At 42.3% G+C, this 122848-nt stretch overlaps 3 protein-coding genes across 5 annotated transcripts; 2 read left to right on the top strand and 1 right to left on the bottom strand.

Moving 5' to 3' along the window:
• Window positions 1–17817: 17817 nt before the first annotated feature.
• Window positions 17818–75439, top strand: OBSL1 (obscurin like cytoskeletal adaptor 1). 2 transcript variants are annotated; one of them, XM_077273090.1, is made up of 28 exons: window positions 17818–18579; window positions 20702–21798; window positions 23020–23286; window positions 24595–24855; window positions 30320–30595; window positions 31322–31594; window positions 34489–34761; window positions 36088–36360; window positions 40334–40606; window positions 41962–42228; window positions 43782–44054; window positions 44589–44861; window positions 46423–46695; window positions 46860–47132; window positions 47939–48211; window positions 48681–48956; window positions 50487–50762; window positions 52247–52522; window positions 55277–55552; window positions 55666–55935; window positions 56632–56898; window positions 56980–57359; window positions 64892–65045; window positions 66506–66667; window positions 67399–67503; window positions 71089–71355; window positions 71584–71853; window positions 73298–75439. In XM_077273090.1, the coding sequence occupies exons 2-28, from the start codon at window positions 20706–20708 to the stop codon at window positions 73306–73308; spliced, it is 7611 nt and encodes a 2536-aa protein (XP_077129205.1). In that variant the 5' UTR covers window positions 17818–18579; window positions 20702–20705; the 3' UTR covers window positions 73309–75439. The 2 variants fall into 2 exon arrangements, with proteins under 2 accessions (XP_077129205.1, XP_077129206.1); XM_077273091.1 differs by lacking the exon at window positions 52247–52522.
• Window positions 75440–79675: 4236 nt separating this feature from the next.
• Window positions 79676–86867, top strand: INHA (inhibin subunit alpha). The gene is made up of 3 exons (XM_077273089.1): window positions 79676–80176; window positions 83298–85603; window positions 85958–86867. Exons 1-2 carry the CDS (start codon window positions 79894–79896, stop codon window positions 84200–84202), a joined length of 1188 nt encoding a protein of 395 aa, XP_077129204.1. The 5' UTR covers window positions 79676–79893; the 3' UTR covers window positions 84203–85603; window positions 85958–86867.
• Window positions 86868–96767: 9900 nt separating this feature from the next.
• LOC143784620 (gap junction gamma-1 protein-like) lies at window positions 96768–118559 on the bottom strand. 2 transcript variants are annotated; one of them, XM_077273088.1, is made up of 3 exons: window positions 113667–114033; window positions 100518–101685; window positions 96768–99145 (listed from the first exon to the last, which is right to left on the bottom strand). In XM_077273088.1, the coding sequence occupies exons 2-3, from the start codon at window positions 101665–101667 to the stop codon at window positions 99138–99140; spliced, it is 1158 nt and encodes a 385-aa protein (XP_077129203.1). In that variant the 5' UTR covers window positions 101668–101685; window positions 113667–114033; the 3' UTR covers window positions 96768–99137. The 2 variants fall into 2 exon arrangements, with proteins under 2 accessions (XP_077129203.1, XP_077129202.1); XM_077273087.1 differs by lacking the exon at window positions 113667–114033 and adding an exon at window positions 118465–118559 and having other exon boundaries at window positions 98705–99145.
• Between the last annotated feature and the right edge of the window lie 4289 nt (window positions 118560–122848).

The raw sequence follows: 122848 nt of genomic DNA, 5'->3' as shown, positions 1-122848 counted from the left end.
AAACCCCGCTATATACACATGCATTATGAAAATCCTGCTATATATACAGTGCCTAAAAAACCCGCTATATATACAGTGCATACAAAAATACCGCTATATATACAGTGCCTAGAAAAATCCCATTATATATACAGTGCATATAAAAATACCACTATATATACAGGTAACAGACTACAAACGACCTATGTGTAGTCTGATTCTGCAAAGACACGTCTCTATTTGACCTTATCTCATTCAGCATTTTCTTTTTTTCTCATTTTTCCTTTTTGACCATTTTTACTGACATTTTTGCACCAAGTTCATCAAAATGGTGCACACGATTCATGAATTTTGCGCAACGCCCCAAATTGTCTTTTTTTATGTGTTTTATTTTTTTCCGACTGTTTAGAAGAAAAAGTTGCATGTTGCAAGAAAAGTCGCAAAAAAATACACTAAATACTTGGCGTTTGTAAAATCAATGCGGGGGAGACTGAGCACAGGTACGCCAAATTTTGCACATCATGAATCGGTCTACAACTTCTGGAAAAGCCACACTGATGTACAAATTAGAAAACTAAAACCCAAAACACAACTTGAATCAAAAGAATTAAGAAAATGTGTGTTTTTATTGGAAAATCTAACTTATTTGATGGAATCTAATGACTGGTATAAGTTCAGCATAAGTTTTATTTAAAGGAAGCATGGCCTTTAAAAGGGGAAGTGACCATAATGAACATTTTTTCGGAGTTCAAAAAGCATCACTTTACTCCCATAATGGCCCTGTAGAGAGTTGGTAGGTAAGGGGTAACAACTACTGGTATCCAATCTTAGCTTAAGTCTTCAGAAATAACTTAGAAGAGATGAATAAATTAGCATATCATTTGACAGTGTATGTGAAAAGTAATACCAGGTAGGCCCATCACATAAAAACCATGTACACGGTTACTATGACAAGAGAAAAAAAATTATCAAACTTTTATCCCACGCAGGTCAAACAGCTTCACACTGATACTTTTCTATCAATACTAAGAAGACCATGTGACTATCCACAATAAAGGCACCATTAGTCCCTTACTAGACCTGGTGCCAATATTCACAATTCTCTCTTAGAATTGAAAATATTTTATCAGTAGTGTTAGCTAAAATCAAAGGTTTATAAACCATAGAGACAGCCCGTGAGAAGCTGTGAGAGGGGCGGAAACAGCACAGGTTTACTCCACCCATGAGGAAGCATGGAACCAACAGGAACATATAGGATTGTAGCTCAGCAGAGTGCAACTTACTATATAGGAAGATGTCAGTAGTGAAAATACCACATGGAAGCTAGGGACCTATATATATTGCATTTTGGGCTTAAATTTATACTGCTATAGATTCAGTTGCCCACTTTATCCATTGAGCTGTATTACCAATTAAATGGTTATATTCTTGTACATAGAAGCAGCATTATAATAATTATATTCTTGAACATAGGGAGCAGTATTATAGTAAAGAAAAAGCAATGAAGATCAGCTCACCTCCTCTCAGTCCCAGCGCACGGAGACCGTTGAAACGCGTTTGATTTTAATGCACTTTAAGCCTTTGACTGTCACTGGTAGGAATCACCCGTTTCTGTGTCTATGGATATGAAGATGGACTTTGGATTTATGTGCTTTTAACAAAAATGGAATAAAAGGTATTTTTTATGGACATCACCCACGCTGGACTAATGCTTTTCCTCAGTATTATACCGTAGTAGTTATATTCTTGTACATAGGGGGCAGTATTATAGTATTTATATTCTTGTACATAGGGGCAGTATTATAGTAATTATATTCTTGTACATAGCGGCAGTATTATAGTAGTTATATTCTTGTACATAGGGGCAGTATTATAGTAGTTATATTCCTGTACATAGGAGCAGTATTATAGTATTTATATTCTTGTACATAGGAGCAGTATTATAGTAGTTATATTCTTGTACATAGGCGCAGTTTTATAGTAGTTATATTCTTGTACATAGGGGCAGTATTATAGTAGTTATATTCTTGTACATAGGGGCAGTATTATAGTAGTTATATTCTTGTACATAGGGGCAGTATTATAGTAGTTATATTCTTGTACATAGGGGCAGTATTATAGTAGTTATATTCTTGTACATAGGGAAAGTATTATAGTAGTTATATTCTTGTACATAGGCGCAGTATTATAGTAGTTATATTCTTGTACATAGGCGCAGTATTATAGTAGTTATATTCTTGTACATAGGAGCAGTATTATAGTAGTTATATTCTTGTACATAGGCGCAGTTTTATAGTAGTTATATTCTTGTACATAGGGGCAGTATTATAGTAGTTATATTCTTGTACATAGGCGCAGTATTATAGTAGTTATATTCTTGTACATAGGAGCAGTATTATAGTAGTTATATTCTTGTACATAGGGGCAGTATTATAGTAGTTATATTCTTGTACATAGGGGCAGTATTATAGTAGTTATATTCTTGTACATAGGGGCAGTATTATAGTAGTTATATTCTTGTACATAGGCGCAGTTTTATAGTAGTTATATTCTTGTACATAGGGGCAGTATTATAGTAGTTATATTCTTGTACATAGGGGCAGTATTATAGTAGATATATTCTTGTACATAGGGGCAGTATTATAGTAGTTATATTCTTGTACATAGGGGCAGTATTATAGTAGTTATATTCTTGTACATAGGCGCAGTTTTATAGTAGTTATATTCTTGTACATAGGGGCAGTATTATAGTAGTTATATTCTTGTACATAGGGGCAGTATTATAGTAGATATATTCTTGTACATAGGGGCAGTATTATAGTAGTTATATTCTTGTACATAGGGGCAGTATTATAGTAGTTATATTCTTGTACATAGGGGCAGTATTATAGTAGTTATATTCTTGTACATAGGGGCAGTATTATAGTAGTTATATTCTTGTACATAGGGGCAGTATTATAGTAGATATATTCTTGTACATAGGAGCAGTATTATAGTAGTTATATTCTTGTACATAGGGGCAGTATTATAGTAGTTATATTCTTGTACATAGGGGCAGTATTATAGTAGTTATATTCTTGTACATAGGCGCAGTTTTATAGTAGTTATATTCTTGTACATAGGGGCAGTATTATAGTAGATATATTCTTGTACATAGGGACAGTATTATAGTAGTTATATTCTTGTACATAGGGGCAGTATTATAGTAGTTATATTCTTGTACATAGGGGCAGTATTATAGTAGTTATATTCTTGTATATAGGAGCAGTATTATAGTAGTTATATTCTTGTACATAGGAGCAGTATTATAGTAGTTATATTCTTGTACATAGGCGCAGTATTATAGTAGTTATATTCTTGTACATAGGCGCAGTTTTATAGTAGTTATATTCTTGTACATAGGAGCAGTATTATAGTAGTTATATTCTTGTACATAGGGGCAGTATTATAGTAGTTATATTCTTGTACATAGGAGCAGTATTATAGTAGTTATATTCTTGTACATAGGGGCAGTTTTATAGTAGTTATATTCTTGTACATAGGAGCAGTATTATAGTAGTTATATTCTTGTACATAGGGGCAGTATTATAGTAGTTATATTCTTGTACATAGGAGCAGTATTATAGTAGTTATATTCTTGTACATAGGAGTAGTATTATAGTAGTTATATTCTTGTACATAGGGACAGTATTATAGTAGTTATATTCTTGTACATAGGGGCAGTATTATAGTAGTTATATTCTTGTACATAGGGACAGTATTATAGTAGTTATATTCTTGTACATAGGAGCAGTATTATAGTAGTTATATTCTTGTACATAGGGGCAGTATTATAGTAGTTATTTTCTTGTACATAGCGGCAGTATTATAATAGTTATATTCATATCTTATGATCATATCTTTTATCATCATTGGTCGGCAGTACATCCTCTCGTGTAAATAATGAATGTGTTATTGATCGTAATGTAAACTGCATGAGAAGTGGGAAAAACATTTGATCACCTTAATGATCATTCGTAAAGAAAAAACAAACAAACCAACATATACATACTTGTACGTAAACGAGCGATGATCAACTTGTTATATTGATGATAGCGCTCGTTACAGTCAATTTCTTTACCAGAATGTCATTAAATAACTTTTCACTTCCCCTCCCCTGATCTTCTTACACAAAATGTATTGGTCAGAAGGGGGCGCCGATGAGCACAGGAGGGGGCTTTCCTGTAGTTAGGAGAGTGTCCTGATATATTATTTGTAAAGTGCTGCTGAATATGTTGGCGCTATATAAATAAAAATTATTATTATTATTCAGGACCCGGTGTCCCCTGTACTTAATGGTGATTATTGTATGTTTTTGCTCATGGAGTGTGAGGCTCAGAATAACTCTATGACATACTTATTCTGTACTGGCAAAATGTCTCCGACTGCCAAGTGGGTAATCCTGAGGATGCGGACATTTATGTGATGCAATCGGTACTTCACAATTAATACATCCGTCATTTAGGATTTCTGACATGCACCAGCTGTGCTGTCAGTAGGGCTCATATAATAATACTGTAATCCCCATGACCTTTCTCACCACTATTACTGAATCAGAAGTGAAGTAGCACAAAGCATCTGCTGCCTTTATTCTGTATGGTCAGCAAATTACCCCATCACCACATCTCCATTACCTTAACAGCGCCCCCTACTGATCATACAAAGCTGGAAGCTAGCTAGCCTTTTACATTGTCTGTGCTCTACTGTGACCAAAGTGTATTCAGAGAAGTATAATACATGGACGGCTTGAGTCTGGAAGGTCCCCAGTGACGACCCCCATCTATGATGTCCAAATGTCCTGTTGGATGACCCCTTTGAGTTAATACTAAACAGTTTTTACTGCAGTAGCCCATATGGCCACCAGATGGCACTATGTTGTGAATTTGGATTCTGGGCTCCCCCGGTGGCTACTGGTGGAATTGAACTTGTGACATCATCTTCCCTGTTCACCTGTTCTGATTAGATCTGGGTGTCGCTATATAACCTGGCTTCTCTGTTAGATGCTTGCCGGTCAACAATGTTATCAGAAGCCTCTCTGTGCTTGTTCCTGCTCCCAGACATCTACTAGATAAGTTGGACATTCGTCCATGTTTTGTTTTTGTATTTTGGTTCCAGTTCACAGCTGCAGTTTCGTTACTGTGTCTGGAAAGCTCTTGTTGATCAGGAATTGCCACTCTGGTATTATGAGTTAATGCCAGAGTCCTAAAGTAATTTCTGGATGAGTTTTGTTAGGGTTTTCTACTGACCATGAAAGTATGCTTTCTGTCTTCTGCTATCTAGAAAGCGGACCTCAAATTTGCTAAAACTATTTTCCTGCTGCGTTTGTTGTTTCATCTCATATCACCGCCAATATATGTGGGGGGCCTCTGTCTCCTTTTTGGGCATTTCTCTAGAGGTGAGTCAGGTCTTATATTTCCCTCTGCTAGCATTATTTAGTTCTCCGGCCGGCGCTGGGCATATAGGGATAAAAAGTAGGACATGCTACCTGGCTACTTCTAGATGATGCGGTAGGTTTAGTTCATGGTCAGTATAGTTACATCTTCCAAGAGCTTGTTCCTATAGAGGCTTATGCTAGTTCTCTGGCCATGGAGATCATGACAGTTTGACCGGCCCACTAAAGGGTTAAAATCCTTGGCTGAGAAAGGAGAGAAATAAGAAGTCTGCTGAGAGTTTTTTTTTTTTTTCTCTGTGCTCTTAATTGGATCACTTGCCAGTCTGTCTATGCTGCAGTCTTTCTTTTTTTTCTCTCTCCTTATAATCTTTGAATGGCTTTGTGTTCACCTGTTAATAATGGATCTTCAGAGTGTAACTGCAGGTTTGAATAATCTCACCACGAAAGTACAAAATTTGCAAGATTTTATTATTCATGCTCCGGTATCTGAGCCGAGAATTCCTTTGCCGGAATTCTTCTCAGGGAATAGATCTAGCTTTCAGAATTTTAGAAATAATTGTAAGCTATTTTTGTCCCTGAAATCTCGTTCTGCTGGAGACCCTGCACAGCAGGTTGGGATTGTGATTTCCTTGCTCCGCGGCGACCCTCAAGACTGGGCTTTTGCATTGGCACCAGGGGATCCTGCGTTGCGCAATGTGGATGCGTTTTTTTTGGCCTTGGGCTTGCTGTATGAGGAACCTCATTTGGAACTTCAGGCAGAAAAAACTTTGATGTCCCTATCGCAGGGGCAAGATGAAGCTGAAATTTACTGCCAAAGATTCCGTAAATGGTCTGTGCTTACTCAGTGGAATGAGTGTGCCTTGGCGGCTACTTTCAGAGAGGGTCTCTCTGATGCCATTAAGGATGTTATGGTGGGGTTCCCTGTGCCTGCGGGTCTGAATGAGTCCATGACAATGGCCATTCAGATCGATAGGCGTCTGCGGGAGCGCAAACCAGTGCACCATCTGGCGGTGTCCACTGAGAAGACGCCAGAAAGCATGCAGTGTGATAGAATTCTGTCCAGAAGCGAGCGGCAGAATTTTAGACGGAAAAATGGGTTGTGTTTCTATTGTGGGGATTCTACTCATGTTATATCAGCATGCTCTAAGCGTACAAAAAAGCTTGATAAATCCGTTTCCATTGGCACTTTACAGTCTAAATTTATTTTGTCTGTGACCCTGATTTGCTCTTTGTCATCTATTACTACTGACGCCTATATCGACTCTGGCGCCGCTTTGAGTCTTATGGATTGGTCCTTTGCCAATCGTTGTGGGTATGATTTAGAGCCTTTGGAGACTCTTATTCCTCTGAAGGGGATTGACTCCACCCCATTGGCTAATAATAAACCACAATACTGGACACAAGTGACTATGTGTATTAATCCGGATCACCAGGAGACTATTCGTTTTCTAGTGCTGTATAATCTACATGAGGATTTGGTGCTGGGATTGCCATGGCTGCAGTCTCACAACCCAGTCCTTGACTGGAGAGCTATGTCTGTGTTGAGCTGGGGATGTAAGGGGACTCATGGGGACGTACCTTTGGTGTCCATTTCATCATCTATCCCCTCTGAAATCCCTGAGTTCCTGTCTGACTATCGTGACGTCTTTGAAGAACCCAAGCTTGGTTCACTACCTCCGCACCGTGAGTGCGATTGTGCTATAGATTTAATTCCGGGTAGTAAATACCCAAAGGGTCGTTTATTTAATCTGTCTGTGCCTGAACATACTGCTATGCGAGAATATATAAAGGAGTCCTTGGAAAAGGGACATATTCGTCCATCGTCATCTCCCTTAGGAGCCGGTTTTTTCTTTGTGTCAAAAAAAGACGGCTCTTTGAGACCATGTATTGATTATCGGCTTTTGAATAAAATCACGGTTAAATATCAATACCCATTGCCGTTGCTGACTGATTTGTTTGCTCGCATAAAGGGGGCCAAGTGGTTCTCTAAGATTGATCTCCGTGGGGCGTATAATTTGGTGCGGATCAGGCAGGGGGATGAGTGGAAAACCGCATTTAATACGCCCGAGGGCCACTTTGAGTATTTGGTGATGCCTTTTGGTCTTTCTAATGCCCCTTCAGTCTTCCAGTCCTTTATGCATGATATTTTCCGCGATTTTTTGGATAAATTTATGATAGTGTATCTGGATGATATTCTGATTTTTTCGGATGACTGGGACTCTCATGTCCGGCAAGTTAAGAGGGTTTTTCAGGTTTTGCGGTCTAATTCTCTGTGTGTCAAGGGTTCTAAGTGCGTTTTTGGGGTTCAGAGAATTTCCTTTTTGGGATATATTTTTTCTCCCTCTTCCATTGAGATGGATCCTGTCAAGGTTCAAGCTATTTGTGATTGGACGCAGCCCTCTTCTCTTAAAAGTCTTCAGAAATTTTTGGGCTTTGCCAACTTTTATCGTCGATTTATTTCTGGTTTTTCGGATGTCGTTAAGCCATTGACCGATTTGACTAGACAGGGTGCTGATGTTGCTAATTGGTCCCCTGATGCTGTGGAGGCCTTTCAGGAGCTTAAGCGCTGTTTTTCTTCTGCCCCTGTGTTGCGTCAGCCTGATGTGACTCTTCCTTTTCAGGTTGAGGTCGACGCTTCTGAGATCGGAGCTGGGGCAGTGTTGTCGCAGAAAAGTTCTGACTGCGCCGTGATGAGGCCTTGTGCCTTCTTTTCCCGTAAATTTTCGCCCGCTGAGCGGAATTATGATGTTGGGAATCGGGAGCTTTTGGCCATGAAGTGGGCGTTTGAGGAGTGGCGCCATTGGCTCAAGGGGGCCAGACATCAGGTGGTGGTATTGACTGACCACAAAAATTTGATTTATCTTGAGACCGCCAGGCGCCTGAATCCTAGACAGGCGCGCTGGTCATTATTTTTTTCTCGGTTTAATTTTGTGGTATCGTACCTACCAGGTTCTAAGAATGTTAAGGCGGATGCCCTTTCTAGGAGTTTTGAGCCTGATTCACCTGGCAACTCTGACCCCACAGGTATTCTTAAGGAGGGAGTTATCTTGTCAGCTGTTTCTCCAGACCTGCGGCGGGCCTTGCAGGAGTTTCAGGCGGATAGACCGGATCGTTGTCCGCCTGATAGGCTGTTTGTTCCTGATGATTGGACCAGTAAAGTCATCTCTGAGGTGCATTCTTCTGCGTTGGCAGGTCATCCTGGAATTTTTGGTACCAGGGATTTGGTGGCAAGATCCTTCTGGTGGCCTTCCCTGTCACGAGATGTGCGAGGCTTTGTGCAGTCTTGTGACGTTTGTGCTCGGGCCAAGCCTTGTTGTTCTCAGGCTAGTGGATTATTGTTGCCCTTGCCTATTCCTAAGAGGCCTTGGACACACATCTCGATGGATTTTATTTCAGATCTGCCTGTTTCTCAGAAGATGTCTGTCATCTGGGTGGTGTGTGACCGTTTTTCTAAGATGGTTCATTTGGTTCCCCTGCCCAAATTGCCTTCTTCTTCCGAGTTGGTGCCCCTGTTTTTTCAAAATGTTGTTCGTTTGCATGGTATTCCTGAGAATATCGTTTCTGACAGAGGAACCCAATTTGTGTCTAGATTTTGGCGGGCATTTTGTGCTAGGATGGGCATAGATTTGTCTTTTTCGTCTGCTTTTCACCCTCAGACTAATGGCCAGACCGAGCGGACTAATCAGACCCTGGAGACATATCTGAGCTGTTTTGTGTCTGCTGACCAGGATGATTGGGTTGCTTTTTTGCCATTGGCGGAGTTCGCCCTCAATAATCGGGCCAGCTCTGCCACCTTGGTTTCCCCGTTTTTCTGTAATTCGGGGTTCCATCCTCGATTTTCCTCCGGTCAGATGGAATCCTCGGATTGTCCTGGAGTGGATGCGGTGGTGGAGAGATTGCATCATATCTGGGGGCAGGTGATGGACAATTTAAAGTTGTCCCAGGAGAAGACTCAGCTTTTTGCCAACCGTCACCGTCGTGTTGGTCCTCGGCTTTGTGTTGGAGATTTGGTGTGGTTGTCTTCTCGTTTTGTCCCTATGAGGGTCTCATCTCCTAAGTTTAAGCCTCGGTTCATCGGTCCGTATAAAATATTGGAGATTCTTAACCCTGTTTCCTTCCGTTTGGACCTCCCTGCATCCTTTTCTATTCATAACGTTTTTCATCGGTCGTTATTGCGCAGGTATGAGGCACCGGTTGTGCCTTCCGTTGAGCCTCCTGCTCCGGTGTTGGTTGAGGGTGAGTTGGAGTACGTTGTGGAAAAAATCCTAGACTCCCGTGTTTCCAGACGGAGACTCCAGTATCTGGTCAAGTGGAAGGGATATGGCCAGGAGGATAATTCTTGGGTCACTGCATCTGATGTTCATGCCTCTGATCTGGTTCGTGCCTTTCATAGGGCCCATCCTGATCGCCCTGGTGGTTCTGGTGAGGGTTCGGTGCCCCCTCCTTGAGGGGGGGGTACTGTTGTGAATTTGGATTCTGGGCTCCCCCGGTGGCTACTGGTGGAATTGAACTTGTGACATCATCTTCCCTGTTCACCTGTTCTGATTAGATCTGGGTGTCGCTATATAACCTGGCTTCTCTGTTAGATGCTTGCCGGTCAACAATGTTATCAGAAGCCTCTCTGTGCTTGTTCCTGCTCCCAGACATCTACTAGATAAGTTGGACATTCGTCCATGTTTTGTTTTTGTATTTTGGTTCCAGTTCACAGCTGCAGTTTCGTTACTGTGTCTGGAAAGCTCTTGTTGATCAGGAATTGCCACTCTGGTATTATGAGTTAATGCCAGAGTCCTAAAGTAATTTCTGGATGAGTTTTGTTAGGGTTTTCTACTGACCATGAAAGTATGCTTTCTGTCTTCTGCTATCTAGAAAGCGGACCTCAAATTTGCTAAAACTATTTTCCTGCTGCGTTTGTTGTTTCATCTCATATCACCGCCAATATATGTGGGGGGCCTCTGTCTCCTTTTTGGGCATTTCTCTAGAGGTGAGTCAGGTCTTATATTTCCCTCTGCTAGCATTATTTAGTTCTCCGGCCGGCGCTGGGCATATAGGGATAAAAAGTAGGACATGCTACCTGGCTACTTCTAGATGATGCGGTAGGTTTAGTTCATGGTCAGTATAGTTACATCTTCCAAGAGCTTGTTCCTATAGAGGCTTATGCTAGTTCTCTGGCCATGGAGATCATGACAGCACTACCACTCTCAGCATTATGGGCTGTGCTATGTGGTTTATATACTATATTAGGGACATTTTTGTAAACATATTCATTTGGAAACACCTAATCCTTCCTACCCATTGGCAGCCTGGTCCTATCCCTCTAAGCCTGAGCCAAGGGCTAGGGTGGCGCACAACGTGGCCTGGTTTTCTCTACATAAATACAAATATGTCCCTACATAAGCAGAACCTGGTCCTGTCATCGCTTATCTGCAGTACTTAGCTCAGGAAAGCGCCACTTAACCTCTAATTTTCTCCTTGTCTGGACATGAATTCACCAGATTCCTTGCTGTGTTGGAGGGAGAGAGTGAAGAGGGAACGAAGCTACAATATTGTCAGATAATGAACCTGTTATAACCAAACTGTGGGAGTGTTAAGGGTTAAAAGTTATTTCCCTTTAAAGTGTACCTGTTATTTCAGATGACTGCTCAGAATAAGCTGTGTACATGATTTTCAGATGTCTCTGAGATGGTGGGTGAAGACTAGCTGGTATATTTCCCACACACAGCACAAACTAACAAGAGGGATTTTGTTCTCCTGTCTCTATGTAGCACATTTCGAGCAGCAACAGCATGGAGGACATCATATAATAGTATTGAGAAGTGAAGATGTGAATCCAGCACTGTTGAGAGAAAACACTTACTACAAAGCAGCAACATGTAGTACATTATACGTCCTTACTGAGAAATGTAGCTGTAAATCCAGCTCTGGGATGAGATAAACCCTTACTACAAAGCAGCAGAATGGATGATATTATACAGTAAGTAGTACTGAGCAGTGTAGCTGTAAATCTAGCTCTGGGATGTAATAAATACCAGTAGTATGTATACAGCAGTACTGAGCAGAGTAGCTGTATCCAGCTCTGGGATCATATAAACACTTACTACAATAGCAGCAGCATGGATGATAATAGACAGCAGTACTGAGCAGTGTAGCTGGAAATCCAGCACTGTGACGATAGAAAACACTTATTATAAAGCAGCAGTGTGCAGTACATTATACATTTGTACTGAGTAATGTAGCTGTAAATCCAGCTCTGGGGTGAGAAAAACACTTCCTACAAAGCAGCAGAATAGATGATATTATACAGCAGTGTTCCCCAACTTCGATCCTCAAGAACCATCAACAGGTCATGTTTTCAGGATTTCCTTAGTATTGCCCAGGTGATAATTGCATCACCTAGGCTGGCAAGAATTCCATCACCTGTGCGATACTAATGAAATCCTGAAAACATGAAGTTTTGGTGGCTCTTGAGGACCAGAGCTGTGGAACACTGTTATACAGTAAGTAGTACTGAGCAGTGTAGCTCTAAATCCAGCTCTGGGGTGTAATAAACACTACAACAGCAGCAGTATGGATGATCATTTGCAGTAGTACTGAGCTGTGTGTGATGACACAGCATTTCATCTTAAATTATCCAGTTGTAAATTGAGTAGGCCAGCCCCAGAGACTTACAATATTATTTTTATGTTACTTTGTATGTTACATACTTTGAATGCATGTGTCTTTGGTTGCTCAAGAAACACAGACTATTGTTTGTTTGAGCCTTCAGCGTTTATTTGTGAGTTGACGTTTGCTGTAGCATATTGTGTTGATATCTTGGATGACAGGAACACAAGGTAATTGAACAATAGATGTGTGTTAAAATATTAATTACACATTATCCTGGCTGGCTAGTTTGTTGGACTGCAAAATAGAGAAGGATGAACCATCCATATTGATTAAATACTCAAACAATGAGAGTTATACTCATCCCACCTTCTCCCTGACCTGTGGATGATGATCTGAGCCATGGAAGTGGATATAAAAAGGGATTTTCTATCCTTTTGAAAGAACCAGAGACTCTATACAGGAACACTCTACAGGACAACAGTCAGGACATCATGGCTCCATCACGAGGGACACAGATTTGACATTCTACAGGATGTCAACTTAAGGAACCATGGACCTGGCTGAAAGAATACAGATCTGCTCCATCACTGAATCCATGGAGACGTTTGGGGAATCCAGGAATGGGACCCACTGATCACCTGAGTCCCATGGATACATTTGGGAAACACAGGATTGGGACCCACCGATCACCTGGCTCCATGAAGACATTTGGAGAAGTTAGGTTGTGACTCTACGGTCATCTGGTAACATACCTCAATGGACTGTCAGCTTCCTAAGCTTGTCATTACACATTATCCTGGCTGGCTAGTTTGTTGGACTGCAAAATAGAGAAGGACGAACCATCCATATTGATTAAATACTCAAACAATGAGAGTTATACTCATCCCACCTTCTCCCTGACCTGTGGATGATGATCTGAGCCATGGAAGTGGATATAAAAAGGGATTTTCTATCCTTCTGAAAGAACCAGAGACTTTACAGGAACACTCTACAGGACAGCAGTCAGGATATCATGGCTCCATCACGAGGGACACAGATTTGACATTCTACAGGATGTCAACTTAAGGAACCATGGACCTGGCTGAAAGAATACAGATCTGCTCCATCACTGAATCCATGGAGACGTTTGGGGAATCCAGGAATGGGACCCACTGATCACCTGAGTCCCATGGATACATTTGGGAAACACAGGATTGGGACCCACCGGTCACCTGGCTCCATGAAGACGTTTGGAGAAGTTGGGTTGTGACTCTCCGGTCACCTGGTCACATACCTCAATGGACTGTCAGCTTCCTAAGCTTGTCATTACACATTATCCTGGCTGGCTAGTTTGTTGGACTGCAAAATAGAGAAGGACGAACCATCCATATTGATTAAATACTCAAACAATGAGAGTTATACTCATCCCACCTTCTCCCTGACCTGTGGATGATGATCTGAGCCATGGAAGTGGATATAAAAAGGGATTTTCTATCCTTCTGAAAGAACCAGAGACTCTTTACAGGAACACTCTACAGGACAGCAGTCAGGATATCATGGCTCCATCACGAGGGACACAGATTTGACATTCTACAGGATGTCAACTTAAGGAACCATGGACCTGGCTGAAAGAATACAGATCTGCTCCATCACTGAATCCATGGAGACGTTTGGGGAATCCAGGAATGGGACCCACTGATCACCTGAGTCCCATGGATACATTTGGGAAACACACGATTGGGACCCACCAGTCACCTGGCTCCATGAAGACGTTTGGAGAAGTTAGGTTGTGACTCTCCGGTCACCTGGTCACATACCTAAGTGGACTGTCAGCTTCCTAAGCTTGTCATTACCTTCTCTCTGTGTGTGCCACAGGTGGGGTAGTTGGCCCTGGAAGCTCTGAATTCGCAGCTGCTATAATCCCGGCGAGTCAGCGGAAGGGTGAGACTCTGTAATTTTGCACTATCTTGTTTATTTACTGGGATTATTCTATGTGTTATTGTGTGTTTTGTGGTTCAATAAAGTATTGCCTCATTGTTTTACCCTCACTGTGTTTTGTCTGAGTAGTAGGATGAGCCCAGGTCCATGCGGTTTTGGGCCAGTGGACTAGAACACCCGCTGACCTCTGCTGTAAATCCAGCTCTGGGGTAAGATAAACACTTACTAAGCAGCGTGGATGATAATAGAGAGTAGTATTGAGCAGTGTAGCTGTGAATCCAGGTCTAGGGTTCGACTTAATAGAAAGCAGCAGCACAGTTTATGTGTGTCTGTGGCTCTCTCAGCTCCTCTCTCCTCCTTTCTTCTCCGTAGATTTTAATGGAGCACATTTGCACATAAATGTTGCAACTTTTTAAAAAGTCACAAATCATGAATCAAGTGATAACACCTGGAAAACTTAAACCCCACCCCCAAAAAATGAAACCAACACTGATGAACCATAAAAAAAAGTTACTTTAAAAGGGGCCTAAATCAAAAGATATAAAAAGATGAATATGGTTCAAACTAAAAACAAGCACAAAACTAAATAAAACAAAAAAACGTGAAAGCAATGAGGAATCTGCCTTTTTTTTTTGCAGGCAACGGCACAAATCTGCCATTATTACTTTTGGAGGGGTATCATTATTTTTTATGGAGACTCTAAGATTGTATTAATACTTTTTGCTGGGGTATTATTACTGGGTTTAGGGCGCACTACTTGCTTTTGCCCGGGCGCTCGTATCCTACTCTCCGCACTGGCTGCCGCCCAGCATCTTAGAAGCAGAAAATAAGACAAACAAGACGACTCACAGACTCCTGTTACTGGTGGTTTTTTATTACGTTTTACACCTTAAATCTAATACCCCTCCCCCTGTAGGGTAATCGTGCCTTAATGGGACGATCATCGGGTGCATACAGGAGCTCTGGGAAGTGCACCGGGATTCTGTGAAATCTATATAGGGAATTTCCATGAAGTCAGCGCGCGTTCTCCGGGGGTCCTGCTGCGTATTTATAGGTGTACCTCTGTGCACATGTGGGCTTCCCTGGCCCTGGGCGCAGTCTATGACAGCGAGGTCTCTGCCGGGTCACTTCGCGGTAGGATTTTTGCAGAGGTTACTTGCTTTTTTCTTGGTTTATAGGTACGTTTTAGGGCTCGTCTCAGGTTGCTTAACATTCTATACATAGGGCTGAGGCTGTGAATAGGCAGACTGACCCTCTTCTGTGGCTGTGTCAGTACTGCGGTATTTTTGGGAATGGCAGCTGCAACCCCCCTCCCCCTTTCCTGTAGCCTCTTGTGTTGTATCTGACGCTGCATAACACACAGGTACCAATACCCCGGAGGAAGGACACTCTGGTAACCCCACAATCAGGTACCAATACCCTGTAGGAGGAACGCTCTGTAGACCTACCATCAGGTACCAATACCCTGTAGGAGGGACACTGGAGACCCACCAGTAGGTACCAATATCTCGTAGGAGGGACGCTATGGATACCCACCATCAGGTACCAATGCTCCAGAGAATGGGATGCTCTGGAGACCCACCATCAGGTACCACTACCCCGTAGGAGGGACACTCTGGAAACCCACCATCAGGTACCAATTCGCTGTAGGAGGGACGCTCTGGAGACCCACCATCAGGTACCAATATCCCGTAGGAGGGATGCTCTGGAAATCCACCATCAGGTACCAGTACCTCGCAGGAGGGATGCTCTGGAGACCCACCATCAGGTACCAATACCCCGTAGGTGGGACGCTCTGGTGACCCACCATCAGGTACTAATACCCCGTAGGAGGGACACTATGGAGACCCACCATCAGGTACCAATACCCTGTAGGAGGGATGCTCTGGTGACCCACCATCAGGTACTAATACCCCGTAGAAGGGACACTCTGGTGACCCCCCATCAGGTATCAATACCCCGTAGGAAGAACGCTCTGGAGACCCACCATCAGGCACCAATAGCCCATAGGAGGGATGCTCTGGAGACCTACGATCAGGTACCAATACCCTGTAGGAGGGAAGCTCTGGAGACTCATCATCAGGTACTAATAACCCGTAAGGGGAGCACTCTGGAGTCCCACCATCAGGTATCAATACCCCGGAGGGGGGACGCTCTTGTGACCCACCATCAGGTACCAATACTCCGTAGGAGGGACGCTCTGGAGACCCACCATCAGGTAACTATACCCCGAAGGAGGGACAGCCTGGAGACCTACCATCAGGTACCAATACCCCATAGGAGGGACGTTCTGGAGGCCCACCATCACACTTGTTGGGTAAAGCAACATTGTCATTTTACAAAAATTGGCAGGGGTATGAAGACCTGGACCCTCACCAGTCAGACATTGAAGGTCTACCCTAAGAAGTCCATCAATTTTCTGCTCCTGGATCAGTGTATAAATGAAAAGTTCTGCAACTTTCAAATATATTTTGCATTTCAATTCACCTTCATTTTCACTATCTCTGCCTGCTGTCAGTGTATTAAGCATTGTCGTTTTAAGTCAGATCCAGCGATCTTGTCATTAGCCAGTTCTTCTCTCAGAACTGAGGGTTTGGTACAATGTAAAAATGTTGGATCTGACTCTATGGGTCCTTTGGCAATTAACATAATGACACCTTACAGATAAGGATAAAGAAGACGATTGGCCACTTCTAGGAACACCGAGACCATCTCATTGTGGTGATTAGCGAGGGTCCCACTTATTGTCCAGCAGGGCGCGACAGCAAGCACAGGAGAAAAGGCGCAAAGTATAGGAGACCTCTATTCTAATGAAGGATTGAGGGTCATTTATTATTAAAAATCATCTAATTTGGAGGATCACTATATATAGAGGTGCATGTGGAAAGAGTCACTGAGCATGTGTGTCCTCTAGCGCTCAGCTCATTAGGTGGAGGAGACTGAGCATGTGAGTCCACAAACACTCAGCTTATTAGGTGAATGTGACTGAGCATTAGAGTCCACTAGCACTCAGTTCATTGGATGGAGGTGACTGAGCATGTGTGTCCTCTAGCACTTAGCTAATTAGGTGAATGAGACTGGGTATGCGAGTCCACCAGCAATCAGCTCAGTAGGTGTATGTGACTGAGCATGTGAGCCCTCCAGCACTCAGCTCAGTAAGTGAATGTGACTGAGTATGTGAGTCCTCCAGCAGTCAGTTCATTGGGTTGAGATGACTGAGCATGTGTGTCCACTAGCACTCAACTCATTAGGTGGAGATAACAATGTGTGTCCTCCAGCACTCTTTTTATTAGGTGGAGGTGACTGAGCATGTGAGTCCTACAGCTCTCAACTCATTAGGTGGAGGTGACTGAGAATGTGTATCCTCCAGCACTTCACCCATTAGGTGGAAGTGACTGAGTGTGTCCTCCAGCACTCAGCTCATTAAGTGGATGTAACTGAGTGTGTGTGTCCACCAGAACTCAACTCAGTAAGCGAATGTGACTGAGCATGTGTGTCTACCATCACTCAACTCATTAGGTTAATGTGATTGAGCACGTGTCCTCCAGCACTCAACTCATTAGGTGAATGTGACTGAGCATGTGAGTCCTCCAGCACTCAGCTCATTAAGTGGAGGTGACTGAGAATGTGAGTCCTGCAGCACTCATCTCATTGGATGGAAGTGCACATTGCTATATACTTTAACACCAGGTGATGCCATATTATGTAAGAACATTCCATAACTTCTTTTTTCACAGTAAATATGACCAATATTAATTTTTGGGACAATTAATGTGAAGAACCCTTTTAAGTGTCAGTAATGCAGCTTGCTGGCATTGGGACGAGCGCCCCGCCCCGGCGGCTGCCCTGCCAGTTATGGGCTGGTGGCACAGAGCAGATATGTGACCCGTTCCAGGAGCTGATTTGTGGTCTTACAGGATACACGATCCGGGTGTTTGATTCGGGTGGGATCAGCGATCCGGTGTATTATAAGCGCAGAGATACTGTAACGGGCTGGTATGTGAGCGGTGCCAGCGGCAAGCTGTGACAGGCTCATGCCACACGCCGAATATCTTTGTGTCGCTGTCTCGTCTGGGGTGGGGGGTGTCGGACTGTCCCACAGGAGCTGGTGTGATGGATCGCAGACCAGTAGAGCGCAGTGATTATGTCGGAAGTGATAGGAGAGGAATGCATTGCTGACATTCATCTACTACATGGTGGGGGGGGCCCGACCATTACGTTATCTTATACCCAAAAGAAATGCCCAAAAGAAATGTCTGTGCTACGCCCCGGCCATGCCATACCTACCAGTACCAATCAATCACTGGCATGGCCGCCACATACTCCTAAGTATGAAACAGATCCCACCAGGAGGCGTTCATGACCGGGTCTCGGCTTCCACCTGTTTCTGCATTACAACCCTTTCTGCTCAGCCGTCAGCTCCTTCTCTTCTGTGTTTCTGCGGCTTATGACAGAATCAGCTGCTAGAACATTTTATCTGGAGACTAAAATTAGGATTGTTTCTGGGTGAGGAGGAGCCGGCGTCTGTCCACAGCTCGGATCCACACGCCCAAGACCCCCCGGACAAAGGACCCTTCACGAGACCCTAGAAGTCATCAGGGTCTACAGGAACCAGAACCGACACCTCAGAGCGGGAGGCGATATCAAAGGTAACGAAGAGTAAGGAGATCAGATCTAAAATGTAATCTATTGTTATCTACGATTGACCGTCGGATCCATATCTGCCCCTTTAAAATCGACCAAAGTCTATAGAATAGATTGTCACCGGACCGTGTACACCAATGATCTCCAGCCTCCACATTGCAAAACTACAACTCTCAGCATGCTCCAACAGTTGGTAGATTGATAATTCAGCACAAAAGATCCGATCCAAATTCATTAAACCTGTCCTGAGCTTTATTTCCCTCATTAAAGAGAAAGTTTTGCAACTTTCTAACACACTTTGGCCCCAATTCATCGCATTTGTGCTTTTTTTCCCAGAGTTAAACTGAATCTAACAATGACTTATATTTTGCACTTTATTCTTTATTTAATTTGCACCTTTTTTTAAAAAAAAGTTACCTTGGTATCATCTGTTTTTTTTTTTACTTTTTGGCTCGATTCATCACTGCCTTTGACGTTTTTTTTGTCCAGCTTTGTATCTTTTTTTGTTTGCACCCAATTCATTATTGTATTTGTGCCTTCTATTTTATATGTGATGCCCTGTTTTGTTTTCCAGAGTAGACTTTAGTGATCCCAGATGCTTTCGCCTGATTTATTTATTATGCATTGCTTATATAGCACCACTAATTCCACAGCTCTTTATAGACATCATCGTGATCTCTGTCCCCATTGGGACTCACAATCTAAATTCTATATGGAGTATGGGGAGGAAACCCCTGAAAACACAGGGAGAACAAAAACTCCTTGCAGATGTTGTCCTTGGTAGGATTTGAACCCAGGACTCCAGCGCTGCAAACAGTGTTAACCACTGAGCCACCGTGCTGTCCACGCTGCTGATTCATTAATTGTGACTTTTTAAAAAGTCACAAACTTTGGCGCACCTCCACTCCAGTCCCCCCATGTATCATTTTGAGTATGCCAGCATTTTGGTGAAAATTTTACACCATTTTGCAAACCATGCAATTTTTTTTGTCATCACTTTGAATGATGCGGTGCCAAAAACAGCAACTAACATCACAAAGCAAAAAAGGAAAAAGGCTTTGAAGAAATGCAAATGAAGAATCGGGGACTTTGTAGCATGATTCACCATTTGCTACTTTTCTAAATGTTGCTACATTTTCGTGTAATTGTGCTCCAGTTACCCGAGTGGAGAGCAAAATCTGTCTAATTTTATTGTTGTAGAGATCAAGTCTTTCGTGCAACATTTTCTCCTGTGACATTTTGCTCTAAAAAGCTTCCAAAAAGTTAAAACACAAGTAAAAAAAAGCCTTTTTTGATTTTGGGAAAAAATCATCAAACTACTTGACCATTTTGAAGAATTTTTTAGCCAAAAAATCAACAAATGCATCAAGACAAAATAGAAAAGTCACCTTAAAAAATGCAAAAAATATATCTGGGTCTATGTATATAATTTTTTCACCCCTCTCTACTTTCTGTCAGTAAATGGAGAATAACTTGTTTAGGTCCAGAGACTGAAATCCTGTCCTAGTTTAATGCTACTCACAGCTGAGACTTTGCTACATTTGTATCCAGTCTAAACAATAAACACATCAGCAGAAGAACAAACCTTTCTCCTGCCCTGACCATTTGATACAATGTAACAATTTGTAGATTTTGTAACTCACATACAAGTGATACAATTAGAGCAAACTCTCTGCAGTGAGAAGTATTATAGATGTTTTCCAGAACGTTCATATTGATGACCTATTCCTAGAATAAACAAATACCAGATAAGTAGGGGTTCAAGATCCAGCAACCCCCCCCAATTAACTGATTTAAGGGGCTGCAATGAAGCAGCGAGTGCTCTGCTACTTTGGAGCTATGTAAACAATGCACGGGACTCACCAGGAACCTAAAATGAGCTGATCAGTGGGAGAATTAAAAAAAATAACTTTAGGAAAGGATGGTTTTTGATAATTTGGGTGTAAGCAAGAATGTTCTCATTCACTGACAGTAAGCAGAGTCATTGAAAATAGTAAAGAATTTTAAGTTAGAAACTTTTTTATGCAATAATCCGCCCTATTGTCTCCGGTTGCCAGTTGATCTGAATTGTGCTGCAGTTCTTCTCTCGTTCTTTGCTTTTAATGGGGATGTTATTTTTTCTTGCAGGTAGATGGCGGCTTTGTCCCTCCCTCCACAGAGCTCGTACGTGGGATTAGACATGTCGGGGAGTGCCCCTCGCTTTCTGTCTTTTCCTCGTTCAGTCACAGCGCCCATTGGCACTCACGCCGTCCTGAGATGTTGTATAAGTGGAGATCCACCGCCCAATGTATTGTGGGAACGTGTTGGAAATATCCGGCTGGAGCTGGGGGACAGATGCTATGCTCAGAGGGACGGGGACTGGTACCAGTTGGTGATCAGTGACTTGCAACTGGAAGATTCGGGACATTATATGTGCAGAGCTAGTAACTGGTCAGGTGAAGGCTATGCGGGGGCCAAGCTAACTGTGACACTCAACAGCACTGTGGTCAACGAGCCATGTATCGGTCCATGGAATGAAGTATTTCCTTCCACAAAGTTGACCAACATGTCTTCCTCCATCGTAGAGCCTTCTGCCGAAACAATCCAATTGGATATGACCATCAGTGATGCCCACCACTCCGAAGGCCCTGACTTCTCCCCATATTTCTTGCTCCTTCCGAGGTCGCAGAGGTTGACCCGTGGTGAAAGTGGGGAGTTCACTTGTAAAGTTTTAGGGAAACCAGAGCCTACACTACGTTGGGAGAAAGATGGAAGGGGCCTTGAAGAGATTTTCGATAGATCTCACTACCAGTTGTCTCCTGGGGGTCATACCTTAAACATTACTCACGTCCGCCCCCCTGATGCTGGCGTCTATGTATGCCGGGCCTCTAATTCTGTTGGGCAATGCTTGGCAGCAGCTGTACTGTTGGTGGACCCGACTACACGTCAAGGTCCGGAACCGATTCCAGGGGACCCCCCAGCTCAGGTGAAAGTGTTCACAGTCAATGAAGGAAAACATGCCAAACTACGCTGCCTGGTTACTGGTAAACCAAGGCCTGAGATTGTGTGGCGCAAAGACGGGCGTGCGGTCAGCCCTTGTCGCCGGACTCTCATTTATGAAGACCGTGATGGGCACTTTATACTCAAGGTGCTGTTCTGTCGCCAACAAGACCGAGGCTTGTATGTGTGCGGTGCCTCAAACACAGCTGGGAACACGCTCAGTGCCGTCATGTTACACGTAAGAGGTACGTAGGGTGGGCATAAGAGGCGTAGAGGAGATTTACTTTATATGGAATAGTTTAGGCTAACTTGTGGTGGTCAAAAGCAAGCAACAGGGGTCACACAAGGAGCAAAACTACGGAAGGGGGCACCGTGGACTTCTGCAGGTTAAGCTCCTGGACCTAGCACCCTTAGCACACACTTAAGATGTAGCTACGATCCTTTTGACACCATGAGAATGAAGATTGACAGGTTGACAGTTTGCCCTGCATTTCCTTCATTCTTCTGCCTCAGTGCTCAGACCACCCAGCTGTTTAGGGAGCAGCAGCGTGGCCCCGCTCACGTGGATGGAGCTGGGTGCAATTAGTTGCACTGCGGTGCAGGGAAAAATTAGGGTCCTCCACAATCATCAGGTGATGGAACATCCTAGTTATTTCCCATTATTTTAAAAAGTTAAAAATTCCCTTTAAAAGGACTGGACCCAATGCAAAATCTACGCTACCTCCACACCCCCTAGATTAGATAGCATTTAGTATTGCAGCGGCAGACCGTTTCTCCGGCCGAGGAGGCCCCGATGCTTTTGCAATCTCCTCACCCCCTTGGCTATACTATGGAGCCCTCTGCTATCCTCAGCGCTGACCATCCATTACCCGTCTGGTTTCTGGGGCCAAAGTACTTGTGTACGTCAGAACCTCTGCAGTTGTAGCATTAGAAGACATTCACAGTAAAGCTCATGACGTAAGTCAACTGCAAAAATGGCACTAGATGGTCTCGCTGGTAAAGTGATCAGTAAATATTGCTCGACATTCACCAATGAGATCTATTTGAGGGGTCGTATAACCTAAACATAGAAGCTTCAGCCAGTCCAGGATCTCCGATGTTAAACGGTTACGACATAGAGAGTCCATTAATATAAATATGGAAGAAAAGCTTTAAATAGGGTCTTATAAGGGCAGATATTCATGTTATATCACCGTGGGGTCAATGGACGACCATGCATAGGGTTTGGGACATAGGGTTTGGGACACTTAAAAATCTAAACATCCCTGTAAGGGTAGAGGACTTTGTGGTAGACAGCCTGAACGAAATGTAAATTATTGTACGGCTATCTCATCCAGACATTTGTTTAGATTTTTGCGTTTGGCTTCTGAGAGTTCATTGCAGTTTGTACAGGAACATTTTGATTTTCAGAGGTGGAATAAAATGAATTTGTGACAATTATGACCCTTGTTCTCCCTCGTCTCCAGAGGTGGGCGATCGCTTTCCAGCTCCATTGAGAGACATAGCGGTGAGAGAGGGACAAGACGCCGTTTTGGAGTGTTCCGTTCCGGAAGGGACACGGACGTCCTGGTACCTGGAGGATCAGAGACTTCATCCAGGAAAGCGACATCTTATGGAGGAACATGGTACCATCAGAAGACTGATCATCCTCGGGGCCCGGACCGACGATGACGGTGTCTATGTATGCCAGACTCATAGAGGAGCACAGAGTATTGCCGAAGTCGCTGTAAGAGGTGAGCTCCACATCCATTTACAATGTATTAATCAATTTCATACTTAAAGGGGACATTTCGCTAGATTTATTTTAATTCAAACTGCGTACCTCCTCCGTTTGTTGCTGATCACCGATTCTGGAACAGTTTTTCTTTTTCTTCTGCGCCCCTCCGCTCCAAAGTTATGCCCTTCGTAAATAAAGATGCAAATGTTCCCTCCAGACAACACGGCGTGCAGCCTAGAACTACCCTGTGGGCGTTTGCTTTATCTGCTCCAATGAAAACACGGCCACGCCCACAGAGATCGGTCATATGCCCACAGCTGGTTGAAGGAAAAATTTGCTCCATTATTACCGAAAGCATAACTTTGGAACAGAGGGGCACAGAAAAAAAAGAAAATATGTTTCAGAATCGGTGGAGAAGCAAGAGATGAAGAAAGTAATCAGTTTTAATTAAAAAAAATATCTAGTGAAAACTCCTCTTTAAAGGGGTTGTTCCATCTTGGACATTCATAGCATATCCATAGTGGGTGCACATATAGTAAATAGGACTGGGAGTACTGCTGTCAGGGTCCCAGGCAATTAATAGGGCCGGACTCGCCTGTAAGCTCCCAGGAGCCACTGGTGGTGACTATATGAGACAGCTGGAGTTTTACGTAAAGTTATAGCGCCTTATTTTGCATAATTATGGGCAAACCTGGTTACCAATGTGGTGCCCTTCTTTTGACAGAGACATTACCGTATGAGCCTAAACTAAAGGGAATCTGTCAGAAGGTTTTTACTTTGGAATCTGACAGTAGCATAATGCAGAGGCTGAGACCCTGATTCCAGTGATGTGTCACTTACTAGACTGCTTGGTGCAGTTTTGATGGAATTCCTGTTTTCTCTGCTGAAGATGTATCGGTGCTCAGAATGCTGAGCTGTGTATAACCCCGCCCACACCCCTGATTGGCAGATTCCTGTTTTCATTGTCATCAAGCTACCAATCATTGGTGTGGGCGGGCTTACACAGATTAGCAGGACTGCTTGGTATGTCACACCCAGTCCTGCAGTGATAATCTCCTGCTGATAAAATACTGGTTGTATTAAAACTACAGCTGAGCATGTGACACATCCCTGGAATCAGGATCTTGCCCCCCCAAGGCCCAGATATTTATGATGGAGGCCCTGAGTTTAGGTGACGTGTCTGTGCTGCAATAATCGTAACGCAAGATGTGAGCGGTGTGTATAGGTTTGTGCAGTGTAAGGCTGTACTTTTCTATGAGATTTCGTGGCCCCTGCCCATAGTATTATACCCACTCATGACCAGAACATGGCATTTCCTTCTTAGGACCCATTGTGAAGAAGTTGCCTCGACGGTTGGAAGTTGCTGAAGGTGGAAATGCAGCATTTTGTGCCGAGACTGAAAGTGAAGTGGAGCAGGTCGGTTGGACCCGTGACGGACACATCCTTTCCGAGGATCATAGAACGGTTGTGAAAAGTTTTGGGAGGACCCATGTGTTGGTGATGGTCGGGGTGACACAAAAAGATGCCGGCATTATACAGTTCCACGCGGGGCTCTCCGAGTCCTCCTGTCATCTCCGGGTGAAAGGTAAGTGAGACCGAAAGGGTAAGTTATAGATGAGTGACCCCCAGGGTAGTGTATAAGGGTGAGTGACCCCCAGGGCAGTGTATAAGGATGAGTGACCCCCAGGGTAGTGTATAAGGATGAGTGACCCCCAGGGTAGTGTATAAGGGTGAGTGACCCCCAGGGTAGTGTATAAGGGTGAGTGACCCCCAGGGTAGTGTATAAGGATGAGTGACCCCCAGGGTAGTGTATAAGGGTGAACGACCCCCAGAGTAGTGTATAAGGGTGAGTGACCCCCAGGGTAGTGTATAAGGATGAGTGACCCCCAGTGTAGTGTATAAGGGTGAGTGACCCCCAGGGTAGTGTATAAGGGTGAGTGACCCCCATGGTAGTGTATAAGGGTGAGTGACCCCCAGGGTAGTGTATAAGGATGAGTGACCCCCAGGGTAGTGTATAAGGGTGAATGACCCGCAGAGTAGTGTATAAGGGTGAGTGACCCCCAGGGTAGTGTATAAGGACGAGTGACCCCCAGAGTAGTGTATAAGGGTGAGTGACCCCCAGGGTAGTGTATAAGGGTGAGTGACCCCCAGGGTAGTGTATAAGGGTGAGTGCCCCCAGGGTAGTGTATAAGGGTGAGTGACCCCCAGGGTAGTGTATAAGGGTGAGTGACCCCCAGGGTAGTGTATAAGGATGAGTGACCCCCAGGGTAGTGTATAAGGGTGAGTGATCCCCACGGTAGTGTATAAGGGTGAGTGACCCCCAGGGTAGTGTATAAGGGTGAGTGACCTCCAGGGTAGTGTATAAGGGTGAGTGACCCCCAGGGTAGTGTATAAGGGTGAGTGCCCCCAGGGTAGTGTATAAGGGTGAGTGACCCCCAGGGTAGTGTATAAGGGTGAGTGACCCCCAGGGTAGTGTATAAGGGTGAGTGACCCCCAAGGTAGTGTATAAGGGTGAGTGACCCCCAGGGTAGTGTATAAGGGTGAGTGATCCCCACGGTAGTGTATAAGGGTGAGTGACCCCCAGGGTAGTGTATAAGGGTGAGTGACCTCCAGGGTAGTGTATAAGGGTGAGTGACCCCCAGGGTAGTGTATAAGGGTGAGTGACCCCCAGGGTAGTGTATAAGGACGAGTGACCCCCAGGGTAGTGTATAAAGATGAGTGACCCACAGGGTAGTGTAGAATGATGAGTCTCAAACTCAGGGTAGTGTGCAAGGATGAGTGACCCCCAGGGTAGTGTAGAAGGATGAGTGACCCCCAGGGTAGTGTATAAGGATGAGTGACCCCCAGGGTAGTGTAGAAGGATGAGTGACCAACAGGGTAGTGTACAAGGGTGAGTGACCCCCAGGGTAGTGTAGAAGGGTGAGTGACCCCCAGGGTAGTGTATAAGGGTGAGTGACCCCCAGGGTAGTGTATAAGGGTGAGTGACCCCCAGGGTAGTGTATAAGGATGAGTGACCCCCAGGGTAGTGTAGAAGGATGAGTGACCCGCAGGGTAGTGTATAAGGGTGAGTGATCCCCACGGTAGTGTATAAGGGTGAGTGACCCCCAGGGTAGTGTGTAAGTGTCAGTGACCCCCAGGGTAGTGTATAAGGGTGAGTGACCCCCAGGGTAATGTATAAGGGTGAGTGACCCCCAAGGTAGTGTATAAGGGTTAGTGACCCCCAGGGTAGTGTATAAGGGTGAGTGATCCCCAGGGTAGTGTATAAGGATGAGTGACCCCCAGGGCAGTGTATAAGGATGAGTGACCCCCAGGGTAATGTATAAGGGTGAGTGACCCCCAAGGTAGTGTATAAGGGTTAGTGACCCCCAGGGTAGTGTATAAGGGTGAGTGACCCCCCGGGTAGTGTATAAGGACGAGTGACCCCCAGGGTAATGTATAAGGGTGAGTGACCCCCCAGGGTAATGTATAAGGGTGAGTGACCCCCAGGGTAATGTATAAGGGTGAGTGACCCCCCAGGGTAATGTATAAGGGTGAGTGACCCCCAGGGTAGTGTATAAAGATGAGTGACCCCCAGGGTAGTGTAGAATGATGAGTCTCAAACTCAGGGTAGTGTGTAAGGATGAGTGACCCCCAGGGTAGTGTGTAAGTGTCAGTGACCCCCAGGGTAGTGTATAAGGATGAGTGACCCCCAGGGTAGTGTATAATGATGAGTCGAAGGTCCAACCACTGGGACCCCCATCGGTCCCGAAAATGGAGATCCTGTTTTAAAAGAGCAGAGAGCATTGTCTGTAGGAATACCTGAAATACTGTACTCAGCATTCTCTAGCAGTCCCATAGACAATGAATGAATAGGAAGCACGCGGTCACTGCACCATTCTAATGGGGGCATTTCAGAGCCCTATTCTCGGGCCCAGCGGTCGGACCCCCACCAATCAGCTATCCTGTAAATAGGTGATAATCTGCAATGTTGGGAGTAAGCCTTTAAGGAATGTTAGACCTTGATACAGTTTGGAGACACAAGATGATGAGTAGGAGTTAATGTTGATTTCTGTTGAGCATTCTTGGCATTTAGGAGGTTAATCCGCGGGCGCTGAAGACGCCGTGCAGTGCTGAGCCACCTCTTCTATGAATATTGTTGGATTAACGAAATCCTACATGGCGCGGGGACATGTCTGACTAATGAGATAACCAAATGCTTCTCCGTATGGTCGGCGTACTGAATCATAACAGCTCAATCTCTTTTCCAGTCCCTTGTGAAGAATTTCTTCCAGTCTTAAAGTCGCAGGATCTCCTGTACACCCATTGATTCCACATTAGGAACTATCATTTTCAGTAATTTCTTAAAGGAACAGTCAGGAGAACAAAACTGATACATTGTGTTCCAAGGGGGCGGGGCAAAGCACGGGATTCTCTCTGTGACTGTGCCATGCTCCACCCTCGGCATAAAACAGGGGGGCAATTTTTCCCGGTGAGACCCTTTAATAGGTCTATTTGTATACTGTTATATACAAACAGGATTAGGGAAGAGCGGACACAAGGCTTGTCGACAGCATCAAACATAATAAGCTTAGATACAGTAGCTTAACACACACTATCACACATGACAAGCTCGGATACACAAGCTGGGCAGACAGTACCACACCTAATAGGCTTAGATACCACAACTCAGTACACAGTGACACACATGATGTGGTCTTCGGAGCTTTTTGTGTGCTCCTCCTCCTATAATGTATCCTAGAAATAAAGACTTTAGGAGAATCTCTATATAATAATGAATGAGAGGAAGCTACAGCTTAAAGAAAGAAGTAAACCTAGAGATGAAGAAGGAAAAATGGAAACAAAACCTCTATTTCTCCACCTCCCTCTAGAGATCCCTGGATGTCTGCAGCCTGATAGAACGCTGCGGTAGAAATCTGGTAGAGAAATCCGAAGCCCCTCGTCTATTGCTTCTCTATGATCGGTGGTAACAATGAAAAGTGTATAGCGGAATCTATCAATCTCTAATGTTTGGGATTTCTTTGGTCTCTGTTGTTTCATCTTACATTGGGCTGTATTATATACTATTTGTTCTTTCTCCATTATTTTGTCTTTCTTGGTCTCTATTGTTTTCTATTATTTTGTTACTATTGTTTGATTACTTGTTCTTCATTGTTTGTTTTTGTCTCCTTCATTTGGAATTTCCTTTCTCTAATGTTTGGCATTTCCTTTTCTCTATTGTTTCATACTTTTTAGTATTCATTGTTGGATGGTACTTATTTACCTTTGCTTGGACCTTCTTGGGCTCCATTGTTTGGAATTTCTTGGACTTTATTTTTTGAACACTTTGACATTATTTGGACTTTCTTGGTCTTCATTTTTTAACATCCCTGGTCTCCATTGTTTGACATTACTCGGTCCCTAATGTTTTGTATTATGTGGTCTCCTTTAGTTGGAGTTACTGGTCTCTATTGTTTTGTATTAGATTGGTGTTTATTATTTGATATATCTTGTTCTTCATTATTTGATCTTTATTGGTTTCCATTGTTTTGTATTCGTTGGCCTTCAGTCTATTCAATGACCATTAATTAATTTGCACGTAGCGTACAGGCAGTTGTTTAATGGCCGCAGTCGACATATCTAAACCCAGCATTAAAGTCCGTTTACACAGATGGACAGGCGGCATGATACCACCACCAATCGGTAAACTTTTACAAAGTCGTTTAAATGACAGTCAGACCAAAGTAGGCCATGTGTCCTGAGCGATCTACACAAGGCGGCCATAGTCCTCAGCAGGGCAAGTCCTGTTTATACAATGGACGATGCATTGCCAAGAATGATTATCTTTTCTGCTCCACAACAATCATTTCGCACAATGAATGAGCATTTTGCCCGTACATCGATTGATCGGCAGCATGTTTTTAACAACGCTCATTCATTACTGTCTTGCAATGCAAGTGTCTGCAGTACTTGATCTTTCATGGTCTTCAGTGTTCGGATTTCCTTGATCTTTACACAATCTCCATGACTTATTCTTAATTGATCTCCATTAGGCCACGCTCACATATTCAGTATATGGTTAGTATTTTACACATTTTACATCAGTATTTGTAAGCCAAAATCTGGAGAAGAACAATCAGAGGAAAAGTCCAATAGAGACACGTCACCACTTCTGGATTTTTAATCCACTCCTGGTTTCGGCTTAAAGGGACTCTGTCACCTCAATTTGGATATTAAAATGAGTTGTTACCGGTCAGATGGGCAGTGTATCCTCGTAATTTCTCCACCCCTTCCGTCCCTTTTTTCCGCAATAGCTTAGTACATAAGAGTATGCGTGCGCCATAGTTGGCGCGTGCGCCTGCAGTCTTCGGTGGCGCACGCGCAGTATGCTTTGCCCTACTGCAGGCAAAGCCGAAAACATTACTGTGCATGCACCCGCGTACTATGTCCCGGAACACAGCAAAATACTTCCGGAACATAGTGCGCGGGCGCATGCGCAGTAATGCTCTTCGGCTTTGCCCGCAGTAGGGCAAAGCATAATGCGCGTGCGCCACCGAAGACTGCACGCATACTCTTATGCACTAAACTACTGCGGAAAAAAGGGATGGACGGGGTGGAGAAATTACGAGGATACACCGCCCATCTGACCGGTAACAAGTTAATATCCCGCCAAATTGAGGTGACAGAGTCCCTTTAAAGAAATGAAGTCAAATACTGAACGTGTGAATGTGGCAATAGAAATAAACTAGGAGATTTCTTCCTCTTTAAAATACCTCTCAGTTGGGGAACTAATTCCAGGGAAAAAATATAAAAGTTTTTTTTAATTGTTTTCATCCTAACAAAAAAAAGTTTAAAAGTAGTTTGGCAACAGCAAGACAGAGTGCACATCCTATCCGCTACTAAATGGGAAAACAAAGTGGGGTTTCATACCAATTCCTGATTGATGAACACCTTTCCTTCTGGAAGAGGTTCTGCAGTAGCTGTGTTGAGTGTCTGACCTTATGACTCAACTTGTAACATAATAGTAAAAGGAATTTGGAATTTGACAGGCTATCAATTTTTATTTTTTTTAGCCAGGGGGTCTAGTATTGCCCCGGCCTCCGGAGAACCATCAAATAGGACACTGGATGCCGGACAACCCATGTGTCTCAGCTGCCAGGTGCCGAGCTCTGGGGCTAAAGTGCGCTGGATGAAGGATGGGCAGGAGGTGGAGGCAGGAGGACGCTTCTCTCTACAGGCAGACGGCAGAATGAGAAGACTTCTTATCTCATCCCTGGACCCGTTAGACAGTGGGACATACACCTGTCATCTGGGGAATGACAGCACCAGCTTCACCGTCACTGTGCCTGGTAAGAATCACTAAAAATAATCCTCACTTTATAATTGCTCTATAGTCATTTGCAAAAATACACATGCTCATTTCCATGCTTTATGGTGAAAATGGGCCATCCCTGTTGATCCATGCTGCCTTCTGGGCACCTTGAGACCTCTTCTTTATTGGCTCCATGAGCCCTGCAGCTACTAATGATGGCCCCCCAAGTCTCCCATCTGTGTACACCTATTACACCTGCCAGAGCCTAATTGACTGTCTGTCAGTGTTACGTACGCAGATGTAATATGTTGCAATATACAAAGTATTAAACAGATGGTTGCATGATCAGGTCCACCGACACAAGTAAAATAAAGTTTTAAAAAAGTTCAATAATATTTACTAATATTAATAAAAGGAAAAATAAACACTAATAAACATTTATTCCTAATTAAAATTGTTTTACTATATAAAAAAAATATTAAGAAAAATAAAGGACCTTTAATTGGTGAAGCCCTGCCCGTAATGACCCGAACTATAAAACGATCACATTATTTAACCCCCATGGTGAACGCTATATAAAAAGTATAAAAACACTAGAATGGGTGTTTTCTGTTCATCCAAAATTATAACAATAAAAGTGTCAATTCAAAAAACAAGACCTCACACAGCTCCATTAACAATTTATAAGAAAGTTGTGGAACTCAGAAAATGGTAACACAAATTTTATTTATTTATTTCTAAATTTTTTACATTTTGATTCCAGAGCCTCCAGTGAAGATCATAAACACCAGCGATAACACAGAGCACAAGTGTGTGAGCGGAGAACCCCTGGTGCTGAACTGTGAGGTGTCCAGGGAGAACGCCCACGTGCGCTGGTACCGGGATGGGATGGAGGTGGAGGAGGACGAGAACATCAGGCTGGAGTCAGATGGGAGACATCACAGATTGGTTATTATGTGCACCAAACCAGAGGATGCTGGAGAGTTTGTCTGCAACGCTGGAGGAGACTCTGTCTTCTACAATGTCTCCATTTCAGGTAACTGCCAAGAAATATGATACTGCTCTGCATGTTAGTGCATGTCCAACTAGAAGTGCACCGATAATGTTATAGGGTAGGATAACTTTTAATAATCCCTAACATATATTGCACATATAGCCTGCTAAAAAGTTGTGTCCTTATGTGCATAAATTACATTACTGATCCTGAGTTACATCCTGTACTATACTCCAGAGCTGCACTCACTATTCTGCTGGTGCAGTCACTGTGTACATACATTACATTACTGATCCTGAGTTACATCCTGTATTATACCCCAGAGCTGCACTCACTATTCTGCTGGTGCAGTCACTGTGTACATACATTACATTACTGATATTGAGTTACATCCTGTATTATACCCCAGAGCTGCACTCACTATTCTGCTGGTGCAGTCACTGTGTACATACATTACATTACTGATCCTGAGTTACATCCGGTATTATACCCCAGAGCTGCATTCACTATTCTGCTTTTGCAGTCACTGTGTACATACATTACATTACTGATCCTGAGTTACATCCTGTATTATACCCCAGAGCTGCACTCACTATTCCGCTGGTGCAGTCACTGTGTACATACATTACATTACTGATCCTGAGTTACATCCTGTATTATACTCCAGAGCTGCACTCACTATTCTGCTGGTGCAGTCACTGTGTACATACATTACATTACTGATCCTGAGTTACATCCGGTATTATACCCCAGAGCTGCACTCACTATTCTGCTGGTGTAGTCACTGTGTACATACATTACATTACTGATCCTGAGATACATCCTGTATTATACTCCAGAGCTGCACTCACTATTCTGTTGGTACAGTCACTGTATACATACATTACATTACTGATCCTGAGTTATATCCTGTATTATACTCCACAACTGCACTCACTATTCCGCTGGTGCAGTCACTGTGTACACACATTACATTACTGATCCTGAGATACATCCTGTATTATACTCCAGAGCTGCACTCACTATTCTGCTGGTACAGTCACTGTGTACATACATTACATTACTGATCCTGAGTTACCTCCTGTATTATACTCCAGAGCTGCACTCACTATTCTGCTGGTGCAGTCACTGTGTACATACATTACATTACTGATCCTGAGTTACATCCTGTATTATACTCCAGAGCTGCACTCACTATTCTGCTGGTGCAGTCACTGTGCACATACATTACATTACTGATCCTGAGTTACCTCCTGTATTATACTCCAGAGCTGCACTCACTATTCTGCTGGTCCAGTCACTGTGCACATACATTACATTACTGATCCTGAGTTACCTCCTGTATTATACTCCAGAGCTGCACTCACTATTCTGCTGGTGCAGTCACTGTGTACATACATTACATTACTGATCCTGAGTTACATCCTGTATTATACTCCAGAGCTGCACTCACTATTCTGCTGGTCCAGTCACTGTGTACATACATTACATTACTGATCCTGAGTTACCTCCTGTATTATACTCCAGAGCTGCACTCACTATTCTGCTGGTGCAGTCACTGTGTACATACATTACATTACTGATCCTGAGTTACCTCCTGTATTATACTCCAGAGCTGCACTCACTATTCTGCTGGTGCAGTCACTGTGTACATACATTACATTACTGATCCTGAGTTACCTCCTGTATTATACTCCAGAGCTGCACTCACTATTCTGCTGGTGCAGTCACTGTGTACATACATTACATTACTGATCCTGAGTTACATCCTGTATTATACTCCAGAGCTGCACTCACTATTCTGCTGGTGCAGTCACTGTGCACATACATTACATTACTGATCCTGAGTTACATCCTGTATTATACTCCAGAGCTGCACTCACTATTCTGCTGGTCCAGTCACTGTGCACATACATTACATTACTGATCCTGAGTTACCTCCTGTATTATACACCAGAGCTGCACTCACTATTCTGCTGGTGCAGTCACTGTGTACATACATTACATTACTGATCCTGAGTTACATCCTGTATTATACTCCAGAGCTGCACTCACTATTCTGCTGGTCCAGTCACTGTGTACATACATTACATTACTGATCCTGAGTTACCTCCTGTATTATACTCCAGAGCTGCACTCACTATTCTGCTGGTGCAGTCACTGTGTACATACATTACATTACTGATCCTGAGTTACCTCCTGTATTATACTCCAGAGCTGCACTCACTATTCTGCTGGTGCAGTCACTGTGTACATACATTACATTACTGATCCTGAGTTACCTCCTGTATTATACTCCAGAGCTGCACTCACTATTCTGCTGGTCACTGTGTACATACATTACATTACTGATCCTGAGTTACCTCCTGTATTATACCCCAGAGCTGCACTCACTATTCTGCTGGTCACTGTGTACATACATTACATTACTGATCCTGAGTTACCTCCTGTATTATACCCCAGAGCTGCACTCACTATTCTGCTGGTCACTGTGTACATACATTACATTACTGATCCTGAGTTACCTCCTGTATTATACTCCAGAGCTGCACTCACTATTCTGCTGGTGCAGTCACTGTGTACATACATTACATTACTGATCCTGAGTTACCTCCTGTATTATACCCCAGAGCTGCACTCACCATTCTGCTGGTCACTGTGTACATACATTACATTACTGATCCTGAGTTACCTCCTGTATTATACCCCAGAGCTGCACTCACTATTCTGCTGGTCACTGTGTACATACATTACATTACTGACCCTGAGTTACATCCTGTATTATACCCCAGAGCTGCACTCACTATTCTGCTGGTCACTGTGTACATACATTACATTACTGATCCTGAGTTACCTCCTGTATTATACCCCAGAGCTGCACTCACTATTCTGCTGGTCACTGTGTACATACCCTGTTACAATCTTACCTCCTACAGATCCTCCAGTGAAGATCATAAACACCAGTGATGACACAGAACATAAATGTAACAGCGGAGAACCCTTGGTGCTCAGCTGTGAGGTGTCCAGGGAGAACGCCCACGTGCGCTGGTACCGGGATGGGATGGAGGTGGAGGAGAACATGAACATCAGGCTGGAGTCAGATGGGAGACATCACAGATTGGTTATTGTATGTGCCGGACCAGAGGACTCGGGGGAGTTTGTCTGCGACACTGGAGATGACTCCGTCTTCTACAATGTGATGGTGACCGGTCAGTGACGAGGGTCGGAGCGCTCACACTTCTGTCCTCCTTTAACAATGAGCTAATTCCAATATCTAGGAGTCTGGCAATAGACCAGAGATCGGAATAGCGTCCAATAAAGGGGAGACCTGGAGAAGGGGCTGGATAGGACAAGGGGATCACACTCAAGACTCCCCCATAGACCTACACTTGCTCATCATAGGCACGCTCAGTCAAAGATCTGACATAATGCAATTTAAAAGTCGTGTTTGAAAAATGGTAAAAATACAAACAAAAATCAAACGTTGTGCATCTCAGAGCATTGAGTCATTCTAAAAAAAATTACTAAAGCAATCTGTATGATAAGCGTTTCCCTAAAAGAATTCTATAAAACATCAATAAACAATAAACTAAACAAGTCCTCAGCGCCCATCACAAGTTCTTCTCTGAGAGACAATTGTATCAAACCGGTCCTGCTGATCAAGACACATAGCCGACCAATCCGAAGGACAGATTCTTACAGGGTTTCTTTCAGGAATCAAAACATTAATTCTGATGGATGCAGGTTCAACCAGAGCTGAATTCATAATTCTGCAGTTTTCAAAGCTAAAATCTTACAGCTTGTCCCCCCCTGGCTTGTTTAGTAAAATGAAGAAAAAAAAAACAACAGCTAACACCTTGACATAGCTGTACAAACAGCAATAAATTAATTTTAAGTGAGAAAAATTTGATTAAAAAAATAATATTAAAAAGACAAATAATTAACTACACTGAAAAGGTTAAAAAAATAATAAGGATTTGATAATGTAAAAAAAAAAAACAGGAGATGAAATCTGAGGCAGGTGTCTTAATGCATAATTAACTACACCTTGGGCACAAAGCCTGTGCGGCATACTGCAGAGTTTTCGGCCCTCCATATGCCACCATATGGCGTCTCAATACAACACTCTATCTTGGGAATATTCTCCCTTCAATATAATGCAACCTAATACTGAGTCTGATGGAATCGGCCACACTTTTTGGGGAAGTAATATTTTATATAAGTGCAAAAGACCCGATCAGCTGCTTGTCCAATGAGGAATCAGTTGTAAGTAATCAATGGAAGTTTTCATTTTCTCTGCAGTGCCTCCGCAGGCAAAACTAAGAGTTACACGATCAACATTAAAGTCAATGTAGCTCAGTCCTCCAGAGAAGGAAAATCTCTGGATAATTAATTGGGATCTTGAACCGGAAACCCCTTTAATATTCTAATCTTGATGATCCCTTTAATAACTATAGAGTCATAAACCAGAGGCCATTGTTCCCTTTGCTATCGGTTTCCACTTTCCCCCTCTTAGTCTTGTCTGTCTTCCTTAGAGCCCACTGTGACCATAGTGAACACTAGTGACGATGTGGAGCACAAGTCCCAGCTCGGCGAGAGCGTGGTGCTGAGCTGCGAGGTCTCCGGAGAGAATGCACCCGTGCGTTGGTACAAAGATGGCGTGGAGATACAGGAGGGCGACAATATTAAAATGGAATCAAATAGACGGGAAAGGAGGTTAATTATTTCTGCTGCAAGAACAGAAGACGCTGGAGAGTTTGTATGTGACGCTGGGCAGAATTCCGTCTGTTACCGTGTGACTGTGACAGGTCAGTGAGTGTCACCATGCCACTAACATTTGCAGAAGACCATTATCACTAGTGGTGTGTCTACCATAGACGGTGGGCATGCGATTGATATGATGCCCATGGTGGCACAGACATAATGCAACCATTTCTCCTGCTTGCTGCAACATTGTCATATCAGATAAGTGCAGCCGCCACTAGAGGGAGCTCACATTATACAGATGTATACAGCAGCACTAAGGAGCAGGGCCGCCATCAGGGCATTACTGCCATTACTGGTGTATGGGGCCTGGTGAGCAGAAGCAGAGAGAGAGTCCGGACTGGGTAAGACATGCTGCGCAGCCGAGCCACTGTATAAACGGCCTGGCAGACCACGCAGCACACTGGGGCTTAGGCTACTTACTTTACTTTATAAAGCCCAGGAGCCCCAGTCACTCCCAGCCGCAGCTACTTACATTGTGTGGTTGCAGCAGAGGGGGCTGGCCACATCTGACAGCAGTGACGTCAGACGCTGTCAGCCCGCCCTCTGTTCCTAAGCTGCCGGCGAGTCCCAGGCCCTTGCGGCACTTTATATGCAGGAATTGCAGGAGTTGAGGGCCCGAAAGTGTTGAGGTTGGCATGTCCTCCCGTCCACTCACCCACCTACTCAACCATCAGATCTCCCATTCCACCATTGTTTGGCCAAAACAAATGCTGCTGGCTATGTATGTGATCTGGTGTTCAATGGGAACTGATAATGTGTGATTGGTGAGGATGTGTGGTGCAGAAGGGGAGTTTTTCCAAGAGTGAGCAGTGGCTCTGTGGAAGGTTTGAGGGGTGGAGGCGGAGATAGGGTGGAGCCTGGCAGTATAGGTTATTTTTGGATTGATATGTTAACATACAGATTTATATAGTCACCGCTAGGGGGAGCTCATGATAAACATATTTATACAGTTACCACTAGAGGGAGCGCACTACATACAGATTTATACAGCCACCACTAGGGGGAGCTCACTACATACAGATTTATACAGCCACCACTAGGGGGAGCTCACGATATACATATTTATACAGCTACCACTAGGGGGTGCTCAATATACACAAATTTATACAGCCACCACTAGAGGGAGCTCACTACATACAGATATATACAGCCACCACTAGAGGAAGCTCACTGCATATAGATATATACAGCCACCACTAGGGGGAGCTCACTACATACAGATATACAGCCACCACTAAGAGGAGCTCACTACATACAGATTTATACAGCCACCACTAGAGGGAGATCACTATTACAAATTGATACAGTCACCACAAGAAGGAGGTCACTGGATATAGATTTATATAGCCACCACTAGGGGGAGCTCACTACATACAGATTTATACAGCCACCACTAGGGGGAGCTCACTACATACAGATTTATACATCCACCACTAGGGGAAGCTCACTATATACAGATTATACAGTCACCACTAGGAGGAGCTCACTACATACAGATTTATACAGCCACCACTAGGGGGAGCTCACTACATACAGATTTATACAGCCACCACTAGGGGGAGCTCACTACATACAGAATTATACAGCCACCACTAGAGGGAGATCACTGCATATAGATATATACAGTCACCACCAGAGAGTACACATCCTTAAAGGTAGCATGGCTGTAAAATAAATTATTAAGATGCCACAATTTTTTTCTTCCAGAATAGGCATCCTGAAAAATTAGCAAGTACAGTGGGGCAAAAAAGTATTTAGTCAGTCAGCAATAGTGCAAGTTCCACCACTTAAAAAGATGAGAGGCGTCTGTAATTTACATCATAGGTAGACTTCAACTATGGGAGACAAACTGAGAAAAAAAAATCCAGAAAATCACATTGTCTGTTTTTTTATCATTTTATTTGCATATTATGGTGGAAAATAAGTATTTGGTCAGAAACAAAATTTCATCTCAATACTTTGTAATATATCCTTTGTTGGCAATGACAGAGGTCAAACGTTTTCTGTAAGTCTTCACAAGGTTGCCACACACTGTTGTTGGTATGTTGGCCCATTCCTCCATGCAGATCTCCTCTACAGCAGTGATATTTTTGGCTTTTCGCTTGGCAACACGGACTTTCAACTCCCTCCAAAGGCTTTCTATAGGGTTGAGATCTGGAGACTGGCTAGGCCACTCCAGGACCTTGAAATGCTTCTTACGAAGCCACTCCTTCGTTGCCCTGGCGGTGTGCTTTGGATCATTGTCATGTTGAAAGACCCAGCCACGTTTCATCTTCAATGCCCTTGCTGATGGAAGGAGGTTTGCACTCAAAATCTCACGATACATGGCCCCATTCATTCTTTCATGTACCCAGATCAGTCGTCCTGGCCCCTTTGCAGAGAAACAGCCCCAAAGCATGATGTTTCCACCACCATGCTTTACAGTAGGTATGGTGTTTGATGGATGCAACTCAGTATTCTTTTTCCTCCAAACACGACAAGTTGTGTTTCTACCAAACAGTTCCAGTTTGGTTTCATCAGACCATAGGACATTCTCCCAAAACTCCTCTGGATCATCCAAATGCTCTCTAGCAAACTTCAGATGGGCCCGGACATGTACTGGCTTAAGCAGTGGGACACGTCTGGCACTGCAGGATCTGAGTCCATGGTGGCGTAGTGTGTTACTTATGGTAGGCCTTGTTACATTGGTCCCAGCTCTCTGCAGTTCATTCACTAGGTCCCTCCGCGTGGTTCTGGGATTTTTGCTCACCGTTCTTGTGATCATTCTGACCCCACGGGGTGGGATTTTGCGTGGAGCCCCAGATCGAGGGAGATTATCAGTGGTCTTGAATGTCTTCCATTTTCTAATTATTGCTCCCACTGTTGATTTCTTCACTCCAAGCTGGTTGGCTATTGCAGATTCAGTCTTCCCAGCCTAGTGCAGGGCTACAATTTTGTTTCTGGTGTCCTTTGACAGCTCTTTGGTCTTCACCATAGTGGAGTTTGGAGTCAGACTGTTTGAGGGTGTGCACAGGTGTCTTTTTATACTGATAACAAGTTTAAACAGGTGCCATTACTACAGGTAATGAGTGGAGGACAGAGGAGACTCTTAAAGAAGAAGTTACAGGTCTGTGAGAGCCAGAAATCTTGATTGTTTGTTTCTGACCAAATACTTATTTTCCACCATAATATGCAAATAAAATGATAAAAAAACAGACAATGTGATTTTCTGGATTTTTTTTTCTCAGTTTGTCTCCCATAGTTGAGGTCTACCTATGATGTAAATTACAGACGCCTCTCATCTTTTTAAGTGGTGGAACTTGCACTATTGCTGACTGACTAAATACTTTTTTGCCCCACTGTATGTGCTATATCAAGTCTGTACGTAGCCCGAAGTGGTTGACAACAGGGGAACAATAACTCGTCAAAAATAGAGATAAAATAAACTTTAGATTTGTTGCTTCCTTACATAATTTCAATCTATAATCCTGTGTCATTTTACTTCTGAAATCTTTCTATTCTATTATTCAGCATCCGATATTTTTTTTTTCCAGTCTGGGATTTTTGCACATTGTTTGTCAGAGACCTTCTTATGATGAAAGATAAAAATCTGAATGCGTCAGCACAGTGTCAGGCAGCAGCCATGAAAGTGCCAATAATACCGGATAGGGGAGGAAAGCTTTGTATAACTCACAGACCCTCCTCAGACTTGAAGACATCTCAAAGTCACATCTCTTGTTCCTTCTCCTGCCGCAGTCTGTGCTTCTTCAAGATGCAGATTCTTTGCGGGAATGTATTCTCCGGCATTATAATGCGACGATATATTAGGAAGAATTATGTATACCGGGCTGCATGGCACATAGAGGTCTAGGAGGGATTTTATCTAAGTATGCATTATGTGATACAAAGTTGTAGACTGGGACCAGAGAAGAGTGGGAGAAAATATGAATGTATGTAAGAAAAATTACATAGAAAATGGAAAAATTTTAAAAAGTACCGTACCAGGGCATTTATCAGGGTCTTCTGCCACTCTAGAGCCTCCAGTGAAAATTGTGAACAGTGACGACGATGCAGAACACCGACATGTGAGCGGGGAGCGCGTGGTGCTGAGCTGTGAAGTGTCCAGAGAGAACGCCCTGGTGCACTGGTACAAGGACGGTGAGGAGCTGGAGGAGAGTGACAACGTTGTCCTGGAGGTGGACGGTTGTCACCGCAGACTGATCATCCGATCTGCCCAAACCCAGGATTCGGGAGAGTTTGTGTGCGATGCTGGAGACGACTCTATTTTCTATAATGTCTTTGTGAAAGGTCAGTAACTATTAATATATTGTTTATGGCAATTGATGAATGTCGGATTATTGGTTCGCCCAGTGTAGCACTGGGTTTAGGTTGATGCCCTATGTGGAACCTTCTATAGGCACACCCTCTCCACCATGGGGTGTCCCTAAATAATGTCATAGATTGACACCACAATTCAGTGACCAATACCGCCTACATACAATGCCATACACTTCAGTAACAGTGCCATGCAAATAATATTACCATATGATACTCAAATAACAGCGGCAGAAGATCTATCCTGTTCATATGAGAAGCTTGCATTTTACTCCCATCCTGTGCTTACTCCCCTGAATCGACAGGATTAGGAAAAATTGGAGAAATTCCAGACTGCATTGTGTCATTTGCACCTAACAGTTTATCTGGCATAAACTAGTACTTGCGCCTCCAGAACAGTGATAGGATGACACCTGGGGCTTTAGAACAATGATTTGATGACACATGGGGCTCTAGAATAATGATTTGATGACACCTGGGGCTTTAGAACAATGACTCGATGACACCTGGGGCTTTAGAACAATGACTCGATGACACCTGGGGCTTTAGAACAATGACTCGATGACACATGGAACTCTTGAACATTTTCTCATTGATAAAGTGAGTGTTAAAACAATGACTCGATTACTTGTGGCTCTAGAACAATAACACAAAGACACCTAGGCTCTAGAACAATTAGGCCATAAGACCTTTGGGGCTCTAGAACAACAACGTTATGAGACTTCTGGCACTAGAACAATATCTTCATTACACTTGTGGCTCTAGAACGACGACCCGGTGAAACGTGTTGCTCTAGAACAATGACTAGATGGCACTTGTGGCTCTAGAACAATGATTTGGTGGCATGTGTGACTCTAGAACAATAACTCTTTGTCACTTGTGGCTCTAGAATAATTACATGATGACAATTGTGGCTATAGAATAAAGACTCCATGCCGTGGAAGGCTCTAGAACAATCACTTGGAACGTGGGGCTCTAGAACAATGTCTCAATGCCACGTGAGACCTTAGAATAGTAACTCAATGACACTTGTAACTCTAGAACAATAATGTGATAAAACTTGTGGCCCTAGAACAATAAATCGATGCTACTTAGAGCTCTAGAACAATGACTCAGTATCAGATGCTCTAGAATAATAACTCCATGACACTTGTGTCTCTAGAACAGTGACTCAGTGACACTTGGGGATCTAGAACAATGGCCTAGAGACCTTTGTCTCTCTGGAACCTTCATCAAGTGACAATTAAGACTCCAAAACACTGAATCAATGATATTTGTTGATCCAGAGCAATGAGTCCTTGTAATCCTGCCTCCGTTTTTCTCTGCAGACCTTCCCGTCAAGATAATAAACATGAGTGACACCAGGGAGTTTCTCAGTGGAGAGCGACTGGAGCTGAGCTGTGAGGTGTCACGAGAAAACGCGCAGGTCTGCTGGTATAAGGAAGATGAAGAATTACACGAAAGTGAGAACGTCATTCTGGAGGCAAATGGCTGTCACCGCCGGCTAATCATTCTGTCAGCAGAGACGGCCGATTCCGGTGAATTTGTCTGTGATGCCATCGATGACTCCGCCATCTTTGATGTAACTGTAACAGGTCAGTATGAGACAGATGTACAGATGTAGGACTGTCAGGAATCTACAGTTTTATCATACTGATCTCTACACTGGTGCTGTACTCCAAAATAACCCAACGTTGGACGGTCACTGCAAACCTCAGAATAAATCAATTGTAGAAGTAACTATAAGAAATTTCTCTTATTTCATTGAATTATGCTTCCTACTCCACTTATCAGCCACATCCTCCTCCACCACCTCCTGAACTCATCATTCAACACAAACAAGATGGCCTGCCAGCTAACTGAGGGATCAGATTACAGCTGCCTATTAAAGCCTATGGAGAGGGGAGGGTGGAGCTCGGTGAGAGAGAAAAGCAGAGAAATAAGGCTGCAGCTTTCCAGTAATTGTTTATCTCATCTCAGTGCTGGACTAATGGTACCTTCACACTGAACAACTTAACAACGATATCGCTAGCGATCCGTGACGTTGCAGCGTCCTGGATAGCGATATCGTTGTGTTTGACACGCAGCAGCGATCAGGATCCTGCTGTGCCATCGGTGGTCGGAGCTAGAAGGCCAGCACCTTATTTTGTCGCTGGATCACCCGCTGACATCGCTGAGTCGGCGTGTGTGACACCGATTCAGCGATGTCTTCACTGGTAACCAGGGTAAACATCGGGTTACTAAGCGCAGGGCCGCGCTTAGTAACCCGATATTTACCCTGGTTACCATTGTAAATGTAAAAAAAACCAAACACTACATACTTACATTCCGGTGTCTGTCACGTCCCCCGGCGTCCGCTTCCCTGCACTGTGTGAGCGCCGGCCGGCCATAATGCAGAGCACAGCGGTGACGTCACCGCTCTGCTTTCCAGCGGCGCTTACACAGGATGCAGGAGGAGTGCAGGGAAGCGGACGCCGGGGGACGCGACAGACACCGGAATGTAAGTATGTAGAGTTTTGGGGTTTTTTTACATTTACAATGGTAACCAGGGTAAACATCGGGTTACTAAGCGCGGCCCTGCGCTTAGTAACCCGATGTTTACCCTGGTTACCCGGGGACTTCGGCATCGTTGGTCGCTGGAGAGCTGTCTGTGTGACAGCTCTCCAGCGACCACACAACGACGAAACAGCGACGCTGCAGCGATCGGCATCGTTGTTTATATCGCTGCAGCGTCGCTTAATGTGACGGTACCTTAACAATGTCCTTCTTGCTTCAGTTTTCTAATAAGTATTTATCTCACCCCAGTGCTGGATTCACAGATACACTGCTCTATAATATCCTTCCATGCTTCTTCTGAACATTTGCTACATAGAGAAATGAGAGCAGGAATCTCTCATGTCTGTGTGCTGTGTATGGGAGTCATAAGGAAGCTGGTCTCCACCCACCAGCTCAGAGACAACTGAAAATTGGAGCTAGAGCATGCAGAGGGTAAAACTGGTGAAAATTACAAGTCATATAATGGCCGGAAATAGTGTTATTCTGCATATACTTACATATGATACCTTATTCTGACAAGTCACCTGAAACTACTTTGTGGTTTATCCTTCAATTCTTACTAAGCTCATGATGACTCTCATTCTACATCTAGATCCTCCAGTGAAGATCCTTAACGCAGATGACGACACGGAACATAAATGTGACAGCGGAGAAGCTGTGGTGCTCAGCTGTGAGGTGTCCAGGGAGAACGCCCATGTGCGCTGGTACCGGGATGGTGCGGAGGTGGAGGAGAATGAAAACATCAAGGTGGAGTCAGATGGGAGACATCGCCGGTTGATTATTAGTTGTGCCGGACCGGAGGATTCGGGGGAGTATGTCTGTGACACCGGAGATGACTCAGTCTTCTACAATGTGACGGTGACAGGTCAGTGACAAGATCCATAATGAAGTCATTTCTTATTTATTTTGATTCATTGAGGCACGTACACTTTCCACATTGCCGGGTACCACACAACCATGGATGAGAACCGCATGAAGGTCATGGAAACATGCTTGTACATGTAGAATTACCAATATCTAATAAAATAAATTGGTATCTTACGGTACTCGTCTTGGTTGTACCCGACGTACCCTTCATAATGTCACACATGGGGCATCATGTACATGAGAGCTATGATGTCACAGCTTTCACATGACCTCATCGTCCCATATGGCCAGTAAGGGACAAAACGGTGGTGGGATAATCGTGTTCCCATAGTAGTGCCCAAAAACTACTCCAATGTCAATTGCACTCTCAAGAACATGAAGGTATAAGTGCTGTCACCCACCATCCACATCTGTAGCTGAGTACCAGCCTACATATTTTCAGCCCATCGCTTATCTCTTTGATCCCATCATCATTGTGCATTGACTTTATGAGCAAAAAATTACAAAATCCAAACATGTTTTTTTCCCCTAGAGCCTCCTGTAAAGATCCTGCATTCGGATGATGACACAGATGAGAGGTGTCTCAGCGGGGAGGAGCTGGTGTTGAGCTGCGAGCTCTCCCGGGAGAATGTCCTCGTCCGATGGTACAAAGATGGAGAGACATTGGAAGAGAACGAGAGGATCCGACTGCAGTCCGATGGGAAGCATCGCCGTCTGGTCATCCTCTGTGCACACACACAAGATTCGGGGGAGTTTGTCTGTGACGCTGGAGATGACTCAATATTCTACAAAGTGGCTGTGACAGGTGAGGATACTTTATAACACAAGAGGCCACAAATAGGGTAGAGAGGTCCATGTAACTTGTGATTGTGCGCCTATTCTTTGTGCTTGCATCATTTGCCTAAATTTGGCACCATTCTCAAAGACATAGGGGACATGTCCAAATTCCATTCCGTACGCCCTATAGTATTACGGTAGTTTTGCATTGCTCAAACTTGAACTGGATATTAAATCTTTAACATTCGGCACTTACTAACACTTGGGGCTGTAGGAGAATAAGTCAGTGACACTTGACTGTACAACAATGACTCTATTACATTTATGGATGGTTCTACAACAATGACTCAATGATACTTTCTGATTCTCTGACACTTAGGGCTCTAGAATAGGAAAGATATACATCTTGGTACCGTGTTAGCCAGTAGATAGAAGTCTTTGCCTGATGAAGGGACCTGAGTAGTCTCAAAAGCTTGCAATTTGTTACCATCTTTTCAGTTAGCCATTAAAAGGTATCAACCACTGAGGACTCTCAATTCTAAATATTTTTTTGGCTCTACAATACAAACTCAAAAACCTTGGGCTTCTAAAAAAATGACTTAATGACACTTACGGTGCTAGAACAATGACTTAATGACACTTATAGTGCTAGAACAATGACTTAATGACACTTATAGTGCTAGAACAATGATTTAATGACACATACTGCTAGAACAATGACTTAAGGACACTTATAGTGCTAGAACAATGACTTAATGACACTTATAGTGCTAGAACAATGACTTAATGACACTTATAGTGCTAGAACAATGATTTAATGACACATACTGCTAGAACAATGACTTAAGGACACTTATAGTGCTAGAACAATGACTTAATGACACTTATAGTGCTAGAACAATGATTTAATGACACTTATACTGCTAGAACAATGACTTAAGGACACTTAAAGTGCTAGAACAATGACTTAATGACACTTATAGTGCTAGAACAATGATTTAAGGACACTTATAGTGCTAGAACAATGACTTAAGGACACTTATAGTGCTAGAACAATGACTTAATGACACTTATAGTGCTAGAACAATGACTTAAGGACACTTATAGTGCTAGAACAATGACTTAAGGACACTTATAGTGCTAGAACAATGACTTAATGACACTTATAGTGCTAGAACAATGACTTAAGGACACTTATAGTGCTAGAACAATGACTTAAGGACACTTATAGTGCTAGAACAATGACTTAATGACACTTATAGTGCTAGAACAATGACTTAATGACACTTATAGTGCTAGAACAATGATTTAATGACACTTATAGTGCTAGAACAATGATTTAATGACACTTATAGTGCTAGAACAATGACTTAATGACACTTATAGTGCTAGAACAATGACTTAATGACACTTATGGTGCTAGAACAATGACTTGGATGCTGAGCCTATATTGCACGCACATGGTTTTTACTGGATAGGTGCAGGGATATTTAGCGGCCGGGGACCAGTAACGTCATTGATAATATGATGCGGGGAACTCGTTTTTGGATGCACAATTGATAAACTCATTTCCGTCTCTTTACTTTCAGATCCTCCTGTGAAAATTGTGAACACAAGTGATAATGTAGAGCACAAGCGTCTCAGTGGAGAGCGAGTGATACTCAGCTGTGAGGTGTCCAGGGAAAATGCTAAAGTATGTTGGTACAAAGATGGAGTGGAGGTAGAAGAAAGTGAGGACCTTGTTTTGGAGTCAGATGGAAAGCATCGTAGACTCATCATCCAAAACGCTGGAGTAAAAGACTCTGGAGAGTTTGTCTGTGATGCCAAAGATGACAGTGTCTTCTATAATGTTCTGGTGACAGGTCAGTGCTCCTTTGCATCTCCTTCATACAGTCTCCACCATAGATTGTGACACATACACAACACATGCCATGGTCCTATGATCTCCAACTGGAATATAGACTGATGCTTCTCTTCAATGGTTCATTCCTGAATGGTGATGGTCTGTTAATGTCCTGTTTTCCAGAACCTCCAGTGAAGCTAGTGAATACTAGTGTTGACACAGATATGATGTATCTGGCCGGGGAGCAAGTGGAGCTGAGATGTGAGGTGTCCAGAGAAAACACCTCTGTGCGATGGTACAAGGATGGAGATTTGGTGGAAGAGATAGAAAACATAAGTCTGGAATCGGATGGGACGCATCGTGGGCTTACCATCCTCTCTGCCCAAACTCAACACTCAGGAGAGTATATCTGTGATGCCGGAGATGACTGCATCAGTTACTACGTTAAAGTTACTGGTAAGCGAAGCTGGTTTTTCCCCACAAAAGTTTGTCAATGCTATGTTTATGGTCCACACCACTGATGATGGCGTCTCATCCTGGAGACTTCTCCGGGGATGTGGTGCTTCTGACCATTAAGAGAGTCAATAACCAACTTTGCCATGAACTGAAGATTGAACACCAGACTAGAATAAAAGTCAATCATAAAAACATGCCAAACCTGTCCACCCAAAGCATCTGGTGGATCCACGTAAAGGAGCTGGCCAGGTCTATCTGCTCAACTCTATCTACTTGAAGGCAAAATACCCTGGAGTGTCGCGTACCATAAATCCAACCCATGGCGCTCCAAGAAACATGGATCACTTCTGGGTTGGTCTTGCTACCATTTTCAATAGGTAGTGAGAACCTGCAAAAGGTTATGATCTCCATAAGTGGTGAAACATATGGAAAATGTAGTCATGAAAATAGTCATGGGGCATTAGAACTTTCTTTCCAAGTGGAAAAAGTGTGCTGGTGTCAAGCAGCACCTGAAAGCATGCTCATTTTTATCATTGCGATGAAACACCCCTTCTCCTCAATCTCTATGCATGGCACTAAATACAGCAATTATTATGTAAAGATCAGTGCCATCAAAAAAGAAATTAGATCTTGGGCCCACAAGGTCACATACTTTTGAGTCAGACCTAAAATTGAGCAGCGTATGGTAATAAACTATACATTTCATCCTGATATATTGATGTTATAATTGTGTAATATCATATTATAATCTTAGGGTCTATATAAGGCCACTTATATGTTATTAATGTTTTGCCATTGTTTTCTAGAGCCACCAGTGAAGTTTGTCAACACAAGTGAAGACATGGAGTTGTCATGCGTGAATGGGGACCCTGTGGTATTAAGTTGCGAGGTGTCTCGGGAGAACGCCCATGTGCGCTGGTACAGGGATGGTGTAATGGTGGAGGAATGCGAGAACATCAGGTTGGAGTCTGATGGTCGAATACGCAGACTGGTTATACGCTCGGCACAGGCACAGGATTCGGGAGAGTACGTCTGTGATGCCAGGGACGATGCTGTGTTCTACAGTGTATTAGTGACAGGTAAGAGACCTTGAGGTCATGTAAGCGCCATGCTATCCAACACTAAGGAAAGTGGAGCTGTAAGGTGGGGCACAAAATCTCACCCTACATGATACCAACGCTTGTAGAAGACCATCCATGCTCTTGTAGATAATCCTCACTCCTCCATCGTTCTCCACCCTCCTGCACTTTTTGTGTTAACACAACCATTGTCATATCTCCATTCCAAGGTCCTCCAACATTACAGCTCCACCCTTCTTAAGTCCTGAAACTGTTACCTTGCTTCATAACTTCGTTGTTCTTCCATATCATTTTCCACCCATTTTTCATATTAAACTCAAATTCCTTTCCATATTGTCATCACTCAGAACATGATTCGGTAGGCCTGTAGCCTATCTTTCTTTACTGAGTTTTTTTGGCATACTTTGTGTTTCCTTCCACTTTTCATGATCTGCATATATTAATATTATTACTTTTTGTATTTTTCTAGAGCCCCCCACAAAGATTGTGTTCCCAGAAGTCCGCTCACAGGAGCTTGAGTATATTGTAGGGGAGCGGGTGGAGCTGGCACTGGAAGTATCGCGTAGCAGTGGTGCAGTCCGCTGGTTTAAGGATGGCCTGGAGGTTGATGAAGATGAGAACCTGCAGGTGATCTCAGAGGAAACTCGACGATGTTTGATCTTGTCAAGAGCCAACGTTGACGACTCTGGGGAATACATCTGTGACACAGACAGCGACTCTATCACATTTGATGTCAAGATATCTGGTAAGGAAATTCAAGGTTCACCATATGCTGGAAACTCTCTGTGACTACGCCAACCATCCCAATGTAAATATTGACCATGGTGCCCAATTGTGAAAATATAGGGTGATCTTCCCCATGTAGCCTGACTTGGCAGTTTTCTCAACAGTATCGGTTTTCATGGTATGCAGAACAGAGTAAGAGATGGTTGGAGTGCGGCAAAGCTATCTGTGATCTTCTCCTGATCCCTTGGAGAAAGTTGGGCCACATGCCGGGTGACCAATAGAACCAATCATGAAAATGTCTGAGGGTGATTAAGGCAGTTTTTGCTCAATAAAAGTTCTTCACTCTTTACAAAAACCTGATTAATAACAACAGAAAAAAAATTAACTCTAAGTAAGTTTTTCAATTTTTACAAAAATTTGAATAATGACAGTAAAAGAATTGCTTAAAATAAGTTAATGCTTGGCAAAAATCGGATTAATAACAACAGTAAGAGATTTACTCAAAATAAGAAGTTCACTTTTGACAAAAATCTGATTAATAACAACAGTAAGAAGTTTTTCACTGTTTACAAAAATTGGATTAATAAGGACAGCAAGAGATTTGCTCAAAATAAAAAGTTCTCCACTTTCTACAAAATTCAGATTAATAATGACAGTAGAAGATTTGCTCAAAATATGTTCTGTTTGTTTTGCAAAAATTGGATTAATAGTGACAGGAAAAGATTTGCTCAAAATAAGAAGTTATTTACTTTTTACAAAACTCCGATTAATAAGAACAGTAAGAGATTTGCTCAAAATAAGTTCTTCACTTTCTACAAAATCAAGATTAGTAATGACGGTAGATTTGTTCAAAATATTTTCTTCTCTTTTTTTTTACAAAAATTGGATTAATAGCAACAGTAAAAGATTTGCTTAAAATAAGAAGTCATTTATTTCTTACAAAAATCTGATTAATAACAGTAAGAGATTTGTTCAAAATAAGATCTTTACTTTTTCCAAAAATCTGATTGATAACGACAGTAAAAGATTTGCTCAAAATAAAAAGTTCTTCACTTTTTACAAAAATTGGATTAATAAGGAAAATAAGTAATTTGTTCAAAATAAGTAGTTCTTTATTTTTCTGCAAAAAAATCTGATTAATAACGACAGTAAGAGATTTGGTCTAAGTCCCACCGCTCCAAGCCTCCTTAATTCTTGTTGACCAAAATTGCATGAAACTCAACAGTAATTCTTGACAATCCGTGAGTACTCCGAGTCAGACTGATTGTTAGGGATCTACTGTCTGACAACTCCATGTGAAAGCTTATGTTGTCGGACAGTGCATCCCTAGCAAGGACACAACTCGTGTTTCGATCAGAACTGTGTTCAAACCGCACAAGTCAAGAATCAGTCCCACCAATCATTCCTCGTCTCAGCCGGCACTATTGATCAGATTTTTCTAAGATTTTGCCTATTGAATAACAGGGAGCTCAGTTTATTAAATCTAGATTTTTTTTACAAATATTATTTTTTATTTAACTTCCTTTGTGCCTCTATTATTGTTATGCAGAGCCCCCCGCCAAGTTTGTAAGCGCCGGCTGCTCCCCTCCTGTGCTGCACGTGACCGAGGGGGATCCGCTGTCCATACAATGCGAGCTGTCTCGTACACCAGATGCCATTCGATGGTTTCGGAATGGGACAAAAGTGGCGCCAGATGGGAATCTCACTATGGACGATGAGGGAGAAAAGTGCACCCTAAGTCTGCTCTGTGCACAGCCGGAGCATGCGGGGCAGTACGAGTGCAGCGTTGGCACCGACTCCCGCACCTTCCAAGTCACAGTGGATGGTGAGTAACAGCCTATAAAGCCATGTAGACGTGTGCAGATCAAATGTTGCATTATCATCAAACTTTTGTACTATAAAAAGCACAGGACCATCAGTATAAAAAAATATCACCACCTTGTAGAGTCTGTGCTCCTGGGCACGCACCCGATCTCTGCACCACTTGTAGGGGCAACACAAAGGTGCAAGCTGGGCAGCAGATATACTCGAAAAATACAGAAATTGGCAAAAAAAAATATTTTTTTTTGTTGTTCCCGATTCAGTCCATTTAAAAATGTGTATGGACGGTATTTTAAATTTTGTATCAGAAATAAACAGCTTTGACAGCTCTGCAGATATGTCATTATATGTGAAATCGAATTACACCATTTAAAGGAACTTCAATATTTATGACCCATCCTTAACATTGGTCATGAAAATCAGATCAGGGGCAGCTGAACCCCAGGTGATCACCGTGATCAGCTACAGCTGGAGAGAAATGCCACAGCGCCGGATGATGTGTAGTGGTTGTGAACGGTACTGCATGCCGTCTCCCATTAACTTCTATAGGAGGGTTCTGACGGTACCATTCATGGGCACTACATGGTGTATGGAACCATTTTACTTCCAGGGCCTCACAGCCCAATAAATATAGATCATTGGGGTTGTTGTCAGACTCCCACCAATATGATATCGATGATCTAATCTAAGCCTAGGTCGGAATAATAAATCCCTGTAATTATTGATGAATGTGTCGTTACAATGATACGTCTGTATATTATCAGCCACGTGTGTCTTCTCATTGGTGGCTGATGATTTGCTGCTGACCTTGATGGTACAGCTGGTTACTGTGGTGCACTAATGTATCGTGACCATTTCCTCTATACCAGTCTAACCTAGTATGTGGCACTCCAATTCTCGAAAAACTCCAACTTTTAAAATACCCTTACAGCCTGTAAATGCCATAGAATGCTGGGAGTTGTAGTTCTGAAGCAGGCATAGCTTTTTTTATCAGACAGTTGGGTTCAAAAATAATTTTTGCACTTGGATTTCATAAACAAATGTAGGCAGTTTAGCTCTTAAACTGTAATAAAGAAATTAAATTTATGTGCAAAATTTCTAATTACAAATTAAAGGGATCGTCCACCTGCATGTGTGCTGACAAAAATCTGATTAATAAAGCTGGAAAACAACAAGTTTCACATAATACCAGAGCCAACTCTGCCCTCTGAAGCCCAGAAGTTACCCATAGTCATCTCATACTATTCCAACTTGCCTTAGTAATCAGATTTTCCTAGAAGTTTAGAATTATGTTTTTTTTTTTAATGGATTGGAGGTAAATGTTTTCGGTGAATGTCTGCTGCGTCTGTGATGCGATCATTGCCTTATTTGCCAATATTATGTGCTTTGCAACCTAATTAAAAGGGGGATTGAAATTACAGTTAAATTCTGTCCCTCTTCGTTATCACCTGGGACTCTTAATTCCTCTCGGTGTTTGGTTCTTGGAAGAGGCTGTAGTGGTGGTCTTAGAGCGTGACCAGATCATGCCGCGGAGGTTGTGCACTGTGTCTGAGGACCTCAGGCTGGCACTGTCTCTGTCCCGATATGACGGTGAAGTGAGATGGTACAAGGACGGCGAGCGGCTACAGGACAATCCGCACATACTAATGGAGGAGCGGGGAGCACAGCGCTTGCTGACCATCCTTGGAGCAGTGCGTGATGACGCAGGGGAATATCTGTGCGATGCCCGAAACGACAGCTTCAGCTTTTATGTCACTGTGGGAGGTAACAGGAGTGACGAAGAGGCACTGCAACCAAAACCCTCCTGCATCATACCCCATAACACCTAAACCCTGCATCCACCCCTCCACCCAGCCTATGCTGTGGGACCCCGTATTGCATCCCACTGAGATGTTAAATGTTCGCTTCACCCAACAAAGTCTCTTGGATGTAATCACCATTAAATAAAAATGAATAATCTAATGAATTATGGCAGAAAAGAACATCATAGTATCACACAACATGAGACCTAAAGAGAAATTCCAGTAAGTGTCGAAATCCGCAAGTTACATGGTAAACACAGAATAAATTACCTTGTCTCCCATGTACAAGAATACAACTACAATAATACTGCCCCTATACACAAGAATATAACTACTATAATACTGCTCCCTATGTAGAAGAATATAACTACTATAATACTGCTCGTATGTACAAGAATATAACTACTATAATACTGCTCCTATGTACAAGAATATAACTACTATAATACTGCCCCTATGTACAAGAATATAACTACTATAATACTGCTCCTATGTACAGGAATATAACTACTATAATACTGCCCCCTATGTACAAGAATATAACTACTATAATACTGCTCCTATGTACAAGAATATATCTACTATAATACTGCTCCCTATGTACAAGAATATAACTACTATAATACTGCTCCTATGTACAAGAATATAACTACTATAATACTGCCCCTATGTACAAGAATATAACTACTATAATACTGCCCCTATGTACAAGAATATAGCTACTATAATACTGCCCCTATGTACAAGAATATAACTACTATAATACTGCTCCTATGTACAAGAATATATCTACTATAATACTGAACCCTATGTACAGGAAAATAACTACTATAATACTGCTCCTATGTACAAGAATATAACTACTATAATACTGCCCCTATGTACAAGAATATAACTACTATAATACTGCTCCCTATGTACAAGAATATAACTACTATAATACTGCTTCTATGTACAAGAATATATCTACTATAATACTGAACCCTATGTACAGGAAAATAACTACTATAATACTGCTCCTATGTACAAGAATATAACTACTATAATACTGCTCCTATGTACAAGAATATAACTACTATAATACTGCTCCTATGTACAAGAATATAACTACTATAATACTGCTCCTATATACAAGAATATAACTACTATAATACTGCCCCTATATACAAGAATATAACTACTATAATACTGCTCCTATGTACAAGAATATAACTACCATAATACTGCCCCTATATACAAGAATATAACTACTATAATACTGCTCCTATATACAAGAATATAACTACTATAATACTGCTCCTATGTACAAGAATATAACTACTATAATACTGCTCCTATGTACAAGAATATAACTACTATAATACTGCTCCTATGTACAAGAATATAACTACTATAATACTGCTCCTATATACAAGAATATAACTACTATAATACTGCCCCTATATACAAGAATATAACTACTATAATACTGCTCCTATGTACAAGAATATAACTACCATAATACTGCCCCTATATACAAGAATATAACTACTATAATACTGCTCCTATATACAAGAATATAACTACTATAATACTACCTCCTATGTACAAGAATATAACTACTGTAATACTGCCCCTATGTACAAGAATATAACTACTATAATACTGCTCCTATGTACAAGAATATAACTACTATAATACTGCCCCTATGTACAAGAATATAACTACTATAATACTGCTCCTATGTACAGGAATATAACTACTATAATACTGTTCCTATGTACAAGAATATAACTACTATAATACTGCTATAGTGCACAGGAATATAACTATAAGTATATGTATATTGACCCTATGTACAGGAATATAACTACTATAATACTGCCCCTATGTACAGGAATATAACTACTATAATACTGCCCCTATGTACAAGAATATAACTACTATAATACTGCTCCTATGTACAGGAATATAACTACTATAATACTGCCCCTATGTACAACAATATAACTACTATAATACTGCCCCTATGTACAAGAATATAACTACTATAATACTGCTCCTATGTACAAGAACATAACTACTATAATACTGCCCCTATGAAGAAGAATATAACTACTATAATACTGCCCCTGTGTACAGGGATATAAAGTTTATATTACACTGGAATTTCTCTGGTGTTGTAAGCCTGTAGGGACTGGTGAGATGATGTCAGTGTAGTGAAGAGTTTTTTAGCGATCAGCTCATGCATTATTTAATGGGTAGTGCTCAAAAGAAATTGTTGGGTGCAGTTTCCATTCTATCTTTTATAATGACACGTTTTGCTCTTTCTATTATATATCCACATGTTATAAAGTTTGATGTGGTCATTACCATAAAAATCAAACATAATAACACGTTTTCTGCATCTAACATGTTGTCTGCTTGTAGCCAAGCTAATTAATTTTCAAAATTTTCCAAAGCCCCTCTATAATCCTCTCTCTGCCCTCCTGTGTCCTTGCTTTGCCTCCTTCCTCCCTCCTGCCATGCCTCCATCATATTGTGCTGTGCCTCTGCAGACCTCCTAACCCCCATGCTTGCAATGCCTCCCTGTCAGTGCCTATTCTCAGATGACATTGCCCGTAGTGACGTTTGCTGTTTCGGCTGAGAAGGGCTGCACTTCTTGCTTGGCGGTCATTTTTTGGTTTTGATTTAGAGTATTTTAGTTTGGGCCCTAATTTGCTTTCCTCTCTCTTAGCACCTCCGGTCACCATTGTGGGCAACACTGGAACTCCAGAGCACCATACTTTGATTACCGGGGATGACCTGGTGCTTTCTTGTGAGATATCACGTCCAAATTTCAAGGTGACCTGGCTGAGAGATGGTGAGGAGCTGGTGTCTGGAGGCCGGGTCAAAATCATATCTCGAGGAGTTCACCGACAACTTACCATACAAAGTGTTCGACCTTCAGACTCCGGAAGGTACACTTGTGATGCCGGCACGGATCAGTTACATACTGAAGTCCATGTGGAAGGTAAAGACCTTTAGTTCATGTACGGGTCTTATCTTTTGGGGCAGCTTTGTGTTGGTTGGTGATGTCATTAGCCGTTTTGTATAATGATATATTTGCGATGGTTGTATTTCTAGCCCCACGGCAAGTGGAATTTATCACTGAGCTCCAGAACATCACTGTCCTGGAAGGAGACACTGCCACTTTCAAATGTGTTGTATCTCCGGAGGATGTGATTCTCAACTGGGAACTCAATGGTTCCCCTCTGAATTCAGACCGGAGAGCCAGTATGGCTAGTAATGGACTCTGTCACTCTTTGACTTTGCATGGCTGTCGCCTCTCCGACTCTGGAACCATCACTGCTAATGCTGAAGGCCTCATCTCACGGGCAAGACTAAGAGTCCAAGGTAGGAACATGCGTCAAGTATGAGCTGGTCCATACCTTTGTTGTCTATCATTCACCCCATTCTTTTTGGCCAGATACTAAATATGTGATATCTTTAACAAGAATTCACGAACATTGGACTTTGTTATAATTGTCTGAAAACAAAGAATACAAATGTCAAGGAGAGGTGTAGACTAGATCTTTTGGTTTCCATTGAAGGTGATTTTGCAAATTGGAAAAAGTTGTATGTGAAAATCCAAAACGCATGCATTGCTAGTGTTAAAACTGATTCCAGTTGGGTACATTTACATTTTCAATCTAATGGTTGTCCACCAAAAACCACAAAACAGTCCCTCAATAATTGCACCTATGAGAAAGGAAGAGAAAAGGAGTTAGGTCGGAATAGAATCGTAGGGTTGGAACATTGGTGGGGAATTGGACTGATGTGTGGAACCTGAGATTGTTCTTAGCGATGAATATGTTTTTCTGCCTACAAAGGGTACACGGGCCACAGTTGGCATACGGTTTTAGCCTTGTATGTCAACATCATTGCCAGTTATTTGGGAAGGTATAGATGAGTGGTTACAACGGATACAAGATGATGAGGTTTTTCTTCATGCTCTTTATATTTGATTGCTTCATTTTTGTCTGCCATTAATTATTGGAGATTCACACACAGAGTTCTTTGACGAGATTTATGTTGTTTTTTTTTCTGCAGAGGCTCATGTGATGTTTATTCAGGGGCTGGAGGACATGGAGGTGGAAGAGGAAAAAGATGTCAGCTTTGAGGTCCGGGTCTCCACTGAGAAGGCAGAAGTTCATTGGGTGAAGCAGGGTGTTGTTATTCAGCCCAGTGATAGATTTACCATTCAAGAAAGTGGGCACAACCATTCGCTTACCATCCATGGCGTCCATGCTTCCGACCGGGGCAGGTACAGCTGTGAAAGTCTTCATGACAGAACCGATTGCCGTCTCAATGTGCTACGTAAGTATTATAGCATTTTTCTTGAAAAAATTAAGTCTTTTTCAGTTCCCTTTTGGTTTACTTTGTTACTCTCCACCACAGCTCGAAGTATTGCTATAAAGAAAGGGTTACAAGACGTACGATGCGAGGAGGGAAGTGACATTGAGTTTTCGGTGGAGTTGTCCCACGATGATTTGAAAGGAGAATGGTGGAAAGGTGGCGTCCGCCTGACGTCTGATGATGGCTGCGTCATAAGATCGAGTGGGCGGCAACATTTTCTACGTCTTGTGGACCTTGCACTACCCGATACTTCAGTGATTGCCTTTACCACTGAGACTTTGAGAACCATGGCACAGCTGACTGTCACTGAGCACCCGCTTACCATCACGCAACCACCTCAGGACTTTGTCGTCCATGAAGCCGGGCTTGCGACATTCCAATGCGAGGTCTCCAAACAGGAAGCCGTTGTGACGTGGAGCAAGGTAACGCAAAGGGTTCCTCTCTCTACTATAATACTGCCCCCTATGGACAAGACAATAACTACTATAATACTGCCCCCTATTGGACAAGAATATGGGCTTTCACCTGTACAGTTGAAACTAGAAGTTTCCATCCACTATATAAAGACACATCGGCATGTTTTCCTCAATATCTGACATGAAATCAGAATAAACCTTTCCCATTTTAGGTCAATTAGGATTACCATAATTATTAATATTTGCCAAATGCCAGAATAATGAGAGAGAGAATGTTATAAGGCAATTTTATTACTTACTGCAAGGTCAAAAGTTTCCATCCATTTCATTAGTATTTGTTACCATTGCCCTTAAACTGAATTACTTGGGTTAGACGTTTGGGATTTCCTTCCACAAGCTTCTCACAATAGTTGATCGGAATTTGGGTCCATTCCTCCTGACAAAACTGGTGAAACTGCTCCAGGTTTGTAGGTCGCCTTGGTCGCACCGGCCTTCTCAGCTTGGCCCATAAATTTTCAATAGGATTGCCATTAGGGCTTTGTGATGGCCGCTCCAAAACATTGACTTTATTATGCTTAAGTCACTATGTTACCATTTTGGCAGTATGCTTCGGGTCATTGTCCATTTAGAAGACCCACCTCCTCCCAAGCTTTAACTTTCTGGCCGATGTCTTGAGATGTTGCTTCAGTTTTGTCACATAATCTTTTTTTCTCGTGCTGCCATCTATTTTGTGAAGTGTACTACTCCCTCCTTTAGCAAAACAACCCCACAACATGCTGCTGCCACCACCATGTTTCACAGTGGGGATGGTGTTTTTAGGCTTCCAAGCTTCTGCCATTTTCCTCCAAACGTAACAATGGTCTTTATGCCCAAAAAGTTCAATTTTAGTTTCATCAGAGCACATGACATGTCTCCAAAAATTAAGGTCTTTGCTCCTCTGTGAATTTGCAAACATTCATCTATCTTTTTAAGTTTCTTTTGGAGTAATGTCTTCTTCCTGGCAGAGTGGCCTTTCAGCCCATGTTGCTACAGTACTCGTTTCACTGTGGATATTGTTGTGAACTATATTTCTTTGCTCCCTCTTGTGGTCATTAGCGGTATGGCACTTGGAGTGTCTTTCCCCAGGTTGGCACCCACCTGATTCGTTTGGCCTTGGGTGTGCCTATATAAACTTCCTGGATACTCTGTATTGTGCCTGGAATCGTTGTTATCAGACCATGTCTGTTTTCTCCTGCCTCCTGGTCTCCTGATTTTGCAAAATAAGCTATGTCCTGCTTTCTTATTTTTGTGCATTTGAATTTTCCTTATTTTGTTCCAGCTTTGTTTAAAATGTGATTCCTGATTTTGCTGGAAGCTCAAGGGGGGCTGTTATTCTCCCCCCACACCGTTAGTCGGTGCGGGGGTTCTTGGATATTCAGCGTGGATATTTTGTAGGGTTTTTTGCTGACCGTATAAGTCATCTTTCTATTTTCTGCTATTAGTCAGTGGGCCTCTCTTTGCTAAATCTAGTTCATTCTTACGTTTGTCATTTCTTCTTACCTCACCGTTATTATTTGTGGGGGGCTTGTATTAACTTTGGGGTCTTTCCTCATGAGGCAAGAGAGGTCTTATTTTCTCTGAAAGGGTTAGTTAGTTCTCCGGCTGGCGCGAGACGTCTAGAACCAACGTAGGTACGTTCCCCGGCTGCTGCTAGTTGTTTGTGCTAGGATCAGGTATACGGTCAGCCTAGTTACCACTTCCCTATGAGCTGGTCTTTTGTGTTTGCAGACAGCTGGTACTCCTGAGATCCTCTGCCATTAGGATCATAACAGTATTCCAGGCCCAAATAAGTGCATTGCTGAAGCGGGATTATAAGAAAAGAAGTCTGAGGTGTTTTGTTTTTTTTTTCTTCCTCCCCTTTATCTCTGAGTGGCTTGAAGCTCTGCTGCAGACATGAATGTTCAGACTCTGATTACTAGTGTGGATCAGCTTGCTGCACGTGTGCAGGGCATTCAGGATTTTGTTATTAGCAGTCCTATGTCAGAACCTGAGATACCTATTCCTGAGCTGTTCTCTGGAGATCGATTTAAATTTGGGAATTTTAGGAATAATTGTAAATTGTTTCTATCTTTGAGACCTCGTTCGTCTGGAGACTCAGCTCAACAAGTTAAAATTGTTATCTCCTTCTTGCGTGGCGACCCTCAGGATTGGGCTTTCTCATTGGCGCCAGGAGATCCGGCATTGGCAAATATTGATGCGTTTTTTCTGGCGCTCGGATTGCTTTATGAGGAGCCCAATCTTGAAATACAGGCAGAAAAAGCATTGCTGGCTATCTCTCAGGGCCAGGATGAAGCTGAGGTGTACTGCCAAAAATTTCGGAAATGGTCCGTGCTTACTCAATGGAATGAGTGTGCTCTGGCCGCAAATTTTAGAAATGGCCTTTCTGAAGCCATTAAGAATGTGATGGTGGGTTTTACCATTCCTACAAGTCTGAATGATTCTATGGCTCTGGCCATCCAGGTTGATCGGCGTTTGCGGGAGCGCAAAACTGTTAATCCTCTGGCGGTGTTGTCTGAACGGACGCCTGACTCAATGCAATGTGATAGAATCCTGACTAGAACCGAACGGCAAAATCATAGGCGTCAGAATGGGTTGTGTTTTTACTGTGGTGATTCTACACATGTTATCTCGGCATGCTCTAAACGGCCATCAAAGGTTGTTAGTCCTGTCGCCATTGGTAACTTGCAGCCTAAATTTATTTTGTCTGTGACTTTGATTTGCTCATTGTCTTCCTACCCTGTTATGGCATTTGTGGATTCAGGTGCTGCCCTGAGTCTTATGGATTTATCGTTTGCCAAGCGCTGTGGTTTTGTCCTAGAGCCTTTAGAAAATCCTATTCCTCTTAGAGGAATTGATGCTACGCCATTGGCGGAGAATAAACCGCAGTATTGGACACAAGTGACCATGTGCATGTCTCCTGAACATCGGGAGGTGATTCGTTTTCTTGTTTTGCATAAAATGCAGGATTTGGTCGTTTTAGGTCTGCCATGGTTACAGATCCATAATCCACTTTTGGATTGGAAGGCAATGTCCGTGTCAAGTTGGGGTTGTCAGGGAATTCATTGCGATTCCTCGTCGGTGTCTATTGCTTCTTCTACTCCTTCTGAAGTCCCTAAGTATTTGCTGGACTATCAGGATGTATTCAGTGAGTCCAGGTCCAGTGCTCTTCCTCCTCATAGGGACTGTGACTGCGCTATAGATTTGATTCCTGGTAGTAAATTTCCTAAGGGACGACTATTTAATCTGTCTGTACCTGAGCATGCCGCGATGCGTGCTCATATTAAGGAGTCTTTGGAGAAGGGACATATTTGTCCATCCTCTTCCCCTCTTGGTGCGGGATTCTTTTTTGTGGCCAAGAAAGACGGGTCTTTGAGACCGTGTATAGACTATCGGCTTTTGAATAAAATCACTGTCAAATTTCAGTATCCTTTGCCACTATTGTCGGACTTGTTTGCCCGGATTAAGGGTGCCAAGTGGTTCACCAAGATAGATCTTCGCGGTGCGTACAACCTTGTGCGCATTAAGCAGGGAGATGAATGGAAAACTGCGTTCAATACGCCCGAAGGTCATTTTGAGTACTTGGTGATGCCTTTTGGGCTTTCTAATGCCCCCTCAGTGTTTCAGTCCTTTATGCATGACATTTTCCGGAAGTATCTGGATAAATTTATGATTGTTTATCTGGATGATATTCTGGTTTTCTCTGATGATTGGGATTCTCATGTAAAGCAGGTCAGGATGGTGTTTCAGGTTTTGCGTGATAATGCTTTCTTTGTGAAGGGCTCAAAGTGTCTCATTGGAGTGCAGAAGGTTTCCTTTTTGGGTTTTATTTTCGCCCCTTCTACTGTGGAGATGGACCCAGTCAAGGTCCGAGCTATTCATGATTGGACTCAACCCACGTCCGTTAAGAGTCTTCAGAAGTTCTTGGGTTTTGCTAATTTTTACCGTCGTTTTATTGCTAATTTTTCTAGCGTTGTAAAACCTTTGACGGATATGACCAAGAAAGGTTCTGATGTTGCTAATTGGGCTCCTGCGGCCGTGGAGGCCTTCCGGGAGTTGAAGCTCCGGTTTACTTCGGCGCCTGTTTTGTGCCAGCCTGATGTTTCACTTCCCTTTCAGGTTGAAGTGGACGCTTCTGAGATCGGTGCAGGGGCTGTTTTGTCGCAGAAAGGCCCTGGTTGCTCTGTTATGAGACCATGTGCTTTTTTTTCTAGGAAGTTTTCGCCTGCTGAGCGGAACTATGATGTTGGTAATCGGGAGTTGTTGGCTATGAAGTGGGCATTTGAGGAGTGGCGTCATTGGCTCGAGGGAGCTAAGCATCGTGTGGTGGTCTTGACTGATCACAAAAATTTGATGTACCTCGAGTCCGCTAAGCGCCTGAATCCTAGACAGGCTCGTTGATCGTTGTTTTTCTCCCGTTTTGAATTTGTGGTCTCGTACCTGCCTGGTTCAAAGAATGTGAAGGCTGATGCTCTTTCTAGGAGTTTTGTGCCTGACTCTCCTGGAGTCTCAGAGCCAGCGGGTATTCTTAAAGAGGGAGTAATCTTGTCGGCCATTTCTCCTGATTTGCGACGTGTGTTGCAGAGATTTCAGGCTGGTAGACCTGACTCTTGCCCACCTGACAGACTGTTTGTTCCTGATAAATGGACCAGTAGAGTTATTTCCGAGGTTCATTCCTCAGTGTTGGCAGGGCATCCTGGGATTTTTGGTACCAGAGATTTGGTGGCTAGGTCCTTTTGGTGGCCGTCCCTGTCGCGGGATGTGCGATCTTTTGTGCAGTCCTGTGGGATTTGTGCTTGGGCTAAGCCTTGCTGTTCTCGTGCCAGCGGGTTACTTTTGCCCTTGCCCGTCCCGAAGAGGCCTTGGACGCACATTTCCATGGATTTCATTTCAGATCTTCCGGTGTCTCAAGGAATGTCTGTCATCTGGGTGGTCTGTGATCGTTTTTCCAAGATGGTCCATTTGGTGCCCTTGCCTAAGTTGCCTTCCTCTTCTGATTTGGTTCCTTTGTTCTTTCAGAATGTGGTTAGTTTGCACGGCATTCCTGAGAATATCGTGTCTGACAGAGGATCCCAGTTTGTGTCCAGATTCTGGCGATCCTTTTGTGCTAGGATGGGCATCGATTTGTCATTTTCATCTGCCTTTCATCCTCAGACTAATGGCCAAACGGAGCGAACTAATCAGACGCTGGAGGCTTATTTGAGATGTTTTGTTTCTGCGGATCAGGATGATTGGGTGACCTTCCTGCCATTGGCTGAGTTTGCCCTTAATAATCGGGCAAGTTCCGCTACTTTGGTTTCGCCATTTTTCTGCAACTCTGGTTTTCATCCGCGGTTTTCCTCGGGTCATGTTGAACCTTCTGACTGTCCTGGGGTGGATTCCGTGGTGGATAGGTTGCAGCGGATTTGGAATCTTGTGGTGGACAACTTGAAGTTGTCACAGGAGAAGGCTCAGCGCTTTGCCAACCGCCGCCGCAGTGTGGGTCCACGACTTCGTGTTGGGGATTTGGTTTGGTTGTCTTCTCGGTATGTCCCTCTGAAGGTTTCCTCTCCTAAGTTTAAGCCTCGCTTTATTGGTCCTTATAAAATTTTGGAAGTACTTAATCCGGTGTCGTTTCGTTTGGATCTTCCGGTGTCGTTTGCCATTCACAATGTTTTCCATAGGTCTTTGTTACGGCGGTACGTGGTGCCTATGGTTCCTGCTGCTGAGCCTCCTGCTCCGGTGTTGGTTGAGGGCGAGTTGGAGTATGTGGTGGAGAAGATCTTGGACTCTCGTCTCTCTAGACGGAGGCTTCAGTATCTGGTCAAATGGAAGGGCTATGGTCAGGAGGACAATTCCTGGGTGGTCGCCTCTGATGTTCATGCGGCCGATTTGGTTCGTGCCTTTCACGCTGCTCATCCTGATTGCCCTGGTGGTCTTGGTGAGGGTTCGATGACCCCTCCTTAAAGGGGGGGTACTGTTGTGAACTATATTTCTTTGCTCCCTCTTGTGGTCATTAGCGGTATGGCACTTGGAGTGTCTTTCCCCAGGTTGGCACCCACCTGATTCGTTTGGCCTTGGGTGTGCCTATATAAACTTCCTGGATACTCTGTATTGTGCCTGGAATCGTTGTTATCAGACCATGTCTGTTTTCTCCTGTCTCCTGGTCTCCTGATTTTGCAAGATAAGCTAAGTCCTGCTTTCTTATTTTTGTGCATTTGAATTTTCCTTATTTTGTTCCAGCTTTGTTTAAAATGTGATTCCTGATTTTGCTGGAAGCTCAAGGGGGGCTGTTATTCTCCCCCCACACCGTTAGTCGGTGCGGGGGTTCTTGGATATTCAGCGTGGATATTTTGTAGGGTTTTTTGCTGACCGCATAAGTCATCTTTCTATTTTCTGCTATTAGTCAGTGGGCCTCTCTTTGCTAAATCTAGTTCATTCTTACGTTTGTCATTTCTTCTTACCTCACCGTTATTATTTGTGGGGGGCTTGTATTAACTTTGGGGTCTTTCCTCTTGAGGCAAGAGAGGTCTTATTTTCTCTGAAAGGGTTAGTTAGTTCTCCGGCTGGCGCGAGACGTCTAGAACCAACGTAGGTACGTTCCCCGGCTGCTGCTAGTTGTTTGTGTTAGGATCAGGTATACGGTCAGCCTAGTTACCACTTCCCTATGAGCTGGTCTTTTGTGTTTGCAGACTTAGCTGGTACTCCTGACATCCTCTGCCATTAGGATCATAACAGGATATTGACACAATCTTACCAGCTTCTGCCATCATCTTCATAAGGTCTTTTGCTTTTGTCCTTGGGTTGATATGCACATGTCGGACCAAAGCATGTTCATCTCTGGGACACAGAACCCATCTCCTTCCTGAGTGGTATGATGGCTGGACATTCCCCTCTTGTTTGTACTTGTGTATAATTGTTTGTACAGATTAACGAGGCGCCTTCAAATATCTTGAAATTGTACCCAAGGATGAGCCAGACTTGTGAAAGTCCACAATTCTCTTACTGATATCTTGGCTGATTTCTTTAGACTTTCCCATGATTCCATACAAAGAAGCAGTGTGTTTCAGGTGTGCATTAAAATACATCCACAGGTGTGTCTCTAATTAACTCAGATTTTGCCAAAAAAACCTGTCAGAAGCTTCCAAACACATGACATCATATGGGCAGTCCAGAATTGTTTAAAGGCATAGTAATCTTAGTGTATATAACCTTTTGACTTTGCAGTAAGGAATAAAAATGCCTTTAAACATTCTGTCTCTCTTTGATTATTCTGACATTTGGCAAATATTAATAATTATGGTAATCCTAATGGACCTAAAACAGGAAAGTTTTATTCTGATCTCATGTCAGATATTGAGAAAAAAAAATGCAGATGTGTCTTTTTATATAGTGGATGGAAACTTCTAGATTTAACTTTAGATATGAAGGAAGCAGAACATACAGAGCGGTGTTTGAAGTTCCATGCTGAGCATTTTACACTTTTCCCTGTGATTGTCAGAACTGTTCCGATTTTCTTGTAGGACGGGGAAGAGTTGGTCCTGAGCACATTGTGTCGTATGTTCTCTGTGGGGCGCCGGAGAATACTTCACATTAGTCAGTGTGGGCCTCAAGATGCTGGGACATACACATGCCACGCGGACGACCTTAGTGCCTCTGCAACGTTGCGTGTTCTTGGTAAGTCTTCCACTAAGATACTCATTTTGGAAAGCCAGAAGAACTGACAAGTTTCTCTAGCAGCAAATATCCCCACAACTTTCCATTTTTACACTCTTTATCATGCCTGGGCTGACTAATGTTGGTCTTAGCACCAGGGCTGAGCGTTGACCTGTCAGCAGGAAATTCAACCTCTAGGGGCCCTAATTAGAGGCATGAGAGTAAAGCCACTTCATGGCCTATTATATTCATACCTTGCTGGCTGTACTTTGTTGGGGCATTCTTGAGAAGCCCACCTTTGAAGTTTTAATTGCAGGTACAGCGGGGCGGGCACTGCACTTCCTCCTCTGCTGTGCTCCTTCCCTTTTCCCTGCCCACCGCCGGCCTCCAGTCTTTGATTGACAGGTCAGTCTTCTCTTAGTGACCTGTCTCCCTTGTGCAGGAACCATCATTGCCCAGGCTTGATTAATAAAAAGGGCAGTTCATGCACAATGACCTCCCAATGACGTTGTGAGATTAATAGACTGGCTACGGCAATATCAGTAGGAGCTCGGTGCGGACGTGCCACCCCTTCTGATTAAGTGAACCCCGACAATGGCAGCACCTGCTGGGGAGACAGGTCACTAAGAGAGGAGTAACCTGTCAATCAAAAAACAGGCGGTGTGAAGGGAGGACACAACAGAACTGGAAGTGCAGTGCCCGTCCCACTGCACTTGTGATTAAAACTTCAAGGATGGATTTCTCGAAAAATGCCTCAACAACATACTACAAGCAACGTATGAATGTACTGAACATTAAAGGGACTTTACACTCATGCCTTTAGCTTGTGGTCGAATATCCTGCTTATAGATCCTTCTTTAAAGACATCTGTTCTGACATAGTTGCCGCCAACTTACCTAGAAAGTTCATAATGTTCCTGAAAAAATGTAAAGCCCTAACAGACGCCAGAAAGAATCCACAATCTCCCATGAAAATTTTCTAAATTTCCCATAAATTGGAAATTTCTTGTGCCCTGCAGTCTTAAGTAGACAGGGGCCATGACATGGGGGTGCGGAAAATGGGAGTAGAGGGAGGTGACCACCCAAAATGGGGTGAGGTCTTCTCTCTCCTCAAACAGCAAAAGTTGGCAAGCACGGGTAATAAGGAGAGGCACATTGGGTCTGAGGAATGCATTTTAGGATATCTTGATCTGGGGTCTTTACTAGAGGGGGTCTGGCTTAGGGTCTGCACTAAGAGGGGGTCTGGTCTGGGTCTTTATTAGTTAAAAGGCTCTGGGGGATCATATTTATATGGGGGCTCTGGTCAGGGTTTTGTATTTATTGAAGGGGTCTGGTCTGAGATTTGTGAAATTTGTTTATGGGGCGTCTGGTACAGAGTAATTGATTTTATTATAGTACCTGACAGAGGTTATTTTGGGCTTTTGTAGTTTTTTTTAAGTCTAATAAGTTATTATAAATGTTCTATATGTTCAATATCGACAGAGCAAGAACCACAAATCCTAAAAGACCTGCAGGACGTCGAGATCGCGGAGAACGACAACGCGGCATTCATCTGCGAATTATCCTGCGCCCAGGCCAAAGGAGAATGGTTCAAAAATGGGGAGAAAATCAAAGTAACATCCACCACGAAGATCCGACAAGAAGGTGTTTAGTGCTTTATATAGATAATTATGTACCATATGAACGCATATGGGATAATGCGATTTATAGAAACAATACACCTAAATCCATCATATCTCTATGTGCCATGCAGGTGAATGTCATCCATTGCTCCCTGTTATCAGCCATTTCACTGATTGAAGTTTTTTCAATATAAAGTGATAGAAGAATCAATACCCACATTAGTAATTCAGTCCATGAGAATTAAAAGGAATATCTCCCATGTACATCAAAAAGCTTTTTTTTAATTTTACCTAATGTATTATATTATTATCTAGCTTCTTTTATGTTCTATATGAGAAATGATTTCTTCTAATGTTACTACAATTTACATTTAGTTTTGCCATCCAATACCCCATTACACCATTGCAGCAGACATTTTTCTTCATAGACATCAATACAATTTGTAGATTGTGAGCCTTCGTGGGCAGGGTCCTCTCTCCTACTGTACCAGTTATGACTTGTATTGTTCAAGATTATTGTACTTGTTTTTATTATGCATACCCCTCCTCACTTGTAAAGCGCCATGGAATAAATGGCGCTATAACAATAAATAATAATAATAATAATAATACAATAGCATCCTCCATATTAAATTATTTGGGAACTGGCATTGACCAAACTCTAATCTTTTACAATAGCATCAAACTGAACGCATTCCCAACTGCAAAATGCTCCTTTTCAGCTTTGTTACATGGTGTTTCATGTTTCTGCAGGAAGAAGACACTTTCTTCTTATTTGTGGGGCTCAATGTGAAGACTCTGGAGAAATTCTGTTTCAAGCCAGAAGAGTAGAGTCAAGAGCAAACCTCAAAGTCAAAGGTAACAGACAAAATCTTCTCCCTAATGTGTGTGGGCTTGTTAAGAGATTAATGTTCGCAAATCAAAATGTTCAGCGATAATTACAAAAGTAGCTCAAAATATAATATATAGAAAAGAGTAAAGAGATTTACAAGAATATAGCTAACTTCTATACTACTTACTGTAATACTGCTCCTATATACAAGAATATAACTACTATAATACTGCACCCTATATACAAGAATATAACTACTATAATACTGCTCCCTATGTACAAGAATATAACTACTATAATACTGCCCCTATGTACAAGAATATAACTACTATAATACTGTCCCTATGTACAAGAATATAACTACTATAATACTGCTCCTATGTACAAGAGTATAACTACTATAATACTGCTCCTATGTACAAGAATATAACTACTATAATACTGCCCCTATGTACAAGAATATAACTACTATAATACTGCCCCTATGTACAAGAATATAACTACTATAATACTGCACCCTATATACAAGAATATAACTACTATAATACTGCCCCTATGTACAAGAATATAACTACTATACTACTGCCCCTATGTACAAGAATATAACTTCTATACTACTGCCCCTATGTACAAGAATATAACTACTATAATACTGTCCCCTATGTACAAGAATATAACTACTATAATACTGCTCCTATGTACAAGAATATAACTACTATAATACTGCCCCATGTACAAGAATATAACTACTATAATACTGCCCCCTATGTACAAGAATATAACTACTATAATACGGCCCCCTATGTACAAGAATATAACTACTATAATACTGCCCCCTATGTACAAGAATATAACTACTATAATACGGCCCCCTATGTACAAGAATATAACTACTATAATACTGCCCCCATGTACAAGAATATAACTACTATAATACTGTTCTCTATGTACAAGAATATAACTACTATAATACTGCTCCTATATACAAGAATATAACTACTATAATACTGCTCCTATATACAAGAATATATCTACTGTAATACTGCTCCTATGTTCAAGAATATAACCACTATAATACTGCTCATATGTACAAGAATATAACTATTATAATACTGCTCATATGTACAGAAATATAACTACTATAATACTGCTCCTATGTACAAGAATATAACTACTATAATACTGCTCTTATGTACAAGAATATAACTACTATAATACTGCTCCTATGTACAAGAATATAACTACTATAATACTGCCCCCTATGTACAAGAATATAACTACTAAAATACTGCCCCCATGTACAAGAATATAACTACTATAATACTGTCCCCTATGTACAAGAATATAACTACTATAATACTGCTCCTATGTACAAGAATATAACTTCTATAATACTGCCCCCTATGTACAAGAATATAACTACTGTAATACTGCTCCTATGTTCAAGAATATAACCACTATAATACTGCTCATATGTACAAGAATATAACTATTATAATACTGCTCATATGTACAGAAATATAACGACTATAATACTGCTCCTATGTACAAGAATATATCTGCTATAATGCTGCCCATACATACAAGAATATAACCACTATAATACTGCTCATATGTACAAGAATATAACTATTATAATACTGCTCATATGTACAGAAATATAACTACTATAATACTGCTCCTATGTACAAGAATATAACTACTATAATACTGCTCCTATGTACAAGAATATAACTACTATAATACTGCCCCATGTACAAGAATATAACTACTATAATACTGCCCCCTATGTACAAGAATATAACTACTATAATACGGCCCCCTATGTACAAGAATATAACTACTATAATACTGCCCCCTATGTACAAGAATATAACTACTATAATACGGCCCCCTATGTACAAGAATATAACTACTATAATACTGCCCCCATGTACAAGAATATAACTACTATAATACTGTTCTCTATGTACAAGAATGTAACTACTATAATACTGCTCCTATATACAAGAATATAACTACTATAATACTGCTCCTATATACAAGAATATAACTACTGTAATACTGCTCCTATGTTCAAGAATATAACCACTATAATACTGCTCATATGTACAAGAATATAACTATTATAATACTGCTCATATGTACAGAAATATAACTACTATAATACTGCTCCTATGTACAAGAATATAACTACTATAATACTGCTCTTATGTACAAGAATATAACTACTATAATACTGCTCCTATGTACAAGAATATAACTACTATAATACTGCTCCAATGTACAATAATATAACTACTATAATACTGCTCCTATGTACAAGAATATAACTACTATAATACTGCCCTCTATGTGCAGGAATATAACTACTATAATACTGCCCTCTATGTACAGGACTATTACTACTATAATACTGCCCTCTATGTACAGGAATATTACTACTATAATACTGCCCTCTATGTGCAGGAATATAACTACTATAATACTGCCCCTATGTACAAGAATATAACTACTATAATACTGCTCCTATGTACAATAATATAACTACTATAATACTGCTCCAATGTACAATAATATAACTACTATAATACTGCTCCTATGTACAAGAATATAACTACTATAATACTGCCCTCTATGTGCAGGAATATAACTACTATAATACTGCCCTCTATGTACAGGACTATTACTACTATAATACTGCCCTCTATGTACAGGAATATTACTACTATAATACTGCCCTCTATGTGCAGGAATATAACTACTATAATACTGCCCCTATGTACAAGAATATAACTACTATAATACTGCTCCTATGTACAATAATATAACTACTATAATACTGCTCCTATGTACAAGAATATAACTACTATAATACTGCCCTCTATGTGCAGGAATATAACTACTATAATACTGCCCTCTATGTACAGGAATATTACTACTATAATACTGCCCTCTATGTACAGGAATATTACTACTATAATACTGCCCTCTATGTACAAGAATATAACTACTATAATACTGCCCCTATGTACAAGAATATAACTACTATAATGCTGCCCCTATATACAAGAATATAACTACTATAATACTGCCCCTATGTACAAGAATATAACTACTATAATACTGCCCTCTATGTGCAGGAATATAACTACTATAATACTGCCCCCTATGTACAAGAATATAACTACTATAATACTGCCCCTATGTACAAGAATATAACTACTATAATACTGCCCCTATGTACAAGAATATAACTACTGTAATACTGCCCTCTATGTACAAGAATATAACTACTATAATACTGACCCCTATGTACAAGAATATTACTACTATAATACTGCCCCTATGTACAATAATATAACTACTAGAATACTGCCCCATGTACAATAATATAACTACTATAATACTGCCCCCTATATACAAGAATATAACTACTATAATAATGCTCCTATGTACAAGAATATAGCTACTATAATACTGCCCCTATGTACAAGAATATAACTACTATTATACTGCTCCTATGTACAAGAATATAACTACTATAATACTGCCCTCTATGTGCAGGAATATAACTACTATAATACTGCCTTCATCTAATCTTCCTTTAGAGCTACCTGTCCGCATTGTAAAATCACTGAGAGACAAGACGGCTCTACAAGGTCATCGTGTCATATTTGAATGCAAGGTCAGTCCAGCACGAGCTTCGGTAAGTTGGTTGAAAGGAAGCCAAGTCATTCCTTCCTGTGACAAGTACCAGATCACCAGTGAGGACGCCTATCGAACACTATTCATCAATGACGTTGGCCCGGAAGATGAGGACCTCTATACTATGAAGACCACAGGAGGCCAGACCTCAGGCCGTTTGCTAGTGGAGGGTGAGCACCAATCAACGTTTCTACTAATTGAAGAGGCAAGAAAGTGATTTGTGACATAACATACCTATGAATAAACATCTTATTTTATAGTAGAATGTAAAAAAAAGCATACTGTATATGTTTATGTTTTACATGACAGCAGAGGATAAGAAGTCCTATCCTGGGAAATACTAGTTGGAGAGTTGCAATATTACATTGTCTCTAAATCTTTAAATCGATTGGTTTCAGGTTTAACCATCCAACTGCATAAAAACCTGAGAGATGTCAGAGTGACGGCCCCCGATGACGCTTGTTTCGAGTGTGAGGTCTCCATTCCCCCGTCCAGACCTCCACAGTGGAGCCTAAATGGGGCCATGTTGCACAATGGAGGTGACATCGCTATCGAGGTCAGAGGGAACCGGCACAAGCTCACCCTGCGGAATACATATCCTGCAATGTCAGGAACCGTCAGATTCGCAGCTGGGAAAACACGTTCCGAAGCGCAGCTCATCGTGCAAGGTAACAGAAGTTTCCATACACAGCACCACATAATCAGATCTGACAATATCTGTGTATATATCCTGAATGCCAGTCCCAGAGTCCAGACATATTGCCTATGCCTTGTAATTTCCAGTCTTTGTGCACAGTGTACAATTAGCCAACCATTGTGAATTCCCATATTTAAGTTCTGGTAAAAGTCTGTGTAGCGATGATGCTGGAGGTCAGTAAGAGAATAGTTATGGGCAAATCAACAATGAAGTCACTGGACGAGGTCTTCAAATTGAGGAACATTTAATTGGCGACGAAGATAGGGCTCATGCATAGTTTAGTCCTTTCTGTGGAAACATACGGATGCGAAACCTGGACGATAAAGAAACTAGACAGAAGAACAATCGACAACCTTCGAAATGTGGTGTTGGAGAAGGATATTGTCAGTACCATGGACAGCAAGAAGAACAAACAAATCAATTTTGGAACAAATCAGGCCAGACATGTCACTCAGAGGAAGCATCACCAAACTATGACTTGTCTACTTTGGACACATCATACGAAGAGAGCGATCACTGGAGAAGGACATCATGTTCGGAAGAATAGAATTAACAAAGCGAAAAGGAAGAACAGAGATCCGATGACTTGATACCAACAAGATAAGACAGAGAAGACCCTGGTGGACCTGTTTAGACTTGCGCATGATCGATCTTCATACAGAGCGTTCAACCATTAAGTCGCCATGGCTTGAGAATGAGCTGAAGGCCATTAAATATATAAATAAAAGTCTGTGGCTCGAAGAGAGAAATCGCAATAAGAGTTCTTGGTCTAAAAATCATTCTTAGATTCACCCTTCATCTGGGCAGAACACAAATAGCGAGTGATTGGATCCAAATGGGGTGTCTTCTGTTGAAACTTTGTGGTCCACGATTGTTTCAGATCCTGGGCCCACTGGAGGATTCTCTGGTATTCTGGTGGCCTGGCATAGTCCACCATATTGAATTTTTGGGCGAATTAGAGAGCTAGAGAAGAAAGATCATCACTGGGTCCACCAATGCCCCTAAATGTCTCCTAATCCATTCATCAATGCTTCTGTTCCTCCTGGTAGTGTAAGAATAGAAGCCCAAATAACTATGAACTTAACCACTGGCCGATTACAAAACACCGACTCTTAGCGTTGCTAACACTCGGTGGCTTCAGTACGCAGAGACATGTTGCTCTCATAACTTCCCTTGCCCTACTTGGACCATTTTCTCATTGATTTCCTGGGGCTTCTCATAATCCTCTCCTGGACATCGGCAGCAGTGGCAGGTGTCTGAATACATAGTATATTTTTCTTTCCATCGACAGTCATGTGTTTCTGCGAATGATCTTGTGTGTACGTCAGGCTCCACTATCACAATACGCCCTAGTGGACATACGCTCGTTTTTGTGGCCAAACAAGTAATACATTTTCTTTGCTTTTGTCTTTCAGCAGAACAATAGAAACATGTGTCTGTCTGCTGGATCCAGCATCATCTCTTCCATAAGTGTTAGCACTATTTTCAAGCCCGGGTTCCTCTCCTCCCAGCCCCAGATTAGGTAGAGCAGTGCTCATACCAATGCCAAGTGCCAAGGCTCGGTTGAAGCCAAGCTTTTCTTAGGAATGAGTTTTAAACCCTTGTATTCTCAGCACTCGTTAATTTATTTCTACCCCTCACTTTAAACCTTCCCTCCCCAACTGGAAGGTGGTGAGAAAAGTGGATGGATGTATACAGACCAGGAGAGTGACTGGTGGATGGAGACAAGGGACAACATGGACAAGATGGAGCTATGGGAGTGATACAAGAAGACACCGGAGTATTGGAAAATGGATGATAAAAAGGAAATGTAGTCACACAATGCTTTAAATATAGGTGTGTTTTATCCAAACGGATTAATAGAATCTTCCACAAATTATTGGGACTACAATATCTAGCAAATGTTGTGATACAGCCAAACCTGACCACTTCTTGGAGATCAATGGTGTCCAGCTGTGGCTGTCGTGGCATGCTTGGAGAGTTGGCAACTGGAGAACCTATGTTGTAAGTGTATCTAGGAAGAGCTAAGTTGCGGCCATTTTTAATAAGTATGGAGGAAAATCTTGGTCACAAGGTCATAGACACCAAAATACCTAAAGTCTATCAGTCACATCTATGGTTTGTAGGTAAAGGGTCCACTGCATGATTTAATAGTCACATTCCACTGTGGAATACCTTCGGATCAGTAGGGTGATGACTAACAAAAAGGTTTGGGGGCACAGATCTCAGGAATATTTAGGTTTTGGGATAAAAACACCTTTGAAAAAATCATTGTAATTACCTGCAGATATACCATACAACCTTTTAGATATAATTTGAAGTTGACCCCGAATTTCACTCTTAATAGGAACCTGTGACTTGCCATAAACATGTAACTTTTTATATGTAGTGTGAATGCAGCTGTTCTCCCGAATCAGGCGATGTTTTTCTTTTATTCCTGCACTTCTCCGTTCCTGAGATATGGCCTCCTTGTCCCTCTTCTCTTTTTAGTCAACTGGGCATGGTCCTCAAAAAAGATGACCACGGAATAGAGCGGAGGATCACACCCACTTGGCTAACAACACTAGGTTTATATACACGGAAGAAAGGACCATATCTCCGGAACGGAAAGGCGCAGGAACAAAAGAAGAACAACATCGGATCCAAGAGAACAGAAGCATTTACATCAGGCTACAACATTTCCTATTTATGTCAAGTAACGGGTCCACTTTAAAGGGAAAATCCAGTGGAAATATCTTCAGATTGGAACAGATAATGGTAATTTTATAATTGACAACTCCTCCGGCATATTCAGAAGACTCCTGAAAAAAAGGGAATACTTCTCAGACTCCAGGAAGAATCATCACGTCTCCTTGATCCCACCAAAAATGTCCGTAAACGCCTGGAATGCAGAGACCTTGGAAGGTTTCTGTGGCTTAGTGTTTTGGGGTCGCGGGTACAGAGGATAGGAATGGCTGTGACATTGAAAAAGGGGAATGGTTAAGTATGGACATTTTGGGCTCTGTGGACCCCTAATTTCCCTGACGATCAAAAGTTGTGAGGTATATGCTAAAATCTGGGATTTGAGACCACTACGGATTGGTAGGGTTCTGTAAAGCTCTCCAGCCCCTTTGGTACGGTTTAGTTGGCTTTGCTTAGAATGCTATCTTACATTTCCACTAATAGAAATCTCTGGGATGTGCCAAAGGGGTTTCAGTGTTCGGTACAACCCCAGATTGCAGACTCCTCACATGTATCTGACCTCTCAGAAAAAAAACACTTTCACTGGACTGCCCATTAATGCTTTCAAGAGAAGATATAGCAGATAGCGCTAGATTGTGAAGTGAGGGGAATAACGTTTCTTTTACAAAAATTCCAAAATTTTGAAACATAATAAGGAATATTGCACTCTGTAGGATCTAGGTAACGTGTATTTTGGAGGCTGATTGTTGTGAGTTAATTTATTACCACGCTGCTGGGGATTTGCTTCTCCCAGAAGATGCGAGATTGTCTCTACATGTCCCTCTGCCTGTGTACTCTCCACTTTTGGCCTTTGCTAATAAACCTCTCCCTCTGACCCCTTGTCTTTTGTTTCTGAATACTACAGGTAGTTTGCAACAGAGGCAGAGCATGGATCTGCAATGTGTCAGGGAAAGGAGCCCTACATTGTCAGGTGTCCTACCTGCATTCACCACTAGGGGAGCTCTCTACATCGGTATTTACAGACCTACAGATCCCAGGGAGCTCCCCCTAGTGGTGGCTACAAGGAGCCAAAATTATATTATTGATGAATTCAGAAAAAAATAAAGCTCCCCTTGTAGCGGTATAGGACCTATAATGGACTTCACCTTAATGAAGGTGATCTTAGTGAAACCTGCTGAATCTACATTACTCCTACAATCCCATCATACATTTCACGTTGCCCGCAGTCCTCAGCGTTCTTATAAAGTATATTAACTGTGTCATTGCATCAGACCTTCTGCTCTCAATCACTGAGCTGTTTGTATGAAATATGGCAGAAATGTTTCTCCAGAGTTTCTGGGTAAGGGTTGGGGAATTTGCTGTTGGCTTTTGGTCACATAACACGCCTTGCAGTTATATGGCCTTGATCCGTGCAATGACGCAGATTGTGTTATTATATCAGAAGCAGGATTGTCTAATCCAGTGTTTCCGAAACTGCAGTCCTCACGGCCCAACATCATGTTCTAAGGATTTCCTTAGTATTATTATTAAGACATCAGGAACTGCCACAATTTCTCTCACCTGCGCAATACTAAAGAAATCCTGAAAACATGATGTGTTGGGGGCCGGGAGGACTGGAGATGGGGAAACACTGGTCTAATCATCATTTCTACCACATTGTGGCCTATAGTGTACAAGTGCGAGAAGTCAAATCTTGGTCCTAAATTCTTGTCTGATTAAAATCTAACATTGTCAGTCATATTACTACTCAACCCTTAGAGTTACTTTTGCATCACCCAGAGCTGCACTCACTATTCTGCTGGTGCTGTCACTGTGTACATACATTACATTACTGATCCTGAGTTACATCCTGTATTATACCCCAGAGCTGCACTCACTATTCTGCTGGTGCAGTCACTGTGTACATACATTACATTACTGATCCTGAGTTACATCCTGTATTATACCCCAGAGCTGCACTCACTATTCTGCTGGTGCAGTCACTGTGTACATACATTACATTACTGATCCTGAGTTACATCCTGTATTATACTCCAGAGCTGCACTCACTATTCTGCTGGTGCAGTCACTGTGTACATACATTACATTACTGATCCTGAGTTACATCCTGTATTATACCCCAGAGCTGCACTCACTATTCTGCTGGTGCAGTCACTGGGTACATACATTACATTACTGATCCTGAGTTACATCCTGTATTATACCCCAGAGCTGCACTCACTATTCTGCTGGTGCAGTCACTGTCCACATTACATTACTGATCCTGAGTTACATCCTGTATGATACCCCAGAGCTGCACTCACTATTCTGCTGGTGCAGTCACTGTGTACATACATTACATTACTGATCCTGAGTTACATCCTGTATTATACTCCAGAGCTGCACTCACTATTCTGCTGGTGCAGTCACTGCGTACATACATTACATTACTGATCCCGAGTTATATCCTGTATTATACCCCAGAGCTGCACTCACTATTCTGCTGGTGCAGTCACTGCGTACATACATTACATTACTGATCCCGAGTTATATCCTGTATTATACCCCAGAGCTGCACTCACTATTCTGCTGGTGCAGTCACTGGGTACAAACATCACATTATTTATCCTGTACTGACAAAAAAAATGGCTAATAAATTGTTAACTAAGAATTCAATAAAAAAAAAATGCAGTTTTCCGGAGGAAAATATTTAGAATTGAGAGTCCTCAGTGGTTGATACATTTTAATGGCTAACTGAAAAGATGGTAACAAATTGCAAGCTTTCGAGACTACACAGGTCTCTTCATCAGGCAAAGACTAATACAATGTTTTGTTTTGGTTTTTTTTCTGAGCTGTGTTGTATATAAATATGTGATTCTTCAGAATTTGTATTAGTCTTTGCCTGATGAAGAGACCTGTGTAGTCTCGAAAGCTTGCAATTTGTTACCATCTTTTCAGTTAGTCATTAAAAGGTATTAACCACTGAGGACTCTCAATTCTAAACATTTTTCTATCTACTGGCTAACCCGGTACCAAGATATATAGTTTTCCGGAGGAAGAATTCATAGATAATAATAAGCAGCACAAACCCACATGAAACTTTGTCTCATCCACACTGACAAGGTCATGGGTTTACCAGCATCTTATCTGGTCTGAAGCCACAAACAGATGGCTAAAACCTCACTGAAGTATTGGTTACCTACCAGGGCATACGTGCCATAGAGGGATCCCAGGAGACGGGACTACTAAACCCTAATCTGAGGTTCGTCCCTTTCGCTCTATATCTGTATACATGTATATGGTGAAATTCTGCAGAAAACTCTCTTAGAGGCCCATGCCCCTCACTATAAAACTGACTTAAAACAACCTAGAATTTTCAAAATTAAACCAGCAATCTAGAACCAGGAGGCGTAGGTCCAAGTGGAGGAAGAGGTGAACATGGCGGTATAGGTGGAAGAGGCGAAGAGGCAGGGGATGTGTAATCCAACACTCTCTTGTTTTTTTGTATTTTTTAATATATTTTTGTCATTTTTTTGGTTTGTTTTTTTATGGAATTAACTTAAAACAACCTAGAATTTACAAAACTAAAACTAGTGATCTAGAACCAGGAGGCGTTGATTGAAGTGGAGGAAGAGGTGAACGTGGCAGTATGGTTGGAAGAGGCAAGGGAGGAGTAATCCAACACTCTAATTTTTTTGTTGCTGTTCTTTTCATATTTTTATATAGTTTTATATATTTTTTCATGATTTTTATATTTCTTTATTTAAAACTGACTTAAAACAACCTAGATTTAACAAAAGAAAAATGAGCTATCTAGAAGAGGTGGGCATGGTGTTATGGGTGGAATAGGCAAGGGCGGAGTAATCCAACATTTTTTTTTTGTTATTTGTGTATTTTTTTTATTTATGGAACTGACTTAAAACAATCTAGATTTAACCAAACTAAAACTAGGTATCTAAAACTACGAGGCGTAGGTCAAAGTGGAGGAAGATGTGGACCGTGGACGTGAAGGTAGATATGGACATGGCAATGGAGGAGTAATCCAGCACGGTTTGTTTATTTTTTGTGGCCTTTTTTTAGGGAACTGACTTCAAAAAATATAAACTAAACCCAAAATAAACTAACAAGCTACAACCTGGGGGGCGGAGGTCCAACTGGAGGAGGAGGTGGACGTGACGGTGTAGGCGGAAGAGGAGGAGGTAGTCAACACAGTTTTTTTTTTAGGAGGAGGAAACACCCAAATCAAACAAATGGCAAAGTGCACATGAAGTGGGGCCAGGACACACGTGTTTGTGTTCTCTGTGGGCCAGAACTGAGTTTTGGTTTCTCAGACCTTGTCCCTGTCCTGTCCTGAGACCCACCATCTTTACCCCAGTAGGGTGCACAGCCCAAGCGGAGCGTCCAAGTCCCTTCAACATTAGGGTAATGTATCAACCGGCTACAAAAGGTACAACTCCTTTAGGTTTGTTCTTGTGCATAAGCTAAACAAGAACAGCTGCAGTGTAAAGTATGGTGGAGCAGAGCAGCAGTCTGAGCCTCTTATGAGGCATAAGGTTGATTTCAGACTGCTTCTCAGATAGCTTATCCAAACTCCAGCCATTTATCGTATCTTAGAGGAGGTATTACTTTTTAAATTAAAGGGGATATAATATAAATGCCGGATAGGTGGACGCTGCACCACCAGGGGGTTAATCTATTAGGAAGAAGATCCGAAGACTATTGAAGAGTCTGGAGAATGCAGCTTCAGCAGCAATCAGATCACTGATCCCGAATGCTGTGAATACGCCATAAATACCCAAGGTGGTAATTTTCCTAGAATTACACTGTACTGTAGAGGGCGCTCTGCTCAGCAGAACTACACATTTCTTCTCTTTTCATTGGTTGTAGCTGATTGTCCCTGTTATAATCCATATGTATAAAATAATAAAACATTTATCGCTGTTACTGGGCTCAAGGTCTGTTTGGGAGGAAGGGGATTGTTCCCATGTGAAACGGCTGGTTGGTGTGGTCCGATTGCATTATCTCTGGGGCAAACAATACATTCCAGGCGTCTGTTACAGATACAGTTTTCTCTGTGCCCAGTACTTTCTCTCTGCCAACTTTGATAACATGCAAAAACTGTGCAGAAGGACAGAGCATTCTGAGACATCCGCAGGGAGCAGACACTTCTGGAGACAGTCAGCTTCAGTCCATGTATCACAGTCCAAGGAGGTCAAGAGAGAAGACATACCCAGTGCCAGGGCAGAACCGAGGCACGTGAGACGGCGGGGACAGTCCCAGTGATTGCTCCTACAAGAGACGTACAGAGACCACATTACTCCCTAATATCTGGTTCACTCTTCACTCGTCAATGGCTCTCGTGTTTGCCCTCTACTTTGCCATGATGGTCACTGAGATAAGCCAAGGCTGTGAGATGCCTGAGGCCGACCGCCAGGTTATCCTGGACAAGGTGAAGACGAGGATTGTGGAGGCGCTGGGGTCTCCTCCGCCAACCACGGCCTCTTCTGTAGCTCCATCTCCAAACCCAAATGGACCCATCAAGATTGAGGAGAGGATTCTACGCAAGAGGCACAGCCACACGAGAAGGCTTGGACTGGAGGACATGTCTCAGGTCATTCTCTTCCCATCATCAGGTGAGAACATTTTGGATATTGGGACATTATTCAAAGGCCAGTGACCATCTGAATTTTAGGGGTTTTCCTAGAATTAGGGAACAATGGCTGCTTTTTTCCCAAAAACAGCGCCACACCCATCTACAGGTTGTATCTAGTATTGCATCTCAGCACCATCTTAGTAGAATTAAGCTGAGCTGCAGTAGCACACATAACCTGTAGACATGAGCGATGTGGATTTCTAAAGAAATATTTAAAAGTTCAACCCCTTCTTGAAGTGTATTGCAACCATGGTGGCTGGCAAGGTGGTCACGACCATTATTGTCCAGGAGCCCCACGCTCTTTGGTATGGTGGATTTAAAGCATATTACCTCTCCTATGTCCTATATTGCTAATAAAAAGGTAATTCTTCATGGTCAAAGAGTGAAATATAGAATTTCATGTCCATTACTCAATGGAAGGACAAACAGCTCCACATTTCTCAGCTTCCGTCAGAGTCAGATTTGGGGGTCTCTGCTGAATCTTTAGATGCCAGATGAAGGAAAACATCTGGCTACACTGGGGGCAAATTTCTTACAATATACTGCGATGGAGGTCCTAGTGGGGCATGATCAGGGGAACCAGCAAACTATTCTGCTAGTAAATAAAATATTTTGCCGAACTGCAAGTAACAAAATTTGCAAATATGCCCAATAATGGACCCAGTATGACCTCTCAGGTGATGGAGCTACAGGTTTAGATATTTCAGGTTATCTGGAGGTTTTGTGGGATATTTTAGAATTTGCAGCAAACTGGACTTGACAAAAGAGCAAATATTGCCCCAGTCCAGTGAAGCGATGCATTGGGTGTAATTCTCCCAAGCTACCAGTTGGTGTCACATCATCTCTACTGTGTGCGCTATTCACAGACTACGGCCGGAGTCACATATGCCACTGCAATCTCGTATCAATACCCGGCACTGCCGTTGGCACTTGGGACTGGAGTGTGCGGCTGCATGTATTCTTACCGGACCTCCATGTGTATTGCGGGGGGGTCTGTCACTCCCTACCTGTCCTCATGTATAGTGTGGCATCTGTCACTCTCTACCTGTCCTCCATGTGCAGTGCGGGGTCTGTCATTCTCTACCTGTCCTCCATGTGCAGTGTGGTATCTGTCACTCTCTACCTGTCCTCCATGTGCAGTGCAGGGTCTGTCACTCTCTACCTGTCCTCCATGTGTAGTGCGGGGTCTGTCATTCTCTACCTGTCCTCCATGTGCAGTGTGGTATCTGTCACTCTCTACCTGTCCTCCATGTGCAGTGCAGGGTCTGTCACTGTCTACCTGTCCTCCATGTGTAGTGCGGGGTCTGTCATTCTCTACCTGTCCTCCATGTGCAGTGTGGGGTCTGTCACTCTCTACCTGTCCTCCATGTGTAGTGCGGGGTCTGTCACTCCCTACCTGTCCTCATGTATAGTGTGGCATCTGTCACTCTCTACCTGTCCTCCATGTGCAGTGCAGGGTCTGTCACTCTCTACCTGTCCTCCATGTGCAGTGCAGGGTCTGTCACTGTCTACCTGTCCTCATGTGCAGTGCAGGGTCTGTCACTCTCTACCTGTCCTCCATGTGTAGTGCAGGGTCTGTCACTCTCTACCTGTCCTCCATGTGTAGTGCGGGGTCTGTCACTCTCTACCTGTCCTCCATGTGTAGTGCGGGGTCTGTCACTCTCTACCTGTCCTCCTTGTGCAGTGTGGTATCTGTCACTCTCTACCTGTCCTCCATGTGCAGTGCAGGGTCTGTCACTCTCTACCTGTCCTCCATGTGTAGTGCGGGGTCTGTCACTCTCTACCTGTCCTCCATGTGTAGTGCGGGGTCTGTCACTCTCTACCTGTCCTCCATGTGCAGTGTGGTATCTGTCACTCTCTACCTGTTCTCCATGTGCAGTGCAGGGTCTGTCACTGTCTACCTGTCCTCATGTATAGTGCGGGGTCTGTCACTCTCTACCTATCCTCCATGTGTAGTGCGGGGTCTGTCACTCTCTACCTATCCTCCATGTGTAGTGCGGGGTCTGTCACTCTCTACCTGTCCTCCATGTGTAGTGTGGGATTTGCCACTCTCTACCTGTCCTCAATGAGTTGTGCAGGATCTGTTACTCTCTATCTGTCCTCCATGTGTAGTGCAGGATGTGTCACTCTCTCCCTGTCCTCCATGTGTAGTGCGGGGTCTCTCACGCTCTACCTGTAATTACATCCAGATGGCGGCTAAGTTCTCCATCTATGAACGACCCTTCCTCCACTACTATTAGGCCACGTTCACACTTTGCGGCGTCCCTCTGCGGGTTCTCCCGCAGAGGAATTGATAAATCTGCAGGGCAAAACCGCTGCGGTTATCCCTGCAGATTTATCGCGGTTTGTTCCGCGGTTTCCGCTGCGGGATTACTCCTATACTATTGATGCTGCATATGCAGCAATATGCAACATCAATAGTAATGTTAAAAATAATAAAAATTGGTTATACTCACCCTCCGATGTCCGGATCTCCTCGGCGCTGCACGCGGCGCTCCGGTTCCAAAGATGCTGTGCGAGAAGGACCTTCGTGACGTCACGGTCATGTGACCGCGACGTCACCGCAGGTCCTGTTCGCACAGCAACTCTGACCGGCCGGCCGCGTGCAGCGCTGAGAGGTGAGTATAACATGATTTTTTATTTTTATTCTTTTTTTTACCCCAAATATGGTTCCCAGGGCCTGGAGGAGAGCCCCATGCGGGAAGTAAGCGGTTCAATGCATTCCTATGGGTGCAGAATCGCAGCGATTCTGCACAAAGAAGTGACATGCTGCGGGTTTTAAACCGCTGCGTTTCTGCGCGGTTTTTCCCGCAGCATGTGCACAGTGGTTTGCGGTTTCCATAGGGTTTACATGTAAATGGAAACGCTATGGAAACTGCTGCGGACCCGCAGCATCAAAATCGCCGCGGTTCCGCGGTAAAAAACGCAAAGTGTGAACATGGCCTAAGTATTATTATTTTCTTAGTCCTGCTATATTTCAAAGGTAAATAGGAAGAGGAAGGCTGAAAACTGGGTGATTTGATATGATTGTGTGTTTGGATCTTTAGTTTGTTTTTTTTTATATGATTTTATGACTGTTATGACATATGACCTTCTTGCAGATATTCTTTGTGAGACTCCATCTCTTGATGCTCCAATGGCAGAAGAAGGCAACAGTTTCACCTACATCTTCCGTCCGTCTCCGCACATCTTGAGTCGTCGCGTCTCCTCTGTGCAATTCTGGTTTTTCACCGGAGAGTCTCCGATAGCCAACTTCACCTGGTACGAGAACATGTCCACAGAAGATGCAAGTGTCCAGACAACAGAGCCACTTATTATAGTGACAGAAGTATCATCTAATGAGTCCACAACCCTCAGAGATGACAATGTGGGCAATAAAGAGGATTCTGTATCACCTGTCAATAGTATCACTAAGGAGGAGACACTCCATCATGTAGTGGACATACAGGTACTATCACAGCAGAAGCCGGTCACTGTGGCCACCTCCAAAGTAGAGAAGATAGATGACTGGACAGTCTTTCACCTGGCTCCTGCTTTCTTGAATTATGTCACAAGCAGCCTTTTTGTTCTGTTAGTTCATTGTCCCACATGTCCTTGTTCTGAGCAGCCCGAGCATACACCATTCCTAATGTACAGCACCCATCCTAGCCAGCGTGGTCGGAGGTCAGGAGTTCCATGGTCCCCATCTGCTCTGGAGCTTCTGCAGAGGCCTCCAGCACCTGGAGCAGACAGTAATCAATGTCATCGTGGATCACTCAACATATCCTTTGAAGAGTTGGGTTGGAACCAGTGGATTGTCCATCCTGGAAGCTTCCAGTTCCACTACTGCCATGGGACTTGTTCCCCAAACCATGGTCTAAGTACAGCTCTACACTGGGGGAACTGTTGTGCAGCACTTCCCAGCACCATGAAGCCTTTGAGAGTCACCACCACCACAGATGGTGGATTCTCCTTCCGATATGAAACGGTGCCAAACTTGCTGACCCAAGACTGTGCCTGTAGCTGAACCCAGAACTCCAAAATAGAGAACTCCCAGTCGTTCCATAAGATTAGGCAACTATGTTCTTCCTCTATGTTTAGTACGGTTAGGTCAGATGTAGGCAGAAAAGATGGCGACCCATAGCAAAGATCAAAATGTTCTCGTGTTGAGGTTTAACATTCAGGACAGAAAAGCCTTGTGTTTGTTAATTCCTCCATGACCATTAAGCCCATTCCCTACCCACTTCCCCACTTGGGGCCAACCAGGGCTAAAGCAGCAAAAACTGCCCCATGGTCTGTCTGTATGCTCTTGGTTACATGATGAATCACTGACTATATCTGCTAATAAAAATCACAACTTTGTAGGTAACTAACTTAAAGTGATACATTTTCTGCAACTATGTTCACATGGACTTCTTGAGTCTTCGAAAAATGATGAGTTTTTCAAGCTGAAACCATTCTAAGAAACGCTTCTTAATCCCTTGACACGGCTTTGAAAAGGCATTGAAGAGTTGTGGAAAAGCGTTTTTTTTCCCCTGAAATTTTCTTTGCAGCCCTTTGATTGGACAGTGCCTGTCATGTAGAGGTTTCCTTCAGGATTGGTGTCAAAGAAAAACAAGCACTTTCTTTTTTTTTACCAGATGTTTGCAAAACCCCTACATTAAAAAATTAAAGCTCAAAAACTCCTCATACGAACAGCAAAAGTGGATCTCAAATAGAAAAGAATAGGAAAACTTTTCCAAGTGGTTTTGAGCAGGATTTTTTTTTTATAGAAACCTATAAAAAAAACTCCATAAACTTATGGCCAAAGGTTGCTGCAATGAAACCGTTAACTAACTGCAGAAAGTTTAAGCACAAAAGTGGGACTTCATCATGAGGGGAAACGTTAAAGTCTGTTTTGCTTGTAAGTTCATTAGTTATTTGTGCCAAATTCTTCAAAGTGTTGCACAATTTTTGAGAAATTTGACACATTTCTATCTAGTGAGGCTTCAACCCTTTTATACCTCCCTCTAATGAAGAACAAATTGCATCTTTTTTCAAGTTTTTGCAATTCATAAATCTAACCATGACTGCTTTCCTAACAACTTTCTGAAAGTTGCAAGTGCAGAGTAAAATAGCAACAAGTTGCAAATTTTTGTGTAAATATATATGCAAAATTCATTGCAGCTTTTTGGAAGCAAAAAAAAAAAAATCTGTTGCTAATAACTTTATACATTTTCTCTGCAATGTCAGAGGTTGTGTCTTCTTCATAAATGGGTACAATTGAAAAATACTGATCAAAACAAACAATGTTGCAAATTACCTCAGGGTATGTTCACACTGCGTCTTTCTACAGTGGTCAAAAACATCAGTTTTTTTAATTCAGAAGATGCCTAATTAATCGTTTTATTCTTCTTTTTTTTTTAAGCCCGAGCCTTTTTTTATTAGGGTATGTTTCCACGTTCAGGATGGCTAAGCCCCGCCCCCTTTCTGGGACGCGATCATGCCGGATGTGTTAACTCTTCACATCCGGGATGATCGCTCTCTCCCATAGGGCCCTGTGATATGCCTTGCGGGGACGCTGCGTCCCCGCAAGGTGTACGGACATGCTGCGATCTGAAAAGACGCGCAGCATGTCCGTAGTCGCAGGGCCGCCGCGTGCGGGTTTCCACGCATAGTGGAGACGGGATTTCATAAAATCCCCTCCACTATGCTGGAACATCTGGACGCTGCTTGTTTGACGCTGCAGCTCTGCGCAGCGTCAAACAAGCAGCGTTTCCTGACCGTGGAAACATACCCTTAGTGTTTTTGGTCCTTTCACAAAGCGTTTTGTTTGTTTTTTCCACCAATCTATTTGGTTAAGGATTTTTCAGAGTTTTGTGTGCTTCTTTTTATTGGGGCTCTTCTGACTTTAAAAAAAAAAAAAATCCATTAAGCAATGAGTTAAATGCTCACGTTATTTAAGAAGAAAATGCATACAAAATGCTCAAGCCTTCCAATTGACTTTCATTGTACAGTATGGAGAGTTTCCTTAGTGGGAAATATCTGGAGAGGGGATATCTCATTTCTTTTAATTGTTTTGCGTCTTTCCAATTCTGCAGCTTTTAAAAGCCTGAAAATATGATCCGCAAGTCATTTTTTTCCATGGAAACAAATAGGATGATTCTTTGGAGCATTTTTTAAAGTTCTTTTTCTGGGTGCAAAGCTGCAGTGTGAACATGCCTTCAAGGAGGAAAATTTTATTCTTTAGTATACTGCTTCTTGCCTATCAGAGGTGGCCGCTTTCCTAGGTAATATTTGCTAAATCTGGACAGCTTCAGAGCCCCTCCAGTGGTGCAGAGATAAAGCGGTAGTGTAGAGCAACCATGCCGCCAGAGACAACTACCAATCTTCAGGAGTACATCGCCCCCGGCAAATAGAAGCCACAAGTCAAGAGAGCAGTGCGCTCCTGAAGACAGAACATGGGACAAACCCTTTATGTTCCTTTATCAGTGCATCAGTTCCAATGTAATAACCCTGCAGGCACCATAAGCACTATGAAGGTTTTTGTGCTTTAGGCATGGATTGAAGGAAGGCGCCGAGATGACCAGAGATTCGTTGTTTCCTATAGGCTTCGATCTGCAAAAAATTAGTGTATATTTATGTCTTCATCTTTCTGGCTTTTTGCAAACATTTAGAATAAAGAGATTTGTTCTAGAATTGTTTTTTATGACAACAAAAATGAAAATTATTAAAAATAAATAAGTCTGGAGAAAAAAAAAAAAAGAATTATCCTGGCTCCACTTATCTGGTAAAGTCTTTAGCTATTGGATCTCATCAATTTTAACATTGGATATTCTTTGTGTCAAAATATTGTAAATAACATTTGATTGACAAAACTGATACGTCTAGTGCAGATTCAGGCAAGATGCAATGTATGTTTTATCTGCAGTGTTCCTTTACAGCCACTAGAGGGATCACTAGATATTGTGGTGTCTACGCGATATCATCATAGACAAGACTATGGGTGTTCTGCACCCACCAAATGACCCCCAGGCAAAACAAATGAGGCTCTAAATGAGTCTTCTTGCTTGTGGCCTTTATATCATAATTTTGAGGGTTGGTAAAAAAAAAAGAGTAAAACAATTCATTTGCATCAGTTTGATTCTAACAACAAAAAAAAATACAATTAATACATTCATTTATACCATACTGTCATTCTGAACAAAGACGTCATGAAAAGAACATTCCGTGAAAGTCAATGCCCAGAAAAATGTCACAGCCGAGACACTAGGAATAGTGTAATCCCTCGTAAATAAGACTCAGACTGAATTACTGTGCATGAAATAGAACGATAGATCATAATCACAGCAGGAACCAGCTCCAGCTCCAGAACGGCAAATAAATCTACCTATTCACATCACAGTAGAGACCACGTCATGTTCAGCTACGTCATAAAGCACCTATATGTTGGTAGAAAAGAAGTTTTGGAAGTGATTTTTTGTTTTATCACAGGATCAGTATTATAGTAGTTATATTCTTGTACATAGGGGCAGTATTATAGTAGTTATATTCTTGTACATAGGAGCAGTATTATAGTAGTTATATTCTTGTACATAGGGGCAGTATTATAGTGGTTATATTCTTGTACATAGGGGCAGTGTTATAGTAGTTATATTCTTGTACATAGGGGCAGTATTATAGTAGTTATATTCTTGTACATAGGGGGCAGTATTATAGTAGTTATATTCTTGTACATAGGGGCAGTATTATAGTAGTTATATTCTTGTACATAGGGGCAGTATTATAGTAGTTATATTGTTGTACATAGGATCAGTATTATAGTAGTTATATTCTTGTACATAGGGGGCAGTATTATAGTAGTTATATTCTTGTACATAGTAGTATTATAGTAGTTATATTCTTGTATATAGCGGCAGTATTATAGTAGTTATATTATCGTACATAGGGGCAGTATTATAGTAGTTATATTCTTGTACATAGGGGCAGTATTATAGTAATTATATTCTTGTACATAGGAGCAGTATTATAGTAGTTATATTCTTGTATATAGGGGCAGTATTATAGTAGTTATATTCTTGTACATAGGGGCAGTATTATAGTAGTTATATTCTTGTACATAGGGGCAGTATTATAGTAGTTATATTCTTGTACATAGGGGGCAGTATTATAGTAGTTATACTCCTGTACATAGGAGCAGTATTATAGTAGTTATATTCTTGTACATAGGGGCAGTATTATAGTAGTTATATTCTTGTACATAGGGGCAGTATTATAGTAGTTATATTGTTGTACATAGGAGCAGTATTATAGTAGTTATATTCTTGTACATAGGGGCAGTATTATAGTAGTTATACTCTTGTACATAGGAGCAGTATTATAGTAGTTATATTCTTGTACATAGGGGCAGTATTATAGTAGTTATATTCTTGTACATAGGAGCAGTATTATAGTAGCTATATTCTTGTACATAGTGGCAGTATTATAGTAGTTATATTCTTGTACATAGGGGCAGTATTATAGTAGTTATACTCCTGTACATAGGAGCAGTCTTATAGTAGTTATATTCTTGTACATAGGGGCAGTATTATAGTAGTTATATTCTTGTACATAGGGGCAGTATTATAGTAGTTATATTGTTGTACATAGGAGCAGTATTATAGTAGTTATATTCTTGTACATAGGGGCAGTATTATAGTAGTTATATTCTTGTACATAGGAGCAGTATTATAGTAGTTATATTCTTGTACATAGGGGCAGTATTATAGTAGTTATATTCTTGTACATAGGAGCAGTATTATAGTAGCTATATTCTTGTACATAGTGGCAGTATTATAGTAGTTATACTCCTGTACATAGGAGCAGTATTATAGTAGTTATATTCTTGTACATAGGGGCAGAATTATAGTAGTTATATTCTTGTACATAGGGGCAGTATTATAGTAGTTATATTGTTGTACATAGGAGCAGTATTATAGTAGTTATATTCATGTACATAGGGGCAGTATTATAGTAGTTATATTCTTGTACATAGGAGCAGTATTATAGTAGTTATATTCTTGTACATAGGGGGCAGTATTATAGTAGTTATATTCTTGTACATAGTAGTATTATAGTAGTTATATTCTTGTACATAGGAGCAGAATTATAGTAGTTATATTCTTGTACATAGGATCAGTATTATAGTATTTATATTCTTGTATATAGGAGCAGAATTATAGTAGTTATATTCTTGTACATAGGGGACAGTATTATTGTAGTTATATTCTTGTACATAGGAGCAGTATTATAGTAGTTATATTCTTGTACATAGGGGGCAGTATTATAGTAGTTATATTCTTGTACATAGGGGACAGTATTATAGTAGTTATATTCTTGTACATAGGGGCAGTATTATAGTAGTTATATTCTTGTACATAGGGGGCAGTATTATAGTAGTTATATTCTTGTACATAGGGGGCAGTATTATAGTAGTTATATTCTTGTACATAGGGGACAGTATTATAGTAGTTATATTATTGTACATAGGGGCAGTATTATAGTAGTTATATTCTTGTACATAGGGAAAGTATTATAGTAGTTATATTCTTGTACATAGGGGGCAGTATTATAGTAGTTATATTCTTGTACATAGGGGGCAGTATTATAGTAGTTATATTCTTGTACATAGGAGCAGTATTATAGTAGTTACATTCTTGTACATAGGGGACAGTATTATAGTAGTCATATTCTTGTACATAGGGGCAGTATTATAGTAGTTATATTCTTGTACATAGGGGGCAGTATTATAGTAGTTATACTCCTGTACATAGGAGCAGTATTATAGTAGTTATATTCTTGTACATAGGAGGAGCAGTATTATAGTAGCTATATTCTTGTACATAGTGGCAGTATTATAGTAGTTATACTCCTGTACATAGGAGCAGTATTATAGTAGTTATATTCTTGTACATAGGGGCAGTATTATAGTAGTTATATTCTTGTACATAGGTGCAGTATTATAGTAGTTATATTCTTGTACATAGGGGCAGTATTATAGTAGTTATACTCCTGTACATAGGAGCAGTCTTATAGTAGTTATATTCTTGTACATAGGGGCAGTATTATAGTAGTTATATTCTTGTACATAGGGGCAGTATTATAGTAGTTATATTGTTGTACATAGGAGCAGTATTATAGTAGTTATATTCTTGTACATAGGGGCAGTATTATAGTAGTTATATTCTTGTACATAGGAGCAGTATTATAGTAGTTATATTCTTGTACATAGGGGCAGTATTATAGTAGTTATATTCTTGTACATAGGAGCAGTATTATAGTAGCTATATTCTTGTACATAGTGGCAGTATTATAGTAGTTATACTCCTGTACATAGGAGCAGTATTATAGTAGTTATATTCTTGTACATAGGGGCAGAATTATAGTAGTTATATTCTTGTACATAGGGGCAGTATTATAGTAGTTATATTGTTGTACATAGGAGCAGTATTATAGTAGTTATATTCATGTACATAGGGGCAGTATTATAGTAGTTATATTCTTGTACATAGGAGCAGTATTATAGTAGTTATATTCTTGTACATAGGGGGCAGTATTATAGTAGTTATATTCTTGTACATAGTAGTATTATAGTAGTTATATTCTTGTACATAGGAGCAGAATTATAGTAGTTATATTCTTGTACATAGGATCAGTATTATAGTATTTATATTCTTGTATATAGGAGCAGAATTATAGTAGTTATATTCTTGTACATAGGGGACAGTATTATTGTAGTTATATTCTTGTACATAGGAGCAGTATTATAGTAGTTATATTCTTGTACATAGGGGGCAGTATTATAGTAGTTATATTCTTGTACATAGGGGACAGTATTATAGTAGTTATATTCTTGTACATAGGGGCAGTATTATAGTAGTTATATTCTTGTACATAGGGGGCAGTATTATAGTAGTTATATTCTTGTACATAGGGGGCAGTATTATAGTAGTTATATTCTTGTACATAGGGGACAGTATTATAGTAGTTATATTCTTGTACATAGGGGCAGTATTATAGTAGTTATATTCTTGTACATAGGGAAAGTATTATAGTAGTTATATTCTTGTACATAGGGGGCAGTATTATAGTAGTTATATTCTTGTACATAGGGGGCAGTATTATAGTAGTTATATTCTTGTACATAGGAGCAGTATTATAGTAGTTACATTCTTGTACATAGGGGACAGTATTATAGTAGTCATATTCTTGTACATAGGGGCAGTATTATAGTAGTTATATTCTTGTACATAGGGGGCAGTATTATAGTAGTTATACTCCTGTACATAGGAGCAGTATTATAGTAGTTATATTCTTGTACATAGGAGGAGTAGTATTATAGTAGCTATATTCTTGTACATAGTGGCAGTATTATAGTAGTTATACTCCTGTACATAGGAGCAGTATTATAGTAGTTATATTCTTGTACATAGGGGCAGTATTATAGTAGTTATATTCTTGTACATAGGTGCAGTATTATAGTAGTTATATTGTTGTACATAGGAGCAGTATTATAGTAGTTATATTCTTGTACATAGGGGCAGTATTATAGTAGTTATATTCTTGTACATAGGAGCAGTATTATAGTAGTTATATTCTTGTACATAGGGGGCAGTATTATAGTAGTTATATTCTTGTACATAGTAGTATTATAGTAGTTATATTCTTGTATATAGCGGCAGTATTATAGTAGTTATATTATCGTACATAGGGGCAGTATTATAGTAGTTATATTCTTGTACATAGGGGCAGTATTATAGTAATTATATTCTTGTACATAGGAGCAGTATTATAGTAGTTATATTCTTGTATATAGGGGCAGTATTATAGTAGTTATATTCTTGTACATAGGGGCAGTATTATAGTAGTTATATTCTTGTACATAGGGGCAGTATTATAGTAGTTATATTCTTGTACATAGGGGCAGTATTATAGTAGTTATATTCTTGTACATAGGGGGCAGTATTATAGTAGTTATATTCTTGTACATAGGGGCAGTATTATAGTAGTTATATTCTTGTACATAGGGACAGTATTATAGTAGTTATATTCTTGTACATAAGAGCAGTATTATAGTTGTTATATTCTTGTACATAGGGGCAGTATTATAGTAGTTATATTGTTGTACATAGGGGCAGTATTATAGCAGTTATATTCTTGTACATAGGAGCAGTATTATAGTAGTTATACTCTTGTATATAGGAGCAGTATTATAGTAGTTATATTCTTGTACATAGGGGCAGTATTATAGTTGTTATATTCTTCTACATAGGGGGCAGTATTATAGTAGTTATATTCTTGTACATAGGGGCAGTATTATAGTAGTTATATTCTTGTACATAAGGGTAGTATTATAGCACTTCATTATACAAAGAGACAGCATTAGATCAGTGATTCTTCCAAATAGTGGACTGCATTATAAAAGCTATAAATTTATGCAGTAGTTAAATAATTAGTATTTAATGTGTTTGCTAATTGGATGAGGCAGCAATTGTAGGAAAGTGATCTGATCAGCAGCCATGTTTTACAGTTAAAGCACTTTCTCACACTGAACCAGTTCTAAAGTTGTAGCTATTACATAAACAGACAACCAATAAGTTGGTTTGGTTGATTAGTCCCTTCAGGAAATACTCATTCTGTATCAACATATTTTCATTGTCTGTGCTCTATTGGACAGTGTTTTATGCATTTATCCTCATTCCAAAGCCCGTTAATACTGTACAGACGGAGATCTTACGTAACTTTTCTATAGTTGCTGGGTGCACACCTAGGTGTCAGCTGAGAAACGTCTGCTCAGTTTAATGTCTGATTCATCACACTCGGTGCAGGCACAGACATCACTGCTAAGACATGAGAAGGGATGGAGCAGAAGTCAGACATAGACTCTTTAAATGTTACCCAAGAAATTGGACTCAGTTCAGGAATGTGAGAAACCTGATTGAGCTCCAGCAGCAGAGGAGGAGGTGTGGAGCCGGTGACCGGGGTCGTATACAAAAGGAAAAAATACTTCAAATCTTCTACTGATAGATTTACTTACTTAAATACTGACCCACTCAGGTGAATGTGAGAGTTTGACACGTGAGCTGGACAAGTTTCCGTTTTTTTTTTTTTTGAGAACGTTGAATAAAAACCATGGATGTCAACAGCTGCATAGACTACAATGGGCAGTTGTAGTAGTGAATAACATGAATGAGCACTTAGAACTAGGGTCGAACGAATATGCTCGGATTCGGTCACCGAATCTGAATTTCCCATATTCGTGCTGAATTTGTGTGTGATGATCGGTTTCAAACATATCCAGTAATTTCTACTTCCATTGACTCCAATGACGTTTGGCGAATATTGCAAAAAACATATTCGATGCCGATCGTAATCGGACTTTGAAAAATTCGCTCAACTCTACTTAGAACATTTGCGCTTTTTGGTCTTTCACCTGCTTTTCAATTGCACCTTATTCTTTACATATGAGCCTTTTATCAAATCTTTTTCATATGTATTTGCATTTTTTTTTTTTTTTTTAGGGGATGGTTTCAGGCGATTCATCAATTGCCATTTTTATTTTTTTTTATTTTTTAAAGTCCCAAATTCTTTTTCGGGAATGTATCTCAGTTCTCCCACCTAAGTGATCATCAGTAGATCAGATTTCTCTGTAAATTTTTAAAGGATTTAAAAGGGTGATCTTAAATTAAAAAAAATAAATAAAAATTCCACAAATCAAATGATAAGTTGAGCGGTCTTCAAGCGTGTAAAGAAAAATAGTTTAAGGTTTGTTTTTTTTTACTCCACTAGGGTATTGGTGCATCACAATATAGAAGCAATGCAACATTCCAAAAACTCAATTATACATCGAAAAAAACATCTGGATGAGAGAATATATAACGACTCTAGCTGAAAAGAGAGAGGTGTAGAAACGTCTTCAATAATCTACTGGAGGAAAAGCTACTGCTCGACTGGATTCACACATTTATGGTTTCAAGGCTGTAGGTCTCCTGGCTTGAGATTAGTCTCAGAATGCACACATGTGGAGGGCGAGTTCAGATCAGGAAGGCTGCGGCCACTGTAGACCACAATTGTTGGCCGTGCTAAACAGTTCAAATACAGGTCACCCAGCCTGACCAAAACCATAAAAGTATTCCACCATATTTGACATTTACATCTTACAGATGTCAGATTTAACACATGCTGACAAAGATTGTTGCCTGGAGCAACCAACTTTCAATGATAAGATCGAAAGTGGTGCTGTCAGTGGTCATGCTTGAGATAGATATATGCTATACAGGTACACTGTAGCATAGCTGGGAAGGACATTATTTCCCAGCTCTGCAGTGTTTGATTAGAAGCACCTGCATAGTTTCTCTTAAGTCAGGAAGTACCGTAGATTCATGGAAGACGACCAGATGTGAGCAGTGGCTGAGCCACTTGTGAAAGGTGTCGATCTCTGAATGGAGTGACTGAGGAATCAGTCTGCTGGATGTAGCAGAGACAAATGTGTTCGCTGGTGAATGCACAGACCATAGGCACCAGACAGGAGTTCTTGGAGCTGAAGAAAGACTTTTCTTATAGAGGGATTCTGGCCTATGTGCAGAGAACCGCAAGTATCAGTGGTTTCTATAGACAATAGCCATTTTGTTTGACTGGGCTGGGGCTAGCTCAGCTGTGTACAAGTAGGCAGGATCTGTTCTGCTAGCACCTGGACAAGGCCGAAATGTGTGTGTTTTGGTGCTGTGCAACCTGTGAAAAGCAATAAAAACTGTACGTGTCTGGACCTAAACTGCACTGCCTGTGTGAACACTACCTAGGGTCAACCACCAACGAGTTAATTCTCTACAATACACACAGTGACAAATCACAGTGAAGCTGTCACTTTGCATTTCCCTTATAAGAACCTGCATTATGATTGGCTACTTGTGATCGCCTCAGCTGAATGAATTACAGCTACTAGCCAGGCTGAGTACATGTGGGGGTTGCCTGGTTGCTAGGGAATCCCCACATGTAATCAAACTGGACAATAGCTGTAAATCATTCAGCTGAAGCGATGAAAACTAAATCTCCGAACACTAACAAATACTCGGAGACCACCCGAGCGTGCTCGGGAAAACCCGAGGAACGAGTATATTCGCTCATCACTATTGGCTACCATGTTTATATTTTGCTTACAGCAGCGAATCACAGTGCAGCTTTCATTTTGTCTTCTGCTTATAAGAAATGAAAGCTGAGCAGCAATTGGCATTATGCAGCCAATCGGCGCGCAGCTTCCATTTTTCATAAGCAGAATACAAAATGAAAGCGCTGCCGTGATTGGTTGCTATGGGTGACCAAGACAATTTTATAGGTCTCCTTTAAAAAAAATATATATATATATAATAGTAATAATAATAATAATAAATACACAAATTCAGTCAGATTTGGTTTTCTTCATCGTTTTATGTATAAAAACACCACAAGTTACAGTACCGCAAACTCGTAAGAAACAAATACACAAAATACAAAACCCCCAAGTAACAAAATATTCTACAATAAAACGAGATGAGGCTCTGAGATGAATTGTACAATCTTCAAGCGTGTCCAGCATAGGAATGAAACAAACAAGTCCCCTCCTCCTCTGAGCGGCGTAAACGATGCCACCATCAAGTCAAGGCACTGGAGGAAGGTGTGGAGATGATATCACAGTTTACCTCTGGCTGGAGGCGGCCATTTTGTAAGCAAATGTATAAAAGAGGCACTAAAAAGACAAAACAAATCTATAAATGGTTCCTGCCTCACAAAACGGGCCCTCCTGCTGTATAATGGAAGTAATTCTACCATGGAGTCAAGTCAGTAAGGGGGTTAAGAGGACTTAACACAAATATCCCCAAAATGGGAAATTTTTACCTGAAAATGTTCCTGACATTAAAAAGGAGTTTTCCAGGGGTTAAAAAACAAAACACACCATCTGCCATAGAAACAGCCCCAAGAGCTGTGCAGCTTGATCCCCATTCACCTCAATAGGGGGATCAGCTGTAGTACCAGAAAGCGCCGTGAACAAAAGTGGTGCCATTTCCATGGGGGGGAGAGAGAATGAGTCTTGGAAATCCCTTTAATGGGGGGTCTGGATTTTATCTACCAAAAAAACTGGTTAGCATAATATAAAATAAAAAAAAAGAAGTAAAAGCATTACATTTAAAACACCCTAATACTACAATACTAGGTTTAACTTGAAAAGTGATAATTTTTTTTTTCTACATAAACCTGTCTTGCATTAGAAGACCCCAATAAAGGAATGTTCAATTATAAAAATTGCCATCTTGAGGTATTAAATCTTAATAGAGTTGTCCACTTTTTTAGCCTCAAAATCTTGCATTTAAATAAAATAAATTTTTGCAATTGGGTTGTATTGACATTTTGCACCATTTACCCCTTACAGGTTCTGTTTTCCTGCACATTTACGTTTGTCGTAGTACCAGAAACTGCTGTGAACAAAGTGGTGCAGTTTCCATGGGAAAAAAAAAAAGTCCTGGAAATCCCTCTAATGGGGTCTGGATTGCATTCAGCAAAAACTGGTTAGTAGAATATATAAAAAAGAAAAAAAACAAAACACTACACTACAATACTAGGCTTAAATTGAAAGGAGTATTTTTTTATTCTACTGTCTTACATTAGAAGACCCCAATAAAGGAATGTTCAATTATAAAAATTGCCTCTTGAGGTATTTAATCTTAAAAGGGTTGTCCACTTTTTCAGCCTCAAAATCTTGCATTTAAAACGAGTCATTTTTGCAACTGGGTTTTATTGAAAATTTTGCACCATTTACCCCGTACAGGTTCTATTTTCCTGCACATTTTCTTTTCGTGTGGTCCATGACCACGCAGCAGCCGAGCGAAGCTCAGAAAGATATAAAACAGGTCTAAACTCTCCCGTCAGAATGCGCTCAGTTATCTAATTCTGCGGCTAACAATAGACCGTGCAATACATAGCGGCTGTAGAGGGCAAAAGGTGCAAAATTTGAAGTGAAATCTAATTTAAAAAAAAAAAAGGGATACATCCAAATATATGGAAATAAAAGTTAGACAACCCCTTTAACTACAATCTTACATAAATTACTAAAAAATAAAATTAAAAATCACAGGGGATTTTTTGTATACAGAAGAACTTATTGCAAACATTGTGGAACTCGGCTTTAAAGCGCACCCCAAGTAATATGTTGACTGCTTGCACAGCAACTACTTAATGAACTGGCTCATCCCATTACCTGTAAGAGCAATCTGAGCATTTTATTTTGTGCTTAATCACCCAAATTCTAATCATAAAAAGAGGACTTGTCATTTTTTTTTTGTTTTTTTAATCTGGCACAACTACCACCGTTCTCCCGAATCCGGCAATGTTTTTCTCATGTTCCTGCTCCTCTCTGTTCCAGAGATATGGCCCCTTATTCCCTGGAAATAAATCTTCTTTTTTCGCCAAGGGGGTGTGGTCCTCAGGGAGACGCCCACAGAAGAGTTGAGGACTACACGCACTCACATTTAGACAATGAAAAGGAGGCCATATCTCAGGAAAAGAACGACACAAAAACAAAAGGAAAACAACGCCGGATTCAGGAGAACAGAGACATTTACACCAAGTACAAATATCACATTCATGAAAAGTGACAAATCCCCTTTAAAAATTGCAAATTGGTCAAGCTTATAGGTGTAAAGATGGTGATTACACGTGAAAAACTGGTCTGATCCCAACAGTCTGCAAGAAAGATTCCTGCCGAAACAAGAAATCGGTACTTCTCCCACAGCCAATAATTTGACTGCCCTTTATGCAATATTCTGATATTCTACACAAGAATCTGCAGAGTGGGAGTCTGACTTTAACTAGGGGTGTAGTCGCTTTTAAGAATAAGCTTTCAAATGGCTCTTAACCTCAGCATAAGGAAAAAAAGGAAGTACAGCAGCCTCCCTCTGCTTTCCATGAGAAGACACTTTTGGTATTTGCAAAGGAGAGGGTATTGGAATGTGCATCTTTCCACCACTTCACAGCTGGCGGAGTTTTAATAAGCTAGCTCGCGGTAAAGAGTTAAGATTCTGCCTCCTCCCCCCTTCCGAAACATGTAAACTGGAATGGAACATCTCAGCCCTTTCAATAGCTAGGAGGCAAAACTGGGTAGTACCACTATAAGGCTGAGAGGAGGGGGGGAAGAAAATGCTTACTGGAATGTTTAATGCAAAAATAATAAATTTTGGGGAGATGAACGTCTCCTCCCGCCACATTATCTTGTGCATTCGGCGTCCACGTCGGCACAGCAGACGAGACAACATGTGAAATCTGTACATTACCAGCCTGTGAGAAATATATAGAAAAAAAAACCAAAACACAACAATAGAATTAAAAAAACCCCAGCAATTTCAACAAAACTCCCTTCTTCATTGAGGGCTTGGCAGCGAGAGATTCCACTGTTCATTGTACCATATTAACCAGCTTTGTAACAAAATAGTACCAATATTTTTTCCCTTTTTTCATTAAGGTTTTTCGGTTCTTTTACAAGAAAAAAAAAAAAAAAAAAAAAAATCTCCCTTTTACATGAAATAGAAAATTGAAATGGAATTATAACCACTGCTCTGCACACTGCAATCACTATGGGGTAAAACGGAAAAAAAAAAAAACCAAAAAACTTGTTGCCGGTGCCACCCACTGTCCCCCGCAGCTTCAGAGATGGGTGGGTGGCAGCCTGTGTAAACCAGTGGAGCGAGTCTTCTTCCACATCTGGAAACTTAGATGGAGAAGGAGTTCTTAATAACTTTCCAGCATGAGCCGGCAGAACAGAGGAGAGCAGTCAGCGGACGCTGCGCTCCACAGGCTATCCCAGAGGATTAGGGGGAGAGGGTGATAAACGTGGGAAGGCCGGACCTCATGGTAACTCAATTCCAGTCATATTAGGACTTGCAAAAATGTCCTGTTTCCTGGCTCCCACCTTCAGAAGATCACAAACCTGCAGAAAAAAATAATAATAATAAAAATAAAATAATGAATTGATGTGATCATGCTGTGCAACTTCCAAATCAATCATTTCCCTTTTCTTGCAACTATTTTTTTCCTATTTTTCCTATTTAGTTTGTCAGGTATCCATGCACCAAAAACACTCATAAGTGGTGGCCAATGTTGTGCACGTGGCTGCAATTTCAGCTGCATGCACACTGCACAGCATGGAGGTCTGAGCGTATGAAGTGCAACCTTAAAGGGAACTGGTCACCTGAATTTGGCAGGTCCTTTGGGTCATATGGGCAGTGTTTTCGGGTCTTTTATTAACCCCTTTTTTTCCCCGCTGGCCGCGAAATTGACTTGATGTTGATTCGGTTTCCTCCCTAGTTAACGCATGTGCAAAGCAATCTTGCCTTGCGCAGTATGCTTTGCCCAACTGCGGGCAAAGCCGAAAACCATTAGTGCGCCGGCGCACTATGTCCTGGAACACAGCAAAATACTTCCAGGACATAGTGCGCCGGCGCAGTTGGGTTAAGCATACTGCGCGAGCGCAAGGCAAGATTGCTTTGCGCACTCGTTAACTAGGGAGGAAACCGAATCAACATCAAGTCAATTTTGCAACCAGCGGGAAAAAAAGGGGTTAATAAAAGACCCGAAAACACTGCCCATATGACCCAAAAAAGGACCTGCCAAATTCAGGTGACAGGTTCCCTTTAAGTAGGATCGGGTAAAAACACCAGTCTACGTGCAAGTGGTTTAATGATGACAGCAGATCTCATGCAGCTTTTCACGGATTTTTGTGACCTAAAGCCATAAGTATATCCAGTGGGAAGGAGATGCAGACGTGCTGCATTAATATTTCCCTTTCCTTAAGAATCCACTCATACAAAAGCACAAAAAAAAGTTGAACACGTGATTTAAAGGGGTTCTCCAAAATAAGAAAATCATGGCACATTTCTTCCAAAAATTGCAGATGGCCAAGGTTGCACTCAGTATTGCTGCGAAGCTGAACAGCGATACTAGACACAAACTATGGACAGGTTTGGTGCCATATCTTTACTTAATTTGGGTAGAGGTCTACAGGTGACGTATGCAAGTAGACAGGCGTTAATGTACACCGCATACTATTTGTGGTCACCAACACTGTTCAGATCACATTCTGGACTTATATTCAGAGCCAAAGTGCCCGATCAGAGCCAAAGTGCCCGATCAGTAACGAATGCTCTAACATTGATGAGGAAGCCCAGTTTACCAGGATGGTGTATGTCTCTACACACTTACCTAAGCCCCGTGGCTCGCATAATGCAAGCTCATTAAGTGAAATTCTTACAATCATTGAATAGGTGCAAAAACTACATGAAATGGGCCTTTATTTCACTTACCAGTTTTTTCACAGACTCCACCTTTCTCCTGAGCGAGGTTGAGTCTGTTCTGTTCGGCAGCCATACTGTTGGCCTCAGGACTGCTGCTTCGAGATGCATGGGCAGTGTCGCCCACCGGGTTCAGCTGGAAGGCCAAGTCAAGGTGCTGCTGGGCCAACTTGAGGTGCTGGCGGAGCCGGTCCAGCTCATGCTCACTTGAATGAGTGACGGGCAACTCATAAGTCTCGGCAACACCGTTCTCGGGATACATTATCTTGCCATTTGGAACCTTTCCCTTTTTCAGCACCGACTGGTAATGGGGAGGGGCACTGGGAGACTTTTTAGAATATTGCTCTTCCTCTGCATTTTTGCTCTTTTGTCTTAGGGCGTCTCGAATGCCACCGATACCCAAGTGGAACAACTCGCACAAGTTGAGCAGAAGGCACAGAGCGCTGACGGCATACATGATGAGCAGAAAAATGGTCTTTTCGGTGGGACGGGACACAAAGCAGTCTACTGTATGGGGACAAGGGCTCCGAGTGCACACGTAAGAAGGGATCACCTCAAAACCATACAGTATATACTGCCCAAAGAGAAAGCCAACCTCTAGGGCAGAGCGGAAGAGCAGCTGTAGAACATAGACTTTCATCAGGCCATCTTGTTTAATACGTCGACGGCCATCGTGCTTCCTTTTGTCTCCATCTTCCGCATCTTTCTCAGGTTCCAGGACTTCGCAGATCATGGGGTCCTCTTCATTGTCATCCTCTGCTTCTTCATAGTCTCGTTTTGCCCCACGGTGGACCACTGGAGCCTTCTTCTTGCGCTTACTTTGTGCCCTTTCTAAGCGCCTTCGGTAATCTTCAGGTTGACGTGCGATCCTATGCATGGCAAAGCCTAAGTACATGATGGATGGGGTGGTGATCAGAATGATCTGGAATATCCAAAATCGGACATGTGACAACGGCGCAAAAGCGTCATAGCATACGTTCTCACATCCAGGCTGTTGGGTGTTGCAAACAAACTTGCTCTGTTCATCGTAATAGATGGACTCTCCGCCCACCGCAGTCAGGACTATCCTGAAAATGATGAGAACCGTCAACCAAACCTTCCCCACAAAGGTGGAATGATTGTTAATCTCTTCAAGGAGACGGGTTAAGAAGCTCCAACTCATCTTGAGCCACTATTAGATCTGGAACATGAAAGAGAGAAAAAAGGCACCATACAGTTAGTCATTGGACGAGATCGTACAAGTCGAGTAAGTGCTAAAAGCAGACACTCAAGAAACACCCAGGCACTCCGCAAACATTCATTATTTACAACCATTATGTGACACCACCTAGAAACAAAAAGGATCCAAATATGATGAAAAAAAGGAGTAACGTTTTATCAGCAGACACCTAATGATCCAAACCTGAAAGGCATCAACCCAGTTATAGAAACAAAAGGTCCACCTACTGATTTCTGTTCGCCGCCCAAACCAGTGCCGATCGACGAGTTCTGGTTATACCTGCCGTGATCATCATGAATGTGCAAATTGTATGAATGATAGTTAGGAAGCTCCTCCAGTTATAGGGATAGTCACGCAGGAGTAGTATAAAAGGAAGACCCTTCAAAACCCTTACAATGACATACAAAGCCATCCAAAACCTGTCTCCTCCATACATCTGTTCCCTACCTACACGCAACCGCCGATCCTCACAAGACCTCCTTCTCTACTCCCCTCTTATCTCCTCTTCCCACAACCGCATCCAAGACTTGTCCCGTGCTTCCCCTATACTCTGGAACTCTCTACCACAACACATCAGACTCTCGCCTACCATGGAAACCTTCAAAAAAGAACCTTGAAAACCTACCTCTTCCGACAAGCCTACAACTTGCAGTGATCCTCAACCTACTGAACCGCCGCACAACCATCTCTACCCTCTCCTAGTGCATCCTCACCCATCCCCTGCAGACTGTGAGCCCTCGCGGGCAGGGTCCTCCCTCCTTATGTACCTGCGTGCCTTGTTTTTTGCTCATGTTTAAGGTATTTGTCTATATTTGCCCCCTATTCACATGTAAAGCGCCATGGAATAAATGGCCCTATAAAAAGGAATAATAATAACAACAACAACACTTTCACTACACATATTGGGTGAGATTTCCGTTTTTTCCATTTGAGTTTCAATCCACAGGTTCTATCATCTCTATTAATGACTTATCCACCACTGATTGTCTATTCATATACAATACCCATGTGTAACGAAGGTGTGCAGCTTTTTTTTAGTGACTTGTCCATTCTTACATCTCACGATAAGGGCTAATACAAAAGAGGTCCTTGTCCTCATCCAGGTTCCCAAAAGGAAAATGCCCCTATTTTGTAGCCATATTAGGGAGAGGTGTACCACATAATTAGGCAGATTTGCCAGGAACTTTGACCAAAGGGCTGAGTATTGTAGAAAGCATCTTTTGGTTTTCACAAATTCATTAACAGCAATTTTTTTGGGGGGATGAAAGACTGGAAGCGATGAGTGGACCATCATGTTGCGAGCCCAAGATCTGCCCCTGAGTATCGAGGGTCTATGGTTATGTCCACACGAGCTGTATTTGTAGCAGATTTTCCCAATGGGGGTAGAAGAGATCTGAAGAAATATCATTCACACGTTTTTGAGCTGCGCTGCGGATAAGACATCTGCAAGCTATCCATCTGCTAACTGTGCAGTGCAAATCTGCAATACAAAAAAATTTTTTTCTTGCAGCGTCACTAAGCGATTTTAGGTGCAGCAGCAGGCCAAACTAATAAAAGACTTACAAGTAATCTTCTGGACTCAGTAGTTGAAAATCAGAAGTAAAAAGTCTTTGTGTGGCCTAGAGCTGCAACTTAACTACTTCATATACATAGTCAAAAATGTGGCATTTACTGACTTTTTCCATTACATAAGCAAATGGCCAGGAAGCTCCCATCCTCTATCAGGCCAGAAAAACAGCAGGAGATAACAGGAAGGCAGATACCACCCTGTGGGCACAATACGCTGATGGTCTCCATTTCCCATTTGTATCCTGCTGTAGAAGGGTCCCGACAGTCAACTTCACCAACAAAGCACATGTCTGCGTTTTCACAGGAAACCAAGGAGGGTGCACTAGTGAAGAAGTTCCTATGATCTCGGAAAACCTGCTGACTCCAGCAACCCTAGCAGTCAATGGCGCTAGAAGGCACAATGCCTCACTACTTATTCCCGATCGATCAATGAATCGGCCGTTTAATATGACATTGTCACTGTAGTGACACTACCTTTTTTTTTTTTAGAGATCCGATGTGCAGCTTACAAGAAAACTAGTGCAGAAGTCATATGCAAAATTGTCTGGAAGTGCACTGGGGGGGGGGGAAGAGGGTCAGAATGCTTTTTCCAGTGCACTGACCCACCCCAAGTGCACTCCCAGCATGATTTTATTTTCACATGACTTCTGCAATAGTTTTCTCGTAACCGGCACATTGGATCTCTATAAAAAAAAAAAAAGTAGCATTTTACTTATGGAAGAGGCAACGACTTCCCTATGAAAACAAATTTAGGCCATGTTCACACGATCCTTTTTTTGATCCTTTTTTTTTCAGGTCCTGATTTGGAAAACCCGCAGCACAAAACTGCACTGCTGATTTTCCTGCAGTTTCTTCTGCAGATTCCTCTGCGGGTTTTCAACAGCACTTTCCTATTGGTGCCTGTTGAAAACAGGAGCTGAATCAGCAGAAAGAAGTGACATGGTACTTCTTTTTTTCTGCAGGCAAATCAGCGCGGATTTGCCTGAGAAAAAAAGGATAGTGGGCACAGCGGTTTTTGTTTTCCATAGGGTAACATTGTACTATACCCTGCATGGAAAAAGGATGCGAATCCGCAGCCTGAAAAGCGCTGCGGAACAGCAGCAAAAAAAGGATCGTGTGAACATAGCCTTAAGGATTGCAGTGGAATGCTGGCATGCTACTCATCACAGTGAAATAAAACCCTGCAATGATCTGAAAATATACGGCCTCAACCTGTGAGCCCAAATGGTAAGTTTCCAGCAAGCATCTAATCACGCCATCTTGTGGGTGCCCCGCAAACACCTCTGTACCCCATATGCAAGGGCCGATCTGACCAGCAGCACAGTCTATAGCCCGGTTCTGATGGGATGATCATTTGCACTTCCAGTGCCGTCATTTCCTAAGTGGGATCCCATAAGTAGCCTCTTAATGCTTGTTCGTGGCCCAATGACCCTGTGACCTCCTGACACCCTCCACAACAATTACAGCTCATCTCTCATTCACCATCAGGGCGGCGCTTTAACCATTTTCTGGCACGGATCTAGATCTTACACGAAAGTCTAGACCGCTACTTAACATATGTAGATATAATGTAAAGCAACATGATCCGCGAGCTAAACCGAGGCAGGAAACCCCTGTAACAGCCCGTGAAGCCCACTGTTGCACCCAGCGGCCCATCTGGCATTTTTCTGTTAGACTCTGCAATACAGAAACATCTGGCAAAGTTGCTCTGTCACGATTAAGAACCATTGCACCAAGTGATTTAAGACAACCCCATACTCCCCTTACCGAAGCACATTTTCCCCCCTTGTGCCACAGATGCACAATTCATTTCTCCCTGGTGGTATCATCCATGCTGTTAAGGAAATTAGCTCTCTGTTTGCAATAGAACAAACAAAGCTGCAGTGTAAAGCATGGAAGAAAAAAAGAAATAAAGGATTTGGGGGAGGTGGATTTCAGACTACAAAGTAATACAAAATGCAGGGCAAGCAAATTTCAGCCAGAAGGGGATGACAGCAATGTCATAAGTGTCTCGCTACATTCTGTCCCAAGTGATATTTTGCAAGATGTGTGTGAAAGGTGCCGCTTCTTGCTCCAGACAAATAACCGGCATCATTCGCGTGTTTGCCTTCCCGAACATGCCAAAACACGGCACCTGGTTAAACTGGTTGTAGGATGTATTCCCATGCATCATCATAGACCAGGAAAACCTAAAAGGCAAATAGGCTCCTCCACGTCACATAAGGGCCTCACACCTGAGAGCGGCCAGGTGCGCGCCGACCACGTGACTCCGAAAACAAGCAGCGAGAAGGAGATAAAGTTTTGGAAATAGCCGCACGATTGGGGAGGGGACAGAGGACTCAACAGAGAACATGCACAAAAGAAATTTGTGCAACAGTCGTTTGCGGACCGGCGTTACTCGTCTTATGCAAAGTGGGGGAAAAAAAAGGAAAATGTAATCTGTCCAACGTGTGATCTTGGGTAACACTGTCAATACTTATATCTATAAGGCAGCTGGAGGACAACTTTTTAAAAGAGTAACTTTAGCCAAGTTGAGAGAGATACAGAGATCTCCTATAGATCGGTAGCGGGTGTCTAAACCCAGACTCCCACCAAATTGATCAAAAGACCCCTGGCTGAGCGCACACAGGACAGATTCTGTGCCTCCTAATGAATCTGTTCTCCGCGTGTGCACTTCTAAGGGGTCTACTGAGCGGCCAGTGGAAGGCTCCAAACCTGAACTCCCATAAAAAAATTAAAAAAACACACACACACACACACACACACACACACACACACCAACAACCAAGGTTAAAAAAAGGAAATTAAAAAAAAAAAAAAGAAATTGCAAAAAGTTAATTACCGTTTTCTGTTGTATATGGCCAACTAGCTATACACATCCCTAAACCAGATGGTGGTTGGGGCAATTTAATGGATGCAAATAAGTGTACCAGCTTTGCTTTATTAAAGCATCCTAGAAGGGAAATTGTGGGTCTGTTCGCCTCTGCATCCGTAAGGATTAGGACAGGTGCCAAATACCAGACACGTGCACACACAATCCAGCAGATGTGATGCTGCTGGCCCCATGAAAGTCAATGGGGACAAAACATCCTTTTAAAAAGGATCTGTGGATCCTAGCGTATGTAAAGTTTTGGGGATCAGAAACTCTCCAAATCCTCCTTAAAAACAAACTTCTGCACCAAAAATACTCAGTGTCCACAGTCTCAAAAGGTATTAGTTCCAGTAGGTGGTTTGTTTTTGGAACAGGTAAGCTCCCCCCCAAAATATACACAATAATAATCCATGAAGCAGAAATCATTTCAGAAATCATTTTTGATAATCTCCAAAATCCTGTGTGTGCACATAGCCTTACGACAGATTTTGCCCAAAAGGGCAAAATCTGCAACAGGAAATCCATAGTGTGTCAAATTGTAAGTCCTGAGTCATTTACATGGTGATTTTCTCCGCAGAGCGTTGATGAGAGGTTGTACGGTGTCATCAATGCTGACACTGTAAGAAGATTTTCCGCTCAGAATATCCGTAGACGCCCCGTGGGAACGTACCTTTAAATGCGAGAAGTTTATGACACACAAAAGGAAAAAACACAGAACTAGTAAAGTCAGGTTTATAGCCAGAACAAAAAGACCAGACAAAGAGTAGGAACCATCCTTCACCCACCTCCAGCTTTAGAATATAGGGTCCTCAGTCGGACAACAGGGATGGAAGAAGAAATAAAGAAATTCCACAACTGGGATAAAAAGTAAAATATTCACAGCAGATAGAAGACACAGCAGGACCCTGAAGAATAATGTCCATGTATACCGGGATTATCGTACTATTCATATGGAAGTGAAGTCATGGACAGGAGAAGGGGCAATAATGGCGGGTGGGGCCGCAGTCCCTCTGTCTCCTATTTGCTTGTTAATTACAGGGTGGTGCTGACTGTCCTCTAATTACCACCACAGGAGCTTTTATCTCACTTCTTACTGATTACAGCAAGGTGAGGACAGGGTCACATAGATTGGAGTGCAAACAAAACCGTACCTGATGCAGACTCTTATATAACGGGTAATGACATTGGTCGTCACCACAGCGATGCCTGCGGCTATGTGCACACGTATAATGGTCCACTGCATTTTTCCGCAGCAGATTTGATAAATCTGCAAAGCAGAAACGCTGCATTTTTGCTGCAGATTTAGGCTACTTTCATACTAGCGTTGTTTGCAATACGTCGCAATGCGTCGTTTAGGAGAAAAAAACGCATCCTGCAAAGTTGTCTGTAGGATGCGTTTTTTCCCCCATAGACTTACATTACCGACGCATTGCGACGTATCGCCACACGTTGCAACCGTCATGTGACGGTTGCGTCGTGTTTTGGCGGACCGTCAGCACAAAAAAAAGTTGCATGTAACTTTTTTTTTGCGCGTTGTGTCTGCCATTTTCGACCGCGCATGCGTGGCCGAAACTCCGCCCCCTCCTCACCGGACCTTACAATGGGGCAGCGGAAGCGTCGTAAGACTGCTTCCGCTGCCCACGTTGGGCATTATTTTCACAACGCGCGTCGGGCCGACGCATAGCGACGGCCCCGTGCCGATGCTAGTGTGAAAGCAGCCTAAGGGTATGTGTCTACGTTCAGGATTGCATCAGGATTTGGTCAGGATTTGACGTCAGTATTTGTAAGCCGAAACCAGGAGTGGGTGATAAATGCAGAATTGGTGCATGTGTTTCTATTATACTTTTCCTCTAATTGCTCCACTCCTGGTTTTGGCTTACAAATACTGATGGAAAATCCTGACCAAATCCTGATGCAAACCTGAACGTGGACACATACCCTTAGGGTATGTGCACACGATGCAGATTTAGTGCAGAATTGGTGCAGAACTGCAGCAGATTTTTCTGCTGCAGAACTGCACTGTGATTTACAGTACAATGTAAATCAATGTGAAAAAAAAAAAAGCTGTGCACATGGTACAGAAAAATCTGCGCAGAAACGCTGCAGATTTCAAAGAAGTGCATGTCACTTTTGTGCATTTCTGCAGCGTTTCTACACCCCTCCATTAATAGAAATCTGCAGTGGTAAAATCTGCACAAAAAACGCACAAAAAATGCACCTGCGGATTCTGCCAGGAGATGCAGATTTAGTGCAGAAAATTCTGCACCACATTTCCTACGTGTGCACATAGCCTTATCGCGGATTTACCGTGGTTTTTCTGTGGATTTCACTGCAGTTTTACAACTGCGGTTTTCTATAGGAGCAGCTGTAAAACCGCTGCGGAATCCGTAGAAAGAAGTGACATGCTACGGAATGTAAACCGCCTAGTTTCCGCGCTTTTTTTCCGCACCATGTGCACAGCATTTTTTGTTTCCCATAGGTTTACATTGTAATGTAAACTCATGGGAAACTGCTGCGGATCCGCAGCGTTTTCTGCATTGTGTGAACATACCCTGAATAAACTTATGTCAGGGGGAAAAAAATCCAAAAAAGGTGACGGTCACCACATGTGGTGCAACTACAGGATTATAGCCATTGATTATCACATCCAGGGTCCATCTGGGACAATCAGGTATTTTGGGAGGGGTTTTTTTTTGTAGTAAAACACCACATTTGCCAAAAACTAGATTTGACCATGACGTTGAGAAAGTGTATGCCAAATGGAAACTCTTCTGGCATGAGTCTGGTCCACTGAAGTCTATGGATGTGTGGAGCCTATACACTGACCCATTGTGAACTGAGCCTTATTGGGGGCAATGACGAGCACGGATCAATTATATTCAAGTTGTTTGGTGCTTTTATTGCAAAATTTTAGTATGATTTGTGGCCTTGACTACTGAATGTTATAGCCTCCTGCACTTGTACGATATGTGGATGAACACAGGCGTCCGGTCGCCACTGCAAATTGTGGATGAGCACATGGGTCCGGTCGCGTCTACAATTTGTGGATGAGCACACGTGACTGACATATGTCTGAACTCCGCTTTTAGCTTAGAGCCAAACAATGACGTTGCTAGTGTGTCATGAAGATCGAGAAATGGATCACTGTGGTCCCAGTGTAGCATGCAACAAAATGCGACCACAACAAGACTGTCCCCATTGCCATTATAGACTATTGAGAGGAGAGAATACATTTGCAAGACCCTGGTTCAGCAGCTACTTCAGCTGTAAGTGACCCCCAGAAGGGAGCAAACTGCCTGGCAGCATCCCAAATGCCTCTTGTCATTGTACCCGAGTGCGACAATTTTTGCAGTGTGACGCACACATGTCGCCGTGTCAGGTATTTGCCTGCAGATAGGAGGCGATCCACAGGGCTCCAGTCAGGGCTATTGACTTGGCTCCTGGACCAGGGTCCTAAAAATCGATTCACTCCTCTTCATTACACAAGTCGCGTGCAGCTATAACCTGGATGCTAATAAAGTCGGATGACAGAAAGTTAAAGATATTTTGGCCAAGCCACAGAAGTGGTGGGGAGGCCTAGCTTCAGACAACTTACAGCTACTTCTTCTTAGGCCTCATTCAGACGTTCGAGTTTCTCAAGTACAAGAAAAATGGACCAATTATTTTGATCAGAGTTTGGTCCAAGTGTCAATTTTTCTTGTACGTGGAGACAAAAAAAAAAAAAAGTTAATAGGTTTCTCCACTTTCTCTTTTGTGAAAACATAATTCGAGTGCGGTCCGATTTTTTTTTGAAGGACCCATAAACTTGCATTGCTGATTTTGATCTGACCCTCGGATCAAAAATCGGACGTCTCTGAAGTGAGCAGTCCACGAAAAATCACAACTATTTGAATGCCCCATAGAAAATCACAGGTATGAGTGCTATCCGTAATATCACTACTACACAAAAAAAGGACATCTGCATGAGGCCTAAGGTCAAGTGTAAACCGGCTCCCAACTTTGCAGACATGCATTTCTTCATGTGCAGCTATTCGTTATCATCCGCTCAAGAGCTGCCATAATTTGTGCCATAGTCTGGTCTGTAAATTGGACCAGGCTACACTAAACTGAATTAATTTTTTCCATCCACATGAACCTGAGGTCTGTGTTGGAAACAGGCCATGTGCACTAGCGCGTCCGCCAACATTGGTCTGTGCGTGGTCCACTGAGCACATGGACCAAAAAATACGCTCACCTGAACTTAGCCTAAAAGGAGGGTCTGGGAGAACCTGCAACATTGGTGGGCATTCCCATCACTCAGGGGACCTGGCATACCAAGAACTAGGAGAAGTGTAAATGTAATGATAGATTACAGAGATTATTGCTTTGTCCTCAATTGACTTCCAAGAAAAGAGACCCGAATTTTACAGTCAGTACTTCGGCACAAGAGCTGCGCTCAGTAGGGATGCTTCAGGAAGACCCATTTTATTTCCCTTGTTTTGAGAAGAAAACGAATATTTGTAGCCTGGGGGCACAGGAAAAAAAACAAAACATGAAGACACAGGAACAAAAGGGCAAGAATGTAGAGGGAGGAGGGTACAGGTGGGGGTGTAATGGAGGGTTAGAGGTGACATATGGGAGAATTTAAGACACAGGATTAGATTACAAAAACAAGGCCAGCATTCATGAACAGACTACCAGTTCCAAAGTAAAAAAAAAAAAAACAACAAAAAAACCTTGAAACTTGCTCCCAAGAGCTTGCAATTAAATCCGCCTTGGCATCTGCAACAGAAGCAAGAAAGAATAGTGCCTAGATAACAAGCAAGAGAGAAAATACCCCGTAAGGGTACATGGTGGCCACCATGCTTTGGACCCTATAATTTTATTTAATGGCCCGCTTTCAACAAACTAAGTTTCCCCTATACGCCGGTAGCATTTTGTACCTTATATGGGATTTATTTTTGGAGATTCCTTTCCCCTCATCTGCAAAAATTGCATAGCCTAAGGGTATATTCACATTACTTTTTGGGGCAAATTCTTTATATTTCTGATAAAAAAGTGAATAAGTTGCACTTGCAATATATATGGGTCAGCCCTACAGACATGACGCCCTTTAGCCGACATTACAGTACAATGCCGCACGACACAAAGGCACATCACATTGTAAAAACAATGAACAATGGAGGGCCGATGGCAGCATCTGACCCCATCCATGACCGGCTCTGCCCCACAACAAGAGGTCCGACAAAGAACAGCAGACATTTATGGATAGGAAATAAATTGTAAACTTGGACTTGAGCCCAACAGCGACACAAGTACAAGAGAAAGATGGTGTATGAGCTACAGAACATGACTGGAAATGCCTCGTTATATCACAGTGTACAGAAGCCACCTCCATACCAGCGTACGATAGAGAAGACATATCTACTTCTCCTTTGGCCTAGGCCCGACGACACTGATCGCACTGAAGGCCCCATATCATTAGATGAAAGTCAAATGAACCCCCCAACTTCAGAACTGCTGCCCATCTTGTGTGTATGGGGGTCTCCTGACTCGATGGCGGGGTAGGGAGGACTCGGGCAGATGGAACGCAACCACCAATTCTTGTTTTGGGCAGCGCCTTTTCCCTCTCTCCTTGTTTAAAAACACATCAACCTAACAGAGTTTAGAAAAATAAATGTCTGCCGAATGATCGGTCGGCCAACGGTCGAGTTGAGCAAAAAGATTTGCAGACCCATCGGCCCCCTCAGTAGTCCATGGCCACCAGAGAGAAGCCCTTACAGGGTGTCATCATTGTAGCACAACGCATGCACGACGTTATGTTGGGCCTAGTAATTAGAAGAGGCATCGGTGATGCCGACAGGCTGGCAAGGCTCCTATGTGGCAGCGATGGATAACAAAGATGGCTGCTAGTTTGAGATCTGTGAATTGAACATCTATCTCATGCTTATGTGATCAGCTTTATAACATGGCTTGACAGGATTGTCTGTTATGGTGACAATATGGAATAATCCTGGTCCATACGACATATGGAGGGAGAGGTATTAAAATTTGTGCAAAACAGGAGCAGTTGTCCGTAGCAACCAATTTTACAAAGCTACACTGGAAAATGAGAGATGAATTCTGATTGGCTGCTAAGGGAAACCGCTTTCCGTTGACTAAAACTGTCTCAATACGTACAATTATCAAGACGGATGAATACATAGTATACGGCCATTGTAACCGGCCAATACAGCTCTATATGAAGTGCGCTGCCATGTGTGAACCCAAACGTGCGACTGAAATCTGCTATGGTAATAAGCATTACCTACCCGACACCAATGTCCCAGCACACTGATACCTAGAAGACCTCAGGGTTCTCTAGACCACTCATATTCCTACAGAAGTGAACAGGACTCAAGCACCCACCCCAAATTCACCATTCCCTCCCACACTGGAGGCCGTCTTCATCTATTTACACACCGCCCAGTCAGCCACTTTTTACCACAGAGTGCAAGATCTTGTGAGCAGAGCAGACCTAAGGCCGGGTTCACATTAGCGTATGTGTGCGCAGCGTATACCTGCGTACCGATCTGCATGCATCTTGCGTACATATATTTAACATTGTGTACGCAGGGACATGCGGATGCGTATGCATGTGTCGTTTCGCTGTGTGTGGCGAACGCAACATGCGCTGACATACGCATGCAGATGAGTGCGTCAAACCAACGCACCACTGTCTGTGTGAATGCATTGGTACGCAAGGACGTGCATACGCATGTGTTCGATGCGCTTGCGTATTTCGGACTGAGCATGTCCTGGACACGCCCTCTTGGAAATATCAAACACATGCGCATAATCAACGCAAACAAAAACGCATACAAAAGCAGGGGGGTCTTATGTCATGCGTAAGCTGACGTGGATAAAAAACGCAGCGTAACTATTCGTTTGAATGCATTTTGGTGTGCGTTTGCGCATGCAGATGATACGCTGCGCACAGAGACGCTAATGTGAACTTAGCCTTACGCCACCGCTCTGAAGCGGTCATTAGTTCAGCAATATTTTATTTGGTTTGTACACGTCCCCTCTGAAATAATGGCTGCCCCCAGAAGCCTGAAGTGACATCATGCTACAGGCCCCTCCAACCACAACTTGAACTGTCCCTTCTCCAGACAATTTTTCAACAAATACAGTTATTTGCACTCTGCCTCATGTATGTCCCTGTTCAGACACTTTTTACACTATTCCTGCCCCTCTCCAGCCACTCTCTGCACCGTGTCATATTTGCACCATATCTGTACTCACGAGCCACTTTTGCACCATGCCTGCCCCTCTCTGCACCATTCCCATTATTTACACCATGCCTGCCTCCCTCCAGCAACCTTACAGCTGCTGCCAGTTCTTTGCATCAAGCCTGCACCAGTCTCCAGCCACTTTATGCACCATTTCAGCTACTTGCCCCACACTTGCTCCTCTCCGGTCACCATTCCAGTTCTTTGCCCCATGCCTGTCCCTCTGCAGCCATTCTTTGCACCATACTTGCCCCGTGCCGACCCCTTCCATGCAGACTCTGCACCGGCTTCTCCTCTCCGGCTCCGTCTCTTCCTCTCTCCCGGACCGATATATTTATTCCCGCGCAACTCGGCGCAATCTCCTCCCCGGTATATGGAGGCGACACAAGCGCCAAATCTGGGCCCAAGACAAAGACGGCGGCAACATGGGGGCATCATTTCTGGGCGGTGATAGCGGGAGAAGGGTCTCCACTCCCACTAAGTTTAGGTTTGGGGAATGGAGGTCTAGACAAAGAGCAGACACCCTCCCCCCTGCACTGCCGGCAGACCCCTGAGCATGGTGGAAGCCCTGTCACTAGGGCTGGAGAACTACAACTCCCAGCACGATCCGTCACTTCTACTGGAGAACTACAACTCCCAGTATATGTAATTACTGCTGGAGAACTACAACCCCCAGCATGTTCTGTCAGTATTACTGGAGAACTACAACTCCCATCATGATCTGTCAGTACTAATGGAGAACTACATCTCCCAGTATTATATGTTATTACTACTGTAGGACTACAACCCCCAGCATGATGTGTCACCACTACTGGAGGACTACAACCCCCAGAATGATGCATCATTACTACTGTAGGACTACAACCCCCAGCATGATGTGTCACTACTACTGGAGGACTACAACCCCCAGAATGATGTGTCACCACTACAGGAGGACTACAACCCCCAGCATGTTTTGTCACCACTACTGGAGGACTACAACCCCCAGCATGATGTGTCGCCACTACAGGAGGACTACAACCCCCAGCATGTGTCCCATGACTAGCGATTCCGCACGCCATTGTAATGGATTGCACAGTTGGGTCATACATGGAGCCCGGCCTTGTTCTTTTTGCAATGATTTTTGCTAAAAGGCTCCAAACCCCCCATTATAAAACTGCAAGGTGTGAATAAGCCCCATGTGGAAGCTTCTAGAATTAGGAATATTTGGGAGCTAAAATTTTGCAAATTAACATCTATTTGTGCCAGGAGAGAGAGGGAAAATGGCACTTTTATAAATGATGCACTGTGGCATTTTCTGCTGTTCACGTTAAATTTGTCCTAATTTTGGCAGGGAAATAGTTAACCCCCTCCCATGTATCTCCTCCTCCCTCATTTCTGCCTTTCCCCTTTTATTCTTCCCCAGGACCCTCCTCCTCCTCCTCTCACCCCCCTCCTATTTTTCCTAACCAGCCCCCTCTCCCCCCTCTATACCCCTCTGTCACTTCCTTGGGCCTCCAGACCTGAAATCTAAAACCTGCTTTTGAAAGAGTAAAAACTCTGGTCATTAAATTCTTGCAGACCAGATTGTCCACCAGACGGACCACCGGACGGACCGCCGGGGAATATCTGGCGGAACAAAGGGTTAAGTCGTACTTTGGGAACGTTGCAAATCGGGAGTTACAATGAATCTAATATGGGATTTTTTTTTGTTTTGGTCACGTGACTCCGGAATATAAACATCCGATTTCCGACGACTCTAATAAGCGGCGAGATCGTGATGAAGGTGTAATAATCGCAACGATCTCTCCACGGATCCCTGCCCCGACGCGCACCCACGGGGTAAACGCGTGCCCAAATTGTGCTAATGTCCTAAAATACCTTGGTAATGGGAAACTTGCAACAAAAAGTTGTCACGTAGCAGAAACTTGGGACTCAGACGGCATTCGTCTGCTACTTGGCGCAGGAGCGAAATGTTACATGTAACACTGGGAATGTATGGGTTCCTGTGTACACAAGGCAGTTACGCAATTTGTGCATTTTTTTCCAGTAATACTTCTATAGATTTCCTACTTTAGGTATTTTTTTTAAAGGGTCCACATCCTGCAAATTTTCTGAGAAGCGTCAGATGACGGTAGTGGGATTTTCAATGCAGTTTTTTACCCGTTCGCTTTTCTGAAAAAATTGTCCAAAAGCAGCAAAGTCATCAACGTGTGCCCTCGATCCCTACTGTCATTTCTGTAGAGGATGGGATGCCACCCGATACTCCAGTGTGAACTTATTTCATCAATTCGATGGGTAAAATTAGCCTATATATAGAGATATAGGGAAGATATATATCTTTGTACCGTGTTAGCCAGTAGATAGTGTCATGTATAAATATGTGATTCTTCAGATGTTGCATTAGTCTGTACCTGATGAAGAGACCTGTGTAGTCTCGAAAGCTGCAATTTGTTACCATCTTTTCAGTTAGCCATTCAAAGTTATCAACCACTGAGGACTCTCAATTCTAAACATTTTTACCAGCTTCTGAGTTATTGCAAACACACACACAATGTGTCTCCGTATTCGGCATGATACAACCAGTAAGGAACAGGCAAAATAACGAACCAACATCCTGCATCGCTAATTACTGCTCTGGGCAGTCCACGAACCAACGACATCCCAGGAAAGCACAAAGGACTGTTGTGTTCAGAGGATGAGAAAATGACCCCTAACTAGAGATGAGCGAATATGTTAGGAAACGATATTCGAATCCGTATTTGCCATATTGTTACCCTATTCGTGCCGAATGTATGCATGATGATAATTTCCGAACATTCATCTCTACTCCCATTGACTCCAATGGCGTTCGGTGAATTTTGCAAATACAATATTCGCCATCGATCGTAATCCGAACCGAATATTCGAAAATTCGCTTAACTCTACTCCTATCCCAACTTTTCTCCAAACCCCGGAATGGCAAACCTGCCCAATTATACGGAAGCCAATAAATAGAAGATCCGGGGACAATCAATATGGTGGCCGCCCTGATTTCCCAGCCTCATTATGTAGCGATACATCCGCTAATCCAATATTGACACAACTTCCTGTAAATTTACTGATGAGGCACTACATTAATTAATGCGACTACATCTGCATTCCATGTACATTGGCGAGGATTTTACCAAAATCCGCAGCGTAAATTACAATGCGCCACAAAGCATTCCGTACAGATTTGATTGTGGAATTCCCACCATGTCCACAACATGTGATCATTCCCTTACAGTAACCCTTTTGGTTGTCACCCAGGTTTCCCATGAATAGATATAATTGAGTATAATCTTAAACAACGTAGGTTGTTTACACTTTGTGGCTTTTTTTTTTACTTAAATGCATGCATTTGGGTCTAAAAATAATGTCTTGCAATTGGGTGTCATTAAAATGTTGCAGCGTTTGCCTCTGTGTTGCTCCGTTTGTTGTATTGCTGGCTGCGGAATGAGTTAGCGGATAATCTGTTAGAAAGCTCATTTTGACTGGAGAGTTTATAACTCTTTCATCTGGCGCTTTCTGAGCTCCTTAGTTGATTTATGATGATCACAGATCAAAGCTGAATGTGCAGGAAAACAAAGAGCCTTTAAAAGCCAAACAGTGCAAAATATGTAACGAAACCCAATTGCAAAAATGATTTTTAGCTCAATTAGCTCTTTAAATAAACAGAATGTTGGAGATCGTGTATCGTTATTGCATGCAGAAAATGTGTGCACTTATATGCGATAGATCTGAAGCAAATCATAAGAATCGGGCCCAGGAACGGCGCACAACTACCATATACAGACCGAACTCGCCAATCATGCATGATCTGCCATGAAAAGTAATCATTGTGCCCCTCCCCCTCCCTCTTTTACAAATGTATCAGCCCCCAAATTCTCATCCCTGCAGGTAGCAATCCCTCGCCATCCCCCCTCTCCCCTCCACCGCATGGTGCTTTAAACATCCCTTTGTTATTCAATGTGGCTTCTCCACTGGATAAAATTCCATTATCTTCCAAAACAAAAGTCTGATTTACAAAATAACTTTTTTTTTTCCTTGCCGTCCGCAAGATTATATTTCCTTTTTGGGAAAAATAAGTCTGAGTTTGAGAAATCCTGTCCTGGCAGAGAATGTTACGAAAACGTCAAATATTTGCAGCATTGGTAGAGAATATGAGTTTCCACAAGTGAATCATACGGGATGAGACACGCCGTCCGAGGTGCACGCATTTCCTGAACGGAAATCTCCGGGGTCTCGTATTGGAGAAAGCGTGGGGGGACGTAAAAGAGGATTGCGGTAGTCTCATACTCATATATTAGGTAAAGGGATCCATTACTTTTGCAATGGAATCAGAACTTGTCTGCTTTAGATAAGACCTAGGTACGTGGGTTTCCACATGGTCTCTAAAACCGAGGAAACCTCACATCTGGGAGCCCCCCATGATATGGCACCCCTTTTCCCAAGATTCTACAAAAAAGTAATGAGTATTTGTATCAAAACATATGACTGCTGAAAACACTGAAAATCCTATTGCATAGTGATTGACCCTCAAAACGTACCATCTTGAACCCATATGACTAACTTTATATCTAAACCGTACCCCATAAAAGGATGCCCTGGGTCCCCCACATCAAATCTATGGTCCTCTGCAGACTCAGATTGAGATAGTAACCAAGAAAGTAAATGTATCACACACAGAAAAAGGTTTTAACAAACTATTTAAAAAAAAAAGTTTCAAAAACTTTCTCCAAAGATTCTCCCCACGTGACATTAATCAATATTTCTCTCTCCTGAATCGTTGTTACAAAGTTCCTGAGGATCCCCCCAACCACAAAAAAAACCAAAGAGAACTCCCCCCTAGGTTTAAGGTTTTATGAAACGAAAAAGTTTGAAAGTTTGTGCCCCCCTCTCCCTGTTGAACTGACTCTTGTGTAACAGGACGTCTTGTTACTTTGCGAGCGATCCTTTACAGACTTTATAAGGCCAATCCAGATGTGAGTCCCACAGAAAATCCTAAAAAAATGCCCCTAGAGTGATTGGTGGAAGGAGCAGACTTACCTTATTAACGTGGCACCCTTCTGTACCCGCTCCCGGAGCTTTTCTTGTGTCAGAAGTTGAGTTTACGTAGACTTTAGGAGGATGTTCTACAGTTTGGAACTAGAAGGATTGTGATGGGGCCAAGCGTGGAGAACCTCCTCCAAGACCGGCCCCCAATCCCACCCACACTGACTTTCTCATTTTCTTCCTGCTCAAGGCAAAGTTTTCATTTTTTGCTTTTCCAAAAATTATATTTAGCCTCTATAAATATTTCTGGGAAAGTTGGGTGACAACCATGGGCACCGTCATACCTCCAAGGCTATGTGCAAATTAAGTTTATTGAGGATTTCTTTTGTGCTCAGATCTGCAACAAACATCACCTGAAAGATTCCTCCTATTCATTTCAAAGTAAGGCTATGTGAACATGGCTGCCAAAACTTCACCATGCGTTTCGCTTCACCATCATTTTTTACCTTAGTTCTTGCGGTGGCTCATCTGCTCCAAACCTGAGTAAAAACTCTTCAAATCATCCTCAAAAATGCAAAACTCCTCAAAAACCTGGAAGTTCTGCTTATTACCACCTCTAAAAAACCCTCAACAAAAAGACTCAGTGTGGACACAGCACTGAGCGTAAACTTTAGGAGGATGATAGAAAGTTTCAGATAAGTTTCCACTCCAAGAACTCTTCAAAAAACTCATTGTGAACATACTCCACGGTTGTGTTACACCACGTTTTTTTTACTGAGTTTTTGGATGACAAACTCTCAAAAAAAACCAAGAGGCATTCAAAAGCCACAAGGAGTTTTTACTGGAGCGTTTCTGTACCAAAAATTCAGCAACAAGAACCTCAGTTTGAACACAACCGTGGACTATGTTCACAAAGTCAGTGTGAACACACACACCCCAGCTCTCCAATTTAAACGTGTGGTTTTTGAACTCCTCATTAGTTTTTGGACAGTTTTTACTCCTAAAAAATGAAAACTCTGCTTCAGGGTTTAAAAAAGATCTGATGGTAAAAGTAAAGTGCATGTTCCTTCTCTGAAGTGGTTCCTGATTGAATCTGCTTCAAACTAGGCACTGTATCATCAAAATGTTTTTTTTGTTGAAAAAAAAACTGTTTCAAAGCCTTTTCAGAAGTAGAAAAACGCCTCCAAAATCTCCCCAACAAAAGAGCATTTCCTGAATCAGTTTCTGCTTGAAAAACTTGTTGACTTTCAATGCCACACACACAAGTTTTTTTAATTTTTTGAAGTAGCTTAACTACAATATCCTCCTTAAAAAAAGGCATCAAAAACTCTTGAAAAACTTTTCCTATTCATGTCTATGAATCCTATTTGCTGTTCACAGAAGATTTTTTAGAATTGTATCGCTTTGAAAAACAACTACTGGAATTAAAAATAAACCTCACGTCACTTTTTTCAAAATGTTACTTTTTCATTTATCACCCACTCCTGGTTTTGACTTACAAACTCTGATGTAAAATACTGACCGAATACTGAACGTGTGAACGTGGCCTAAGGGTTACAGTTTTGGTCAGGGACCGCCACTGTGAGAGCACAAACGTGATAAAAGAGGACACTTTAACTCATTGGCAAAAATGTATTTTGGCAGGAGGCATGGTCCTCTGGGACTGGCGGGTTTGGGCTCCGTATCCTGTGATAGGTGGGACCTCCAGAGAAGGCGATGTATTACAAGTTAGTCAGCATTACTGTCATTTGTGAGTGATGGCGAGAAGTGACTCTTCCCTCCCAGCTGAAATCACAGTCCAGTTTTGTTTCCTTGTATTTTTGCTTTTGCGACACTTCTACAATGTCTTGTGCAATGAGCCAAGGTTTATACATGAGCCATGTGAGGTGTCCGGGCACCGACCACTTCTCATATTTTGACCTTACTTAGTGCTGAGGCAAAAAGATTTCTCTTCGCTGGAACTAAGAGGCCGAGGCCGCCCCCTGATAACAGCACATAGCATTATCCTCCTCCACCCTCTGTACAGGGGGCACAGTGCAGTCAGGGGGTAACGTCCTCCTGGAATCACCAAACCCAGACTCCTCCATCAGACGCAGATAGAGAAGTGTGATCCGTCACTGCACAGAACACGTCTCCTCCAGAGTCCAGTGGTGGCGGCTTTACACCACTCCATCCAACGCTCGGCATTGTGCTTGGTGATGTACGGCTGTTCGGCCATGAAGCTCCCGGCGGGGGCGCAGTGTTTGTGCTGGTACCAGAGAAGGTCTGGACTCTGCAGTTATGGGGTCAGTAGAGTGGTGGTGACTTTTCTGCTCCTCGGCACTCGGCCTCCCACCCTGTAACGTTAAGGGGTCTGCACTTCAGGGCTGAGTTGCTGCGGTTCCTTCCTCTTCTCAATAATATCAGTCATGGGTGATGGGAGAAGAAATGTCATGGATGGAAGTGTTACCCCGATGGCCCCTAATACAGGACCGCGCTGGTATCAGTGAGCTCTGCACCACCGACCGTTCTGTCACATGGTAGTAACAGCAGATGGCATGGCGGGGGGCCAGAGGTTATACATTGGAGGGCGATGGGCCACATATTATACACCAGGGGGACAGTGAAGACGGATGTTATATCAGGGGCAACGTGCGGCCCATACTTTCCTCATAGCGTCTGCGGAGCAGGTTGCTGGTCCTGATAGAGATGGCACCTGAATGAACAAAGAGATGGAACTGGAGCAGATAATTAACGTTTCCTGGACCCGGACCCTGATCCTTTGTGGTGGGCGCCACATTCTAGAGATAATTCGGAGGCAAAGCTTGTGGTCACAGCTGCTAATGGTTTTCGCACATAGTCAACAGGGCAAATAAAACCTCAGTTCCTTGTGTTGGAGGATGCGGCGGCGTCCTCACTGCACTGGGAGGTAAATTACAGTTTCCTGACATTTGTTTGGGGCCACATGTGGGAGACGTTGTGACTTCCTGCCCTGTAAGGAGCTGTGAACATCAACCAGACCTTAAAGTGACACTTCAGACACAGTCACACTTCCCACAAGGCTGTGAATAGGATGCCCATGTAAATACCACTTTTGGGTGCTCTCCTCATTGTCTGTTTTCCCTTTTTCGGGATAAGGGACCTGAAACTATTTTCATAGCGCCAAATCGTCAGGATTTTTTTTTTTACTTTATATTTTTGACCATCTCCACTCATTGTCTTTGTTTGTGGAAATGTAAGCTGTCATAATTTTTATTAGTTTTTGTGATTCAAGAAAAAAACATTCCTTTTGTGTTTTGCGTTTTTTTTCCCCTCTAATCTTTAAACGTAAAAAATATTCCACATATTAGGAACTTATTGTAGGCGCTGTTTTTATTCATTTATTTTTTTACATTTGTTTTATTCATTTTCACAATAATTGGTTTCTATAGAACTTTTATTTTTCTAATTTAGTTAATTTTTATTAGTCCCATGTAAAGGACATCTGCAAGCCAAAAAACATGGCTGCTTCCCAAAACAGCCCCAAACCTCACCACAATTCAGCCTCATTCATTGGAGTCGCAATACCACACACAACCTGCAAACTGATGTGGCGCCATTTCTGTAGCCACCAGGGGTAATAATCGGCATAGTTTATTATTTATTTATTGTTCTAAATTGTAGCTTTCATTTTAACAAAAGAACCTGCAGCTGTTAAAAAACTACAGCTCTCAGCATGGCCAGCAAATTGTTATATTTACCCCCAAATGGTATCAATTAAAAATGTCAACTCGCCACTCAAAAAAAAATATGCCCTCGCACAACTCCATTGATGGAAAAATAATAAAAGTTACAAAGTCTGGTACAACCATAATTGCACTGAATTGTGTCACTGAGTCATGTTTACCGCACAATTAACGCCGTAAAATCAAAAGTAAAAAAAAATGACGAAATTGTGTTTTTTTTTCAGCATTTCACTGCATTTGGAATTTTTTTTACTGTTTTTCAGTACATTATTTGGTAAAGTGAATGGTGTCAAGTGTTCATTGTTGACAAAACAAATAAAAAGTTATGGCTCCTTCAAAAAAAAAAAATGAAAACAACGAAAGTGCAAAGTTTTAAAAAGTGGAGACTGTCACTTTAAGGCTATGTACACACGTAGGAAATTTGGTGCAGAATTTTCTGCACTAAATCTGCATCTCCTGGCAGAATCCGCAGGTGCAGATTTTCTGCAGTTTTTGTTGCGGATTTTGTGCAGTTTGTGCAGATTTTACCACTGCAGATTTTTATCACGGAGGGGTGCAGAAACGCTGCAGAACTGCACAAAAGAAGTGACATGCACTTCTTTTAAATCTGCAGCAATTCCGCACTGATTTTTCTGCACAGCTTTTTTTTTTTACCATTGATTTACATTGTACTGTAAATCACAGTGCGGATCTGCACCTTTTCTGCGCAGAAAAATCCGCTGCAGTTCTGCAGG

Source organism: Ranitomeya variabilis, chromosome 7 (assembly GCF_051348905.1).
Source record: "Ranitomeya variabilis isolate aRanVar5 chromosome 7, aRanVar5.hap1, whole genome shotgun sequence".
Classification (NCBI taxonomy): domain Eukaryota; kingdom Metazoa; phylum Chordata; class Amphibia; order Anura; family Dendrobatidae; genus Ranitomeya; species Ranitomeya variabilis.
The sequence above is the reverse complement of the archived record's forward strand: the minus strand, read 5'-3'. Positions and strand labels throughout refer to the sequence as shown.

Excerpts from the sequence above, each read along its gene's own strand:
- LOC143784620 (XM_077273087.1), bottom strand. The coding sequence starts at position 101,667 with ATGAGTTGGAGCTTCTTAACCCGTCTCCTTGAAGAGATTAACAATCAT.
- INHA (XM_077273089.1), top strand. The coding sequence starts at position 79,894 with ATGGCTCTCGTGTTTGCCCTCTACTTTGCCATGATGGTCACTGAGATA. Across the intron at positions 80,177-83,297 it reads CATTCTCTTCCCATCATCAG|ATATTCTTTGTGAGACTCCA; the intron begins GTGAGAACATTT and ends ACCTTCTTGCAG.
- OBSL1 (XM_077273090.1), top strand. The coding sequence starts at position 20,706 with ATGGCGGCTTTGTCCCTCCCTCCACAGAGCTCGTACGTGGGATTAGAC. Across the intron at positions 23,287-24,594 it reads TGCCGAAGTCGCTGTAAGAG|GACCCATTGTGAAGAAGTTG; the intron begins GTGAGCTCCACA and ends TTTCCTTCTTAG. Across the intron at positions 67,504-71,088 it reads AGCAAACCTCAAAGTCAAAG|AGCTACCTGTCCGCATTGTA; the intron begins GTAACAGACAAA and ends ATCTTCCTTTAG.